This window comes from Boleophthalmus pectinirostris, unplaced genomic scaffold, assembly GCF_026225935.1.
Source record: "Boleophthalmus pectinirostris isolate CB_2022bp ecotype Guang Dong unplaced genomic scaffold, ASM2622593v1 HiC_scaffold_14, whole genome shotgun sequence".
NCBI classification, from domain to species: Eukaryota; Metazoa; Chordata; class Actinopteri; order Gobiiformes; family Gobiidae; genus Boleophthalmus; species Boleophthalmus pectinirostris.
Genome location: NW_026571047.1, coordinates 19,920,115 through 20,061,028, shown reverse-complemented (window position 1 = coordinate 20,061,028; position 140,914 = coordinate 19,920,115). Strand labels below are relative to the sequence as shown.

At 38.7% G+C, this 140,914-nt stretch overlaps 8 protein-coding genes and 2 pseudogenes across 10 annotated transcripts in view; 4 read left to right on the top strand and 6 right to left on the bottom strand.

Moving 5' to 3' along the window:
* Positions 1 to 865: 865 nt before the first annotated feature.
* Positions 866 to 2,619, bottom strand: mrpl43 (mitochondrial ribosomal protein L43). Its single transcript, XM_020918289.2, has 3 exons — positions 2,362 to 2,619; positions 1,792 to 1,898; positions 866 to 1,120 (listed from the first exon to the last, which is right to left on the bottom strand). Exons 1-3 carry the CDS (start codon positions 2,490 to 2,492, stop codon positions 903 to 905), a joined length of 456 nt encoding a protein of 151 aa, XP_020773948.1. The 5' UTR covers positions 2,493 to 2,619; the 3' UTR covers positions 866 to 902.
* Positions 2,620 to 2,837: 218 nt separating this feature from the next.
* On the top strand, positions 2,838 to 8,895 carry twnk (twinkle mtDNA helicase). Its single transcript, XM_020918332.2, has 7 exons — positions 2,838 to 2,890; positions 3,121 to 3,775; positions 4,155 to 4,857; positions 5,622 to 5,862; positions 6,196 to 6,303; positions 6,505 to 6,646; positions 7,661 to 8,895. The coding sequence occupies exons 2-7, from the start codon at positions 3,149 to 3,151 to the stop codon at positions 7,976 to 7,978; spliced, it is 2,139 nt and encodes a 712-aa protein (XP_020773991.2). The 5' UTR covers positions 2,838 to 2,890; positions 3,121 to 3,148; the 3' UTR covers positions 7,979 to 8,895.
* Positions 8,896 to 23,845: 14,950 nt separating this feature from the next.
* Positions 23,846 to 70,428, top strand: LOC110154238 (leucine zipper putative tumor suppressor 2 homolog). 3 transcript variants are annotated; one of them, XM_020918210.2, is made up of 7 exons: positions 23,846 to 24,086; positions 41,642 to 41,743; positions 61,091 to 61,612; positions 62,458 to 63,045; positions 64,052 to 64,174; positions 64,576 to 64,722; positions 65,925 to 70,428. In XM_020918210.2, exons 3-7 carry the CDS (start codon positions 61,118 to 61,120, stop codon positions 66,630 to 66,632), a joined length of 2,061 nt encoding a protein of 686 aa, XP_020773869.2. In that variant the 5' UTR covers positions 23,846 to 24,086; positions 41,642 to 41,743; positions 61,091 to 61,117; the 3' UTR covers positions 66,633 to 70,428. The 3 variants fall into 3 exon arrangements, with proteins under 3 accessions (XP_020773869.2, XP_055006379.1, XP_020773870.2); XM_055150404.1 differs by lacking the exon at positions 41,642 to 41,743; XM_020918211.2 differs by lacking the exons at positions 23,846 to 24,086; positions 41,642 to 41,743 and adding an exon at positions 52,595 to 52,747.
* A 247-nt stretch (positions 70,429 to 70,675) lies between these two features.
* LOC110154342 (PDZ domain-containing protein 7) lies at positions 70,676 to 84,871 on the bottom strand. Its single transcript, XM_055150360.1, is given in 19 exon segments — positions 70,676 to 72,036; positions 72,793 to 72,893; positions 73,806 to 73,932; positions 73,935 to 74,380; positions 74,912 to 74,983; positions 75,179 to 75,270; positions 75,815 to 75,906; positions 76,911 to 77,014; positions 77,464 to 77,607; positions 77,681 to 77,874; positions 78,711 to 78,888; positions 79,271 to 79,331; positions 82,084 to 82,231; positions 82,744 to 82,920; positions 83,120 to 83,294; positions 83,846 to 83,983; positions 84,167 to 84,391; positions 84,485 to 84,569; positions 84,718 to 84,871. Coding segments are annotated over 17 exon segments (2,556 nt in total). The 5' UTR covers positions 84,330 to 84,391; positions 84,485 to 84,569; positions 84,718 to 84,871; the 3' UTR covers positions 70,676 to 71,892.
* A 2,802-nt stretch (positions 84,872 to 87,673) lies between these two features.
* On the bottom strand, positions 87,674 to 90,226 carry LOC110154343 (peroxiredoxin-like 2A; annotated as a pseudogene).
* A 510-nt stretch (positions 90,227 to 90,736) lies between these two features.
* LOC129407810 (uncharacterized) lies at positions 90,737 to 96,647 on the bottom strand. The gene is made up of 10 exons (XM_055149913.1): positions 96,508 to 96,647; positions 96,233 to 96,393; positions 95,539 to 95,661; positions 95,255 to 95,422; positions 94,621 to 94,956; positions 93,908 to 94,018; positions 93,465 to 93,578; positions 93,307 to 93,363; positions 93,108 to 93,221; positions 90,737 to 90,751 (listed from the first exon to the last, which is right to left on the bottom strand). Exons 2-10 carry the CDS (start codon positions 96,377 to 96,379, stop codon positions 90,737 to 90,739), a joined length of 1,185 nt encoding a protein of 394 aa, XP_055005888.1. The 5' UTR covers positions 96,380 to 96,393; positions 96,508 to 96,647.
* Positions 96,648 to 101,297: 4,650 nt separating this feature from the next.
* Positions 101,298 to 117,508, top strand: scn4aa (sodium channel, voltage-gated, type IV, alpha, a). Its single transcript, XM_020918336.1, has 25 exons — positions 101,298 to 101,555; positions 101,746 to 101,783; positions 101,973 to 102,053; positions 102,125 to 102,253; positions 102,326 to 102,417; positions 102,977 to 103,249; positions 103,318 to 103,381; positions 103,503 to 103,644; positions 104,093 to 104,290; positions 104,626 to 104,787; positions 104,898 to 105,030; positions 105,631 to 105,869; positions 107,050 to 107,223; positions 107,303 to 107,659; positions 110,576 to 111,016; positions 111,745 to 111,880; positions 112,192 to 112,346; positions 112,848 to 113,021; positions 113,124 to 113,246; positions 113,754 to 114,035; positions 114,456 to 114,509; positions 114,664 to 114,805; positions 114,914 to 115,011; positions 115,176 to 115,446; positions 116,229 to 117,508. Exons 1-25 carry the CDS (start codon positions 101,298 to 101,300, stop codon positions 117,506 to 117,508), a joined length of 5,496 nt encoding a protein of 1,831 aa, XP_020773995.1.
* A 3,379-nt stretch (positions 117,509 to 120,887) lies between these two features.
* On the top strand, positions 120,888 to 129,463 carry cd79b (CD79b molecule, immunoglobulin-associated beta). Its single transcript, XM_055150026.1, has 6 exons — positions 120,888 to 120,922; positions 121,017 to 121,096; positions 121,839 to 122,150; positions 123,819 to 123,937; positions 124,370 to 124,423; positions 127,339 to 129,463. The coding sequence occupies exons 2-6, from the start codon at positions 121,024 to 121,026 to the stop codon at positions 127,429 to 127,431; spliced, it is 651 nt and encodes a 216-aa protein (XP_055006001.1). The 5' UTR covers positions 120,888 to 120,922; positions 121,017 to 121,023; the 3' UTR covers positions 127,432 to 129,463.
* Positions 129,464 to 138,389: 8,926 nt separating this feature from the next.
* LOC110154345 (uncharacterized) overlaps positions 138,390 to 140,914 on the bottom strand; it is an 8,823-nt pseudogene continuing 6,298 nt past the window's right edge.
* The window catches only part of LOC129407831 (interferon a3-like), a 1,191-nt gene continuing 250 nt past the window's right edge, over positions 139,974 to 140,914 (bottom strand). Inside the window, exons 1-5 of the mRNA XM_055150027.1 lie at positions 140,826 to 140,914; positions 140,632 to 140,733; positions 140,378 to 140,527; positions 140,180 to 140,260; positions 139,974 to 140,089 (exon numbers count right to left, since the gene is read on the bottom strand). The exon at positions 140,826 to 140,914 is cut by the window's right edge and continues 250 nt beyond it. Of these exons, the coding sequence (XP_055006002.1) occupies positions 139,997 to 140,089; positions 140,180 to 140,260; positions 140,378 to 140,527; positions 140,632 to 140,733; positions 140,826 to 140,914 (515 nt within the window). The 3' untranslated portion in view covers positions 139,974 to 139,996. The remainder of the gene's footprint in view (positions 140,090 to 140,179; positions 140,261 to 140,377; positions 140,528 to 140,631; positions 140,734 to 140,825) is intronic.

Here is a 140,914-nt window from a genome sequence, read left to right as displayed (position 1 = left end):
TAGGGACAGTGGCCTGGCGCAGAGGTGTCGCATCCATTTGAATGTGGGACTCGGAGGACAGGACTTGGTGGATTTCAGTGCACGGTCCCGATCGAATTAAACCAAAAAAAGTCTCTACTTTGGCCACCAGCTGAGAGAAAGGGCACAGAAAAATGGAGGGGGACCAGAGCACTTTTAATAACCTTTACGAGAAACTGTATTTGAAAGAGGCGCTGTATTGAATAAGAATGTCTATAAAGGGACACTCCACAGTAAATGAGTAATGTAGCCCATTGTTATAATATCGATGACAGCAACGCTAGATCATAAACAAACAAACCACAGCTAACAATTGTCTAATTAGAGGCTCAACTCAGACTATTGGAACTAAATTTTCTTGAGTTTGAAGTATCCTTTTTAGATCATGATTGCATTACTATGTTCTTGCAATTTCTCGTTTGGATATCATTTGGTCCTGGTTGTAAAAGGTTTAATCCAGGTATAAATGTCTATAGATTATAATGGTGTTAATCTTTTAGCATTTTTTACACTGTGGTGAAGTCTTGGTTCAGTGCTCGTATTGTTTCATATATAAAACTGCATTAAAAATGACTCTTTATGTAAAAAAAAAAAAAATTTCTGTCTTTGCTTGGGTCATTGCATTTTTCATTAGATTTTACCAAAATACAACCAGTAAAACAACATATTAATACAAAAAGACTGCACATATGGTTGTCAAATCTGCAGAAGAATGGGCTGAAGTGCTAACCACAGCGCCATAGTGCCTACTTGGCTCCCATTATACAATTTTGTTTCCCCCCAAAACTACTAATTTTCAGAATTGTAAGTAATTTCCACAAGTTTCAAATAAACATGCTTTACAAGCTCTATTTAAATCTACATTTATTTATCAAATTCAGTCTTTAATGTGCATCTGTTTTCCGTGGTCTTATGGGGCCGATGGAAGGAGGGCGGTTGGTAAAAGGGTGCCATTGTCCCTGGATACTCGGGGTGTCCGTGTGAAAGGGCTTTCGAATGCGAATAATGTCGAGCCCTGACTGGTTTGTGAGTTTGGTCAAAAGCTCCGAAATCTGTGGTGCAGTTTTGGACGTGACGATTTCCTCCCTCACGTTGCCATTTACTGCAGAAAAGAAAAAAAAAATCATATGGAACAGTGTCAGTGACAAAGAGCAAGCCAAGAACTTCAAAGCACGAGTATGTTAATTTGATGGTGTTAGGACGCCCCCTGTCTGACAAAAGAAGTAATGACAACAATGTCCATCTTCATTGATTCACATTTTGAACTATAACTGTATAATAAAAAATCAATGACAGTGTGAATGGTTTCAGTAGTTGTATTCATCCTCATATTTTACAGTTTTAGATTAAAGGGCAAATTGAGAGTCCCTAAGAACAATCAAATTTGGACACTATATTAAGATTTAAAGCTTTACAGTAATTTTTCTATATGGTAAATTATCGTGTTTATATTGCATTTTCCTTCTAGACACACAAAAAGTTGTTTTTATTAAGGAACCACTCACCCATTCACACAAACATTCATACACTACTGTCTGTAGACACTGCGGGCGAGATTGGTTAAGTGTCTTGCCCAAGGACACAACAATTCAACAATTCAAAAGCATTCATCATCTGTAGGATTTGGAATCGCAACACCAACCATTCTTCAGATCAGTGGACAAACACTTCAACATTACTGAATGAGGTATTGTTGCCCTTTAATTTTTGATAATTAACCTAGTAAGGGTTAGATCATCTTACATCTTTTACAATGAATTCAAGAGTACTCACAATATTCAGCTACAATCTTTGGGATTCGAGAGGTCTGAGGCGACACATACACGACTGTCCCTGGGTTTTTCTTTGCATAATCCACCACTCCTTCCTCAATAAAGTCTCTGTTGAAAAAAAAAGATATTAAAGCAGTTATATTGTTAAAACAGATTACAACGATACATTATTTTCCATTGTTTAAATGAACAAACACATTTTTGAGAACTTAATTTGTTGTATTGTGGCACAACTCATTATTATCATTAGCGTGTTGTGATTTTGTATTGTACTGCAGTTTAAAAGTAATATGCAGTTTTTAAAGGCAGAAATACAATAAAATGAAATCAAATATATTCGATTATATGGTTGGAGCATCAATATTTTGGTGTTGGGAAGGGGAGGCGGGGGGAATTTAATTTGTTTTCATATGGGGTTAGCGTAATCTAGCTAAAATAGTCTAATTCAATCCAATTCTAAATGTCTTCAGGGTTCACGTAAGTGTGATCAAGAACAAACATTATCAATACTCGAGAATAGCCAAGAAATGACCGTCAAGTAATAAAGAAACAGTTAAAACGTGATCTTTACCTGACTCCTAATGAGCTCTGTGCGTTTTTGGAGAAAATGATGGAGACGCGTTTGAGCTGACAAACATATCGCCCCACTCCGTTTTGAAGGACGCTTTTGAGAAACCGACTCGGCGTCCCTCTTGAAGTCATGTTTATTTATATGCTAATCTATGACACAGTGAGTGGGTAAAAACTATAAAAAAAGATATTATAGAAGGATTTCTGTAGAGGACAAATTGACGGGCATGTACCGAAGCATGAACATCTTGGTCCGTCAGCAAAATGTGTCCGAAAGACTCTTATGCTGATTATAAATGTGTGGAAAATACGTATTTGCGTCTTTAGATTGAAAGGAAAATAAAATAAAAACGGATTTATGTTTAAAATGAATAATAGCAGTAGTAGTTGTATTGTTATTTCGATATCACTGGATTTTTTTGTGCGGACCCTTTAGGTTATGGGCCACACGAACTTGTTTTGAAGGGACACCAAAAAGCCCGGGCAAGGCAGACAAAGCATGGAGGGGAGGACATCCAAGAAATTAACTTGTAAGTTGATTTATTTTTCTCTTTTGGCATCTTATTACGGATCACTACTTAAATCCCCGTCTATCGTTATCAGATTAACAACGTAAAAGTCAATGCACGTACCAATTTTAATGTTTTAAGACCCTCGAGATATCTACAGACTTTTGCAGCTAATATTTAATCGGTATATAATTTTTGTGTTAATATTAAGATTGTTTTTTATTCATATTCTCTTGATCTTTTACTTTTAGGCTCGATGTCTTGAAGGACAGTACTAGGATGTGGAGGAGCTTGCTGCTGAAGGGGTCCACCTGTCTCCTGCAGGTTGGAGTCCCAAAACTCCCCCACCGAACACTGCTTTCCTCTCTGCCTTTAAGACATTTTACCCCCAAACCTTATTTCAAGGCTGCCCCTGCTTTGTGTATGCTGCCACACAGTCTGCCTGTCCACTTAAGGATTTATAGGACCTATAAAAAGGATGCTAAATCTAGTGGCGAGTTCCCAGTTAGTCCTGTGACTGTAACTGATATAAAAAATTACCTGCGATCCAAAGATATACATTTCCTTGATGGTTACAGCTGTTTGCACATCCCAAGTATTTTTGTGGACCCTACTTTAAGGAAAGACAGCTTTTCCTTATTTGTTGACAAAACTACTGGTAGGTTTTTGTGTATGGACACGTTGGTGGAGGGGAGCTGGGAGGACCTTCAGGATTGTCTTGAGGTGATGCAAAAAGATGAACAAGATGCCCTCAGCCCCTCCATGCTGCTGGGGTATCCCGAGAGCGAAGAGGAGCAAGAGGAAAGGGACAGAGAGCTGAAAGAGGTGCAGAGGATCTGGTCCAGTTCTGTCCCGCTCACAGATCTTCCTGAGGAAGAGGCACATCTGATTAAAACTATGTTCCAGGTATAACAATCTGCTTTCATAATAAATACCTTTTCCACAGTGTTTATTTTATGGTGCTAGTTTAAAAACATTAATTACTTAAAACTATTATATATAACCAAATATTAAGTCTGGGTAAAAAAAAAGAGTTTCTAACTTGGATAATGTTTAAGAATTTTTTGGATATGTAAATAAAATATGATGTAAATCTTGGATTGGCAAGGAAATCTGGTTTCGGGCCATCCACTTTAATCAAAGGATGTTACTATATTTTATTACTATATTTTTATATATGCTATTGGTTGTCATCCAAGCATTTATTTAGTTATGATGCCTGAATCTACTTGAAATATTTGTTTTCACATAAATGAATGAACAATATTTCACTTTTCTCTTCCAGATTACCAAAATTACCAATGCAACCCTGAAGAAGTTTGGAGTGCGACTCTTCAAGCCGACCAAGAATTTAGTTTTCCCCTGGTTTGGAGGACCTAACTGTTCATTAAAGGGGGTGAAGCTGCTATCTGCCCAAATCACTGAAAATGACAAAGTAACCTATAAGGAAGCTACACTTCCCAGGATCAGTGCGTACTATAACTTGTTTGGCTTTCCTTTGGTGGGACGTAAGGACACAGAGTTGGTTTTGACTGGAAGTGAATTAGATACATTAGCTGTAAGCCAGGCTACGGGACTCCCCTGTGTTAGTCTACCACGTGGAGTCAGCTGTTTACCACCTATCCTCCTACCTTATTTAGAGCAATTCAAAAGAGTAACTTTGTGGCTAGGATCAGATATTCGTTCCTGGGAATCATCCAAAATTTTCTCAAGGAAACTAGGTCTAAAAAGATGCTCGCTAGTGAGACCAGGAGAATTCAGACCATCTCCGATTGAGGCACTGGCAGAGAGCAAAAACTTATCTAGAATAATAAGCACCTCCATCCCAGCAGCACACAAGTCTATAGTCTCATTTAAGCAGCTGAGAGAGGACGTGTATGGAGAGCTGCTGAACAAAGATCAGGTGGCAGGCGTCAAATGGACACGGTTTCCAGAACTCAACAGGATCCTCAAAGGACATCGCAAAGGAGAGCTGACAGTTTTTACAGGTACAATAAATTATAAGCCAGGATGTTTATAATTGATTGGGATGATATTTGGACTCTGCCAAAAACCTTTATTTTAACACTTCAATGCGAAGAGATCACTGCAATAAACGTGACTACACAGCTCTCTTATTGTTTTGTGATAAAAAGATCTCTGGGTGAGTTTGTAGTTTTTCCCAAATTCTGTAATTTACATTTACTATCAAACTCGGCCGAAAAATATTGGCAGATCTTATCAGTCATCGGTTTCTCTGGATTCTAAACAATCGGCCAAAAAAAAAAAAAAAAAAAAATCCATATTGGTCAATATCTAGTTTATAATGGATAAAGAAAGAAATAGAAGGGAAATGAGTATATTTTGGTCCAATGTTTTCGTCAGACATTTCTTTATAATTACTGCATATCACAAAAATACACTAATCCAGGGTGGCAAATTATAGCCCAAAATGTAGCAGTAAAAACACCCACAAACAAAATGGATATAATTTTGTGAATACTTAAACAGCTAATAATAATTCAGTGAGAGGAGTATTCGATTATTTGATTTTTTGGGGGGAGGGGGGGATAATAAAACCTTTACTGATGTTAAAATGGCTCACATGACGTAACCTTGGTATTCACAAAGTCCTTGGGTCAAACATGAAGATTGTAATAGCAGTTTGTGGGTAGTAGTAATAGTAGTAGTTTATATAGTGCCACCTAAGTTATTAAAAAACCTTTGTAATGTTATTTTGATTACAAATATATTTCTGTATATTCTTTTCTAGGTCCAACAGGAAGCGGAAAAACCACCTTCATTAGTGAGCTGGCCCTGGACCTTTGTATGCAGGGAGTCAACACTTTATGGGGAAGCTTTGAAATCAACAACGTGCGTCTGGCTAAGATCATGCTCACACAGTTTGCCATGCAGAGACTGGAGGATAATTTAGAGCAATACGACTACTGGGCTGACAAGTTTGAAGAGCTGCCGTTGTATTTTATGACTTTCCACGGACAGCAAAACATCAAGTAAGTTGCCAGGACGCCATAAGGGGAATAAGACAGATTACAGATTACAAAAAAAATCGTACATAATTTTCTTTAGTTTGGCAATTTAAGGTTATACTTTTACTTTTACGTTCTAGTTGTGTTACCTGGCAGCCACAAAGTAAACAATAGGCCAAATCATTTAACAAATAAAATAAAATTACAACACTTTTTGTGTTCAAACTGCCAAAACTATGATAAATATTTAACAAGGGTACTATCTCACCAAATGAAGCAATAATTAGAAATAAAAACAATAAAACTTGCTATATTATGCACTATTCAAACTATTTACTCGCATTGTTTTCTATATAGGACTGTTCTTGATACTATGCAGCATGCGGTGTACCTCTACGACATCAACCACGTTATAATTGACAACCTGCAGTTCATGATGGGGCAGGAAAACCTCACAGTAGACAAGTAAGTCTGTGCAATAACCAAACACATATTAATACTCAACATTATCAGACTGGAAATCATTGATGAATCTTTATAGGAGAATTGTACTGTTTTGGATTTGTCTTTTGCCTGTTATTGGTCGATTTTTGTTTGCTTGTCCAACATGAATTTAAGACAATAGACAATAAAGGCTAATCCAGTTTTATCTAATCTAATCTTTAGGTTTGCGGTACAGGACCACATCATTGCAGCGTTCAGGAAGTTTGCCACTAACAGCAGCTGTCATGTCACGTTGATCATTCACCCGAGAAAAGAGGAAGACGACCGAGAGCTTCAAACTGCATCCATCTTCGGTTCTGCAAAGGTACAATTTTCAGAAAACATAATATGATACTCAGTTCAATTTCTGCCAAGTTTTGACATAAATCAGAAATAATAAACCTCCCAATCAGAAAGTTTGAGTGAGTTTCTAGCTCAGAGACCATCTTGACTGACAGTACCTGACTGCTACTTTCTTTGTAAAACTTTGCAGAATACACAAACACAATTATGTACAATTTTCTTTGTGCAAAATGGAAAAGAAAATCATTTAGCAGCATTCATCCATGTTGTAGTCTTATTGAAAAAATGGATGAAAAAAGTAAAAAGCCAATACACTTGATATAAGATTTTACTTTTGGGATTAATAGCAAAAATATGCAAAAAAGTATATTCTCTGGCCATAATCCTTGTTAGAAAGTCTTGGTTAATTGTTCAACTTTGCAATATTATGTACATTTGAACAGCAGGTCCTAAAATGGGGGTCTCAAAAGTACTGAGTTGGCATTTGCAAGATGATTTAAAGTAGAAATAAGTAACATTTTTATCTCATTAAACATCTTTATAAGTCCCTGTGAAGGTTATGTAATTATGGTATGTTTGATGCATTTTTTCCACTGCAATGCAAAAAAACAGCTTTGCAACATGGCACACACCTGACCCTGGGTCTTTTTTAAATTGTATGTGATAATACTTAATTTTCTCAATAAAAAAATATTAAAGAAAAGAGAAGACAAGAATAGAAAAAAGCCTTTTTGAACTGCAATCATCCAAGGCCAGATTTGTTTCCTGTTTGGTTAGACTTAGACTTAAACTTTAACTTTGCTGATCCACAAGGAAAATTATTTGGACACAGTAGCTCCCACATCACAATATATTATAATAAAGAGCAAAAATGGCAAGTAAAGCAAAAATAACAGAAGACTGGTGTCAAATAAGGCATGATTGAGGTTGATGCATGTTCTAGTGTGAGCACAGGCTGCTGTCTTTTTGCCAGTGATCTAAACACAAAATGTAAATATAAACAGACAGATATAACAGCTCTTATGTCTTCTCCCAGGCGTCCCAGGAGGCAGACAACGTGCTGATTTTGCAGGAGAAGAAGCTGGTGACCTGCCCCGGCCGCAGATCTCTTCAGGTCACGAAGAACCGTTTTGATGGCGACGTGGGCATCTTCCCTCTGGACTTCATCAAAACGTCCCTCACTTTCTCCGCTCCTGTTAAAGGTAAACTCAAGTTCAAAAAGCCCACAAAGAGCGAAACTGACGCTCTCCCAGGACCTGACGCGGCAGTGAAGAAGGACGAGGTCAAAAAGGAAAAAGTGTCTAAAACAACAAAGAATAAAACTGCTACAGCAAGTGAAACCAACCAGAAATAAAATGAACTGTTATTTAGAGTCGTACAAGGTTCAACTAAGCTACGTTTAGTTAGAATAATGCATTTCTCAGTATTCACTTTGAACCTTTTGGACTAAAGGTGCTTTTTTGGTCATCTGCTTCTTTTCTCCTTGAAGATGTTGAAGTGGTTTGCCTGTAATGTTCCTCTGTATGGCAGCAAACACATCTGTCTCCATGGAGACAAGCAGGTGATCAACAGACCAAGTTACAGATCAGTTCTGTGAAGTTGCAAGCCAGCTCACAGTAAGACTGTGTGTTTTTGAGGCTATTTTTTTAGCAATAAAAACACCTGTATTGGATAAATCAAGATAGATGTTAAATGCCACACTGTGGAACATTTCAGGTAAAGCCATGTCAAGCTGATTGCAGAACCTCTTCCAGAAAAGTTACATAGTGTACCTTTTGAAATGGTTGGTAAATTTACGATTATTATTGTACACATTGTACATAATTAAAAATAATATGTAAAATAATGTGCCTTTTATATGAGATCCTGTGATTTGACATAAACTGACATTATAATGCTTTATGTATTTTGTATTTTGTATGTATCAAGTCATTTATGTTAGACACTGTTTCACATATACAGTATACAAATATAATTTTCCCTCTTATTCATCCAAATGAATAATGCATGCCCCTTTCAGATGAAGATTCAATAGTATTAGATGCTTTATTAAATAAGCTACAGCATTTATGCATTACTAGTATATTCAATGTGAAATTAAAAGGGTTTATGATTTCATTTAAACAGTTTTGAAGGAATAAGGTGTAAAACATTTTTGATAATGTTCTGTTAAGTGCCAATGCTTTTATAGGACAAAAAGTGCTTTCTACTGATTTATACTAATACCTCTTTTGTATTAAACACTGTACAAAAAAATCATCAATATAGATTTGTGTTTTTATTTATGGCCAGTAGGGGGCGGTGTCATCTGACGTTGATGCAGGATTAGACATAGATGTAGATTACTTTTTTTTTTGTGATCACTTCTAATTAACTTAAACTTAAAAGTTACTTGACCTATAATATATATATATATATATATATATATATATATATATATATATATATATATATATATATATATATATATATATATATATATATATATATATATATATATATATTTAATTATTGCTATATACGTTATGAAATTTTATTTTTCATGAAATTTAATCAAAAAATGTGACTGATCATAATGAAGGGAAAAAAAATAAATAAATTTTGTATCAAAATCAGTAACTTAAGCAGATCCTTAAATATTGGTTAAGTTAATTTGTTTATCTTGGAGTGGACAGTTGAGTATACAGTACTTCAAACAGTATTTGCATACTGTATACCTTTACATAATACATAATTTAGTTTAAGTGACCTTTAATAAATACAAAACCTTCAAAACATCCCTCTGAATCTTTAATGAGCCTTTTGTCTTGTAGTGTGGGTGTTCAGGCTGCATCAACTGCCCCAGAAAGTGCGATGTTATCCTCTGCAGTGAATCGTATTAATGTTTCAAGTGGTTTATTGGATTGTAGTCTCTTTGTGTGTCAGCAAAAACAAAACACAGTGAGATTTATGAGGTTCTTTGGTGGCAGATGTTTTGTATCAGGGAACTTTTAACTGGAGCTTCCTATTTGGGGTATTGTTATTGCAAAAAAGGAAGTTTTGCAGACTAATCGCTTCAGAAAGAGACAATTCTTGATAGTAGGGTTGTCACAAATACCCAGTACTTGGCTCAGGAGCAAATCCAGATACTCATTTGAAGTATTAAAACTAAACTTAAACTATGTAACTTTTCTAGTGGATTGTCTGCCAAATGCTATTTTGCTCTGTGAAGATTGTTGCTTTGTCTGGAATGTTTCACAGTATGCTATAAATCTTCTCTATCTTCATGGAGATCAAACCAAACCAGGTCAGATCTGTGGAGAGGCGACCCCACTCACAGTCAGAATGCCTGTTTTTCTAGATGTTTTTGAGCCATAAAACAACCTGTAATTTAATAAATGTAAAGTAGAGCTGTTTAATTTCATAATGTGGAACATTTTAAGCAAAGCAATGACATCTCCATGGAGAAAAACATATGACAGACTCTCCACCAGAAAAGTTACATCGTACATCTTTAATACTAAAAATCACAAAAAGCCTTGACTTTTTTTGCATTATTTTTCAATGGTTTTATAATCTATATCTGAACTAGTAGAAGACCACATGGTAATATACAATAATTATATGTTGAAAATTACAAAATAGCAAAATAGAGTTAGACATTTTAGTTCTGAAACAAAACTCTGCTAATTTATAGGCTTATTTGAACTTATCAAAACAAAAAAATGCTCCCTGCTGCTGTCTGAGAACTGGAGACACATAATTATATACTTAGTCTTGTTTAAATTATTTAGTAGGTTTTGGCACAAATGCTTCCAGGTAAGATACTGACTGTCTGTCTACTGGTTTCAAGTTTTATTAAAATGTTGTTAAATCAGCTCTCACAATATCTAAATTTTTTCTGTGTGTCTCCTTTTTTTTGTAGGCTACTTATATAAGTATATGTTTCTGAAATAACTGTACTCTTAACCATGTTACCCATGTTAGCCACACCAATCTCTGCCTGTGAAGTCCATGAAAGCTTTAAAGTCACATTATCAATACAATCTTGTTTCAGATTGGATTACTGGATTAGTTACTGTAGATAAAGCAGCCGATGGAGCCATGATGTCTGATTACTGTCTGAGAAGCAAACTGGACTCATAGAAATGTATATGTTGCTAGTGCTGCCTTCTGGATGAAAAAGTGTTTTAACAAGTCCATTACCACAAAAGAAAATCAAATTCTTCTGAACAGATTTTGCTGCTCATTCAAGTAGCTTCTTCTGGTCAGTTCCCAAACCTACCTGCTGGGGTTTAAGGGAGTGAGAATTCAAATCAGAGAGTTATTTTAGTTTTTAACCAACTGGATTTCATCATTGAAAGTGGTAATCCAAATTGACTGACTCTGATATTAAGTTAAAACTTAAAGAACTTGGCAATCCTTGTTTTGTAAGTAAGAATAAATCAGCATTGCAGTTGATATCAGTAAAAGTTTTATTTGATTAATTTGAATATGTCTCATATCTGAGTACACGATTATAGTCAGGCTGGCACCACCTTTTGCCTCCATTCAGTTTCATTTCTCTCCAGCGACTAGGTCAAGAATCACAACACAATTGACGGTTTGCAAGAACCCTGGAAGGATTCCTGAGATCGAGAATTTAAAGCCAGAAAAAGAGAATGTTTGGTGAATTTTATCAAGGGGAAAGACGTTATTGTCCTTCTTCCTACAGGATTTGGGAAAAGCTTAATATACCAGTTAGCCCTGTTAGTGGCGCATTACATACATCATGACCAAACAGCAGCGATTGGTTAAATAAAAACAGTACCTGTCTACCATTGAGCAAACGAATCCTAATGCTGCGAGGTCAGACAGTTTCCACAAAGTGAAACCGACTGATGATTCAGCCTAACACGATTATACCATGTTTCTGAAATCTTCAGTTCTTTTAAAAAGTTTGATGCAGTGCAAATGTAGGTCAGGTACACTAGGCTATAACATGTAAACACAAGTGCAAAACTGCAGTACTACAACTCCTACTCTAACTACTTTAACTGCCTCTGCTACTTGTATTGCAGTCCAGAGTTGTGAAGCCGCTTGAAGCCTGTCGGGGCCTGAACGTGCAGAGATGTGTTTGTGTAGCTGGAGTAGACCTACGCCGTTAATGTCCTCAAATATTTGTTTAACTACAGGGTTTATTCTAAGAGGTTATATTTACTCTCACATGTTTGTCTGCTATAAATAAAGAAATTCGTAATGTTATTTATCAGTGAAGTCCAGTAATGGGCAAATATCTAACGTATATTTACTAGGAGTGTTTGCTGTTAGGTCATATGTACCACTATGGGATACTTAAAGATGCACTATGTAATTTTTTGTTTGGGGGTCTGTCGCCTGCTTGTTTCTATGGAGATGTCATTGCTTTGCCTGGAATGTTCCACAGTGTGACATTAAACAGCTCTACCTTACATTTATTCAGTTACATGTGGTTTTATAGCTCAAAAATACCTAGTAAAACAGACATTCTGACTGTGAACAGGGTTGCCTCTCCACAGATCTGACCTGTAACTTGGTCTGGTTTGATCTCCATGACGATAGAAAGGTCTGATACCATACTGTGAAACATTCCAGACAAAGCAATAACATCTCCATGGAGAAACATTTTGACTGGTCCTCAAAATGATAATTATTTTACTTGTTTACTACATTTTTAAGTACCAGTATTACAACTTGATGAACTTGTCCACCATTTTAGTGTTCATCTGGAGACTAAAGGAGAAGAAACCACAAGATTTAGGTTTTAATCAAGACAGAAACAACAGACCAAAGGCATTTCTCATGATACGAAACTGAAGCAATTCAAAGCAACGGTGATCAGACGACGCTTAAAATATGTCTGCAAAGTTAGAGAAAAATCCATGACAACGTTTAAATGCATGGATACAAAGTGCGGAGGGATTCTTTCAAAGCACTTGAACCATGGAGGACTCAGAGGGACTTGACTTTCTTGTCAAAATGAGGTCACATTGTTGAAGAGTTAAGTTGGATTGTAGCAAAACTGGATAATTGGCTGTTTTTGTATTGAGGTCAAAGTTCAAGAAGATAGAAAGTCATGTTTATACACACAATAGTTGTTCGTGTTTTGTAAAGCACTGGCTCACCACATAATAATACTGACCTAGAGTTATTTTTAAAACTCCTTTCAACAAACAATGACAACAGTTATGTGTGTGTCTGATACTGTTGTGAGAAAAGAATTTAAACTTTGACATTGAACACCATATATTTGTGACTGGCCCAGTAATTAGAGATATTAATCATAAACTAAAAACACTCAATTCAAGAAACACAGTTTAGCCTTTATATTTATTCTTTTTTATTTTATTTTCAAATGAGTATAAACTATGAGCCTCCATCTCTCTGTCTACCTCCCTTTCTCTCTCTCTTTCTTTTTCTCTCCTTCCATCTCTATCTCTCTCTCTGTCTTTCTCTCTTTTTTCTGTCTTTCTCTCTCCCTCCATCTCTCTCTGTGTCTCTCTCTCCATCTCTAACTCTCTGTCTTTCTCTCTCTCTCTATGTCTTTCTCTCTGTGTCTCTCTGTCTTTCTCTCTCCCTCCATTTCTCTCTCTGTCTTTCTCTCTCTCTCTGTCTTTCTCTCTCCCCCATCTCTCTCTCTCTGTCTTTCTCTCTCCCTCCATCTCTCTCTCTGTCTCTCTCTCTCTATGTCTGTCTCTCTCTGTCTCTTTCTGTCTTTCTCTCTCCCTCCATCTCTCTCTCGCTCTGTCTCTCTCTCTCTCTCTGTCATTCTGTCTCCCTCCATCTCTCTCTTTCTCTCTCCTTCTATCTCTCTCTCTGTCTTTCTCTCTCTTTCTGTCTCTGTCCCTCTCTGTTTCTCTTACTCTCCATCTCTCTCTGTGTGTCTCTCTCTACCTCCATAGCTCTTTCTCTCTGTCTGTTTGTCTCTCTCTCTCTCTGTCTCTCTCACTCTTTCTTCTCTCTACCCCATCTCTCTCTCCCTCATCTCTCTCTCTGTCTCTCTTCCTATTTCTCTCTCTTTGTCTCCCTCTGTTTCTATTACTCTCCATCTCCCTCTTTGTCTCTCTTTACCTCCATAGCTCTTTCTCTCTCTCTCAGTCTATCTGTCTCTCTCTCTCTCCTTCTATTTCTCTCTGTGCCTTTCTCCATCCATCTCTCTCTCTCTCTCTCTCTCTCCTCCATCTCTCTCTCCCTCCATCTCTCTTCTCTCCTCTCTCGTCTCTCTCACGTGGGTTGAGCACGTTTGACCCACATCCTGGGCTGTGCGGCTCGTGTGTATAATAAGAACCAGAGTGAGTCCATCTTCTGGAGCTGCAGACTGAAGCAGCAGACTCGTGTTTCCTCTGATCATCTGAAGCTGTTCTTTGTTAGAGCTCAAACAAAACAGCGTAGTCCTCCTTGAAACATCACAACAAAATGTTTTCAATCGCAAAAATACACCAAAATGTACACAACTTTTTTTTTTTTTATGTAGGTTTTAGAACATTCCACTTTATAGCATTACTCTTATGTATCTCCAGGGAGACAAACAGGTCCGACCACCAGTTCAAGTTAGTGGAGAGGCGATCCCGCTCACACTAAGAATGTGAGGATGTTTTTAAGGTATTTCTGAGCCGTAAAAACACCTGTAAACAAACATATACTTGACCCAAGGTGCTAATAAAGTGTGTATTGACTAAATGTTGTTATTGCTATTTTACTGTCACTATGGGCCTTCTAATGTTTTTTCTCAGATGTGTAATTTCCAAACTCACTAAGCTGGTCATATGGGACTTGTTGAAAAGGTGACTGGCATCAAAAGACTTGGCACTGAATCAAAGTGTGTCTTACCTTTTCATTTTGGTGGTCCAGCGTGTGATTAAAGCTCCAGTATTACGCAAACTGACTCCTGTGAGCTTTCGAATCACCTACTTAAAAACAAACCTGGAGTTGTGTTTTGTTTCATTCACACATGCTCGAGTAACTCTTTATTATTAGTCTGTCTACATCTCCGAAGCTCAAAATGCTCTGTTCCATGTTGTGATGTTATGAAAAGGTAGTTGGCAGTTCCAAGGTTGAAATTATCCACATGATTCCAGTGAAGGTGTATGGAGTTTAAAAACACAGTGGAGCACTTCTTGTCTTACCACATGACATCACAAGGTGGAACAGAACTCAGCCTAAACATGCAGGTTTGTGTGTTAAACATGTGTGAATAAAACAAAACACAACTCCAAGTTTGTGATGAGAAACAACATTTTAACAATAGGCAATAAAATATAATGTTAGTAATAGCTTCTTAATCCGTGTATCATTGGTTCATTCGTTTTTCAAAATAAAACCAAAAATAAGAAAATGAAAAAATTACAATTTTCTACATTATTTGTCTCCAAAACCAAAATGAAATAACAGATAACGAGTTGTTTTTTCAGTTTTTGATTTTGTGTTTAAATGGAAAAAACAAATAACAGACATTTCCCGTTTCTGTGACTGCGATGTCAGACTGAACCAGGACTGAACCAGGACTGAACCAGGACTGAGCCAGGACTAAAACAGGACTGAAACCAGACCAGTACTGAGACCAGGACTTAGACCGGGACCAGACCAGGACTGAGTCCAAGACCGGACCAGGACCAGGACCAGGACTGAGACCGGGACCAAACCAGGATTGAGACTGGCACCAACCCAGGATTAAGACCGGGAACAGGACCAGGATTGAGATCGGGACTGACACCGGGACTGACACCGGGACTGACACCGGGACTGAGACCAGGATTGAGACCGGGAACAGGACCAGGACTGAGACCAGGAGCAGACCATGATTGAGACCGAGACTGAGACCAGGACCAAACCAGGATTGAAAACGGTTTAGTCCTGGTTCAGTCCTGTTTTAGTCCTGGTTCAGTCCTGGTTTAGTCTAACATTGCAGTTTAAGTCACGGAAATGGCCAACAGACGTTATCCTTTTTTCCATTACTAATTTAAACACAAATTCGAAAACTGAAAAAACAAATCGTTATCTGTTTTTGCATTTTGGTTTTGGAGACAAATAATGAAGAAAACAGTTGTTGTTTTTTTTGTTTTCTTATTTTTTGTTTTATTTTGAAAAACAAATGAACGAATGATACACAGATTATTCTTCTTCAATATTACACTGTAGCCTTATAGTTCTGGTATAGGCTAGATTAAAACTTTTCAGGAAACTTTTCATGTTGTTATTTATATATATATATATTTTAAGTATTGAGTAGTATCTGGGTAATATTTTTTGACCATCATTTTTGTAACTTATCTAGGGGAACTACTACATGTAAGCTCAAACTTGGCCTAACATTTGAGTTTATGACACGATTTGCAGGATTAATAAAATATATTTACAGAAAGAAGAATATAATTTATAGATAATGATTATAGATAAATCAAAGAGCCATAAGTTAAGTGCAGTTTTTCACTTGATGTTTAAATAATTACTTTAGATCACCGTTGGGAAGGTGAACAAAATTGACGATAAAACATTTAATAGTCTGCCATCTTTGTTTTTAATGAATCGGGCCCCATTCCTTTTTTGGGGTTGGCGTAGTACAGCCAGGATAAGTACGGGTTTTGGCTCCACTCCAGCACTTCACACCAGACAGTTAATTCAAAAGGAGAGGGACATAGCTCCACTCTGTACCCAGCCAAGCCTAAATACACCACCACAGGGCCAAGAAAATGTCTATTGAGTCTCAAATTAGCTGTGTGCACTGCCACCTTCAAAGGGGGCCCCTAATCTCCTCAGACTGGAGTACATGGACCAAATGCTCACATGAAATCCAGACCAGAGCAGACTACATGTGCGGCGGTTAATTAAAGTGTTATCGACATGTGTCACTTAAGCTGATTAGAGCCGAGTGGGACCCTCAAACCACATTTGTGTGATATAGAACTGAATAGACTGGGAATTTTCTGATTTGAAATGAATTCATATGTGCTAAAACAAGCAAGTTTAAATGTTTTTATACTTCAAGCAGAAATCAGTTGTCTGAATTTATAGCTCGTATCACAGAAGTGTTATAGTTATTAGCACTGTTGGGCAAGTTACTTCAAAACTGTAATGTGTTATTTATGACTTGTTACTGTCATTTCAAAATAATTTGTTACATTACAATATTACTGTGTTTAAAATGTAAAATATTACACAACTATTACAGCACTTTAAGTTACTTTCATCAAAATAACTGTGCGAAGATGCTGAACTCTTGCTCCGTATATGGACTGAACCAGGACTAAACCAGAGCTGAAGGAATAAACCAGAGCTAAACCAGGTCTAAACCAGGACTAAACCAGGTCTAAATCAGGACTAAACCAGAACTTAACCAGGACTAAACCAGAGCTGAACCAAGACTGAACCAGAACTGAACCAGGACAAAACCAGGACTAAACCAGGTCTAAACCAGGACTAAACCAGGACTAAACCAGAACTTAACCAAGACTGAACCAGAACTGAAACAGGACTAAACCAGGTGGAAACCAGGACTAATCTTGGACTAGGACTTGGAATCTAGGACTGCCCCTGAAAGAACCCTGAGCCTGTGAAGCAGGGCGTCCGCAAAGCACGATCGGGCATCAGCTGTGATTCGCCCTGTGGAGCGTGGTGTTCTGTGTTGGTCCTTTCACCTGCAGTCACCCAATGGTCTACGCAGGCATACCTCCGGGAATATTGCAGTGATTTTATTCAAGAAAAACAAAAAAACACCACTTCAATCCAGGTTAAAAATGCATTGTGACGTGTTACTCACATTTGTACTGAGTTAAATATTACCATTTTTTTCCCCCTTGTAATGCCTTATATTACTGTGTTACAGCAAAAAGCAATGCACTACAGTAATTTGTTACTTTTATAATGTGTTAATCCCAACACTGGTTATTAGGCATTAGGAATACAGTGGCTTTCTTCTCATGGCCCAAAGTCGTCCTTTTTGTCCGTTTAAAGAGCTCATATTACTGTATATTCTGATCCATGTTATAATGTTGTTTCCTCATCCAAAACATTCCCTGAGTTGTGTTTAACATACAAATCCTGCATATTTAAGCTTAGTTCTTCTCTCAAACTGAAGACATGCTGTTCCACTTTATGATGTCATATACAGGAAAAGCTCCACTGTGTTTTTAAACTCCACACCTTCATTAGAAATACTGGCAATTCCAGGACTGAAATGATCGATCTCAAAAAGTAAAAGGAAGCTGTTAACTTGAAAACTACCACTACATGACATCACAAGGTGAAACAGAGCATTTTGAGCTTTGGAGATCTAGACAGACTAATAGTACAGGGTTACTCAAATGTGTGAATGAAACAAAACACTTGTAAGTTTTCTGGTGAGGGGTCCATCACCTGTCTGCCTGTCTGTCTTCATGGATATGTTTCCAGTTTGCAAGTTCTACCATACGTCTTTATACTCAATAAGATCATTTATGTCACAACTGTCCACAACAAGCACCTCTCCAAGTTCACCTCTCCACAGATACGACCTGTAACTTGTCCTGTTTAACACCATACTGCAAAACAAAGCAGTTACATCTTGAGAAGAAGAGTAGGTGGGGGGCCCTGAACCAGAAAAGTTACATAATGCACCTTTAAATTGGTTCAAATAACCATCTATTAAGTTAATTTAAAACATGTGATTCCTAATGCCTTTGTACGGAATTACAAAAAGCCTAAAAACATATGGCACTGTGAAATATAACATCTGTTTCTCATGTAAACCCATCTTGATTTTGCCATTACATGCAGGTAACTTGATACTGCGTCTATATCCCTCGACATAAAGATCTATTTCCTCAGTGTTACAACGCATTTGACAGGTTTTCTAGATTTTCTGATTATGACTTAATGTGGTGTGATAGTACTGGTGGTAAATATTTATCATAGTTATGTCTGTTAAGTGGCAATTTGGGAAGAAATGTCGGGAAGAAAAGTGCAAAAATACAGGAAGTAGGTGAACAGTGAGTTTTGAAACACCTATCAATAATTAACACGGAAAAGTTTATCCAAAATGCAGGGACAATTTACGGACAAGGAAGTTTAATCCTTCATTGAATAAAGGTGTAATTTATTATTATAATTTTTATTAGCGTAATTAAAATGATTATGTACATATTATGTAATCTTTGGCCATTGTTAACATTTTGGTTGCTAGGTAACAGTTAAGGGATTACCGCAATGTCCATATCCAATCAGGAATAAAAATTTTAAATCTTTATCAAAATAAAAAAGAAAAAAAAAGAAAAAACTAGGCCAGAAAAACAATACTTACAATGTATAACTTTTCCTGATGAGGGTCCACTAGCTCCTTGTCTCCATGGAGATATCATTTATTGTTTTCCCTATAATGTTCTAGACAGGCTGGCGCCCCCTAGTGCCTCCGCTCAGTTTCATTTCTCTCCAGCAACTAGGTCAGGAATCTGAATACACAAACAAAAACCCCGGAAGTGTGAGTTCGAGCACCAGCCAATCAGCGAATAGCCATACATTCTGTGTTGGCAAAGATTCCTGAGATCGAAGATTTAAAGCCAGAATAAAGTGAATGTTTGGTGAATTTTATCAAGGGGAAAGACGTTATTGTCCTTCTTCCTATGGGATTTGGGAAAAGATTAATATACCAGTTATCTCTGTTACCGGAGCATTACATACTTCACGAACAAATAGCAGCGACTGGTTAAACAAAAAAGTACCCACCTACTGTTGAATGAATGAATCCTAATGCTGCTAGGTCAGACAGTTTCCACAAAGTGAAACTGGTTGAAGAATCAGGCTAATAATGTTCCACCGTATGACATTAAACATATCAAGTTAGAGGTCAGATCTGTGGAGAGCAGAGCCACGTCACAGTAAGAGTACATGTTTATCAATGTATCGGTTTTTAAGAAATAAAAATAAAAAGCTTGACGAATTTAATGCCAAACTGTGGAACATCTCCATGATAACAAGCAGGTAACAGACCCCAAAAGAAAAGTTAAAAAGTAGTGCCCCTTTAACTATGCTTTAGTGAAATGATCAGTCTAACCTGTCGTGTGCACTTTAAATGTAGAAATTTGCTTCTATTAACCAAACGTGAATATAAATGATGCTGAACAATATTTAGTAGAGTGTGTTGCTTTCAAAAGGCTAAGAATGTTCCAGAAGAGAGAAAAAAAGCATTTGTTTAAGCATTAGAATCAGCCCGTATTATGGAACATTTAAATCAAATGCAAAACACACCAATGGGAATATCAGGCACACACTGAGTACCTGATTTGTGGTAAATGTAATTGTACTTTATTAAGTTTTTCCTTGGCTTCCACTGGACTTATTCATCATAATGGAAAATCCCAAGTACCCATCCAGGAAATGGACTCTCAGATTATTCGGAAAAGAGTCTATAGGGACAATTTGGAGTTGCAAGGAAATGCAGGAGTGTGGACCACAAATTACTCTAGCAGAATTAGCATGTTCTCTATAAAAAAAAAAAATGTAAACAAGTCGGGGGACTGAAGCTTAATGCACATTTCAATACCGAGTTTATAAAAGCCTATAGCACAGCACGTTGAAACAGTGTTGGGGATTGTGTACAGACTGAATGGGAACTTCATAATGAGATGGAGTATTCAGTAGGCGCCTCTGTGTCAAAGTACTGTTTAAAATACCAAGTAGCTCTGAGTGCCCTAGATATGCAAAGAGCAGAACAAAACCATTTGTTGCACTACTTCACATCCTCTGTCTGCCTGCATTGTATCGCATTTATTATTTTACTTAGACCTACTCAGTTTTCTTTTACATATGACAATAAAGCACAATCTAAAGCAGTGGTTCCCAAACTTTTTTTTCCTATAACTTCCTTTTAGAACCCACGGGACCTGACACAAAACAGTGCGGTGCAGGACACATTTTGAAAACTCATTGCGGGCGCATGCCGGAGGCGGACTACACAATGCGGGAGCGGGCGGGTGGGATGATAAACTGCAGTCCCACAAACTAAAAATGAGTGTAAAGTAAAATATACAAATGATGAATGTCTGTCTATCATACATCATTTGTGCTGGATATTTTATTTGGCATTAATAAAAACATTTTAAGATGCCTAAATTTGCAGATGTGGTCTAATCTTGCGCACATTTTAGACAATTCCTTTCTGCTTCTCCGTGTTTGATAGAGCTTAAGAAAGCGAACGTCCACATCTTGAGGGATTTGCGGGCAGGAGCGGGTTTGAAAATTACAATTCTTTGCAGATGCAGGACTGCACAATGCAGGTGTGGGCAGGAATGAGTCTGAAAATTCCGTCCCGCGCATACATCTACTGCCGTTGTATAACCTCTTTCTCATTCTTTGTACTGCTGAGGGTACCTGGACCACAGCTTGGAAATCACTCATCTAAATCATGGACTATTGGTGGTTATCAGATTAAAATGACAGTGCCAGATGGGGGGAAAGAACCAGTTGATAACAATGTCTTAACCATGAAATATTGTTTATATTAGTGAATAACATTGCATTTTAACAATATTTATTTTAGCTACCTCCATCTCTATTAAATATTTTTGACCTACAGAATGTTGTGATCATCTAAAACCAGAGGTGGGACCAAGTAGTTGTTTTTCAAGTCTCAAATAAGTCTCAAGTCTTTGACCTCAAGTCCGAGTCAAGTCCCCAGTCAAATACAGGCAAGTCCAAGTCGAGTCTTGAGTCACTGGTCCATAAGTCCAAGTCAAGTCCAAGTCATCTGCTTTGAGCTTCAAGTCATTTCAAGTCTTTAAACCAAAGTACCAAATAGAGCTTAGATTTTTGAAATTTATATGAATTTTAAACTAAATTATACTTTAAAAAATCAAAGTATATTTATATATGAGTATTTATAGATTATATAAGAGGTGTAGAAATTAATTTAGTTCATTTTTCCTTTTTAAATAGACACGGCATTGACAAGATCTTAGTTTGAATCGTTACGGTCAGAATAGAAAGAATTCAAATTTAAAAGTGCTTCTCAAGTCACAGGCCTCAAGTCCGAGTCAAGTCCCAAGTTATTGATCTTCACGTCCAAGTCAAGTCCCAAGTCTTAGTCCATTTTATCAAGTCAACTCTCAAGTCTGACTCAAGTCCAAGTCACGACTTGCAAGTCCTCAACTCGGTCTAAAACTATTATTTTACATCTTGTTAATACAAATTTTTACACTTTTACTATTCAGTAAATTCAGTCTATGTACAAGTAACCTACCACAGTAAACAGCAATTACTTTTCGTCCAATTATCTCCCTCCAGCTTGTTTATGAATAAAACAAGCTCACGGCCATGCTCTGTGGACTAACTATGGGGTCATTACTGCTCCACACAACAGCCTAAGTGCAGATAAACCGCTGTTCAAGGCAAAGATAGGTATCTGGGACTTCCAAAGAGCAGAGGAACAGCATGTGCTCCACTGACTACAGACCTAATTCACTCATTATCAACATACGCATAGTTTTCAAGCCACGCAATTATCAATTACCATAACAGCCCCTCTCGGATTCCACTGGGTCTATGGTAAGTGCAGACCAATTTGAGAGCCTTCCCTCCAGTCCACTTTACTGAACATTCTTAGCTGCATAAATGGACCAAGTGAATCCAATTTCCTTATAAAGTGGATAGTGCACTGACAAAGCACAACAAAGAAAGAGTGAACTGAATTAATCTGTGAATAGTTAAAGATGCACTGTGCAACTTTTCTGGTGGAGGGTTTGCTTGTTGTGTCCATGGAGATGTTATTGCTTTGCCTGTAATGTTACACAATAGTATTCAGCTTATCTTCCTGTGGCGAGTCAGATCTGTGGAGAGGTGACCAATAAGAATGCATGTTTTTCAAGTTATTTGTTTAGCAATGAAAACACCTGAAATTGAATAAATGTAAGATAGTTACAACAACAACTTTCAAACATTCAAACTGCACGAATGTTTTGTTTGATAGGCAGAAGTAAAAGTGAGGAATTTGTTTTTAGGAAGCATCATAAATCAGTCCATGTTATCAAAACTGTTTCCCTTTTCACAGCTGTGGGAATAAAATGTCAAACTCTGAGTCATGTTCCGTCTATGTGACCTTGTTTTACATATTTAGAAAACAGAGCTAGAACTGGTTGTTCAAGACGGGAATCTAGGATCATCCAAAAACTCTGTTGTGGCTTGTACCAATCCAACCTGTTTTGTTATTAAAGCAGCAATGACACACATTCCCCAAATATTTGAGTTTCAGTGGTTGCTTATTGCACATTACTCAAACATAAGCCTTATCTAGGTGTGGATTTCAGCATGTGCCACTTGTGAAATTATTGTTTGCCATATATTTCTTATTTATATTTTGATTAGGCTATTTTATTGTGAGCTAATGTGGGCCTAATTACTAACCTAAACCTAATAAGTGTGTCATGTAAATATATAATTAAACTGGCCTAAATTAGTGGAGGTTTGGACAGAACAAAACATACTGTGAGTACCATTGCTGCCCTCAGAGAAACAAGCTCAGGTGAGTCTAAGAGCACGCGCGTAGGACTACATCGGAACACTGCCCTTCAGAATAAAAGCTTTTATGGATCAGTAACGACAGTCATTAACCATAACCATAGCAACCATTACGCATATCGGCCTAACAAATGAATAAAATTATGGAAAATAATATAAAAACATTCAAGGTAAATAAATGCACATCCGTCATATTATTGTTATTCTGATCATTTTTACTTTTTTTTTTAATTTTTTTTATTTTTTATAATTCTATAGTTATGCCCTATTTGAAACCAGTCTCTTGCTATTTTTTCCTACTTATTTTGAATTTATTATTACCATTTATATTTTTGCTCTTTGTTATTATATTATATTGTGATGTGTGAATTATAGTGTCCAAATAATTTCCCTTGTATAACAATAAAGTCTATAGCATAATTATTACACTTTGGGCTAACCTTGTTTTATAGGATACCGTAAAACATAGCTACACTAAAGAGGAAGGAAAAATAAGTAATTTTGTGCAGTAATAGTACGTAATTTTCCGAGGATATATATATTTTTTACAGTTTGAAACTAAAGTCAAAATCTATTAAAATGTGGACCGATGAACAGATGTTATCTTTTGACGTTTAATTTTGTCCGCGGAATTATTGTATTTTATTACTAACACAGCGATGTTTTAATTTTGAAAGCCCTCACCGGAAGTACTGATAAACATTGACGCTGACCTCACGTCGCTCCAAAACTCAAGTAGCGTCTGGTCCACTCCTGCTTTTCCTCAACAACAAACGCTTCAACTCTCCACTGCAGCACGCACGGGCACCGAAGCAAGAACTAATGTCTTTTCCACAGCTTTCCTAACGATCGGAAACACGGAAAAGTTCATAGCTACGTTTTGAGAGATATTTTAGGTGAAAACATCGCGGCTTGGTCGGATTTTACAGCGGACCTTACAGCAGCTGCTCCGGACAGTCCACACTCCTCCTGCAGCGCGCATGGTAAACTGTCCTCAAGCTTTTATTCTCTAACATACAACTTCAGTAATATTAATAATTATCTGGCTAAACCTCATTGCATAAATAGTGGTTTGATGTTTCACTATTAATTAACTAAAAGTGCCAAGGCTTAGATTAGGAATTTTGTTGAAGATTTTAGGTCAGAAACGGCAAAATGACAAAATTTTGGAGTAGCCAATTTTAAGACATTGTGTACCATTGTGATATAGGTCTTGTAGAACGAAAAAACTGTGACTAACATAGCAAAAAAGTAGAGAAATTTGTAAATCTATGTGATAGGAACATTGTCTGGACACTATGGAGTAATGCCATGGCTGAAGTCTTGCATTTTTATTATTTTAGATACAGGTCACACGGTTTTTAATGCAAAAAAGTCTAGTCAGTTTGTATAATTTAGATGAGCTGGTAAGTTATAAGTTTTCTATGAAGTTTTCAGGTAGCTGCTTTCCCCCTTTATATTTTCTATTTCTTCTGAAGTTGTTCTTATCATTTGCATCAGACGTGACAGGTTCAGTGGCTCAGACATAACAATGCACCTCCTATGTAAATCTGTCATCTGTCCAGCCCACTTCCTCGCATCAAACTCTTCCAAAATCAACATTAAACACATATTATGTAATCTCATAATATCATTCACATCCCCAGAGACACGTTCGCTTTTATCTCAATGCTGTAGTACATTCCCGAGTAATAGGAGCTTTGTACTGTGGTGTTGGCATGATTAGAGGCTGTCATATCCTGTTCCTTGTTTTCAGCTTTAGTGGGTGCATGCAAACTTTATTTAAGAAGTTTAAAAAGGTTAGATTTTTGTTTTTCAAAGGTGCACTCTGTCTCAAAGGTGTTATTGCTTTGCCTGGAATCTCCTCTATCCAAGTTACACCACTAAGCCAAGTTACAAGTCAAATCTGTGGAGAGTCGTCCTGACTCACAGTAAGAATGCGTGTTTTTATATGTGTTTTTGAACTATAAAAAACACTTGACAGTTAAATAAATGGTAAATAGATTAGTATAATACTGCCATACTGTGGAACATTCTTAGCCTGATTCATCAGCCGGTTTCACTTTGTCTGACCGTTAGAATTCGTTCGCTCGATGATAGGTGGTTACTTTTTTTTCGTGACTTATGTAATGCGTTGCTAACGGGGCTAACTGCTGTATTAAGGTTTTCCCAAATCCCGTAGGAAGAATTGCAATAACTTCTTTCCCCTTGATAAATTTCACCAAACATTCTCGTTGTTCTGGCTTTAAATCCTCGATCTCGGGAATCGTTGCCAACACAGAATGTATCTCTCTTTGCTGATTGGCTGGTGCCCAAACTCACTTCTTCTTCTCACACTTCTGTTTTTTTTGCGAACCATCTAGTGTATTTGATTCCTGACCTAGTCACTGGAGAGAAATGAAATTGAGCGAAGGCACTAGGTGGCGCCAGCCTGGCTAGAACATTTTAGGCAGAGCGTAAAAAACATCTCCATGGAGACAAGCAGGTAGAAATCCATCAGAAAAGTTATAGTTCACTAACTTCAAAATGACTGTATCTTATTATGATTAGAAAATGCTACAAGGTTTTTCAGAGCTACCATAAAACTAAAAATGTTTCTAGTTTTGGAGTGCATTTCCTCTCTAGTTTGCCAGCTGCTTGTAGTTTCAGAATAGATCTTTCTCTTTCTAAACATAAAGCATGTTTTCTTTCCACATGTGGTTTATGTATCTTTATCTTTGTTTCTGCGCTTTGTGAATGATGAACAATACTTCTGCGATCAAACGTGTCTTTGATTCTGAACGCTTGATACAGTCAGTCTGATGATAACTGATCTAAAACAGAAACCAGGGTCTAATGTTGTGAGTGACGGTTTCAGTTGGTTCAAAGGCAAAGATAAACATTGGGGATACTGTAAACAATGGCTTTATAGCGTTATCATATGGTTTTAATAAGGGGGACATTGGGGGGGCTTTAGTTTTGGAGGAACAGAAGTGAAAAGCAGACAAACTGAATTACAAGTTTTCTTTCTCAGCCCCACAGCAGCTGTAAGCGATGCCTGTTTTAAGAGTTTGTAGTAATGCTTACCTAAGGGCTAGACGATATATAGCAAAAATATTGAAATAGCAACATTAGCTGACACAATAACCACAAGAAATTAAATATATCACAATGCATTTTACTTGAGTTTTTATTAGGAAATAGCACATTTTACACAAAGGCATATTATTTTCATGATTTTCCTTATTATTTTCCTACTTTAGACTTGTGTGGTCATTCCTGGCTGGTTCAGCCCATCTTAGTGAGATGTGAACTCTAAGAAAAACTAGAGCAGGGGTCTCCAACCTTTTTTCTCTGGTGAACTGCCTTCATGAAATGACAATGCCAGAGAGTTACTAATTTTCCCTGTCACAAGAAATTAAGAAACAAGAAGATCTCTGGCATGCTTTGGACGGGGTACAGTTAGATGCCTATTAAACATATACCATTATCCATTTATTAGTGCACAAGTTGGCATCAAAATGAAACATTTACAATGGTAATTAATCAGATTTTAGTTGTTAAACACAGTACATATAATTCAGAAATCCTTTGGCGAGCTACTTGGAAGAGGGTGGAAAGCTACTGGTAGCTCCCGAGCTACAGGTTGGAGACGCCTGAACTAGAGTGTTTGTCCGCTGATCTGAAGGTTGGCAGTTTGAATCCCACTCTCGTCATAAACATCATTGGTTGAGTGGTCAGATTTACTGGCCCACAGGTTGATGGTGTGATTCCAGCTCCAATGAATGCTGACGTTCACTTGTTGGACAAGACACTTTGCTTACCTCGCCTCCAGTGTCCGTGTACACTTGTGCATGACTGTGTATGTGAGTGTGTGTGTATGTGTGTGTGTGTGTGTGTCTGTGTGTGAGTGGGTGAGTGGTTCCTTGATGTAAAAGCACTTTGAGAGCCTTGAAGGTGGAAAAGCTTTATATAAAAATGTGACCATTTACCACTTACACAGTTCACCTTTAAAGCTTTTTAACTTTTCTAGGGGTAATCAGCTACCTGCTTGATGTTAGTGTTTTAAATGTTCCATAGCACTGCATTAAACTTGTCTCCATGGAAACAAGCTGATGACAGCACAGTTACAGGTTAGATGAAAAAACTTGTATTAAAAACAGATGGAATTGAATAAGGTTTAATGTAATTCTGTGGAACAATCAAGGCCAAACTATCTTCTTCAGCCCTCAGATGCCCCACTAAAAAGTTACATAATGCACCTTTAATCATCTCATCAGACTTTGAAGCAAATCTCAAATCTAGTTCGTAACGTAGGCAGCAGGAATATTAGTTTTTGCCTGCATGTTTGCATTGCACACTCCACTCGTCTTAGCAAAGTATCTCCCATATGCCCTGCTGAGATTATGATTGCTTGTACTTTTCAACAGAAACATTTTAGAAACTTAATTACCTTTCTGCTTATTTTTACTGTTCTGTTGGCTGTGTCCAAATGCCTCCCAGGGGCCCTCATTTAGGTGACGAGGATATAAAAAGAAACTAATTTGTTTTAACACGGAGCAGTTTCACGTGTAAACAAAAGACTAAGACACAATGATGACACGACAAAAGAGAACAAACAGCTTTCATCCTTAAACTGTCACATAGACATATGTTCTCATAACAGTAAAGTAAAGAGACACAACACGGATTATTTACACTGACAATGATTCCTAGAAGTGCTTAAGGTAAGACTTCATACTTACTAGATTCAGAGTTTTGTAACTACATTTTTTGCTTATACATTTCAAAATATTGTGTAAATGTTTCCTGATTAGTCAATGTTTTCATATAGTTAAATTTGTACTATGTGACTTTTTTTTGGGGGGGGGGTTATGCTGAGCAGTCCTTCCTCCGCACACTTGGTTTTGCCTGGGGAAAGCGCTTCTCAAGCCGAGGCACCTAACATCACTCCCCGCTCCAGGTCATCTGAGCCCAAGGAACATAGATACACACCCTCAGTCTTGACTCACTGTGCAGTGACACGTTTGTACATTGGTACTCGCTCTGAACTCCGTGTATCACATTCTCTGTATTGGCCATTTTTGGCAAAATAATTCGAAAAGGAGTCGCGGCTGTGTCGGGAAAACAATCTGTTATTGCACTGGAGTCGGCGAAGCCGTATAGCGCGTCATTTCAGGCAGAGGAGAAGCGTATCCCTTCCCATAACCCTTGTTTTACACTATGTCATCAAACTTACTAGTCACATCTGTGGAGAGACGACGCTGCTGACCTTTTTTTGAGCATTCAAAACACAATTGAATAAATGTGAGCAAATCTTCATGGTGAAAAGCAGGTAGTGGACCACCATACTACCTTATATAATACAATTGGTAGACATCATAAATAACAAGAATAATTTCAGGCCCATCCTAAATTTGTAAAAGCATTTGGGAGCATTCCAGTTTATCCATTTCCAATTCATGACATATATTATTTTCTAACTTTCGGTTCTTTATATAAAGATTTAGTGTCTGAAAAACAAAGGAGATGTAGGATGTTTGGTTTTCCTGTCATCAGTTCCAGCAAAAATTTTCTCTTTGTTTTGTTCGGTTTAATATTTTCTGACATTTCATTGTGTTGGAGTTTCTCTGAAGCTGGTGACGACAGACTGAGCACTGTTTCCTGGTACTGCAAATAACAAACTGTATCAAAACAAAAGCTACAGTTTGTCTTTGATTTTAGACACATGTAACAAAACTGTAAAAGACTATTGAACATTCATCAACCCAGTGTCAATAATCATGTGGTTAGTTTATCTTGTGGAACTTAAATTGGAGATGGGATACTGGAATTTTGGTATTTTGGAATTACAATTTCATCTGACTAGCATTGCAATTGGATTTGTATTTTATTTATTTTAAACCAATATTGTCTGTCTACATTCACAATATTATAACAGGTCAGAAAATAGTGTAATATGGGCACTTAAATGTTTGAGAGAAGACTGAAATATGAAATACTAAAGTTGCAAGAATCAAATCCATTTCAAAACATGTTAGTAGAGGTGGAAAAGTAGAACAAGGTAGGGCTGTGCAATGAATCAAATCGTCAGCGTTGGCTCTGTTTGCATACAGCTGGTGTCACATCTGTCCCACAGCCGGGCCCAGGTGCAAATAAATGAACTGTGAACTTTAACCCCTGATCTCATTTCGGTGAGAAGCTCAGTGTCCTGTTTCTACCTGCTCTGGTCTCTGTGAGGTGGGATATTTAGAGCTTTGTCCTCAGAAGAGTGGGGATGTTACAAAGTGTTTAGTGGATTTAGAGGCGCACAGCACAGGTCTCCCTTGTGAGTGTTTTCAGGAGTTTTGGAGCTTTGATTTGTCCCAGTTTTAGAGTTCAGCAAAAGGGAGCAATGAGCCAAGAACTGCAGCAACTTTACCTTTAAACGTAAAGTACACTTTATTTTCCCCATAGGGAAATTTACTGAGGCAACCTGTCAGGAGCAGTGCAGTGCCCAGACATGCACCCAGACATGGGGGGAAAGAAACTATTGATTGTATATATAAATGGACATAGCTTACCTGCAAGCCACCACGTTCCAAATAAGAAGTGAGAATGGGTGCTCTTCTGACTCCATCAACTCTGGCTTCAATTCACTTTGCATTGAATAAACATTGTCCCTCTTTCTGTAAATGCTGTTGTCTGGAACCTCATTTTAGGTGTGGTGTTTTTATTGGGTCATTCCACGCCACATCTCCGAACGCCTGTGAAATCAGAGTGTTTTCTTAGCTTCTGAAAGGGCCTTCATAGTCCATGAATTTTCTGCATGTATGCAGACACCACATTTTCAAAAATTTATTTTGCAAAATTAAGGCAGAACACCATCAGAAATTTTGGATATGTTAAAAACAGACAGTCTTTCTAAAACAGTCCATTTTATGTTGGTGAGTGCTTCTTTTTTTTTTTTTGGTATAAAGTGGTAAAGATTTTTATTTTGAACACTTAATATCTTCTAGAGTGTTCATCACAGAGGGTCAGTTTTAAAATACAAAGTCCACAGTGGCATGTGTGGGAAGGTGTATGTTCAATATCAAACCTCTGTCTTTGAAACTGCACTTTCCACAGTCCTTCAAAGATGTCTTCAGATTTGAAGAGTGGGATTTTCAAGCTAATTTAAGCCCCCAGAAATCTGTGATACACCAAAAGCACATGTGTAAAAGACCAGATTCTACAAGTTCATTTGCCAAATTTTAACCCTTGAAAATTTGAAGGACTGACCTTAAATAGTTTTTTAGATACAGCAATCTGAAAGTGGCTCCTTGGACAACTCTGCTCAAAACAGATCAAAATATTTTTAATGACAAAACTATAAGGAATTGGAACATTTCCTATTGGAAAGTGTGTGAACCTCCTAGAATGTTTTCAGTCAAATCTGAGATTGTTGAGCGGGGGGGCATTCGGACATTTACGTGGAATGGCCCTATTTTGCTAATTAGTAATTTTGTTAATTCATATCCTATTCCTAATCTGAAACTCTGCTCCACATTTGCCCCTATAACTTGCCGCCTCAGTGAGCTTCATTTGACTGGAGTTGAACGCTATGAGAGACGCCACACTCCCTTAATCCACTTCTTTATACAGTCTATGGGAGAAACATGCTTACTCTGCTCAGAAAGGCCCAGGAGTTGAACCCGGGACCTTCTTGGTGTGAGGTGAGAATGCTAGCCTCTCTGCCACTGTGCCATCTTGTGAGTTTACACATTTTAAAACACATTTAACATTTACTCTTACTATTATGGGATGTAAAAAGTGTTAGAACAGAAACAGAGCCGGTGTGTTGCGGCCCCTGCAGCTGTGTCGTCACTCTGATTTATACCCCCGCAGCTGTTTAGAGAGGGAACTGTGAGTAGAGTCTTTATTTTTATGCGTTACACTGTAGGGCTTTTGTTGCATTGTGGATCCGAGGTTGGGCACATTTTTTCCCCATTGCAAGACTGAACCAGTGCCTTCGCAGAGGTCTTATCATCTGTCTAAACTACAGCCTTTTCACAAATCCTTCCAATTTCCTCACACGACTTCAGCAAAACATATCTGGTTTGTTTTGCATATTTCTGTTGCGTAAATATACAATGAGGCCGTTATTGTTATTGTTGCGTGATGCAAAAAGTGCCACATGTTCTTTAACAGCTGTATCGTCATGGTGATTATTACATCCACAGCTGCTGAGAGAGGCCCCTGTTTGTGCAGAGGAACCGTCTAATGGTGTAATGCCACTCGGACTCCCCCTTTTTCTGTGTTTACTCCGAGCTCACGCACTTCTGCATATCCATTATAACAATCCCCACACTTTACAGCTTCACTGTCCCAAAATAGACTCTTTTTATACGGGTGTGAAATGTTATCAAAGTTAAAATGAGCTACACTAAGTAGGCCTGTCACAGTAACATATTTGCAAGTTATACTGCTATAAAAACTACTTTACACTGGAAAAAAAACTGTGTCTAGATAAGTTAAAATGACTTCAGTTAAGAACATTTTACTTTATTTGAGTCGATTCAACTTGACAAGTAAAATTATCTACTAATGGAGTAAGAGCGTTTTTCTTAATTCAGGCAACATTTGATTTTGTTTCTTATTTTAAGTGATTATTTAAAGTTGTTGTTTTTCTTATTTTAAGTGTAGCAAGATGTATTTTCATATTACAAAAAGTCTTGTTCCACTGGCAGATAATTTTAATAAATAATTGTCAAGTGAAATTTACTCAAATCATGATAAAACTTTCTTAATTCAAGTCATCTTAACCTGATTAGATTTTATTTACTGACATTTTTGTAGACAGTACCATTATAAACTGCTGCAACAAATAAATGGCAGAATTCACTAATAATTAGTCAGAAAAGTTCTTTATTCTACCCTCTACAGCTCAACTCTTTCATTATTACATAAAATTGGCAAAAATCTCCCCCCTGTTGAAAAAAAACCCAAACAGCTTTCATATATTGAATGAGTCAGTATAGTCGTCATCATCACAAGCCTAACACTGACTTTGTTTAGAAACTTTATACATTGGTATGAAAATCAACTTTGTTTGTGCATACCGCTGAATACTTTTGTTTTCAAGGTACATAAAATTACCAGTGACCTTTAAGTGGCTGGCTGGGTCGTAGGTCACAGATGACGATCCAGGCTTCGGTACAGGACAAGTGGGTGTTTAATTGTCAGTAAGTGGTTATCGTCATGCTAATCTCCTGCAGTCTCATTCAACACATAATGTAAATGTAAAAGCCATTAGAGTAAATTGTTTTGTGTAGCTGACATACTTAAAAACTTATTGTTATGTAATAGGGATATATCTAAATTCCTCGGTACAATATTTTCACGATATGCATGTCACAGTACGATATTTATTGTGATATTTTGTAGAACCTAACAGAATTGTGAATATACTAGTTTGTCCTTTTAAAAATGTCTCAACAAGCCTTTGGTTCTGTTATAAACCAAAGAGTTAAGATCTAAAAGTGCTTAATAAGTCATTTCATTGGACTGAAACAGAGCAGAGGATCTTGGTCTCTGTAGTTCACTCTGTTTCTTTTAGCTGTTCCTTCACCAAAACAATGAATTTAAGCAAAGAAACTTGTAATTCGATATATTGTGATGGTCCACCATATTATTGTGAGAACTTTGACGATACGATATCATGATATTTCAGTTACTGTTACATCCCTAGTATGTAGTTATAGAAGAATAAAGATTTAAATAGCTGCCAGCTTAATACTGCCCTCAATGTTTTTCACTTGAGAACTTATGATCAGTTTTAAGTTTTAAGGTGGTCAAAATTATATGTAGAGAAGATTCTACTTCAAAACTAAAACTAATATTGAAACTAGATTCTCATTTAAACAAGTTTTGATGCTAAGAAATTTGCATTAACAGGAAACTATTTGAACAATTGAAATTCAAATTTAAAAAGTCAAATTTTGAGCTTTAAATTGATTTTATAATGTAGTTTAACTAGTGTAAGACCACAAAGTATAATCATTTTGTTTTGAAAATAAAATGACGATGTCTTGAAAAGAGTGTTTTTATAATGGTCAAACATTAATCGGTAAAGAGTACCATCCCTAATCATTATTTTCAGCTTCCTGGTACATGTAACATTTTGAGAATTATTTCCCTGACCCCGTCTTAAATTGTTAATCACTATGGCAAGTCCTAATTTTACATCATTCTGAAACTCGTGTATTTCTTCGTATTAAATTCGAGTTAGAACGTTCAGTATGGAGAACATTCAGTTCATATCTTGGCTGCCCTGTGCTTGCATAGCCCCACACTCCCATAGCCCAAGTTAATTTGTCTTCCTTAAAGCCCAGGTGTCAGCAGTTTAACCCTGTGTTTGTTTTTAGTTTCCCGGTGAGATTCGACACTGCACAGAAGTTAAAGCCTGAACAATAGCAGGAAGCAGACATTATGGTGTTATTACTGTCCACCCACGCTTCCTATCATTATGGCATTAGGCTGTGAAGAACTGTCAACTTTCATACTTGCACGCTCAATATTTGTACTTTGTGTTAGTGAAGTGTGAAATAATGATTGGAGCTTGTTTTAAGTTGTTTTGAAAGTTTTCATAAAGGTCATTTCAAAATTTACATTATTTGGTATGGATCTTGCCCACTCTTTTAATATATTTTCATATTTTATTTTCATATACAGACTGTAGATAGAAACTAAATATTTTTATGAAATAATCTGTGTAAAAAGAGTCATCTTTGTGTAACCTTTAGTTTTTGTTGTTCAGTTGAAAATGGCCATTAATAGGTCTTAACTAAAAGATGTATCTGAAAGTTTTATCTGTACAAAACTGAGGTGAGACCAAGTCGGTGTTTTGCAAGTCTCAAGTAAGTCTCAAGTCTTTAACGTCAAGTCCCAAGTCAAATACAGGCAAGTCCAAGTCGAGTCTCGAGTCACTGGCTCGAGACTCAACTTCAAGTCATTTCAAGTCTTTAAACCAAATTACCAAATAGCGCTTTGATTTTTACAATTTATATGACTTTTAAGATAAATTGTACTTAAAGAATCATAGTATAGTTATACAAGAGTATTTATAGAGTGTATAACTACTAGAAATTCATTTAGTAAATTTTTCCATGATAAGATCTTAGTTTGAATCATTACTGTCAGACTAGAAAGAATTTAGATTTAAAAGTGCTTCTCAAGTCTTCTCAAGTCATAGGCCTCAAGTCCGAGTCAAGTCTCAAGTCTTAGTCCATTTTATCAAGTCAAGTCACAAGTCCTAAAAATAATGACTCAAGTCTGACTCGAGTCCAAGTCACCACTTGCAAGACCCCACCTCTGGTATCTGCATCTTCCCCATTGCGAGATAGTGCCTCATATTGTACTCATTGTTATAAACCGTATTGCCAAAGCAAATTCCCAGTTTGTAAATTTGGTTAATTGAGAATTCCAATACAACTTCTTCCGATTCATGATTATTTTTTTAATGTATTGAATTATTGAATATTTTGATCAGAGAAGTGATATGGAGGCAGTAGAGAGGTGCAGCTCTGTCCCAGCTGGGTTCGAGGGTGCAAATGAGGGGCCCGTGGGTGCTCCGGTCGTGGTCTCTGCCTCTGCGTCACTGTCGGTTACATAAGGCTCTACAGACTGAGGGAAGAGAAGAAGAGAAGTCATTAACGCAAAGTGTCATCTGTGCTGCCCGCGCACTTAACAGGCACAAACATGGCCACTGTTCAGAAAGGTCGGCTCACAAACGCAAATATAACAGCTACATTCACCTTACTTATGTGAAGGCTTCTGAGAAATAAAAGCACTGTAATTTAATAAATGTGAGATAGAATGTCAAGTGCTGTATTGTGGAACATTAGAACACAACGCAATAACATCTCCATGGAGACAAGCAGATGGTAGACCCCTCACTAGAAAAGTTACATTGTGCATTTTTTAACACTGCTTCTTTAGAGGGACAGTCCGGAATTTTGCACATAGGACCTAATTTCCTTGTTTGCCAGAGTGCCTCCTAGTGCCTCCGCTCAATTTCATTTCTCTCCAGCGACTAGGTCAGGAATCGGAATACACTAGATGGTTTGCAAGAACCCCAGAAGTGTGAATTCGGGCACCAGCCAATCAGTGAAGAGCCATACGTTCTGTGTTGGCAACGATTCCCGAGATCAAAGATGTAAAGCTGGAACAAAGAGAATGTTTGGTGAATTTTCTCGAGGGGAAAAACGTTATTGCTCTTCATCCTACAGGATTTGGGAAAAGCTTAATATACCAGTTTGCCCAGTTAGTGGCACATTACATACATCACGACCAAATAGCAGCGATTGGTTAAATAAAAAAGTACCCGCCTACCGATGAGCGAACGAATCCTAACGCTGCGAAGTCAGAGAGTTTCCATGAAGTGAAACCGACTGATGAATCAGGCTAGAGTGTTGGAGACGTGTGATGACACTTTTAAAAATATTTTCTATCCAGTCCTTGTATTTGCCTCTTCAACAAGTCTTAAATTGCGGACTGTCCCTTCAAGTAATTAAAGAAGTTGACTAAGGGAGCGTGACATCACTCATAGTGTTCAGCTTCAGTCAAATGAAACTCACTGAGGCTAGCAGTTATGGGGCAAATTTGCAGCAAGTTCCATATTGGAAATAAGAGTTGATTTACAGACAAAAAAGAGAAATAAAAACACCAGGCTCTTGTTTATTGTCACAGACTTTAAAAACAACAAAACATGGTAGTAGGCCATTTTGTTTGAATCTAGAATAAAACTGCTCAACACTAATAAATAACAGAATACTGACCTTTTATATAAATGATTTTTGAGTTCAGTGGTTTATATTGGAACAGAACAAGAACTGGAGTCAGTTTGGTAAACTACTAAACTATTTTTCTAACAAGCATATGTGATTGTGATTGTGATTTGATTTACTATTTATATTTTACTAATAGGATTCTGTTCAAAATGAAAATGAAAAATGAACTTTGTGATTCGGTATTTGTGTCCATTCAAATTGTGTTATTTATTTGATTGCGATTAATCTTGCAGCCATTTACTAAACTATATTTTAGTTGTACATACATGTGATAAAATACACTTAATCTTGTGAATGCTTAGAGGGCAAAATGGCAACACACAGTTTAACATTGTCAATAGATCTTACCCATGCTTATAAGTGACCTCTATTCGATCTTTTTACAGTAAATGTCATTGTTTAACACTAGAGCTTATCAGGTCCAGAGCTGAAGATTAAATATAAGTCTCCGTGTTTGGATTTGAAATAAATGGGGCACTTTAGCCTCATTCCTCACAGTGTTTCAGCTGTGAACGTGACTCTGGCAAACAGTCTCACACAAAAGAGCATTTACCTGACCTCTCTGTGCATGTGCATGTCTGTAAGGACCACTGCAGAGTGCAGACCCACGCTGTAAACACCTCCGAGCTCAAACGCGATTGGTCAAATGTTTAGCCGGACTTCTTGATGTTATTTTACAATCTTACATGGCCGTACACGACTGACGCTGTTCTTTATTTTCACTGTTTTAAAATGTGAAAAAACATAGCTAGTTCACTTTAAAAGCTTTGCAGTGGTCCAAAGTTATTTCTCACTTACCTTATGCATTCTAGGCATCCCAGTATTTCACTATGATGTGTTTAAAAGTGTTTTTCAGTTTCCCAACTTACAGAGGCCAGAGCGAAGTTTTACTGTGACGGTAAAGCTAGAAACAGTTACAGCGCACTTCCTGATTATTGTACAATAAAATGCTTTATAAATAGATGTGGACAGACAGCACAGCAGACTTACTTTGACCTCAAGAGCTGCTTATACTATATATCTGTGTTGGGACAAATGTTCTGCTCATACATTAAAAACATTAGGAAACAGGGCCTTTAACTGTGAGCTTTTTCTCTATGCACATTACAGGCAAAAACTTACCATACTTTGCAAATATATATAGCTATATATTAAAGCAAAACTATAACATTTCTATGAAGACAAGCAGGTAGCAGGCTGGTGCCATCTAGTGCCTCCACTCAGTTTCATTTCTCTCCAGCGACTAGGTCAGGAATTGGAATACACCAGATGATTTGCAAAAACTCCGGAAGTACGAGTTCGGGCACCAGCTAGTCAGTGAAGAGCCATACGATTCCTGATCAAGGATTTAAAACCGGAACAAAGAGAATTTTTGGTGAATTTTATCAAGGAGAAAGACGTTATTGCATTGGTCCATTGGTACCCGCCTACCGTTGAGCTAATGAATCCTAATGCTGCGAGGTCATGCAGCCGGATTCCACAAATGAAACTGGCTGATGTGCTAAGGTAGCAGACCCTCCAGCTGAAAGTTACACAGCGCACCTTTAAAGAAATATACTATGTCGAGGAAGATTGACAATTGCACCTACAGAGACTTTTACACAGGACAGCCTACACACATACTTAATATGCTTTGTTTTAACCGTGCTAGAACACTGCAGAGCCACCTCTCTCTCTCTCACACTTTAACTCTTGTCCTCTGAGAATGAACATGTACTGCCCTGCTCCATTGACTCGTTATTGATTGCAGTTAGCAGGTCAATCCGAGGCTTTAGCTTATCGAGGGTAGAGTTTGAAGCTGCCTCTTCAGCAAATGAATAATGTAATGAAATGGTAATGGCCTCGGTCTTGTCCTCTGGCTCCCCTGTGCTCTTTCTTTGGTTTTCTTTGTAGCTGAATCTCGCTTTGGGAGTATCACGTGTGGTCTGGAGCAGCAGGTGAAGGGAGTGGTTCTTAAGTAAACAGGCTATCTGTGTTATCAAGCAACGGTCAGTCCAAAAGACAAACACAAGTACTATTATCTTCTAACATATTGGTTTTTCAAAGGTGAACCGCACTACTGCTGTCAAAGTCCTGTGCTTTTCTATTGTTTATGAACAAAGAGATGTGTCAGTGTATAAAACTCAAAGGGGCCTATATTACACTATTTTCTGATAGAAGCTACAATATTCCTGGAGTTTTGTTTTGTTTCATTCGCACATTTAACACAAACTCTGCACATTTAGGCAGAGTTCTTCTCTGAAACTGAAAACACTGTTCCACCTTGTGACGTCATGTGATAATACAGAAAGTGCACTGCTTTGTTTTTAAACTCCTTACACCTTCATTAGAATCATTTGGATAATTTCAGCCCTGGAATTGATAATCTCAACTGAACAAAAGGTAAAAAGAGCTGTTAACTTGAAAACTACCACTACATGACATCACAAGGTGGAAGAGAGCATTTCGAGTTTTTGACATGTAGATGGACTAATAAGGGTTGTTCAAACATAGGTGAATGAAACAAAACACAACTCCAGATATGTTTTTTCAGGAGGTAACAACATTATAACATGAATTAAAGCTTGAGTCAATTTTGCGTATTACAAGACCTTAATATAATTTGTTATAAAACAGACACTGCAAATCTATTCACAACATGTACATATTACAGAGATCACGTGATTAAATATTTCTCCAAAGCGGTGTTACCCCAATCTCTTTTAAGATACAACTGCTGTCCTTGTTTAACAACTAAAATGACCTCTCATACACCCTTAGTTCATTGAAACCTGTGGTGACGTGTTGAATTGGTCGTCTGAAAACGTTAATTTTGTCTTATTTTGTACATTAACTTCTTGGGTATTTACTCTTCAATATGCATGTCACTGTACGATATATATTGTGATGTTTTGTGGAACCTAACAAAATTGAATTGAATATGCTGCTTTTTTTTTTTTAATGCCTTGACAAGACTGGTTCTGTCATAATCCAAAGAACAAATATTTAAAAGTGCTTAATCATAGTTCTTCATGTAGTCTGCACTGAAACAGAGCAAAGGATTATGGTCTGTGTGGGTCCCTTTATTTTGCTGTTGCACCATAACAATGAATTTAAGCAAAGAGACTTGTGATTTGATATATTATGATTTTGATATTTTGGTTATTGTTACATCCCTAGTAAATTTATCTCATACTTATCTTTCAAAAGCCAAAATATAAATGTTGAATTGGTCATCTGAAATCGTGTGTGGAGCCACTGTCGTCACTCCATCTGTCTGCATGGCTCAGTCTGACGAGGCTCAAACAGATGGAGGCCTCACATAAACCCACACTATTACGACACCAACTCTACAACACTGTAACATATGTTTGAGCATCTCTGGATCGGTTTTGTTTACTTGTGACCGTGTTGTTTTGGATGTCTTATTGTCATTCATCTTTTTCCAATTATGTAGGGCTGATAGTGGAAATAGACTGTCAGATAGAAAACGGTTCAGTCTGATTTGATTAGTTTAGATTCAGCTGTTTTTGTAGAGAAGTAAAAAAATGTAAATGTTACTGGATGGTGGTAACTAGGGATGGGCATTCGATGAAATTTTCTTAATCGATCGTCGGAAGAATTAACGATCGATTATCGATTAATCATTAATGTTTTTATATTAAAATGATCATCATTATTATTACTATCTGCACTCCTAATCTGCATAAATAAATTCAACTTTACGACATATAAACCGTAACGACTTTAAAGCCACATCATTCCGTTTGAGATTATAATGTGTTTAATTCAGTTTTGTGCAAGTCTCACAGAAACGAAACTTAAAACCGCATCGCTAATTTGTATAAACTACAGCTCTTGTGTCGCTGATGCGGTCAATTTCTGTCGGATTAAAAGACATGACTCAATGGAATACAGGTTAGTGTGACCATATTTGCGTTTGTTAAAACCAGGACACCGTACGGGGGGAGGGACGTGGGGACGCGTCATCGACATTGCGCGACTCTCACCTGGCAAAACTTTTTCCCACTGGACACCGAAACATATATGCTGCTTTATGCACTGTGCACATGGCCTCACACTTGTCCCGAATGCAACGGAAAGCGTGGAATTTCTTGTACAACTCATCGTTAAATACGCATTTGCGCTTGGTATGCTGCAGACTGACCGACTGTTTGTGTTTGCTCGCTCCTTCTGAGTGCAGAGAGCTACATGTACAGACCCCTGTTTGGTCACGCTACGCACAGCAACCTACATTCGGTTTGTCGATTAAAATGATAAAAAATTAATAAAAATAATCATGCCCATCCCTAGTGGTAACAAAAAAATGAAAACACATATCTAAGGTTACGTTTACACCGAAACAAATCACTGTATCACCGTATCACCGTATCACTGTATCACTGTATCGGAAATGATTTGCGTTCAGACGTCGTTTCTGTGCACGGACACCTTCCCTATCCACACAGCTTTGCACACATTTGTTTACGTTTTACAGAAACAAAACTTAAAACCACATGGGTAATTTGCATAAACTAAGCGCCCAAAAATGGCTCTCTCCTTGTGCCTTGACACGGTTCAGCTTCTGTCGGACTTAAAAAGGACATGACTCAGTAGAATATGAGTGTTCTTTCTGTGACACAGAGGTGTTCTGGTCATGATGAGTCTGTTCTGTGCAAGTAGTTTTAGCTATGCTGTTTCCCTTTTGTCCATTGTTTATTTAAACTGTTTTCCACAATAGCGTCACATGACCAATGTCACGAACCCAGTGAATCAGGAAGGCGTAAGTCACAGCGACGTGGTCCAATAAGGACGCAGCTAGAACTGTGCTAGATCAGATCTGTACTCAAATGAGTTCATGGAAGCTGGCAGCACCAGATTGTTCCGTCTCTGAAGCCGTTTTCCATCGCATTAGTGTGGACGAAAACTGGATCTGCCAACGAAAACAACTCGAATACGTACTAGTGTGGACAGGGCCTGAAAGCTTTGGTTATTAGTTTGTTTTTTGTTTTGTTTTGTTTTGTTTTTTTAACTGGGACCAAGCATTAAAAGTGCACTATGTAACTTTTTGGTTGGGGGTCTGCCACCTGCTTGTTTGTCATTGCCCTGCCTGAAATGTTCCGCATTATGATATTAATCAGCACTACTTTACATTTATTCAATTACAGGTGGTTTTATAGCTCAAATACCTAGAAATCCAGACATTCTGACTGTGGTTGCCTCTCCACAGATCTGACCTGTAACTTGGTCCAGTTTGGTCTCCATGAAGATTGAATGGTTTAATGCCATACTGTGAAACATTCCAGACAAAGTAATAACATCTCCATGGAGAAAAGCATTTGACAGACCCCCTACCAGAAAAGTTACACAATGCATCTTTAACATTAATCATCTGTATACCAGATTTAGACAAAGCTAAACTGAAACTTGAATGTTGCTAATGACAACACAAATTAAATTAATCTAATTTATTGTAAGGGCTCTACCCTCTTTCAGAATGTATATTATTACTTCAGTATTAGTTATTTTATTTGGCCATGTAATATAATCAACAGTCACATTTTACTTCTCTCTTGATTCTGTTTTGGGCCCACTCTGTTGTTGACATGGAAAACCCCTTCCTCTCTCAGCATACGTTTCGGTGGCACCATGAGTCAGACTTTCCTCCTTCTCTCTGCCTTTATAAACAGTCTTCAGTCATTTCAGGATTTCCAACTCTGCTGTTTTTTCTGCTGATTCAAACCCTCATTTGAACCTTTATTTCCCATCAGCCCACAGGAGCAGAGGCAGACTGAGGGCTTATTTACACCGACTGAGGCTCCATGCTTTTGAATAAGACCATCTGGGACCTCAAGACTGGGCATCCGTAACAGGTAGGCTAAAACTCCAGCAGATCCAGTTTTAAAGGTGCATTGTGTAACTTTTCTGGTGGAGGGTCCATTATCTGCTTGTTTCTATGGATATGTCATTGCTCTGCCTGGAATGTTCCACAGTATGACATTAAACCTTACGCTTATTCAATTACAGGTGGTATAAATCTGACCAGTAATTTGATCTGGTTTGGTCTCCATGAAGATAGAAAGGTTTAATGCCACACTGAAACATTCCAAACAAAGCAATAACATGTCCATGGAGAAGAGCATTGGACGGACCCTCCCCACAAAAAGTGACACCATTCACCTTTAATATTTAAAGGAACAGATGACGTGCAACTTTCTGGAGTTGGCACGTCACCTTCACGGTTCCATGGAAATAGAAAGTTAAAACCATACTGTGGGACATTCTCCATGGAAATAGATTAAGTTAGATTAGTCATGTTGTGGAAGATTACAGCCAAAGGAACAACATTTCCTTGGAAGCGGGCAGAAAGAGGCCCTCTTTCAGGCCGTTTATGAGTCAGGTTTGTGAAAATGCAAGCCCTCTTAGAGTTAGGGATATCGATATGATACATTTGTGTAATAAAACAATTTACTGAACAATGTTGGCCCAAATGTTGGCTCAGTAGTGTTCTGTGATTACTTAAAATGATAAATAACAGTTACAAAACAGATTTGGATATATATTTTTTTAACTATACGCCACTTGTGTTTAAAGGAGAAAATAAATATGTTCAGTGGCTGCCCTAGGTTAATATGATACTTATAGCAAAAGTATCGGCATTGTTATTTGAACAGAAATAGCTGGATCGGTGCATCCCAATACTCCAATCAAGTTTTTCAGTGTAATAAAAACAACCAAACTGAATAAAACATGCTTTTGTTTTAGTCTATTTTTGGGGGGCTTTAAAGAACAATGTTTCCGCATTTCCTCTGAGTTGTATTATAATTGATTCATGCATGTTTCAATCATCATGTATTGTCCTTGAGGCTTGAGTGTTCAGAAGTTTACTTACTGTGAATGGGAGTCTTTTAGTGTTTAGTTTTTGTACTAGTTTTAGTATCGATTAGTATTTGATTTTCAGTACTTGACAACCCTAGTTACAAGTTAATACTAAATACCTGAAAGTAATAATATATCTTCTTTAATTTAATTCCCACCACAGCCTAATCAATTACTATGATGACGCTGAATAAGAGAGTTAATTTGGCTGTGCCCTTGTTCCGTTGTAGCAGCACAGATGGGTGTTATTGATTCATTGATCCAAGTACACAGACACTGCTGTTGCTGGTAATGATACAGTTTCTCTTGGTTGACCTTTTGAACTAGTCTTAACTCTTTTTGAATCAGACACAAAAACCTTGCGCTGTCCAAAGTTATTCCTCACTTACCTTATGCATTCAGATCATCCTAATTATTCACCACGACGAGTTTCTAAGAGCATTTCACAACATTGAAGAGACAAGAGCGGAGTTTACCATGACTGTAAAGCTGGCAACAATTAGCATTCTAACAGCGCACTTCCTGATTATCGGTGTTTTATAATTAAATGCAGACAGAGCACAGCTGTTTTTTTTAGCTGCTTATAGATCTATACTGGGTTACTCTTTAACAATAAATTGAGAAAATGCTTCGGGTTCTGACCTGGTTGTCCGGAAGAATAGTGAAATTTTCTAAAACTAAAACTGGCCCAGCGTACCTTACATTTCTAGGTCAGTGGTTCTCAAATGTTCTGAATTCAGGAGCCATTTTTATTCTGACCAACTTTTAGAATTGAACTTTTAACAAAAAATAATTTGACCTTGTATCTTCAGTTCTGTTCTTTTGATCGTACCCAGATCTAGGTCTGTTTTTATACAGCTACTATAAACAATTCTATAAATTATTATATTTTAAACTATAAAATACACACATTTACCTACATTCTAAATTTAAGGCTATACTGTAGTTACTTAAAGATGCACTATGTAACTTTTCTGGTGAGGGGACCACTACATGTTGGTTTCCATTTGAGATGTTATTACTTTATTTGCTTACACATTTTTGTATTTTTCTAAACTACATTTAAATTCATGTAGTGTGTGTAGTGTGATCATGCTTGCCTCTCCACAAATATGACTGGCCCGCTTGTCTCCATGGAGATGAAGTTAATGCCAACCGTGGAACATTACAGGCAGAGCAATAATATCTCCATGAGACGAGCAGATGGCAAATCCTCCACTAGAAATATTACTTAGTGCTAGGGATGGGCATGATTAATCGATTAATCGATAATTGATCATTAAGAATTTCATCGATTACGTTAATTTTAATCGACAAACCGAGTGTAGGTTGCTGTGCGTAGCGTGACCAAACAGGGGTCCATATATGTAGCTCTCTGCATCAGAAGAAGCGAGCAAACACAAACATTCGGTCAGTCTGCAGGGAACCGAAGCACAAATGCGTATTTAACGATGAGTTGTACAAGAAATTCCACGCTTTCCGTTGCGTTCGGGAGTCCATGTGCACAGTGTATAAAGCAGGAACATATGTTTCGGTGTCCAGTGGGAAAAAGCTTTACCAGGTGAGAGTCGCGCAATGTCGATGACGAGGAACCACCTCCCACCTCCCGTACGGTGTCCTGGTTTTGACAAACGCAAATATGGTCACACTAACCTGTATTCCACTGAATCATGTATTTTAATCCAACAGAAATTGAACCGCATCAGCGCACAAGAGCTGTAGTTTTATCTTCGCTGAGTTTATGCAAATTAGCGATGCGGTTTTAAGTTTTGTTTCTGTGAGAGTTGCGCAAAACTGAATTAAACACATTATAATGTCAAACGGATTGATGTGGCTCTAGAGTCGTTACGGTTTATATGTCGTAAAGTTGAATTTATTTATGCAGATTAGTAGTGCAGATAGTAATAATAATGATGATAATTTTAATATAATAACGTTAATGATTATTCGATAATCGATCGTTAATTCTTCCGACGATCGATTAAGAAAATTTCATCGAATGCCCATCCCTACTTAGTGCGCCTTTTAAAGCTTTAACATATTTTTCTCATCAAGCTATATAAATCCACTATAACGTCTCATTTGCTTGCTTGGTTGTATTTATTTTTTGAGGATGTTGACACAATCCTGCTGCGTGAGAGTTAGCAGATCTTAATCACAGACTCGGTTTTGCTGTAATTCCCGAGCTGGAGGCGTAACCCTAATCTCTCTGGCACGTTACATTGAACCAGACTGTGGCTAAGTCAGACCTCACCCGGCCATGTTTCTGGATTTATGAGACAACAATAATAAACTATAATCAAGACTGTCCCTACTTTTGTGTTTGTTGTGTGTCAGTGTTGTACTATTACGGCTTAGTGTTAATGCGTAGGTTGGGTTCACGTGATGTCATAATGTGTTAAAATGACAGTACAGACATTTGAGTTAGAGGCCAGGTCAGTTTCTATTCATGATTTTGCCTTCAATTGTCAAAATGCAGATGCTTTAACGTGGTTTGTGGTTAATATCTGTGTCATTTTTAAGTTTATCTTCCATTCATCAGCCGGTTTCACTTTGTGGAAACCGTCTGACCTCGCAGCATTAGGATTCGTTCGCTTGACGGTAGACGGGTATTTTAATTTAACCAATCACTGCTATTTGGTCGTGACGTATGTAATGCGCCGCTAATGGGGCTAATTGGGGCTAATTGGGGCTTTTCCCAAATCCTGTATGAAGAAGGGCAATAATGTCTTTCCCCTTGATAAAATTCACCAAACATTCTCTTTGTTCCAGCTTTAAATCCTCGATCTCAGGAATCGTTGCCAACACAGAATGTATGGCTCTTCGTTGATTGGCTGGTGCCCAGACTCGCACTTCCGGGGTTCTTGCAAACCATCTAGTGTATTTTGATTCCTGACCTAGTCACTGGAGAGAAATGAAATTGAGTGGAGGCACTAGGTGGCGCCAGCCTGGCTAGTAGTCAATGGCAGTGTCAATCTAAAACTATAAACTAAACTGTAAAAATGTGGTGGCATTATTCTCACAAGACTTTTCATTTCCCTTTGCTCACACCACATAAAAACTGGGACTAAAGTAGGACTAAAACTGGAGCTAAACCAGGATTTAAAGGTCTTATATTACACAAAAAACTGACTTGTGTGAGCTTTAAGCAATGTTGTTACCTCATCAAAAACAAACCTGGAGTTGTGTTTTGTTTCAGTCACACATATTTTAGTAACCCTTTATTATTAGTCTATATTTCCAAAGCTCAAAATACTCTGTTCCACTTTGTGTAGTCAACAGATACTATTTTACCTTTTGTTCATTAGAGATGAGAGACAATTCCAGGGCTGAAATTATCCAAAAGATTCCAGTGAAGGTGTATGGAGTTTAAAAACACAGTGGAGCTCTTCCTATATTCCTGTAGTGTGCAGGGTTTGTGTCATAAAGACGTGTAAATGAAACATAACACAGCTCAGGTATGTTTTGATGGGAGGAGGAAAGGTTTAATAGCGTAATATGGACCCTTTAAACAAACAAATGCCAACATTAACATCTGTTTTGGTTGTTCCGTTCAAAAAGCCTGGTCTGCATCTAAAATTATCTAAATTAAAGTCTATAATGTCATGAACACAACCTATTTGAGGTGCTTTTTGGATTGCTTTGTGCCACGGGGGAGTATTTTGGAAGTAATAGGTCTAAAGGGGAAGATGAGGGAGGCTGGTTTTAGCTGCGTCGTCCAATGGGAGTGATATCTGGTCTCGAGGCAGCCTGGACACTGATAGATGGCCCAGCTTTCTCTTTCGTCCTGGTCCCCGGATGTGCCCTGTTGTTCCAAAATTTATAAAGAAGAAAGTTGGCGAAGAACTGGTTTACCACAGTTAAGATGGATGACAACCCCGGACTACATTTGGAGAAGGGTCAGGAACTTTTTAGAGGAATTGGCCAAAAAAGGACTCAAGCACTTTCTTTTGACTTTCAAATAAATTGTTGATCAAGACTAATGTCAGTGTTTGTGCCAAGTGTGATTAATTATAGAAAGCCTGCAATTCGATTTTCTGTTAGTGTGTCATGAATGTAATAATGCTTGACACAAATAAAGACGCAGTATGTAACTTTTCTGGATAAGGGTCTGCCATCTGCTCGTCTCCATGTCCAGTGCTTTGTCTGGAAGTTCTAATCTACCGCATAGGATTACATTTACGTAACACACGTTAGTTATTAATTATGTATTGAATATTTGGCCTTTTAGCGTCACCTGCTTGTTGTCGTGGAGATGGAGATGTTTAATGCCATACTGTGAAATGGGAACCAGCTGGAAAGTCCCCCTGACTTGTATCCTTTATGGTATATAGTTAATCTATATACATATAAAAAAAGTCATTATATGTTGTACACATGCAAGTTACAATATATCTCATCACATTTGATCATACATACAAAAAAATGATTTTTGTGTTGCGCTGCTTACAAATTATGTTCATAACAGCTAAGGAAATAATATTTCTTCCCAAATCAACAGATGCTATAGGACATGGGGAACAAGAAAAAAATATTTAAAATACAATTTCATATTTAACTTCTACGAGCAAATGAAGATTATATTGATAATACACACTGAAAAAATGTGCGCCTCTTCAGACAAGATTGATAAAATGACATAAACAAGGCCCGACATTTAGTCTGAATGCTGATTTTCTAACTCAGTACATCACAGTGACGTGACCGACTAAAAGCTGGCAAGAACGTTCCCCCTCTTCTGGGCACAACAGTTACCCATGTGCCGCCCAACAGAAGGGGGCACCTGGAGGGAGGAGGGGGACATTCAAGCTGAGAGAATGGGACTTTTGAGCTGGGACTTTCAAGCCAGGGAGACCCTTGTGGAATATACCATCCAAAGGAAAAGCTTTGCCATAGAGACAAGCAGGTTGGACCCTCCACTAGGAAGGTTCACCTACAGTGCACCTTCACAATATGTGTACATGTGTACTAATCTTATAAAAACTGTTCCTAAAACTAGTCCATGTGACTTTTCTGACAATTATTTATATCCTGTCTGTTGTCATTATTAAAAAGAAAATACTATTAACTACAAAGATGAGTCCCTTTAGTTTTGTCTTGCAGGAAGAACAGTTGTGGGGCATATTTGACTTGCAGCATGACTTTGTAAATCAATCCATTTAAATCCAGCTGACTCATGTTGTACCACCTCGGCCAATAAAGCCCTGTGTGTCTGAATGTGTCTGTGTGTGTCTTGTGAGTGTGAGTGTGTGTGTGAATGTGGCCTTCATTCTGGACTGGTTTTATCCCAAAGCTCAGGTGGTCTGATCCATGCTCCAGTGCAGATTCAATGAGTGAATGGTTTTCACTTGGACTCTTTAATTCCGTACAAAACATGGATAGTAATGAGAAAATATTACAATTGTCACGTCATTACAAAAGTCACTTTTGCTTGGTAAATTGTGAAATTGTGTTTTTGTATTATCTTGAAGTAAAGTAAAAGTATTCTTTAACACCACTAAAATCACCCATACATCATTTAAAAAGCTTGTACCCACTTTTGCTTCTATTTCAGCAGAATCCATCTTGCCCCATTATTGCCTATACTATAAACAGCTGTTGAGGTGAAAGTAGGTGCTCAGTGTGCAGTTGGCAATCAGCATTCAAGTAAAAATTGTTTTATTGCCCACTAATCAGGAAGTGCGGTGCTAGCATACTAATTGTTAATATCTTTGCCTCTGGCCTCTAAAAGTTGTGAAATGCACTTCTAAATTCATTATGTGTAATAATTAGGGTGCTCAGAATGTGTACAAGAAGTGAAGAATAACTTTGGACCACTTCCAAACTGTTTAAAATTAACTATTTTATGTTTTGGCTCAAATAATTTTTTACAACTCTTATCATCAAAATAAATATTTGATTTGAGCTTTATTGTTCTTATCCAGGATACAGGTGATGGCTATATTTAGTCTGAGATAGAAAATGACACACTTATCTATATTATGCCTCCTTGTCAAAGCCTGATCATGGGAGAAATGCCAGACTGAACAGGTGAATTTTTAGAAGTGATTTGAAGTGCTGCAGTGAGTCCGAGTTCCTGATGGATTGTGGGAGTGAGTTCCAGAGGGAGGGGGGGGCGACGGCAACGAAGGCTCGGTCCTCCAAGGTCCGGTGCTTTGTCCTGATGAGGGGAGTGAGGAGGTTGGTGTGGGCTGATCTGAGGCGGCGGGCGGGACAGTGCTGACGAGGAGGTCAGTGAGATCAGGAGGGACCAGGTTATGGAGGGACTTGTACATTGGTGATGAGGAGGAACTTGTACTGAATGCAGTATTGTACAGGGAGCCAGTGGAGTTGCTTGAGGACAGGAGTGCTGTGGTCTCTGGAGCGGGTGTGGGGCGGGCGGTAGAGTTCTGGATGTATTGCAGTTTTTGGAGGTGGTGCTTAGAGCGGTCGATGGCACAGATTGGCAGCCTCTCCTCTGTCAGTCTGCCCCAGAGTATCTGTGGCTACAACAGTATCTTACCACCAAGTGAATGAATAATGCACCAAATTGGAAAGTGACTTTGAGGTGGAAAAGCCCTATATAAGACTAATGCATTATTATTATTAAATTGTAGTAGTCCACCTGTATCCTCTTGTGTAGGGTACATAATAATAACCTTGACCCTTCTGTGCTGTACTGTCCCTGTTGCTTGAAGGACAAACTCCATAGCTGCCTCCATGTGTGACCCATTTAAGGGAACAGAGTGGAGATGAAGAGAAGGCTGGAGGGACAGTCTGTGTTTGTGTGTGGAGAGACCTCAGAGGGGCATAGCCTACTTCTCTTACCCTACTTTACCCCCCTGTTCTTCAGGGAGGGCCGTTGCACCATCTCCCTCTTGTTTTTGGCATTTACTTATTCATTCAAAGGGTTGTTTACAGGATCAGGGCAAACTCATTACTCTAATAGTGAGGTGGAAATGCCCTGTGCGGTGGACACCTGTGTTGAATGAACTGAAGAATGTCATAGAACAATCTTTGTTTCTCAAACTGTGGTACGTGACCTGCCTCAGGTGGTCCTTTCTGCAGTTGGACTATTTGTTTTATTTATTTAGAGCATAGACGGTATAAAGAAGTGAATTAAGGGAGTGCGATGTCACCTGTAGTGTTTGCCTCCAGTCAAATGAAGCTCATCGAGGCCTGCAGTTGTAGGGCAAATGTGAAGCTGATATGAGGGCGAATGTGAAGTAGAGTTCCACTTTAGGAATAGCAATTATTTTATGGACAATATAGCGAAATAATAAGACCAGGATTATGTAGAGTGGGTTAACATGAACATTTTAAGACCAAAATGACAAGGCTCGCTGTAGCAGGTATAGAGAGAGGGCTGAATACTTTTCAATAGTTGATGGAGCCAGAAGCACGCCCATGATCATTTCCTACTTGGAATGCTGCGGCTAGCAGGTTAAATTGGGATATTATTTAGAGACAAATCTGTTAATGTTTTTACCCTCCTCTGTGTTAATCATCAGAGAAACTTTGTCTCATTTTAGACAAAATTTAGCCATAAGTTAGGCCTGACATAGTTCGGTTTACTCAGAATTCCAGACACTACTAATACTAATACTTAGGTGGTACTTGGTGTGACAAGTTTGTGAACCACTGTCACAGAATATAGACAAAATACCATATATAATTAGCTATATCTGAAGCAGTTACTCAGAATTAATAAAAATCGCCGTGTAACTTTGTCTGTCTGCCACCTGCTGGTCTCTATGGACATGTTATTGTTTTGCTTGGAATCTCCCACAGTAAACATTAAACGTATCTATTATGCATTCATTCAATTACAAATGTATTTATTGCTAAAATACCTTGAAAAACATTCTGCATATGGTCATGCCTTTACACAAATTTGACCAGTAGTTTGACATGGTCACATCGCCTTCTTGTCTCCATGGGCAAAGAAACAAGATGAATGCTATAATGTGGAACTTTCCTGGCAAAGCAATAATATGTCCATTCAGAAAATCAGCACCATTTAAACTACTATAGGGTCAGGTCAAGCGGTAATGGAGGGAAACAGGGGCAGATTTTTTACATTCAAATAGCTCTTATTCAGAAACTAGAGGGACTATTGAAATAAGTAAAGTATTAGACTGTTGGAAAGAGTTAACACAGGGTAAAGTTAAACCTGCGATATTCTTTCAAGTTGTTGACAAAAAATAAAAAAACTCATGTCGGTAACGGAGGGAATGAAATATGCAGCACTTTTTGGGCAATAAACACAAACAGCGATAACTAGCGGTTCTCACTTACATATCCTTAACAAACTGGTTTGAATATTTGCTTCATATAGTTTTCTACCATATGGTACAAGATTAGGTTGAAAAACCTCTTACTTTTTGAGTAATGAGATTTTTTATTAAGAAAGGTCATGGTAACGGAGGGAAAAGTAACGGAAGGAAAATTGTGCAAGCAAGTAGAAGGTGCATGATTTTGCATAATTTGTCAGAATTTTTCTTCCGAATACTTTAATATTACTTTAGAATGAAAGGTAACTATTTCTATAAAATATGTCAGTCCTTCCAAGCAAATTTTTATCATTTTAAATACTTAAAAAAAAAAATCATGTACCTTCATCAACAGTTCAAAGATCGAATAACACAAGATATGATGAAATACATCAATTTATTTACATGATTTGCAGGTCTTTGAAATTTGGGAAATAATTTTTGTCCACGTTGCATTCATGGTATGTTTAAAACATATGTAACTGTAGAACCAAAAATGGCACAGAAAAAAGGTAAACAGTTTCATAAATTACAGTACATACAGTATGCTATCTGTTGAATACATTTTTATATCAGATGCATTAACTTGAATTTTTGGCCTTGCTGTAGACTTCTGCCTGACCGAGCCCTATAGTATCTTGTAGTTTGCAGGGCTTATACTAAGGATGTAACAATAATCGAAATATTGTGATATTGTATCGTCAAAAGTCTCACAATAATATCGTGGGCCATCACAATATATCGAATCTCAGTTGTCTCAAGTGTTAAATTCATTGTTTTGGTGCAGCAACAGCTAAAAAACTTCATAGACCATGATCCTTTGCTCTATTTCAGTCCAATCTACATGTTGAAATAACAGTTTTGAAGCACTTTTAAATCTTAATTATTTGAATTGCGTTAAGAGAAAAGTTGCATACTCACAATTTTTTATATATTTTTTTTGCCTCCACAAAATATCGTGAGATGGATATTGTGAGAATATCGTATCGAGAGGGTTGGATATCGTTACACCCCTACTAGTTTATACAGTATTCTGCTTGAACTTTGATTGCATTATTGATCACATTCATTTGATCACAATGTATTTCTTTTAACCCTGATCAAACACTCATAAAAAGACTGATCAGTGGTTTTAATCTTATCATTTTGAGGACAGGATTTTGCATTTACATGATAGTTACAATAAAGTTACATTTGTTGTGACATAGTCTATTGCACAGTTTTGGTTACAACTGTTTCTGATTCTGGATTTCTTCGTCCTGCTCCATCCTGCCCTTCTTTTCCTTAGACCTCAATACTTTTAATCTGGCAGCTCCCATTTCCTCGGAAAGCAGTCTCTTTTTCCTATTCGACAAAGGCTGTTAAGGACTTCGAGCTGAGCCTTTTGGTCAAAGAAAATCTTAGAGGTGCCGGATAGCGAGGGGAGAGGGGAGGTGTCTCCGTCAACGCGAGGGTGGGCCAGTCCCAGTAACAGGAGGAGGGGGAAGAGGAGGGGGAGGAGGAGGGGGGAGGAGGAGGAGGGGTCTAAGATTTTCATTCACACAGACTCCTATTGGCTGCGAATGCTTCTCTTTAGGAGGTTGTAGAGGTGAGATCTCAAGAGAGGCAGACGGAAATGTAGCCAAAACCATTCAGTGAACACAGGAAGGTTGTACGATTTGGAGCTAAAACTGGACAGGAAAAGTACCAAAGCGGATACAGAGGAGCAGACCGGAGCCAGGGGTGCTATGAGAAAAGCTACTTGTGGTAAGAAACTTGGCTGAAGCAATTTGGAGTTTAATCTTTAGGATACATTACACTAGAAGGATGTTTATGCTTTTATAACAGTCACTTTTATTTCCTGTCTTTATGCAGTAGATCTGATAGTTAGAATATGTGGTTTTATCATTGATTGGGTCAGATCCAAGTAAATACTGCAGTGAAAATAGGGGCAGACCAAAACTGAGTGTGACTGAGTTTGAGTGCATCGGACAAGCTTGTCTCTCTTCTCATTGAGGCACGGGCTGCTGTTGTGCCTTGTCATTGTATTTGAGGGCTTCCACTGTACCTGTGTAATATTATGTTTAAATATGCCTGTAATAGGGTCGTCAAAAGTATCGAAAATCTGACACTAATTGATACGAAAACTAGATATGAGGCAAAATTGACTCATTTGAGCTTTTAGACATGTTATGCTGTTACCTCATCACAAACAGACCTGGAGTTGTGTTTTGTTTCATTCACACATGTTTGAGTATCCCTTTATTTGTCTGACTACATCTCCAAAGCTCAAAATGAATACCGGCTCGAAACGTCCCCCTGGCTTGAAAGTCCCAGCTTGAATGTCCCATTTTTTTGGCAGGAACGTCTCCCTCCTGCTGTGCCCGGGAGAGGAAAGACGTTCTCGCCGGCCTTTAGTCGTCCACGTCAAGCACTGTGATGTATTGAGTTAGAAAATCAGCATTCTATATCATAACAAAATTAACTGTGAATGTAATGAGACCAAATATCGGGTCTTGTTTATGTTTTTATTAGGAAGATAAAGGAATATAGACTCAGGTCAGCGTACACCCACAAGTTACCTGTGAGGAATTTTCTGAGACAAGTGATGGCACTGCCTCTCTGACCACATAGAACCAGCATTTTATCATCTCAAGTCCCACTGTTCAAGTTCTGCAGATGGACTGAGGAGAGTATTTTATTTATTTATTTATATGTATATAGATTAACTAACTTACTTTCATAAAGAGTACAATTCAGGGGGACTTTATAGCTGGGGGACTTTCCAGCTGATTCCCTTCAAAATGCTCTGTTCCACCTTGTGATGTCATGAAGCTGTAGTTTTATATTTAATTCAGTAGAGATGGACATTTCCAGGGCTGAAATCATCCAAATGATTAATTTTATTTTTTTTATTTGTTTATTTATTTCATTCATAAAGTATAAAAAGACATCGAGAGTGTCACAACATCAAACATACAAGAAATGAATGAAAAGGAACAGAAAGTAGAGAAATCTTATGTTATCTGCACCCCTTTCCCTTTCAAAACAATACATCAACACCGATGGTTACTAAACATTCCAAATCAGTTCAGGCACAATTACTGATCAATTGCAAACAGAAATCTTCACTTTTGTGTACAACAACTTAGTTTTCTTTTTCATACATACACATTGCATTGGATTTTATGTATTTTTTAAATGTCGTCATTGTACTTGATTCTTTTGTATCTTTGTCAGGACTATTCCATAAATGAACTCCTTTCAGTGATGCTTTGCTCCATAACCTTGGTTCTGAGTCTGGGTTTTTTAAACATGTAGGTTAATTTTAAATTTTAGTGGCTTGTTTTTGTCTCAAACAGTCTTTGAATATTTACAGGTCATACACTGCACTTTGCTTTATACATGACTTTGAGGAGACTTAATTCAACAATATCATGCATTTTCAACACTTGAAGTTGAACAAATATTGGGTTGGATGGCTCCCTACAATGACTGTTGGTGATAATTCTCAAGGCCCTTTTTTGTAAAATAAATAAAGATTGTTGGTAAGTTTTACATGTTGACCCCTAAATTTCTACACAGTCCATCAGATATGGTGCAATTATAGAGTTATACAAAGTTAAGAATGCTGTACTATTTAGTGAGAACTTTACTTTATACAGAAGTGAAGTGAAGGTGTATGAAGTTTAAAAACACAGTGGAGCATTTCTTGTATGAACTCAATGTCATAATATAGGCCCTTTAAACTGTTTTTGCATCATTTTATTATTGACCAATTGTGTGTACAGTGGAGTGATTTCTATGTTTAGATCAGATGCCTTTACACTTGACCCGGTGACCACTGTCTGTGTGTCTTATCTAGGTAGGTTCAGGTTGACTACAGAAATAGCTTTGTCACACTTTTGTTCTACGCTCCAGTTTTTGCACAAGAATAAAGAGCCGTGGAGCTTTTGAACATTGTGTTATGAAGATATGGGTCCCTGCACTGTCACTGCCTGTCTCATTTGTAACAATGTGTGTGTGTTTGGATTTAATTAAGCCTGGAACAGATGTGGTGTGGATCTCGCTCTTTGGGGAAGCTGATTTTGGCATAACACCTGGCATATGGATATTTTTAGACTGTTGTCCTTCTCTCGTTGTCTTAATTGTCTATTTAGGCTAATAGGCAATGAAAGTCGGTGTTAAACAGGTCAATCTGTGTAATTATTATTTTGTGAAGCTTCAATATTCATCTTTTCAAAGGCAGTTGTTAATCTTTTGATAGCGACTCTCAAGAAATCTACACCTCCATGTGTGTTCTCACTAGGGGTGTGCAAATATATTGAAATAACGATGAATCGTTTAATGTGATATACAATATCGATATCGGGGACTGCTTTATCGATATATATCATCAAGAGTATTTTATGGTATATTTTACGAAATTATTTTGTTACATCGCTACAGTTTTGTTGTTTGTTTAGAGAAAGGGAACTCTTTTATGCGACATATTTGACATTTTCACTGTTTTGATGATTAAAATGTTTGTGTTTCATATTCACTTTGCACAAGAAGTGGTTTAACAAAGACTTTTAGTATCACAGCCATGATTTAGCCATATTTTTTTAACTGTACTGAATCAATTTTAAATGTATCGTATCGAATTGAAAGTGCACTGTGTCGAAATATGTATCGTATCAGCAGCTTCTCAATGAAACCCAGCCCTAGTTCTCACAGTACTTGGAACACTTGCGTAGGAAAATGGGTATTATGTAAATTTCCGGTGGATGGTCTGCTACCCGCTTGTCTTCATGGAGATGTTATTGCTTCACCAGAAAGATAGATTTAATGCTCTACTGTGGAACCTTCCAAAATATCTCCATAGGGATAAATCCAGGTGACAGACTCCCACACCAGAAAAGTTAAATACACAGTGCACTGTAAGGATGACACTGACAGCTGAAGTTGCAAGGCCTGGAAAAGTAGTGACATTTAGGGCTGTCACGATAATTACTATATCGACTTATCATTAAATACATAAAAAATGGAACAATACCTTTGGGGGGGGTCAATATTTACCGTGGGTACTTTTTCTCTGTACTATTGGGAGATGTTTGATATTTCTCTGTACTACGGTTAGATTTGCGCTGTAGAGTGCTGAATTAAGTTGGTGTTTTTTGGCAATATTGTACTTTAAGGATAGCCAACCTAGTGCCTCCACTCAATTTCATTTCTCTTCAGTGACTAGGTCAGGAATCAGAATACACTAGACGGTTTCCAAGAACCCCGGAAGTGCGAGTTCGGGCACCAGCCAATCAGCGAAAAGCCATATATTCTCTGTTGGCAATGATTCCCAAGATCGAGAATTTAAAGCTGGAACAAAGAGAATGTTTGGTGAATTTTATCAAGGGGAAAGACGTTATAGTCCTTCTTCCTACGGGATTTGGGAAAAGCGTAATATACCACTTAGCCCTGTTAGCAGTGCATTACATACATCACGACCAAACAGCAGCGATTGGTTAAATAAAAAAAAAAGTACCTGCCTGCCTTCGAGCTAACGAATCCTAATGCTGCGAAGTCCGACGGTTTCCACGAAGTAAAACTGGCTGATGAATCAGACTACTTTAAGGATACTTCAGGGGGATAATTCTGCTTTATCTTTTCAGTATTATCATCTATATTTACTTCTGCAATATATGGGACTTCAAATTTTGTTATCGTGACAGGCCTTGTGGCATTAACTGGAAGTGAAATTTGCTCAGGTTTGAGCTGTGTGGACGTTGTGTGGAGTAATCGCAGGTTTTTTATTTGAGATGTATGAAAGCTGCAGATATTGATGCTACTAAAGTGTAATATGAGTCTGAATGTTCTGAGCAAAACCCTGATGCAGAGATGAAGCAGGTCCCAGAGGAAGGCTAATGCTTACTAATGTGAAATCCTACTTTATTCACTGCATTAAAGCAACACCATGTAACATCTATGTACTACGTAGTTTCTAAAAAGGAAGAAAATGGACAGTATATCATGTTAGTTATCCTTGAGCATATTTTCAAATCATTTTACATTACACTATGCATGATAAATGACAAGAAGCAGCCTGTAGAGGGGTCATTTAAAAAGCTCTACCACACAACTTTCGATTAAATAGAGTAAAATAAAAGCATATTATGATCTGTTTTCATTTTGTTTGTGTTTATTAATGTGTCATTGTGAGCAGGAGCAGACGTCACAGCATCTCCACAGACCTGACTTTACTTCACTTGCTTGTCTCCATGGAAACGTTGATAGATTTGGCTATAATTTTCCACAGTATAGCATAAAACCTATCTATCTCCATGGAGTTTATTATTCATATGTTTCAAGATGTTTCAGATCCAAGAAGTTGTGAGAACTAAACTCGAGAAAATACATCTACTTAACCAAACACAATGCTTCAGTCATACCTACAGTACATGGCCACGTCACGGAGAGTTTAAGTGAAACTGGTCCACACTGGTCTCACTGTTGAGTCCACTGACCACTGCTGTTTGTGCCCATGTTTAGACTTTTCTGTATTTAGACTTTATCCCACACATTCCTCTCACTGGAGGGTATCCCACTGTGCCTGCATCATGACTGTAGCTCTCTGGACATGATCAGTTCAAAGTGTCATTTCATTCATAATTAATTCTAATAAAGTTTGGTACCCCTGCTTCTTCTGACAGCTCCAGTTCTGATAAACAGCTGATGGTGTGTGTGAAGTGGGTGTTTCATAATTGTTAGGATAATAGTTTAAAGTTAAATGCACTTTATTGTCCCCGTAGAGGAAATTTGTGCTACACCTGGGGATCCAGGTGTAGCAGGATCTTAGCTAAGGTCATGCTGACCAAGTCTAGCTCGAGGATTTTGTGCATGTTTTGACTTGATTGGGGAAATTGGAGTGTCCAGAAGAAAACCGTCTTGACACAGGGAGAAACATGCAAATTCTTGAAAGAAAGGCTCATGAGTCTGTGGATTCTTAACTATCATGCAGCTTATATAAAGAACAATGCTTCATTCTCTCATGATGGTTTCTGTACTTAAGCCATGTTTAAAATGATGTCATTTAATATTTATTTAACTAATCAACCTCGCGACAAATATTTCTAGTTAATCCTTTGGTTTTGGTACAGTTGTGTTTTCCCACAGTCATAATACACAATGCTAAGCACACACTGACCTAGTTGAATTATCAGGATTAATCTATCTGTGATTTCAAACGTACTATTACTTCATTCATAATATTTTAAACCACATTCACGGCTCAATAGCTAATTAAATAGTGTTAATCTCATTGAAATCGCCGCCCTCTTATGCCTTTGTGAAGGGCTTGGCAGATCTGTAAATGACTTGGCAGATGGGGCTCAATCATTCACAGCCTTACAACAAGTAATATATTTCCCACTACAGGAAACAGTAAGAGCAGAATCACAACTGTGGCTTTGCCAGCACTAATTTAAAGGTCCTATATTACACAAAATGGATTCTTTATTATGTTGTTACCTCATCAAAAACATTCCTGGAGTTGTGTTTGTTTCATTCACATGTTTAAGTAACGCTTTATTATTAGTCTCTCTACATCTCCAAAGCTGAAAAAGATGTTCTACCTGGTGAGGTCATGAAACAGTAGTTTTCAGGTTAACAGCTTGAAAACTACCATTTAGTAGATTTTAGAAGATTTTAAAAATGCATTGTAGAACTACCTGTATTACCAAATGACCTCACAAGGTGGAACAGAGAGAAGAACTCAGCCTAAATATGCAGGATTTGTGTGTTAAACGAGTGTGAATAAAACAAAAAACAAGTCCAGGTCCGTTTGTGATGATGAAACATTACATGGGCGCTTTATTATACTGGCACTTTGTCCTCTGTGTGATTGTCACTACAGGTACATTTGCAGCTGTGTAGGATTACATTCATTACATATTTGGGATTATTTTAGTTGTTAACACTTGTACACACCCTCTCTCTCTCCCTGTCTCTGTCTGTCTCTCAGTTTCAGTAATCAAGTTGTTTATGGCAGTGATGGTGAGGTCATGGGGCACTGCCATAGAGTCATTGTTCTCGACAAAAACAACTGAACAATTCCCTCTCAACCACTATTGTCTTTCTGCTGGCATTACAGTAAACACATAGGTTATGACTGTGTTTACAAAATTGAGTTGTTTTTAGTTGTCTATATACAGCATGTCCCACCTATCTTTTGGAAATGTCTGTATATGTGACGAAATTAATAATAAGATGTATACACTTAATAATGCAAATCAAAAAATGAAAATTACATTGTAACAGCACTCAAAATGTAATTAGAAATAATTTTAAAAAAATGCTAAAATTATTACGTAAATCTAAGTAGTTTCTATTTTGAATTTGTACCAAGTAAAATAAAATTTAAAAATGCTGTTACTATAAAGATACAGGGTGATAGTATGTGATGGGAGTAATTTTAGTAATTGCTGTAGTACATTTTTAAATATTTGATTTATTTGACATCACCAGGCAAAAAATACTGTTTAGCAACTCCCAGGTTAAAGAGAAATATGCCTCAGATATTAGGTGGATTATTGTTGCTGTGATAATTGAACAGTTTGTGAACAAAAGATGTCTGAATCGTAGACAGTAGTAGGAAACACTGACAACTTCCTAACAGAATAAAAGAAATGTCTAACAAAATAAAAGAAATCTTAACTGTAACATCCAGTTGTGCATTGTTGTAATCATTAGTTGAACATGGATTTCATCAGATTGCTTTAGACAGCGGGTTTTGTCTCAGGGACATTCCACCATGTTATAGCCATTTTACATCTTAAATAGAACAAGCCCCCTTTTCTTTGCTCCGAGCTGTTTGTGCTGCTTCAGCGGGCCAAATGAATGGAGCTGTCCTGGTTCTCAATGTGTGGGCTGTCTCACTGATTTGAATTATTTGTACAGTCCAGACCAGAGGATGTCAATACTGTTTTTCTACTGTCACTTTTGATATAAGGGGGTTACAGTGCAGTCTAAGCATGGGAAGTTTTCTGTCTAGACTACTGGGAAATTTGCTGGTAGTCAAAGTTCAAAACAGGAAAGATTTTTGGCAGTGGGTTTTCTCATTGATAGAGAAGACTGACCTTTGTGCCAACTTTTTTTTTTTTTTCTTAAGACATTTTTTTCTGATAAGTCAGTCCCAAAGTTTAACTAAAGATTGTATAGGGCCCCTCTAATAATAATACATACTTAATTAGTTCAAAACAATATGTAATGTTTTCCTCTCAAATTTACAAGTTAACAGTTCCTACCATAATGTCTATGGACTTGATGCTGATTTGAAGCAGTAAATGAAGCAAATAAATGATATGATTATAATTTCAAACTCAATTTTCTTTTGTGCTTGTTGTGTGGACAAACTTTAGCCAGGCTGGTGCCACCTAGTGCCTCTTCTCAGTTTAATTTCTCTACAGCGACTAGGTCAGGAATTGGAATACACTAAACTAGACGGTTTGCAAAAACCCTGGAAGTGTGAGTCCGGACACCAGCCAATCAGTGAAGAGCCATACATTCTGTGTTGGCAACGATTCTTGAGATCGAGGATTTAAAGCTGGAACAAAGAGAATGTTTGGTGAATTTTATCAAGGGGAAAAACGTTATTGTCCTCCTTCCTACAGGATTTGGGAAAAGTTTAATATACCAGTTAGCCTCGTTGGCGGCGCATTACATACGTCACAACCAAATAGCAGCGGTTAAATAAAATAAATACTCATCTACCATCGAGTGAACGAATTCTAATGCTGCAAAGTCAGCCAGTTTCCACGAAGTGAAACCGACTGATGAATCAGGCTAGACAACCTTTGGGGGGCCCCTGCAAAGCCTCTGAGAGTCCTCAAGGGGCCTTGGACTCCACTTTGAGAATCACTGAACTATAACTATGCAAGAGCTGTAGGGAACAAACACAAACATTGTGCTCTAGAACGACACTCAACAAACAATACGTTCACATGTTTTGAATGCAGCTGTGTTCTGTTTGGCATGTGGTATATAGAAAGAAAAATAGTTTGAAAATTATGAAAGATGTCAGAAATTACACTTTTTACGCATGTTAACTTAACTTTATATTCTCTTTTTTTGTTTCAGATCTGGTGAGCCCTCTGAGCTGGCAGCATGGCCCTGGTTCAGGCTCTGCCCATGTCTGCTGATGCCCCCGGTCTCTCTGGAGGGGCACGGAGAAGGCACCACTCCAACCCCTCACCCCCCACCAACCCGCCCCCCTCTGCCCTGGAGCCTATGGGGTCAGTGGGCAGCCTGGTACCCTCGCGGGCCGCTCCGTACCAGGATCACCGCTCGGATTTGGGAGCGAGGGTGAGGAAGGTTACTCCCGGGAATGCTGGTTACGGATTGGAGGTATCAATAGACTCCTTAATGCCAGTCCACACCTCCCCAATGAAGAAGCAGGGGGTAACAATGTCCAGTAGGGGGCAAGAGGTAGAAAAAGGACACTATACTTATCTGAATGAGGAGTATGTGGACGACTGGAGTGAAAATCTTGGAAACCCGATCTGTCCTGGAGGTGAGACCGATGACACAAAGGAGGGGATTAACGGGAACATGGGCGGACCTCCTCCAAAACTCATCCCAGTGTCAGGAAAACTGGAGAAGGTAAGGACATGAAGCAGCTGCAATGAATTTTTTATTTGAATTGTTTAGTAGTTCAAAATATTATAGTTCTATTTTGACATGGAAAATCTGACTTTTCTTATTTAAACACTCAGATCAGTCTGATTAATTGGTACTAATAAATTACTGAAATACCTGCTAATTTAACAATCAATAAAAAAGCTGCGTTTGATTGAAATGTTATATGTTTGTGTATCTTGCAAAGTATGACTATTGAAAAATTGCATGTTTTTTTTTTTTTTTTTTAACAGTAATTTATAGACTAAAATTAGACATTGCAGCACGATTACAATAATACCAGGATGTTTTCTGGACAGTACACTACTGGGAAATATTTTATTTTTGACGGTGGTGTAAAAAATACTTGTGTACTTATTTCTGAATTTTCTCAATTAAAATAAAAATAAAAAATGAAGTAATTGTTTAACTAAATTAGGGTTGTAGTCTAATGAAGAAATTCTTGGTTGACTAAAGACATGTCCTGCTGATTGATTAGTTGACTAAAAAAGGGGCATGATAAAAGCTCTCAAAACTATTATGTATCTATGAATCTGACCCAAACTGCACTCACAAAATTACAACAACACAGAAGTTCGTGCAAAAACTGTTCATACAAAAAATACTAAGAAACAATGCATTTATATGTAAAAACACAAATTCCCAAATCTCCCTACCTTCTCCTTTCGGCTGTTGTCTAAAGGACTATACTCGTAGCTCTAGTCTTCTAAAATATTTATTTGCCATTCTTGAAAATAATGCCTTATAAAAGAATTAACAATTAATCACTACCCAAATAAAACATAAAACAACTTCTCTTTTTCTTATAGAACATGGAAAAAACTGTTCTTCGTCCAACTGCGTTCAAACCCGTCATTCCCAAAAGCCGCACATCGATGCAGTACCTGTCACCACGGCACTGCGCCATCGCCCCCGACAACCAATCCAACCTGAACCTGCTGAGCCCCACCCACAGAGAGGTCTCACCCCCCTCCCCCGACAAACGCAGCTCCTACAGCGGCAGCAGAAACGCAGGCAGCAGTAATCAGTCCTGCTCCCTATCCGATTCAGGGAGGAACTCTCTCTCCAGCCTGCCGCCGTATGGAGGAGTGGGGTATGGCATGGCATCCAGTGAGGTCTCCAGTGGTCATCTGGAGAAGAGCGTTCAACCAGGAAATGCACACGGACACTCAAATTCAGATAGTGGGAGATCTTCGTCGAGTAAAAGTACAGGGTCGGGGTCGCTGACTGGGAGGGGGCAGCCTTTGTCGGACAGTGGGTCAAACGGGCGCTCCCCTGGTCCCGTGGAAGGATACGAGGGAATCGTGAGAGACCTGGAGGATAAGCTCAGAGAGAGGGACATGGAGCTACAACTGCTCAGAGACAATCTGGATGAGAATGAAGCAGCCATTTGTCAGGTGGGTTAAAAGCACACAGCTACATGTCAGACATAACATTATGGCTATATGGGCTGATTATTTTTTTATGACACAAGTGGGTTGATTGAGTAGACCTAGAGATATAATGATATCTAAATTGCTCAATACAATATTCTCACGATATACATCTCATGGTTTGATATTTATTGCAATATTTGTGGAGGCTAACAAAATGGGAATATGATACTTTTTCCTGTTGAAATGCCTTGAAAAACCATTTTGTTATTTTTTCACGTAGGCGGCTCTGAAACAGCAGAGGATCATGGTCTATGTAGTTCCTTCTGTTTTTTAGCTACTGCTGCACCAACAACGAATTTAAGCATCGAGACTTGTAATTTAATTGCGTGTGATGTGCATATTACTGTGAGTCCTCTGACGATATGATATTAAGATATTTTGGTTATTGTTACATTCCTATGAGTGGCAGATCAAAAAAGAATGGCAAAGTTGCTCAGAATTCACATATTTGACTGAATTCAGCCTTCTTTTGCTATAGATCCTAAATAGACATCTGCAGGGTTACACAAACATTAAAATTTTGGGTATTTGTTTTTGTTTTATTGTGTATTTGTAACGGAAAGAACAAGCAAGTGTATGTATTATAGATATAAACATAGGGATCCTCAAAAAGACAAAAAAATACAATTTACATGTGTGTTTACAGTTTTATCACAATTCTTATACATGTGGTAGCTTTATATTGCCTTAAAATTTAACTTGAGTGTTCTGATGGACACTTCACTTTGATTGGTTGTATCCATCTGTCACTCACTTACAGCAAAATAGATCCTGACCAATAAGAGGATAGGGTCGGGGAAGTAGATGGTAGAAGAAAAGCACTGAATCACAAATATAATGATGTGATTGTGATACTTTAAAATAAGGCAGCTATATTTTAGACAACATGTTGAATTTAATTATGACTGATAATAATAATAAATAATAGACAAATGATATGGCTGACCTACAGTGTGCTGATTTGCAGGTGTATGAGGAGAAGCAGAAGCGTTTCGAGCTGGAGATCGAGGAGTTGAGGCAGAACTGTGCGACCAGAATGCAGACTGCCTCTCAGAAAGCTCAACGTGCGCAACAGGTCCTACAACTACAGGTCAGTTTAAAAAAAACAAACAAAAAACAAAGATGCTATATCTAATGTTTTGCTGTATTAAAAACATAAAAAACTTAACTGTCTGAAGGGCTCCAAAGTTATTCCTCACTTTCCCAATGCATTTTTAGCATCTTAATTATTCACCACAATCACATTATAAGCACTGTGCGAGGAGTGGAGTCACAACAACTAGCATGCTAACAGCACACCAATGTTACTCACTGGTTCACGGACGATAAAAATCCTCAGTAATTAGATTCAGACAACACACACTGGTCTAATATGGACCATAAGAGCTCTGTGCTGGGCTGGGGCAAGACAAATGTTAAAAATTGGGTACAGGCCCTTGGATTTTTGACTTTTAAGCGTTGTGTTGTGTGTGTGTGTGTTTGTGTGTACAGGTGTATCAGTTACAGCAGGAGAAGAGGAAGCTACAGGAGGATTTTGGTCAACTCCTTAAAGAGCGCGAGCAGCTGGAGGAGAGGTGCACTTCATATGAACATGAGAAAATACAACTGGGACCCCGACTGGAGGAGACCAAGTGGGAGGTGAGATTGCGACATTTTAGACATTTATAATACGCTCCTCTATCTCAAATTCACTATATTATGTAAACAGACCGGCCATAATCAGGTGTAGTTTAGGGCCTGTTAACACGAGAACGCTTGCCGTGCCCATGATAAATCACACATAAATTAAAAGCATTCTAATTGAAGCATCCATCAGAATATGAATTGAAAAGTTACGACTTCAAGAATTACAATCACGAAATGAAATGAAACGGTTACACTTTCTTCAGTACAAATACAAATTCACAGACGCGACTTGACTGCCATCACTTCACAGGCATTATTTACTGAGCCGAAGAAACATTGATCAAGATGCTGGACTTTTGCGACACACGCGCCACGGACTAAACCAGGACTAAACCAGGACTAAACCAGGACTAAACCAGGACTAAACCAGGACTAAACCAGGACTAAACCACGCTGCAGGGAGTTAAGTGCAGCCATCACCAGATCGCGCTTTGCGGACACACTGCTCCACGGGCTCGGGGTTCTCCCTCTCTCTTAAGTCCAAGATTAGTCCTGGTGTAGTTCTGGTTTAGACCTGACCCGCTCATGTGTAATCACTACCCGCCCGCATTCCCGTCCGTAAAATTCCACAACGTTAAAACCCGCTCGTTTCAGTGACTATTTGCCCGACCCGGTGCAGGACTCTGATGCAGAATTAAAAGAGACGATAAAAAGATGAGCTGCCAATTTTGCATCTTCTGTTCAGACTGCCATCATATAAACGTAGCCTTAGACCAAAGCCTCAACTGGTTATTTGAGGGGCCGAGTACATTACATACTTTTTTCTTTTTGGTATTTTTTTAATTTTATTTTCACAAGTCATGAACAAAATACCATGAAATTGTGAAAACCAGCAATATGACAGGGTTTTAAGCACTAGGAAAAGTTTATATAGATTTACTTCCTTCCTCTACTTAATACTTTCTTGGTTTGTAAGGTTTTTTTTATCATGGATTTGGTCTATGGATCTTTTCCGAGTGTACCTGTTGTGATTATCTAAAGCCTGAATTTATAGAAGGTACTCTTGACATTTTATTGCTTCAATCAATATGTAAATCAATGCACACTCAGGGGACGGAGTGAGGTTTTCTGTGCTTACAAAAGAAGAGAAAGTAGAATAAGTCTTTTTGTACATGAGCATAAAAAACTTCACACTGTATCTTGTATTTTTCCAGGTGTGCCAGAAGTCAGGGGAGATCTCTTTACTGAAGCAGCAGCTGAAGGAGGTGCAGGGGGAGCTAGCGCAGCGCGTTGGAGAAATCGTTTCATTGAGAGGCCAGCTGCGAGAAACCAGAGGAGAGCTCACCAACACACAGGTCCTGCTACAAGAAACTCACGGCATAAACCGAACCAGGACTTTAGAGCTGGAAGTTTGCGAAAATGAACTACAGCGACGCAAAAGCGAAGCAGAACTACTAAGAGAGAAAGTGGGACGACTCGAGGGCGAGATCGTGCAACTTAGAGACGCGTTAGCCAATCAGGGGCCAGGAAATCGTCAGTGTCAAGTTTTCCAGGAAGCAGAGGAACATCTTTTGGCGTTTGAAAGCGACGAAGCAAAAGCACAGAGACAAAGCCATACAGAGGCGATGCAGAATATTAAACTACAAATGGACAGGATGAAGAGTGAACTCACTTTTGAACGGCAGAGAGCGGAGGAGCAGTTGGTGAATTTTGAAGAGGAGAGAAAAGTATGGCAAGAAGAAAAGGACAAAGTTATTCGCTATCAAAAGCAGCTTCAGCAGAATTATGTTCAGATGTATCGGAGGAACAGAGAGTTGGAGCAGCATCTACAGGAGCTGAGCCAAGAACTGGAGAGCAGAGATGATGACGACGGGAGCGGAAATGAAATAAACTTTGATGAAATCGCCGCAACAGAAATATGAAAAAATATGACCCAACCATCTCATTTGCACTAGTTTCATTGGTTTTCTGTTCCTCCCATATGACACAGAGTAGAGATCAGGTATAGTACTATGATCTGGTATCACTGCAAATGTGTGGATGGATGGCATATAATAGGCTAAAATTAATTAAAGATGTGCTGTGTAACATTTCTGGTGTTTGCTACCACCTTATCTCCTCTCTAAGCTCACCTAGATTCCCAGCGCAAAACAGTGCGGCGCAGGACACATTTTGAAAGCCTCATTGTGGGCGCGGGCGGGAGCAAACTAAATATGAGTGTAAAGTGAAATATACAAATGATGAATGTTTGCCTATTATACATCATTTGTGCTGGATATTTTATTTGGCTTTAATAATAACCCTTTAAATAGTCTAAACTAGAGGACATGGGTTAATCTCGTGCACATTTTAGACAATACCTTTCCGCTTCTCTGTTTTTGATAGTTTTAGAAAGCGAATGTTTGCGGGTGGGAGTCCGACAAAATATCACTGGTGCGTGCGGGATCGGGACTGAAAATTATAATTCTTTGTGGGCGCGAACTAGCCAGACTAGCGCCACCTAGTGCCTCCGCTCAATTTCATTTCTCTCCAGCGACTAGGTCAGGAATCAGAATGCACTAGATGGTTTGCAAGAACCTCAGAAGTGCGAGTTTGGGCACCAGCCAATCAGTGAAGAGTCATATATTCTGTGTTGGTAATGATTCCAGAGATCGAGAATTTAAAGTCAGAACAAAGAATGTTTGGTGAATTTTATCAAGGGGAAAGACATTATTGCCCTTCTTCCTACAGGATTTGGGAAAAGCTTAATATACTAGTTAGCCCTGTTAGCGACGCATTACATACGTCACGACCAAACAGCAGCGATTGGTTAAATTAAAAAAAAGTACCTGCCTATCGTCAAGTGAACAAATCCTAATACTGCAAGGTCAGACGGTTTCCACAAAGTGAAACCGTCTGATGAAGAAGGCTAGGGCTGAAAACTCTGTCCTGCACAGACCTCTACTTGGAATGTTCCATAGCAGGGCATTACACAAATCTATCTTGTATTTATGTCATTATGAATTACTTTTTTGCTCAAGAAAAACTCAAAAAAACACGTATTCTTACTGCGAGTGGGCTTGCCTCTCCTCAGATCTATCCAGGTGTATCTAACTAGGTTTAGTGGCATCACATGCTTGACTAATGCTCTGCTGTGGAACATTCCAGACAAAACAGTAACATCTCCATGGAGACAAGCAGATAGCAAACCCTCTACAGAAAAAATATAACGCAGTGCAGCTTTAAGTGTATAATTTGTCCTCAGTGCTCTTGTTGTAGAAATTTTTAAGTTAAAAAAATTTGTTTCAGCAGTCTTTTTGTGATGGTTACTGGGTCTGGGTATCTCCAAATCGTCCTCTTGTGCTGGTTCCAGTCTGTCATGGTCAGAATGTTCAAAACTGGTCCATTGTAAGAACAGTAGTAAAGCTAATGAGCTACTGGTTTAACGCTATAGTTGCCATTAAAAGCTTCTAATCTCAAACTGTTGCCTTTTTAAGTGTCATGGGTTCATAAATACACAGAAGTTGCAGTATTCCCAACTGGGACCTGCCTCTCGGGTCTCTCCTTCTCAGTAGATCATGAACTCTATTAGCCGTTAGTAGGTCAGGCCAGGCCTCAAGTACGAACTTTTCTTTGTACCAATTTCTCATCTTTGTAACAAAAATCAGATTGTGGATGTCGTTTTGGAAAAAATGCAATGTGCTAAACCTGTACATGTCATCATTAAAGGTGTACTATGTAGCTTTCCACCTGCTTGTTTCCATAGAGGTGTAATTGCTTTGCCTGAAAAGTATGGCATAGATATCTGTGAAGAGCTATTTTTTTAAGAATGACAACACCTGTAATTTAATACATTTGAGATAGATTGGCATACTGAGGAACATTCCAGGCAAAACTTTATATCACTATGGCGAGAAGCACATGGCAGGCTCATTTCCCTACCCTATAAATGACCTAAAACATATTAAAGGTAGAAGTACCACAGAAAAAGTGAATGGACCATAAAACTGACCACAAAAACAGTTTAGAAAATTAGACTGCGAGTTTATATTCTTCTTATTTTTTTTTTTTTTTTAATCAGCTTTTGTGCATCATTTTGTCATTTCTGTTATTATAAAGGAAAAACTTGATATTCAAAGTCTTGCACACCTTTAGATAAATTCTGTATCTCCCACCTCTCTACATTTGTGACAGTTCTGTGACTAACTCTCAACCTTTCACTCTCCTCCCACTGTGGTGTTTGTATGACTGGTCGGCCCGCTGGCTTTAGCACTCTCCACTCCCTCTGAATGTGTTAAGAGTAAGGTCTCTATAGTCCAGTTAATTCACATGAAGCCAGTATTTAACTACAAATGTGGGAGTCTACACATCCTGTGCTCTGTGCTGAGTCATTCAGACCTGAAGGAGGCGCCAGCAGCAATATTTGTGACGTGATAAAGCAGTGTTTTCATCAAGTGTTCAAGGTTGTTTAAATGTAGGAGTTTTTAAATGCCACAGTTGTGTTACTATCACATTATTTCTTTGTTTTAGATTTGCTACCAAACCAAACTGTTAGTCAGTGATTGAAAGAGAACTGATTAAGGACATCAGTGCCGATATTGACAAATTTTGATGAATTGGACAATTTCCAAAATATCCCTTCAGCTGATATCACCTGATTATAGATCAAAATGGGATAAGATTTAAGAATTTACAGGGCAGTGCTCACCCAAAACATCTTATAATATTTTTACAGAGCTGCTTTAGTATCAGCATCGATATCAGAAGAGAAAATGCAGAATCTCTAGTGCTGACAATTTGTACTCAAGTAAAAGTACAGTTATTGACGTTACTCAATTACAAGTGCTAAAACTGTACTTCAGTAAAAAGTACAGACTTTTAAACAGAATTTTAGATCACTTTTCTACACAAGTGTCAGGACCAAAACAACTACACTATTAATGTAGCCAAGTGCTGATTTAAACCAGAAAATGCGTTCACAACCATGGACTGTATAAGTGTGATCATGACCCAGATTGATAATATTGACGACAATCATGGTTAAGTTAATTATTACACAACGTTATCACATTTTATCTCAAGCGCTTTCAAATAAGAGCAAAAGCAAAATGGACAAAGTAGCCGTGACTATAGTCAGCCTGTTTTGAATATTAATATTTGACAAATTATATTAGAGAGTTCATAACTCTTACTGGATATTATGTTATTTTAACTGTTTAATACATTTCCATAAATATACTATTTGTAAAGTATAATTAAACTAAGATTCTGTATATTATTGGTTGCTGTTCTGTCTCAAAGCATCAGAATAATCCTCTTTCAGTTCAACTGTATATTGCTACTATAGGAAATATTAACTAGTCTTTGTATTTAAGTTCCTACTCCACTGTACATTGACTTCCCTGTTTGGATCAGAACACACCCACACCAACAGAAGGCTCTTGTTGCTGCTGACTGAATATAACTTTGTATAAATATTTTCCACATCTGGACAGAAACTGGTTATAAATGAAGTTTTTCAGAGATGAGAGATGAAACACAGACACTGTGAATGACCAAAGCAATGTCCCTTGTATTTTGCCCCTCCACAGTAATGCTTGTACATTATCGGATCTATGTGGAAGTTTGTTTTTCAGTGTAATTTTATAATTTACAATATTTGTATGAGGACATTAAATGTATATTTTCATGCTGTACATTCTTGAACAAATTTATGTTTTATTAAAAATACCTGATGTAGTATGTCTGGTTTATTCCTCATTCACATGGGTTTTTAACTTCCTGTTTGTAGGAGATCATGGAGGTGGGTCAAATGCAGAGGACAAATGTTCCTATGAGGACAGTGTACCTTAAGCTTAACCAGTAATGAGCTAAAGAAAGAAACAATTATTGTAAAGGGTTTATCGACTTTATAACATGAAACTCATTATTATCTATGCTCAAATTCATATACTGAAGAACAAATAATACAGTTTTTAATCCCAACTCCAATACATTTTCCTTCCATGTTTATAAAAACAAAAAGGACTACACTTAATTTCCAAATGTCCTCAATCTGTTACTGTGTTATCTTATAAACGTTTGCAGTAAGTGGCTCTTGTCTGCCCCCTACAGGAAACAACTACGTACAAATGACACTGTCTTCATGGTGTCAGATGATTTTATGACCACAGACATTTAAAAACACTCAGGTTTCAATTTGCAGCTCATCAGCCTGCGTTTAATAATTCAAGAGAATGAGGACACCCACTCCTCGTGAATTGGCTGGATGGTTTTGTTACAGAAAAAAATCAGTTAATAAAATACTATCATCCAGTTTTGCTGCCGTCATAGTCCATTGTTCAAGCAAATCGAAAAAAAACCCTGCATATTTAAAAGAAACGTTTCTGTTTATGAGAAATATTTCTGTTTTTGTTTGTATTATACAACATTCAGAGGTGGGTAGTAATCAGGGACATAGTTACACTGACCTGAGCAACTTTTGAGTGCACTTTTACTTTAAATAGTTTAATTATTACACAACATTTTTTAATTTTTAGTAGTATTTTGAAGGGACAGTACTCTACTTGTGCAAAATGTGTGGTTACTCCTCACAACACGCATAAGTCAGTGAGCCAAGCTTTGTGATGATATTATAATAAAATGGTGAAGATGTATTGTAAGTATTTAACTTTTCAGGCCCGGGATACCCCTAAAAATTGAATGACCCTCCCACTAGTGAAGGTGTATAGAGTTTAAAAACACAGTGGAGCACTTCCTGTATCACCACATGACATCACAAGGTGGAACAGAGTGTTTTCAGTTTGAGAAAAGAACTCTAAAGTCTAAGGGTTTGCATATTAAAGATGTATGAATGAAATAAAACATAACTCCAGGTCTGTTTGTGATGAGGAAACATTATAACATAGATAGGAAAATAGTGTAATATGGGCCCTGTAAATGACATGTATACCGCAAAATCTGATGTGAGTTATCAGAGGGAGCATCATCAGAAAGAAATTAGATGATTTTGCTGTTTACATTTCATTTTATTAATAGTCTTATAATTAAAAAAATGTTAATAATCAGATTTTTGACGTGCATGTAACCACAGCCAATGTTCTATAGTACTCTCTACCCACCTCTGACTAGATTTAAGTTGTTGTGACTAAACTCTTGTGTCTGTGGCTTAGTTCAAGTGCAGCAGAGTCCAGGCTGATCCTCTTAAGGATTTTGTGGGACTTTGACGACAAAAACCATGGGGTCTTTGGCCTTGTTACTGAAGGCTTTTCGGATAATGTCCACAGCGTGTTGATGAGTGACTCCCTGTAAAGACACTCCGTCCACCGACACCAGCTCAAATCCAGCCTGACAACACAAACATAATACAAATGTGAGTAAGCAGTACTGGCGTGCAACAAAATCACTACATCTTGACAAATATCGTTTCTCTTGTAGTATCAAAAAGTATAAAAAAAATCAGATACTAATCAATACTAAAAACTAATATCGAAAGCAGATACTCATTTGAGCAGAGATTGATACTAAAATGATCACAAACAAAACAGAATTTAACCTTTCTTGAACAGTTTTAGAACAATCTCAATCATCAGCAGTACTGGCGTGCAACAAAATCACTACATCTTGATAAATATCGTTTCTCTTGTAGTATCAAAAAGTATCAAAAAAATCAGATACTAATCAATACTAAAAACTAATATCGAAAGCAGATACTCATTTGAGCAGAGATTGATACTAAAATGATCATAAACAAAACAGAATTTAACCTTTCTTGAACAGTTTTAGAACAATCTCAATCATTATTAGGACTTAGACCACATGCTAACATAAGAAGAAAGTTCTTTTATTTAGTGCTATTGTCTAAAAAGGCACTTATTATTATCTTTATAAGGCTGAAATCTTATTATTATCTATTAGTATTGTGACAACACTAGCTGAGAGTTCTGCTTTAGATTCACTACACAGCAAGTTAAATATAGTAGAGTTATTTAAGTTTACTGTCAATGCAACACATCTATAAAGAGAAATATGAAATCATTACAAACTATGCATTTTAAACTATGCCGTATAAAAATTTTAATAAAATAACACCATTAATCTAACCTTTAGTACTTCACTGGTTGAAGCTGCTCCTCCAGGAAAAATCTTCTCTATCTTTATAATTGGCTGAACCTTTGATTCCATGCCACCAGATATACTGATACCTACAGGAAAAAACACATTATACACAGAAGCTTCAAGTTATTTTTGTTAGTTAAATGTGTTTGTTAAAGCCACAGTGTCTTTATTTAAAAAAAAAATCACTATGTAACCTTTCTGGTGGAGGGCCCATTAATTTACTTGTGTCCATGGAGGTGTTATTGCTTTGTCTGGAATGTTCCACAGTATGGCATTACGCTTAACTATTTCAAGCAAGCAAGTGTCGTCTGGCGGGCTAAGTTACAAGTCAGGTCTGTGGAGAGGGGAGCCCACCCACCGTAAATGAACAATGTTTTTTTAAGTGTATTTCTAACACCTATAATTAAATAAAAACAAGATAGATACTTTTAATGTCATACTATGGAACACTTGAACACACTTCCACTTCGTAGAAACCGTCTGACCTCGCAGCATTAGGATTCATTCACTCACGATAGGCAGGTACTTTTTTTATTTAACCAATCACTGCTATTTGGTCGTGATGTATGTAATGCGTCGCTAAAGGAGCTAACTGGTATATTAAGCTTTTCCCAGATCCTGTAGGAAGAAGGGCAATAACGTCTTTCCCCTTGAAAAAATTCACCAAACATTCTCTTTGTGCTTTAAATCCCTGATCTTGGGAATCGTTGTCCACACAGAATGTCTGGCTCTTCACTGATTGGCTGGTGCCTGAACTCGCACTTCCGGCGTTCTTGCAAACCGTCTATTGTATTTTGATTCCTGACCTAGTCGCTGAAGAGAAATTAAATTGAGTGGAGGCATTAGGTGATGCCAGTCTGGCTACAGGTGGCAGACAGCCCAGCAGAAAAGGTACACAGTGCACCTTTAACAACGTGTAATCAATAGGCCTAGCACAAAGTACCACAAAGGCTGTATTTTACTTCAGTATATTACCTCAGTACTACTTAGATCTTTACCTAGAGATTGCTTAGTCTTGGAGATGCTGACCGTCTTGAGGTCGTACTTCTCTTCAGGCCCTGTCCCATTGAGTCCATTCTCAGATAAATGTCCGTTCACATTTCTCTGTTTTGGTCCAAACTCGGGGTGAACACTTGGGACAGCAAAGGCCGACTTCTGTTTGAGGCACTTTGAAGCGTAAACAAAACCTCCTTTTTACCTTTGGAGTGTCCGTTCCTAAAAGGGGACCTGCCTCTCTCAGAAGTTGCATTGCTTTTATCTGACACTGAATGTAGTGAAACTTCGTCAAAATGAACCGAGCGGACAGTTCCTATGTCAGTTCTTAGGGGGGAGCGGGAGTCTTCGGCGCGAGCCAGGAGCCAGTTGGGGACCATGGGGCTGGAGGGAGGTTTGAGGTTTGAGGATTCAGAGTGGTAACCGTCCACTGGTATGTCTAACAGAGGGGTGAAGGCACTGGACGTGTGGGGTCTGGGCCCACGAGGAGCAGTCAGACTGAGCTTCTCCAGTTGCTCCAGTAGGTGGCTCTCTTTCTCCACCTCCTCAGCATGGTGTAGCTCAAAGCCGCCTCTGTAGTCTGTATGAACAAAATGTCAAAAGAAACAGTAATAAAAGAGTATGTTGTTATAAATAATATATACATACAACATATAATACTACAGTTTAACTACTATGAATGCCAAAAGAAGTAAGATGTAGATTAAGGAACATTTGCAAACAAATTATCCAAGTTAATGCATTATTCATTTACTTCAATGTCAAACTCATAGTGATAAGTACTTTTAAAGTAGAAGTGGGCAACACATCAAATTACTGATAATAAAAAGATAATATTGGGTACAATGGAAATAGTAATGGAAAAAAGCTTGTTATAATCCTTCACAAAGGGGTATAAAGCGATTTTAAGCTCAAGTAAAATGTTTACAGACCTGTCAAAATATCTTTTGTTGATTATCATACACACACAGATTAATACATAAGAAAGGTGGTTGAAGCACCTTGCCCAGAGATGGAATCAAAGCATCAAACTAGGACAAAGATCTTCCACAGGACCAGTGTTTCTATATATAGTTCTGCACATTTAATGCAGCTTTAATCAGAAACAGACCTGGGATGGGTGTGATGAGGTGCCTTTTGGGGGTCCGACCTGCGTTGGGGGAGCGAAGTGGAGGAGTTCGGACTAAAACACACAAAATATTATGAGTTAAGTTATATTCATTTTAACTTCCTATTATCAGCGACAATTAAGGGCCCAAAAGATTTGATATTTTGTTTTAAATTGTTTATCCCTATGGCAATGGTCCCAACTGTCCATGATTCTGAAAACCATGGATATTAAAATCATTTGTGTTGCATTCATAAATTTAATACTGACTTGAGCGATACTTTAGGATGTCATAGGCCTCAGCTTCGATTGGGGCTACCATGCTGTTGAATAAAGTGAGGTCAGACGGAGAAAGCAGCATCCTGAAAACATAAAAAAATACATAATTATTCAATATTTACTGTACAAATGTTATTAGCTGTCTGCTGTATCCCTGTGTAACACTGGATTTAATGCGATTATCATGAGAAAGCTCTAATCTCCTTGGGACCCTGATGTAATACCACTGTTTACAAATTCATTAAAGGCTGCTTGTTTTAACATATGGTAAATTAAGAGTTTACTGTACATTTTTAAAAGGTGCTCAGTGTAACTTTTCACCACCTGATTGTCTCCATGGAGATGTTATTGCTTTGATAGGACTCTTCCACATTATGGCATTAAACCTTACTGAATTACTTGAAAACATGCACTCTTATTGTGATGTGGGTCTCTGCTCCATAGATCAGACCTGTAACTAAGACAAGATCTATGTGCTTGTCTCCATGGAGATAGTTGAAAGTTTTATACCATACTGCTGACCGTTACAGGCAAAGCAATAACATCTGGAGAAAAACAGAAAAGTTACGTAGTGCACTTTTAAATTTGATTATATAAACATAAACATAGATTTTATTTTCTTCTTACCTTGCTTCTCTCAGCAGTAGTAACTTTTCAGGTCTGTCCAAAATGCCCAGTAGGTGGCGTATGAAGGTTTCTACTGACTGTTCTGCTATGTACTAGAATAAAAAAGCAAAACAAATACTGAAATAAATAATAATACAAATATATATAACTATTAGGCATTATTTCTGATTAGACTGACTGTGGTTATAACTGCTATTTTGTCTATTTAAATGTTTTAATAGGGATTCTAACAGAAAGCCTACATCATATTTTTTGTTGAAAATCACTTTTTGGTGAATACACACATATGTTGTAAAAATATAAAAATGTTTACAGTTTTACACCAAATTCAGTCATGGGGACCTTTGCTGTTGTATCCTGATTCATCAGCCGGTTTCACTTTCTGGAAACCATCTGACCTCGCAGCATTAGGATTTGTTCACTTGATAGTAGGCGGGTACTTTTTTATTTAACCAATCACTGCTATTTGGTCATGATGTATGTAATGAGCCAGAATGCTCAGTGGTGTTCAAGTAATTGTCGGCACAACAGCAAACAAAACCGAGAGTGAACATGTCTGTCAACGATCATTGTCATTTCTGTGAGATGAACTTGCAAATTACAGGTGCAATAAAAAATGTGAAGTTTGTATTTGACAAAAGAAGTCCAAAGGAGGACAGCGTATGCAGTCTGCTATAGCAACTCAGGTTGGTTCAGCTCTTCACTGATTGGCTGGTGCACAGTCTACAATTTCTGTGGTTCTTGTCCTTCTGATTCCTGACCTAGTCGCTGGAGAGAAATTAAACTGAGTGGAGGCACTAGGTGGCAACAGCCTGGCTATTGCTGTCCTCCATCTTAATTTTAAACTATAGGCTCTGTGTTGTGATTTCATATAAAGGGAACTTAGACACATGTCCTGTCTTAACAATGTACACTACCAGTCAACAGTTTGGACACACCATCTCATTGAATTCATTAGTTATAGCTGTAGAGTTATTTGTTGTCATCTGTATGTATATAAAATTTAGAGAGAAGCAAAAAAAATATTGTGCAAAAAGTGTACATTCACTTTTTGTACAATATTGTATTCTATTAATTTATTGACAATTATTCTCACCCTGCGGCAGGTCTTCATGACTGCAGCCACCTCCTCCTCTGTCAGCAGTCTCCGGGCCATCCCCTCCACCACCCCCAACATCTCTGTGTTTGGCTGTTTTCCATCTGGTCACACAAACACATTTACCTTTCATAGTAATATATTTCTTTCATTTGGGCAACTCAACTTTTTCCTCTTTTCCATGATTTACATGTCATACTCAGTCATATCAACAGAGATGAGACCCAGGAGTAGGGAGAAGAAAAAACATATAAACGCCTGCTCCCTCTCAGATAATAATATGATAAGACATGATAATTAAGTCCAATAAATTCTAATCTGTGTTTTTATTTAAAGCACTACCATTTAAGTGTCTATAAATCAGAGTAATCAAAGTAAAGTAATCAGAACTACAGGTACATTATTCTTGTACTACCAATTTGAAAGTTTACAAAATTGGTAGTTATAGTTGGCTGCTGGTAAAGAAAAATCCTGCATAATGATATTATTTTAATCAAATAGTATTACATGTTCAGTATTGATTAAAAAAAGTGAAAAATAAAAAGTTATTTACCTTTTCCAGCCCTGTCACTGGACTTGGAGCGCCCCCTACGTCCACCCTTGAACAGCAGGTTTACAAAAGTTTTAGACCTCTGCAGGGTGCTCTTCTCCTCTGGGTCCTTTCCTTTCTGCTTTTTGTCCTTCTTTTGTGTAATCTCTGCAGGATAAATATATAAAAATTATGTCATTTTTCTCCCAGAGCTGCATAAGATTCCTTTACAGATTTTCACCTGCTATAGTGACTTGGCTCTGGGACCTGGTGATGGGGCGGCTGGGTTTACTGAGGGCGAGGAGCACGGCTGTTTTGGGCGATTCTTTCTTCTTTTTGTCATCGTCTCCTCGGATGGCGGTGTCTTTGAGCAGAGTGGTCGGGCCTAGGCTGCGAGTCGTGTCATTTGGGATGTCGGAGTGTTCTGGTTCAGACCTGGGCAAATGAATATGCCATTGTGTAATATATCAAAAGTAATGTTGTGGTTCAAGTATTCAAATTTTATTTATACAAACCATCAGAAACGTGCTTAAATGGGGTCAAGAAATCGGGTCATGAAATATCATTTAGTACCTTTACAGGGGAGATTACAAGAGATTTTTTTTGTCTTTATTGTTTATATAATTAGTGTCTTGCATTTATGTCATGTTTATATGTTGTGTAGTTGGTATGTGTAATTTTAGAAGAATGACATTTCTGCTTTGAACTGCACAGTATTAATGAAAAAACAACCTGAAAACAACTCTTGCAGTGTGTATATGTGCGATATTTTATCTGTAATTATAATAAATATATTAACAAAAATAAAGTTGTTTGTAATTACATGTTATGTGTTTTATACTGTAATATAATGCAACTTAAATGCGGTCAAGAAATCAGATCGAGAAATATCATTGCAGGGGAGATTACAAGAGATTTTGCCTTTATAGTTTATTTTTTATTTAATTTTAATTAGTGTCTTGCATTTATGTCACGTTATATGTTGTGTAGTTGGTATGTGTATTTTTGTATGATGGCCTGTGTGTCCAAAATAGAAAACTACAATGAGGCATGTGTCTATCCAGCTCAAAAATACAACTTTACTCATGTTTGACACTTTTAGGTAAGGACATCATGAAGCTGCTTTGACAAAACTTGACAGAAATACAGATTCAACAACACTATTGGGTAGTTCATTCATATATTGTCACATCTGGTTATAACAGAATTAACCCCTCACCTCTCAAGAAATACTACAATATGTTCGCACTACATACAGTGACTCTTCCCACCTCTGGTCTTCAGTGGAGATGCAGACGTCCACCATGTCAGAGCCGAACGGCAGACTGGGAGGGAACATGACCTGGGACAGACCACTGAGAGAGCTGACTGGAGTCCCGGAGGAGAGAGAGGAGGCCGAGGAGGTCGAGTCTGAGCCCTGAGACGAAGAGTTCTGGGTGCCATTGGCCACTGATAAGGTACATGATGAAGTTAGTTATAAAATATTAACATACACCTTTTAAAACACTTAGACATGTAAAATGGAAAGAAATAAAATTATGTAGTGTTACAGATCGCAAAAACATATAAATTTGCACACATAAAAATTGACTGATAAAAATAAGAATATGGATTGTGCAGAACATATTATTTGTGTGTATGAAAAGCAAATGACTATCTTTAATTACTTTATTCCTACACCAATTTTGTAGTAAGGGTGGATAAATATTACAGGTTAATGGACAGTATCAGTAAAATAAATGATCAGTTTAAACATTTGGGAGATGTTAATAGATCTATGAGAGTTTTATTGTCACATTTTAGAACTTAAAATCATCCAAAAGCAACATACATTTATTCAACCATCTGTATTCAGCCACCATCTCTTTATAGGCAGGGTACCGTCCAGCTTCCTGCAAAGATATGATCAACAATATGCAAATTAGATACAGTAGAGATCTTGAAACTTTTATGGGATCACTATATTTGATAAAGTGTAACCCTAGAACCACAGAAGGGACTCAAACCTTCAGTGTGTATATTATTCTTTCAACCCAAACTACAATGCCAGAATCCCCTCTCCACTTTCTAGTAACCTTTGATAGTTGTACTGCTTTCTAACCCTGGTCGCCGTTTCGATTCCCAGAGTCCTTTGTGAGCGAGTCTCAAACTAAACTTGAACAAACACTGGCCCATGCTTCGCTCAGCACCTGATCCCGGGGCCTGGTGAATAATGCACACAGCCTGGGTATTTTTCACAGCGCGAAACCCAACCTCCAACAAGTAAAGTGAGTGAGGAATATAACAACTGCATACCAGCTGTCGCCCCTGGAAGATACAACTGTTGATACATGTCCATTGTTTAGCAACAATACTCACGGGATTAACCAAGCACCTATGTAACGGCAGTTATGGGAAGTAACCAAATAACGAAAATACATATTTTGAATACTAATTTTGAGTAACTATATTCCGGTACAATTAATTTTTCACTTCCTGGTACTCAGAATACAGTTACTTTACTAAATTATAAGAAATACATTACACAGAAATACATATATTGCTTTGAACTCCAAAGTATTAGTGAGAAAAAAAAACACAGCTCTTGCAATGGGTATATGTATGGGATGTAACAATAATGGAAATATCGTGATATCATATCGTCTAATTCTCACAAGAATATCGTGGACCATCACAATATATATATATATATATATATATATATATATATATATATATATATATATATATATATATATATATATATATATATACAATATATATTGAATTACAAGTCTCTTTGCTTAAATTAAGAGTTATGGTGCAGCAACAGCTAAAAAAAGACAGAAGGAACTACATAGACCATGAACCTTTGCTCCATTTCAATGTGTAGACTACAAGAAGAAATAACAGTTCTAAGAATTTTTAAGTCTTAGTTCTCTGGATTAAAAATCTTGTTTTTGGATTGTCTTGTCAAGGCATTTTAAAAGGAAAAAGTAACACATTATAACAGCATAATAACACACAAACATCGCAATAAATATTGTACTGTGAGATGTATATCATTAAAATATTGTACCGAGAGATTTGGATATTGTTACATCCCGAATCGTGAGCCTCCCCACCATATCGTGAGCTTTCCCACGATATCACAATAAATAATAATAAATAATATCGTATCGTGAAATTGGATATCATTATATCCCTAGTATATGTGCGGTTTATTTGTTTCTAATTATAATAAATATATTAACAACAAAAATAAGTTGTTTGTAATTACATGTTATGTTTTTACTATAATATAATGCAACTTGGTGTAAAAGTATCCCAAGTACTCAGAATACAGTACTCTGATTGGATCATGTATCAGAACACATGCACAATACAGTTTATTCAGACATTCAGTATTCATTTTCAGTACATACAAAGTATTCTTCCCATCACTGTCTATCGGGTTCGAAGTGTTTAAAAATATGAACCGTTTCCATAGTGATAAACAATAAAACAAAATATAATATCTTTTCAATGGGATCCATAGAATGTTGCATAAAAGAGGAAGCAGAAATTCAAATAGTGAATGACTGCTGATATCTGACTGTGGTATCTACTAGTATTTGATTAACTGGAAAAGGCACCAAATGTTCAATAGCAGTGACTGGAAGTGACTAAGATCTTGATCGCTGTAACAGAAAGAAGCTGACATGCTTTCTAGTAAGCGCACACAAACAAGGAGTCACTGCGAAAGCTGATATGGCCCCCAAGACATTAAAGCAACAATCAACATTCAAATGAGCATGTGTGGTAGACTGTTAGTTAAACTGTGACCACTATGGCCCAATATAAAGTAAATCCACTGACTATAGACAACTGTGAAACCGAATGCTGCTAAATGAGAGGTTTAGATAAGGTCAATTAACAGCACACAAAGAAGTGGCTGTATTGTACTATTTGAATCACTGTATAAGAGGATTAGCACTGTTTTTTATTTATTTATTTCCATTTTAAAACATCATTGCAGCTGTTTCTGCCCATCCAAATAGTGACAAAACTTAAAGGAGCATTGGGTAACTTATCTGGTTGAGGGCCCTTCAAACTCTTTTCTCTTTTCTCTTTTGAGATGTTGTAACTTTGTCTGGAGTGATTCACAGTATGGTATTAAACTTTTCTATCTTCATGGAGACCAAACCAGACAAAGTTACAGGTCAGATCTGTGGAGAGGCGACCCTGCTCACAGTCAGAATGCCAGTTTTTCTAGGTTTTTTTGAGTAATAAAACCACCTGCAACTTAATAAATGCAAGCTAGAGCTGTTTAATGTCATACTGTGGAACATTTCAGGTAGAGCAATCACATATCCATGCAAACAAGCTGGTGATTGACTGCCAACTAAAAAGTTACATAGTGCACTTTTACCCTAACCTTCCAACTGACTAAATGGTGATATAGTATAATTACAGTATTTTTCCTCATATTGATCTATTACAAATTTCAATATATTTTTTGTTTAATTAAAAACAAACAAATGGGGTTTACTATTAATTTACTGAACATAATATAGACCTGTAACCATTGTGAGTTAGCTATGTCCATTTATATATATAGTCTACGGGTCTTACATCAGTTATCCCCATGACACAATAGAAACAATAAAAAAACATGTTCCTTACCTTAATAGTGAGCATAACGTGTGTGTGACTCTTCAGTACTTCCACTGCGCTGCTGTGACTGATGTCCTCAAAACTGACCCCGTTGGCGGCAAGAATCTGGTCCCCCATTTTAATGCCATTTTGTTCAGCGAGACCACCAGGATCCAGTCTGAGGTATCGACATGAAGAAGAAAAGTTTTTATTAAGAAAATCTAAATAAATACGTAACTTTCCTGATGATGGTCTGTCACATTTACTTAACCTAGAATGTTTTGAATAGAATAGGCCACAGTATGGAATGGGAGAGGCCTCTATTTTGACAGTGTTTAAATCCAGGCTCACCAGTTTTTTTAATGTTAACTTTATGATGATTCTTTATGTTTTGCTTTGTTTAAATTATGATTTTAATGTCTTTTTGATTCTGTATGGTACTTTGAATTGTGTCTCTGTGGAGAGGCAACTGTGTTCCCAGTAACAATGTAAACTTTGAAGGTATATTTGACTGATAAAAAGACCTGTGATGAAGTAAATGCACAATGGATATGTGCATTTACTGCATAATTAATTATTATTAATTAATGCCATACTGCGGAACATACCAGGCAAAACAATAAAATCCCTGTGGAATAGAAATTTCCAGAACCACAAAAGTAAGATGAAATATATGACCGAGGAACCTACTTGGAGACATAGATACCAAGTCCAAACTCTTTTCCTCCTCGTATGTTAAACCCCAGGCAGTAATCATCAGAAGTGGTGTACAGGTGAACAATTCTTTGCAGAGCACTTCCAGAGCTGGCCTCAGATGGGGTCTTTCCACTCTCCTCCACCACCATCCGTCTGTGTACCAAATCCACCCTGCCAAAGGACATTTAACTGTGAACATACCCACAGTAAGATCAAGGAGCTAATAATTAAAGGATTCATTACTCCACTTCTGTTCTCCTTTACAGAATCAAAACAGAAACATGGCCTCCTTTGTCCTAACTGCATATGTTTCCTCATTACATGTAGATTTTACCAATGAAAACAACAAAACCATGTCTCCCATTTGTACCATGTGGTCTTTTCCTTGGAGTAACGGATGCCGGGGACCTTGCCAACACGTCGTACCACCATCCTCAGCCTGTTGCTTCCGGTCAAGACTTTAACAGCACTGCTCATTGTAATACTCTCCAGACTGATCCCATTCACCTCCACCAGTTTGTCCCCAACACGGAGACCTGCCTCCTCTGTGAGACAAGTAGTACAGATGTTAGAGGTCCTATATTACGCACAATTGACTCTTGTGAGCTTTTAGACATGTTAGAATGTTGTTACCTCCTCAAAAACATACCTGGAGTTGTGTTTTGTTTCATTCACACGTATCAGTAACCCTTTATTATTAATCTGTTTACATCTCCAAAGTTCAAAATGCTCTGCTCCACCTCGTGAAATTAACAGCTACCTTTTACCTTTTGTTCAGTAGAGATAGGAAAGTCCATGTCTGAAATCGTCCATATGATTGTAGTGAAGGTGTATGGATTTTAAAAACACAGTGGTGCACTTCCTGTATTACCACATGACATCACAAGGTGGAACAGAGTGTTTTCTGTTTAATAGAAGAATACAACCTAAATATGCAGGGTTTGTGTGTTAAACATATGTGAATGAAACAAAACACAACTCCAGCTATGTTGATGAGGAAACATTATAACATAGATCAGAAAATAGCATAATATGGGCCCTTTGAGGATATTTAGCCTTTTAACAATTCATAATGTTATATATTTGTGTATTGTACCCGCTGTGCTGTCATCCTCCACTTTACTGACAAAGATGCTGAGCCCATGTTCAGATCCTCCTCTGACGCTGAAGCCAAGTCTCCCATCCAAACTCTTGTCCACTGTGATTGTGTGCAGGTCTTCACTGTCATCTCCACCTGAGAATGACACAATATTTACATGTCTGTATTTATGTCATACATTTTTTGTGGAATGTTATAATATGTAATACACAGTACATTGGAATGCTTGTGATTGAATGATAATTTTCTACAGTTTCTACGGGCTGCCTAGTGTACTTATGCTAGTACATGTGTGTGTACAAGTGCAGCTGGCCCTACCATCCACAGGAGAGTTGATGAGGATGACCCTGCCCATGGGTGAGGAGGATCGTATTCCACGACGGCGCTGCTCCTTCTTTCGGAGGAGGTTGCGTGTAGCCGTGTGCGACCCCTGAGTGCCAGGGGTCTTCTCCCTGCGGGACGGCTCTGACGGATGAGCCATGGAGCCGGAGGGGTCTCCTTTCACTCACACTGCAGCAGGGGCTCAGCTCCTGGACAGACAGGCTGTGAAGACAATCATTATAGTAGTTATGGTGTGGGACACATAACACATGACAAAACATGAAAACAGGGACAATAAGCAAAGTCAAAACTCACTGTTGCGGGGTGGTCGGTGGCATGGCATCTGACTCGTCCTGCAGACTCTCTTTGGTCCATTCCTGCCCATGTTGCATTCTCTTAGCTGTTTAAACCTCAGAACAGAGGACACATGTGAAGTGAAAACACAGTATACCTGCTGCTTCGTTGTCAGGCCATGAGACCTGAGACAACAACAGACTGAGGAGGTTAAAAATAGGTTTAATGCGTGTATTGGCTCAGACGTGTCGCACCTGACCCAGTTCGGTCACTTGTTTGTTTCCTTTTCCATTCTAACTTGTCACGAGTGTTAACCCCCAGGCCAGGGCAGTGTGTTATAACACCGGGGTTACCCCAGGCCCACACCCTCCAGCACCACAGACAGCGCCACAAACTGCGCGTCACCAATTGAACTCTAAGGGCACAACACAAAGAAACTGGCCTTGAATAATTTGGTTAGCTTTATAGCAGTGAATTATTGTTGATTTTTTAGCAACACATTTTTGGATACGCAACGTCACAAAAAGTAAAACAATAAAGCCTAGGCCTATATATTTTGTTTATACAAAATCTACACAATGTTTGGTCTTATACCGCGAAGCTTTCTATGAACAAACAGAATGTAGTATACTTACTGAACATTTCACGCTCCCCCCAAAAACACGAGGCATTTACGCACAAGAATTTACAGCACAAAAATCAACTAAATATAGTTCCATTTATACCAAGGTTGAAGTCATTTTCTTAAGTCAGCCCATATTTTTTCACCGTGATGAAAATGTTGGTTGAGCAACGTGTATCCATCCATGTTGCGTGGAGTAACTGAGCGCACCTGACACATCCCGGTCACCTATGCCCCGCCCTAGAGCCACGTGATTGGCTGAAACAATAGGCCATAAGAGCCTTTTAATTGGTCATAGTTCAGACCCAACATATGTTTATCATAGATTGGTGTTTGCTAAAGGTTTCAGACCGACCGCTCATATACAACCCAAAGTCCATAACAACATCATATCCCAACCCTACTGACACTCCAAGGGCCAGACGACACATCACGTCATTGAACATTGCACTACTTCTATATTGCATGGTGAATTAACATGAATGAAACATTAAAAACACACTAGCCAAAGCAGTAACCTGTCCAAATGATACTTAAACAGAGACAGGACGAGAAACAGCTGCAACTATCATTTTGTGCTCTGCAAAGTAATTAAACATTCTAAAGTGAAATCCTGTATTGTGATTTCATAGTTAAGGTTTTCTTCACAGTACATGCCAACACCACCGCGCTGTTGGCTGAGTAAACTAGTCAGAGCTGGGTGATTATCATAGAATGTATAAAAATTAATTAACATGACTAATTAATTTTAATGACTGCTTAGAAATGTAGAAAATCTAATCACAAACTAAAGTTAAATGAGTAGTTTTGTGTGTTTATCATGAACTACCTGTATGACATTCCCTCCATGATGACATTGCAGTTTAAGAGGGACTTGTTTAACAGAACAAATCGTCTCACCTCTTGCAATTCCAACCAAGTCAACTCTTTCCACTCAAACTGTGTTAAAATAAAGCTCAGATGTGTGTCTGTCTGGTCCACACATATCTCTCAAACCGCTCATGTGACCAATCTCAAATTCGGAGGGTGTCATTGTAATTGTACGGGTGTGTGCAGGGCCAAGTTTCATGTTGTTAGGGCAAAAAAATGCCAAAGATCTGGTAAAATGAGTGATATATTTTAAATATAAACAACTTTTGGAATCTCTCTCCTGTTTTCTAGCAAAGGTTGCCCATAGCGACAGAACTCTTTGTGACATCATCACTTGAGGTCACATGGGGTCATTAACCAATCAGAGACAGGCATGGTCCTTCCATCTCAAAAGCTTTTCATTCCATCTTATCTTCTGCACTGCTTTGATCTGTTCTTTATAGTGCAGTCTGACGTCACTCAGAGATTGTAAGGGTGTCACCAAACTGTTATGACAGCATTCCGGAGACTAGCTCATCTTGCTTGTATCACAGTGCCACCATGGAGTAAAAAAAAATCCAAAGTATCCTTTTCGAGTTTCAGGAGAAACTGTCTGTCAAAACTGTCTGGGATGTGTTCTTCATCTGGATCAAGAGAGCGAAGCTTATCTTCCTCTTTTTCCTCTGGGCCCACGACAGGGCCGAGTTTTGCTCCACCAGCCACAGCACTGCCATGGGGACACAGGTACCCTTACACAGCAAGGCCGAGGCCTGCTCGACCAGTCCCAGCACGGAGGCCCGCTCCAGCAGCCCCAGTACTTCCGTGGGGACACGGGTACTTTTACATGCCCGCGCCCAAGCCAGACTTCTTTAGCGCCCCCATCTCCTGGATGCGGTGGCAACATGAAAGGCTCAAGAGGTTCCACAGGGAGCACTTCAAGACGTTTTGTACCATCGCCATAGGATGGACTCTTCTTTATAATTGTTTTTGCTTGCTTATAAATGTGTGTCCTTGGGCGTGGAACAAGAATGACAGTGGTGTCATTCAGGTTTCACATCTGGTCACACACACACACTTACTTTTCCATGGTATTATTTTATGAGCTTCTAAACCTTTCAAAATAAAACTGTATTTTGTCAACTGGAGAGAAATGTTGATTTTTGTCTGATTGACAGTATATATACATTTAAAAAATGGTTGGCATTGCTCAAATAGCAAAGTTTAGCCATAATTTGGCCATACCGGCTTGTCAAAGCCTGATCCTGTCAGATCTCAGAAGCTCAGCAGGGCCGGACCTGGGTAGTACTTGGATGGAGACCACTGGGAAAATCAGGTGCCACAGGGGGGTGGCTGTTGTGTCCTTAGACAAGACACTTCACCCACATTGCCTTGTACACCATTTGCATAGTGAAAAAGGGACACCAACGACTATACTTCCTTAGGCGCCTTAAAAAAAGCAGGTCTCGGCCCCTCTGTCCTGAAGGCCTTTTACAGGTGTGCTTCTTACATTATGTTCATGTAAAGTTCTGGGTTTTTCATAGAGCAGGTGTTAATTTTTCCAGAAATGTATCCTTAACTATGATAAGCAGTGTAAACAGCACCGCCTACTGGACTGAATAAAAACTCTAAATAAAAAGTAACCACTAGTACGTTTCCACGCCAACCCACCTTTCTTTCTTGTGCAATATGGCCCAAATCCCAAAGTCATATTTCCCACTGAAGAAATAACAAGATGACCATTCAGCAAATACATGTTTTAATGTTCAAGAGTCACTGTGTCAAAGGTTTTTGGATCTTACACAATCGTAACAAACTGGGTGTTAAAGATCAAGTCTGATTTTCAGAGTTTCAAAACAGACCATCATGAACACACCCAAGACATCTTATGATTTTGTAACCATCCAGTTTCCTCAGACAGTGCTTAGGCACAGAACAGTGAACTATTTGTTAGCTAGTTGCTGGAGTTCACGTGGCATTCTCCTCACAGCTTCAATCACATCCTTTATATTGACTTTGTCTCCAAACTCAATTTCTCTGTGTTCCAACAGAATTCCCTGGGAAAAATATGAAACAATAAACCAAAATGATAATACAATTCGACAAAGGAGGTTTCAAAATATATATTTAAAAATGCACTATGTAACTTTTCAGGTGGGGGTGAATCACCTTCTTGTTTCTATGGATACGTCACTGCTCTGCTTCAACTGTCCCACAGTATGAACTTACATTTATTCAATTACGGGTGGTTTTATTGATAAAAATACCTACAAAACCAGGCTGTGAGCGGGGTTGCCTCTCCACAGATCTGACCTGTAACTTGGCCTGGTATAGTCTCGATGATAGAATGGCGTTAAACCTTACTGTGAAACATTCCAGACAAAGAAATAGCATCTCCATGGAGAAAAGCAGATGGCAGACCTTCCACCAGAAATGTTACACAAATGTTGCACCTTTAAACTTACCTGTTGTCCTCTTCCGATAACAAAAACCCCACCCAGGACAAATCCTTCTCCAAAAACATTCCCCATGAAGCCCTTTCTAAAGGCTCTCAAGCCGCTGGTCCAGACTCCAACCCTGAGGAACCCGAGCAAACCCATCCTCCGCTCCCGTGGTCCATAAAACCTCCTCTGTGGGCAAACAAACAAGTGTTGTAATGGATCATGCAAAACTAAACAGATTTGTCACAGATCATCAAAATATCTGACCATTTCCTCCAAGCCAAAATAAAGCTGATAAAGGGTCAGATAAAGGGTTGTGTTGTAACACTGGCAAAGTATTAGTTTACTTTACCCGTTTATTATTCTCTGGTGAAGGGTCCACCTCCTTGTTTATTCAAGGATTTTTATGACTAAAGACAAGTTGAAAATCATGTTTTTACTGTGAGTGGGGTCTGTCTGAGTTTGTCTGTTTGTCTACATGAATATAGATGTTTAATGCCATATTGTTGGACATTCCAGGCAAGCTCTAACATTTCCATGAGTAAAGTATGTGGCAGATGCTCACCAGAAAAGTTCTGTAGTTCACCATGAAAGCGTTTCAGATATTACCTTTTCATCCAAGAACACCTCCCCTTTGAAGTATGGTCTGAAGTTCTGGACCTCGGTTCCGACGTCCTCCTTTACCACAGCGTACAAAGGGACCCCGAGTTCATCCAACTCAGGTTTCAGAGAGGACAGCTCTGCAGCCTCCTGTGAAAAGAGAAACAAATATTAGATTGAAAACAAGACCACCAAAATTTCACAAACCTTTTTATTACATAAATACAATCTAATGCCTCATGACCTCCAATTCTATATCCTAGAGCTGCTGTTTGTTCAAGTTTAAAGTATTGCTTAAACTAATACTAAACTATTTTAAACAAATGTATTCTTGCCTTATTTAGCCTGTTTATTTTCCGTTTTAAGTGTTGTCTTAATTCTCTGCTATATAATTGCCAAAAAAAAAATAAAAATAGCAACTTAAATCCAAATAATGGCACTTGACCTCTCTGCACAAAAATCATCCAGGTCTCCGGACAGCCATGATCACAGCTCCAGTGTTCTCCCACAGGGATTTGGCTTTGAAAGACCTTTTCTCTGTGAGGAAATAGGGCAAAGGGGCAATTATTAAGAACTGGAGGAATGCAGTCATTTTATTTGCCCATTTCAACATAGACAACTAAATCACTGTTTACAAAGTGCACTATGTAACTTTTCTAATGGAGGGGCTACCACCTGCTTATCTACCTGTAAGTGGCATTGCTTTGTCTGGAATGTTACAAAGTATGGCATTAAACACAACTATCTCCATGGAGTCAATCAAGTGACATTACAAAGTTTTGTGTCAGATCTGGTGAGAGGTGATCCAACTTACATGAATAATGCATGATTTACAAGGTCATTTTGAGAGGAAAAAAAAAAAAAAAGGCCAAGCTCCAAAAAGTTACGTAGTGCATCTTTAAAAAGTCTAATGGCACAAAATTAAAAGTATAACATTTAATAGTTGCAAATCACGTTATAAAGCCTCACCTCCTTGCAGAGTCGTGAGCTCAGCCTCCTCCAAATGCTTCAAAGTTGCTTTTAGCGGAGGTGTCAAAAAAGGATCAGTGAAATAGTTCATCATACTTGTGAAAAAACCCGCCACCGTCGCCATGGCGCTAACGATGAGCCCCATGATGGCTTGTTTGTCTTGTTGCGGCGTTTCTACTCTGTACCTCCGCACATGTTGAGCCGTTCTCCTCTGGACGCCCATTGACCGTCTCTGCGAAACCTCCGAGCTCCGAGAGCTGCTCCTGACCCTCCCACAATTTGGAGAGCGCGCGTGCGGCTCTTTGATTAGCCGCAGCTGCGCTCAATCACAGGCGTCACGAGGACTGAAGAAAATAGCAATGCTGCGTAAACCTGCGTCACTTCTCTTATACAAACTCTATACATTATTTTACAAATCCAAACGCACTGAAAACCAAAACACAGAATATAACATGTACATTTTCATTTATTTTGTCTAAGTATCCGGGCTGTGTGCAAAATGAAACCTCTAGCCCTTTTTGTTGTTTTGTTATTAATACTTTCGTATATTTTAATTTTAAAAAGTCACCTGAAAATAAAACGACTGAAAAATAAAGTGTCATCGTTTACCTTTGCACAATGAATGGTACAAAAATACAAAAAGTAAACTACTGTTTAAGTTATAGTCGTTTATATTTTGTATGATTGTATTTTTTAGGTCACAAATAACAAATTAGGCATTAAATGCAGGAAACTTTATTAAATATAAGCCAATACAAAACATTGTGCACATTTTCATTTATATATTCTCAATTGTTATGGCACTTCCTCCTGTAAAAAATAAGAGAAGTCACAAAAGCACATGCATTAAAGGTTGTATGGAGGATTTTTGTTTTTGTTTCAAGTTGTCAATGATAGCATTATAGAGGTGCAGTAGCCTTGTAATTATGATGACCAAAAAAAAGAGAATAAAAATTCATCAACTCTGGACGTGGTGGGGCCAGCTAAACATTTGCCAATAGATAACGACACTGCCTCGTTATCTGTTAGCTGACAGGCTGTCAATCAATCTCCTTATGTTTCTAGCGTAACTGACTTGCCTGCGCGCCGCCGGTACGTGGTTTACGTACGCCTGTCACGCAGTCCACAGACGCAAGCCGCACAGATGCTGTTTACTCCACCAATGCAACAGTTCTTAGCAGCTTTTTTTTACCTATATCTTCCTCGCAGTTAGCACAAAGTTTGTTGCAATGGCGACAAGAATCCAGGAGCAGTTAGCCACAAAAGAAAGTCCGTTTTTGAGGTCGCTGAAAGAAGAAGACAAGGGGAAAAGCAGCGAAGCCAAACTAAGGTGATTCTTATAGATTCATTCCAGCTGTGGGTTTTTTCGGAAGGTTCAATGCGTGTCCTAAAAAGAAGCACAGGAGATGGAGAATCCGAGAGAACAGGCCACTTTATTTCAGCATTTCCATTGAGAGAGATTCAAGTTGATTACCAAGTACAACTGCCACCCCGGAACGACGTCTCTCACCAACTCAAAATCAGGGGTAGCTTTATACTACATCTTGACAAAACATTAACTTGTTGATTTAGCATATACAGCAAGAAAATGAACAATACTGCTGACCCAGTACACCTTATCATGGGTGGGAACATGCCACGGGGTCCACATATGTCAGTTTTTCTGCTTCGTGGCACTCAAAGTCCAGAAAAACATGTTCTTTATGGCACTCAAAGTACAGAAAAAACATGTTATATAGACCTATAGATAGTCATACGTGTTTTCCACCCTGTTGTCATTCCAAAGTCCATAATATTAGGTGAATTAGCATGACCAACACATAATATTTCCCACACAGCGATGGCGCAACTGAAGCAGACGAAGGGTCTAAAGACTGACGCATTGGTCGCCAAATTACTCCTGGACAGGAAACTTCTGCTTATTATGAAAACGTACTTTATTTCCAAGAGCTAGTCAAACGTTTTTCAGGACACGAAAGCGATATCCTATGTCTGAAAACGTAATTTTCAAGGCAAAGAAAGAGTCCGTTTGCTGCTGCGTGTTGTAGCTACGGAATCGCAACCTTCTCTGCACCCCTTTCCTGCTCCTGTCCCCGCTGCCCGTTCCGCTCTTCCCCCTGCTCCTCACTTCTCCGGGCACGGAATCTCCGCGCACCGCTCCCCTCTCCTCTCTCCTCTCCTCTCTCCCTGCTCCGCTCTTCTCCCTGCTCCTCACTTCTCGTCCGCGAACGAAATGTCCGCGCACCTGCTCCCCCCGCTCCTCACTTCTCCGTCTTGCCTAACCAACACTGTAGTTAGTTGTTTACAAGTCATGTGCAGCGCACCGGCTGTAAACAAACCTGTTTCTGGCGTAAAGAGGAGGCGGGAGGAGGCGTTTCTACGTAGGGAGCTGTAGGGGAGGGGGGGTGGTTTCACGCATGCGCAACATTTGAAAAAGGACAAACAGTCGCTGGATTTCTCGTTCCTTGGAAAATCCTCTATACAACCTTTAACTTTACATGAATGATAATGACATTTCACATTTTAACACATTTTATTTATAGCCCTCAGCTGTCCCTCTTTCTTCCTCATTCTCTGGGACTGTGTTCACTGCATCTGCCTCCTGTGTTTCCGCCCTGATAATATTGTATTAGAGAGTAATGAGTACTTTAAGTATATTTAAACTTGTACAACACTCATCATAGTAGATCATCATAATGTAATTATGTGTTATTCCAGTGTCCACACACAGAGACCAGTGTCTTCACTGGGATAAATTTTCATACTGCCCAGCACCAAACTGTGTGTAACTGTGCTTGATTCTGTATTTGATTCTATTTAAGACAATACAGAACTGTGGAAAACTGAAGATTGTTTTTGTATTGTTTTACTTTAAAACCTTTTAAGGACATTTGACATTGTGTATTAAAGTAATTGTGTTGATAGAATTATATAATATATTAAAAATAAAAACATAAAAAGGCTAATTTTCATAAGATAAACTAAGATAAATATGTGTGTTCAGCATGATTTAATCACATTTCACCATTCGTCATGTTCTGAGAAAAATATGTGTCCAGTGACCTTTATTTCACACCAATCATTGACATATTAGTGGACAATGAATTTTCTGATCTGTAAACTCTTAATCTTACATTTGGTAAAATTATATAAAATCTTGTGTTACCTTATCTTCTTCATGTGAAATGGCTTCTGTATTTTTATCCTCCTCCTTGTGTAATTCTATTTGAGAGAAGTCTTCTGTAGGTTTATCAGTGCTAGCACCTCCATCCATTGCATCCTTTGAATAAAAAAGTGCATATTTTTAGATCAATGTATGTAATAATCATATGTTTAATTATTGTTTGCAGGTTCTGGTTTTATACCTCCTTCTGTGTGCTGTCCTTATTGTCAATGGGTTCATTCTGTTTCACATCTACTTCCTGCAATGAAGCATAACATAGAGTAAGCAAATACATAATATAGCTATTTGGGTCTGGTGTTTTTTGTATTCATTTAGTTTTAAACAAGTTTCAAACAAAACCTTTTCCTCAGTCTGTTGAATTTTAGAACTTGACGCTTCATTATCTTCAGCAGAAATAGTTTCTTCTGGTTGTTCATTTTCCTGGAGTTTGTCATGATCATTGTTGACGTTTTCCTTTAGGTAAAATTATGCAATGTAAAAAATTGTGTCAAAACAGATATGATACTCTTCTTCTCTTGCCTGAATCCTGACTTCACTCAATTCACCTGAAGGCTTTCCAAAGCTGAAGTTAATGGATTTTATCTGCAATTGCCTGCTTCAACTTCCTGCTATCTTATTAGATCTTCATTTTTCTGTGTATTGTAACTTCCTTTGCTTTTCTCTGTACTCTTCATCCTCAGTATAAGCAAAAACATAGAGCAGACTTCTTTCCTGGCGATCCCTTTGTACAACTGATTCTCACATAATTCTCAAATAATACTAGTTTATAGTAGTGACATCACCTTGTCTGGTATTTCTTCATCAGGAGATTTTGACATATTTTCACTTTCTTCTTGCTTCTCAGGTTGGTTTAAATCAGTATTTGAAGATTCAGCAGGTTCAGTTGTTTTGGCCTGAGGAGTAGTTATGGGAAAGTTTAACTATGGTTTTGAGCTGCAATTTAATTCGATGTAATAATTATTTAAAAGACCAATATTACGTATAATTGACTACTGTTAGCTTTGTGAGCATGTTATAATGTTGTTACCTCATCAAAAACATACCTGGAGATTTTTTGGTTCATTCACACATTTTGAGTTGAGTTGGAGTAACCCTTTATTTTTAGTCTGTCTGCATTTCCAAAGCTTAAAATACTGTTCAACCTTGTGATGTCATTTAGTGGTAGTTTTCAAGTTACCTTTAGCTACGTTTTACCTTTAGTTCAGTAGAGAGTGACAATTCCAGGGCTGAAATTATCCAAATGATCCTAGTGAAGATGTACAGAGTTTAATAACACAGCGGACCACTTCCTGTCTTACCACATGACATTATAAGGTGAAAAAAAGTGTTTTCAGTTTGAGAGAAGAACCTACATTTTTAGGGTTTGTGTGTTAAACATATGTAAATGAAAGAAAACACAACACAACAGGTATGTTTTTGATTATGAAACATTATAACCTAGATCAGAAAACAGCATAATATGGGCCCTTTAATGATTGCTGTTATATCATTGCACCTCTTCATTATCTTTAGCGTTGTCTGGTGGTTCAATGCTTTGCTCCTCCTCATCTTTATCCACCTGTTTTGTATCCACCTCTTTTGTTTCCTCTTGCGTGATGGTTTGCTCCGCTGTTGTATCCACTGCATTTTCAGTCAGACTGGGCTCAGCTTGTTCACTTTCCTGCTTAATAATATCTGTCTGTTCTTCACTTTCTCCTGCCTGGTCGTCTTTCTGGTCTTCTTTAGGTTGCTCTTGGGTCTCAGTCTCTGCAGCATTGACAGGTAAATCTGGGGTTGTGCTGCCCCCTTCTGGAGCTGATTGTGGTCTGTTTTCAGTATCTCTTGGGGTCACCTGGCAGAGAAACTTTTCAATTAAAAGTGTAACTAAATCCGCTTATAGCTTTCATTCAATCATGCAAAGTAGATATATAAATATAGTTAAATGTTGAGAATCTAACAGAGGCCCCAAGTATTTTATTATGATTAGTTTACCTTGTCTCTGCTTTCTTTCTCTTAGGTGAAATCCATGCAAGAAAATTTCAGGCAAACGTACATCATGCAGTTGATTCATGCATGCAGGAAAATGTGTCTCTATAGCAGTAATCGTTTGAAGTGAAATAGAGAAGCGCAAATTTAAACGTTTATATCACCTCTGTAGCATCTTTGTCAGTTTCCGATTTTATTTTGTTTTGGTCTGGATTGTCTTTTGAGGTTGCGTTAACTGTTGTGTCATCTTTCACTGGTGTCTTTTCTTCAGTTTTTTCTATTTGTGTATCAGGAGCAGGTGTATCAGGTACTGCAGTTGTTTCTTGTAACTGCTGAAATGAATTCTTGAAGATTTAGACCACTGTGCATTTTTCCCATTTATATGATTGTGGTGGTTATACACATGCAAAATAAAAAAACATATAAAAAAAAAACATAAAATCAGTACCTGTTTAGACTTTTCAAATTCCTCGTTGAGCTTTCTCTCTTCCTCCTGTAGCTTCTGCTGGTGTGATGCTTCTTTTCTGGCTTTGGCCAACTCTTCCTCCATATGAGCCGCTGCAGCCTTTTTCTGAAATCACACATTTTTTTTTATCAGAAAGGTTTGCCACTTTCAATATCAATATTTGAGTCTAAGCTGTAGTGCAGTTGCTGGAGTCTGTGCACGCTGCCTTCTGTGCCGAGAGATTTAGACCTGCCTAGCTTTAACAATTTGTCCTCCCAGCTCTTAAACCCTTTTTCATACTATTATGTCCCCATTACACACATTTTAAACTGTGGTAGAATCACTAATCAGTAAAAGTGATTATTCAGATCACAATTCAATCATACAAAAAAAGGAAGAAAATTTGTAGTTTCAGTTTTCAGTTTATAGTCCAGGTAAACATAAGCGTGAAGTGCTTAATTAATTGATCTTTTTGTTCCACATTCACTTTATTTTATCATTCAAGAAGTTTGATTTCATAAAGCTGTTCACATAAGAGGGATGGCAACAAATGAATTAGACAATATATTTGTAATTGGGGTTAGGGTTATGATCTTATGTTGACAAATGGCTCTAAATAACCATGTAGTTTAATAACCCTGACTGCTGAGAAATCATGGGAATGTATTCAGATGTTGACATGGCTATCATATCTTACCTGTGTCTCATATTTCACATTGGCCTTGTATTTGTAAAGCCAATGAGCGAGGTACAAGATTGGGTCATCGGGGCGCTGCTCAGCCACTTCAGCAAGACCCTCTGCCAAACAGTGTCCCAGGTGCTTTTTTATGTACTCTGAGTCCATGTTTACTCCTTCCTCTGCGTGAGAAACATAAAAAATAAATTACAGTATATGTCTGTATGACAGTATGACATTTTTACCTTGATTAGACCTTACAGCGTTTCACGTCCGAACCATGTTATTGCACTTACCTGTGGATTCTTACTTTTTCACTTTAAATTTTCACCACGTTTAGTAAAATAACACGTTGATTAATTTATTTTAAACTATGAACAATTAGCAAAGTAAATTTAGAAGCAACAAGCAACAAGTTAAAAGCAAGACACAAAACAAACTCGGTATCCGGATGTGTGTGAGTGTCGCCATGGTAACTGCGTCACATCATTAAGGGTCCCCTCGCGCTGCCCGCAGAGTTAACGCTAGCATAAACACGTGTAGCTTCTGTGTTTACATTGTGAATGCAAAAGAGATTATTTTTAAGTAGCTGTTATGTATGTAATAGCGATACAGGCAAACACTAAAATAAGCCGTGGTTAGTTATCGTGGATCCGTTTTCTGACTTCCCAAATTGCCAGTGATGTTTACGATACTGCATTGCCATCTTGTGGCGTGTTCGCAGATCACAGTATTTTCGCTTTGATATTGCAATATATTTATTATTGTTATTATATTATATTGCGGGAATGAGGTGCGTATGAAGACCAATTTAATAAGTTACTCTCAGTTTTTCAGTCAAAGGGAAATGCGTGTGAAGAAGGCTCCAGCGACGTGGGTGCGCTCAGAGCAGAGTCAAAGGTCTGATGGTCCGACCCATGGATCGTACCTGGAGCGGGCTCCAGTTTCACATGGGTTTCACTGCGGGACAGTGCGTCAGCTCCAGCTGTCCTGGTCCTGCCCAGCGCTTCCACAGGGGGAGGATTGCGTCCTCAGTGAAAGCTTTGCGAAACACCCGGATTCTAAGTCACTTTCTGTGGAAATATTTGGTAAAACGTGCAAGGTAATGTCTCCTTGATTCGTATTTATTTCTAACTTTCACGTGGGTTCCATAATAATTATGTTCATCTCATGCACTTTGCATTTTGTCTAATAAGTTTGCATGCTCAGTGCTTCTTAATACTTTATAAGCAATACCCAAATTCCTCTCAGCCGTGTTTTTTTTTTTTTTTTTTAAATCTGGATTTCTAGCAAATATCATGTATGCCTATAGCCAACTTACAATTTCAGAATAACTGAAAAAACCCCTAAACATTATAACATGAAAAAGTAAAAAAAAAACACATTCTACTACCAAAGAAAGTAAGTCTAGGATAGGTTTGTTCTAATAATATGCTGTTCCTGTAATTGAGCTTAGGTCAAATTTGGAATTGGTAGATTTATGGCTCCTCAGCAGTGTTTGTGCATGTGTGTTTTGTCGCCTATAGCTGTGTGTTGGTGTTGCCTCCACAGTAACAGTCCACACCTGGCAGGTGAAACTTCTCTGATACACATGTTTCTAATGTCTCTGTGGACACTCTCAATCCCCACTATTCCTCCTACCCTCTGAGCCACTTTATTTTTAGTCCATGTCTTCATGGCAGATGGTCAAGATACTATGATGATGTTGATGCTCATATCATAAAGTTTATTTGGCCTTAATTGTTTCTTGAATCAGGCACCAGTTGTTGGACCAGCCAAGACTTAATGTTTTTACTCCTCTGCATTTGAACGGTACCTATGCAGAGGCAGAGGGACGGTTCTTCAGGCCAGTAGCCAATGCTTCGCACACTACACTGCAGTAGCCTCAGTAAAGCAGATCAGTTGTGTTTGATAAAATCCATAGAATAAGAGGAGACCACTGCCCAGAAGCTCACATGCCCTCTTTTTCATCTGCCTGTGCACCTGCTGCTCAACTGTTAAGGATGTACTTAAGCTGAACATTGTGACATTAGACATCACTCTGGATGGGCCAGGTCAAGTTGTTTACTACTTTTTATCTAGTTTTTGTCCACTTAAAATGCACAGTCTTTTATTTTCCGTAAATGTTATATTGTCATTAGGATGTATTCAGAGGAGGATGTAGAATGATTTAGTCTTGATGCGTAGTGTGTGTGTCTGGCATCACATGTTCTTGGACTCAGAACGTGTTGGTTTTGAGTTTCTTTCACCAAGTGAGCCCATGTGACCTCTTGGCTTTGCATCTGTATTTTCCAGTCTTCAAAAGGTGAAATAAGGTTAAAGATAAAAGATGGATTCCAGCATCTGTTCAGACTGTTTACTCATTATTAGTTTTTGACTCAAATTTTTTATCCGAGTGCATCGGCCAAATAGTAATAGATAATACCTTGTAATATCTCAAGTCCCAGCTCTGATAATAAGTCGAATGTCCTCCCTGCTCTTCACCCCCACTTCACACTATAGCCTCATGATCTCATCTTTGTACAGATATGAGAACAATTAAAGATAAGATGTGGTAATTCTGCAGTTATAAATCAACAGGACCATAGGTCTATTAGCCATCAGACCATGCAGCTGGTCTTGGAGATTACTCTGGGTCTTCACAGCTTCCTGGTATGTAGTGACTGAGGCATACCATGAATGACAGCAGCTGTCGTCTTAGCGGGAGCATAATGTGTTCAGGAATATGTCTTTAAATACACATCAGGACTAAATACAGGGCGATTACATAGATCATAAACCATAATGACTGCTTTAGCTTAGCTCTTCATTGTGAATGGATGTGTTACTCAGTGTGGCTTGTGGGAAGTTGTAACAGGTGGACTGGTGTGTTTTAATGTGCCCCCTATAGGGTTGAAATACAGGGTTAATGGATAGGTGACAGGGTGTTGAAGCAGGCCAGAGAGAGTGAACTTCAGCGAGCGATGGTTGCGATTTGACCCCGTGAGAAACATAGGGGAATGGGGCCACGGCAAATGTCAAAGGACGTGTGATAAAAGCTCTTGTTTGCTCACTCGATTCGTTGTTTACAGCTTAACTAAATTCTCAACATGGTCCGTGTTCGGTGACAGGTTGAGATATTTATCATGGTACATAAACTCTCTTATACTTTATGTTCACATATTTATTTTTTAAAATATTATGTACCTCATTGTTAAAATGGAAGTTTGTGTGGGAATGTCAGTCACGATATCACATTTTAGTGTTGGGATTGTTGTGAGAAGAAACATTTAATTAATTATTCATGATTACTGATACCATGACCAAAATAAAATCCTTAATTTACTTCCATTTTAATTAAATAATAGATTATCATTTCAAGTATTTATTTATTTATTTATTTGAGCATCATTTTCAGTACATTACAGTAAGTGCATTGTCATTCAAGTACATAGCTGAGGTGCTTAAAGGGATTAGATAGAAGTTAAAAAAAAACATTGTATGTAACCAGCTTTATTTTTTAAAATCAAACTTTCTGAATAATAAAGTAAAGTTTAGCGTGACACAGCCAGATATAAAAGCACTTCACATTTAAGTATCCTTCCTTTTCGAGTTCAGGTGGAGATGACTATTTTGGGTGATTATATTGAGACCTGTATAATCAGGATTATTGATGAAAATTATGAAAATAATCTTAAAACATCTCTACTTGTAATTCCAGTTTATCATTGTGTTGCAGTTAATATGTTTAAAAGATTGACCCTGGTCTAAAATAAAGACTATCCTTGAGAAGTGATTTCTGCCATAAACTGCTTTTATCACCTTTTGATAAAACACTCAAATCAAGGACTTGGCAAAAGTACATTTTGTTCACTGGTACAACAGGCATAAAGGTGGACAGAGGTGAAAGCCACACTGGTAGAGTGCTCTCAGACTGACTTAAAGGTTGGTTCAATCCCTCAAACCAGAACACATTCTATTGGTGTTGTGTTCTTGGGCAAGACACTTAACCTTAACCTTGCCTCCAGTGTCTGCTTAAGATGGTGTATGAAAGTGCGGATGGGTGAGTGGTGCTTTGATGTAAAAGTGGTTTGAGTGGTGAGTGGAGGTGGGATAGTGTGGAGCAGATCAAGCTGGTGAGGTAGGGGGTAGGAGGTAGCTCAGTGCTGGGTAAGATGAGTTGGCCGAGGCTCCTGTTTATCGGAGGGATGTGAGGCTCTGTGCGAGGCTTGGCCGCAGGAATGAGCAGAGTCATCGCGCTTCTGAAAGACGACACTGGCTCCTGACGGCCCACAGCAGCTGTGCAGCCACATTATCTGTGTGAGCGTGTGGCTGCACTCACAACTTTTAATGCTTCATTTTTGTCTGAGTGCTCCAGGTATTGGCCTGTTCATTCATTATATGTGTCACTTTACTCCCTGTACACGATGTGCGTTCTTCATTTGGGCTCAGCGCGATCACTGAATTAACCACTGTCTCACTGTACAGGTGGAAAACTTTTAATTCTCTAAAACATATACTGTAGTATACATGTATACTATATACATGTTTGCATTATTTTCAAAGCAGTACAAACAAACAACAACAAATATTTCATGCATTTTGCTTAAATCTTAAAGTTTTATATTCTAACTCCATGAAGTGTTGCTATCTAATAACAGCTTATGTTAGGTTGTTGCAAACACATCAAAGAGTGTAAGCAAATGCCTTTTGGAAATGAAGTGAGTGTCTGCTAAGCTAATAAGTAATCTGATGTACACAGCTAATGTCATGATGTCTTTAGAGGGAGGGGAAAGTATCCGAGTGTCTAGTCATTTTGTTACTATGGCGACACTTTTAAGAGCTTCTGGTTCAGTGAGAGGCTGAGCGCTGTGGCTGTGGTCTGTGTGGAGGTGAAACACAGATCAAAGCTCAACACTGATGATCACTACCAATGCCAAAGATACACATGCACAGATCAGGTTACAAACATAAAGCTGTTTAGACAGCTAAACTTCAAAGATATATGTTATGACAGTTGTAATTAATAGCGATTAAAATGCAGATTCCTTCCTCCAGTTTCTTCTAGGGAAAACTTGGTGTGGCAGTTCTGCTTCGCGATGCGAAGATGGCAATCCTGCTCCCTCCCCCAGGCACCCAAGTGTTCCGGCCCTTCACCCAGGCGTCGCTGGAGGAGATCAAGAGGCTCCAGGAGGAGAGCCAGAAGGCAGCTGCCGTAGAGGGCCATGAGGAGGAGGAGGAGGCAGAGGGACCGAACCCAGACCTGGAAGCAGGCAAGCCGCTACCGCTGATCTTTGGGGACCCTCCATCTGAACTACTCAACACCCCTCTGGAGGACATCGACCCCTTCTATAAAGCGCAGCAAGTCAGTCTGAGTCTGTCAGTGCACCGGGCACAGCCTCTGTTAGATCAATGACATTCAGTTAACTCTAACATGCAAGCTGTATTTCACCAATATAATATTTGTAGCCTGTATGTGTTATTAATTAATTAGTGCAGTATTTGTCAAGTATAATAAACTTAATTCAAATTGCAATTATGCTCTTTGTCCTCAGACATTCATTGTGATCACTAAAGGAAACACCATCTACAGGTTCAGTGCTGAACCAGCCTGCTACATTCTGAGCCCCTTTAGTCGTGTGCGGAGAGGAGCCATTAAAATTCTCATACATTCATATCCTTTATAATTGAGCTTTGGTTAACAGGTAAAATCAGTACTTATATTACAGTTTATGTGTACTAGTGCTACATGTATTCCTTAATCCTGAATTAAATTATTTAGCATGTTCATCATGATCACAATTCTGTCCAATTGTGTGTTCATGACAATGAGTAACCCACCAGCGTGGAGTAAAACTGTTGAGTATGTATCGCTGTCTTCTACCATGAAAATGGATCTATTTCCTCTTAACTCTGTTTCATATGTTTTCATAGGTATGTTTTTACTGGCATTTATACATTTGAGGCAACAGTCAAAGTGTTGTCTCGAGGTTTCTGTGTGGGACCTTTTACATTCCTTCGAGATCCATGGAACTGGCTGGATTTCATGGTTATCAGTATGGCGTATGTATCCTGCAGTATTCAGTTGTTTAAATCAGATTTTAGTCTCAAAAGTTAAAACTCTTTTACCCCCAGGTACGTTACTGAGTTTGTTGACCTTGGCAACGTGTCAGCACTCAGAACCTTTCGTGTGCTTCGAGCCCTCAAAACAATCACTGTGATTCCTGGTATGTCCAATATAATGTTTTGGCCCATAAATGAATATAATTTACTTATACGTTTTATATATACACCAAAGGACACACGCAATAAACATAAAAAAGGTCCATAAAAAAGGTCCTATATTACTCAAAACTGACTCTTGTGAAGAAACCATGTTAGAATGCTATTACCTTTTCAAAAGCATGCCTGGTGTGTTTTGTTTCATTCACACGTTTTAGTAATTCTATATTATTAGTCTGTTTTCATCTAGAAGGCTTACACTCCTCTGTTCCATTTTGTGATATTTTTGAGCAACCTTTTACCTTTAGTTCAGTAGAGATTGGCAATTCTATAAATTATATTATTCAAATGATTCTAGTGAAGGTGGGAGGTGGATGGAGTTAGGGTTAGGTTTGGTTTTTTTGGTATGTTTGTGATGAGGAAACAACATTATAACAGAGATCAGCGTAATATGGGCCCTGTAAGCCTAAAAACATTTATCAAATAACTATGTATATATTGTAATTACGGTAACAGGCCTATGTATAATCGACTACTGTAATATGCAATGTTTTGTTTTGTCAGGTTTAAAAACCATTGTAGCTGCACTGATTCAGTCCGTGAAGAAAATGGTGGATGTCATGATTCTGACAGTCTTTGCCCTTGCTGTGTTTGCACTGGTCGGGCTTCAGCTCTTCATGGGAAACCTGCGTCAGAAATGTGTGCGCTGGCCCCTGTCCAATGACACTACCTATGACTTCTTTAACACTACATCTTTATTCAATGACTCTTTATTATTGGACAACTCAACTTATGTCAACAGTACATTTGACTTCAAAGAGTATATTGAGAATCCAGGTAAAAACATAAATTTGACACAGTTCACAGTTTATTTTTCTTGAATTCTTGAAATATTATTGTTGTAGAAAATCAGTATTTTGTGGAAGGCAGTCTGGACGCTCTGATTTGTGGAAACAGCTCCGATGCTGGGTATGCTAATTTATAATATTGCATTTGTTGAATATTTCTAATCAGGTATTTTAGATTTAGATAAATATAGTTTAATCAGATACTGGACAAACAGACTGTGACTTATTTTCCGTGTTGATAGAAAGTGCCCTGAAGGATACACCTGCATTAAAGCTGGGAGGAACCCTAACTATGGTTACACGAGCTTTGACTCTTTTGGCTGGGCCTTCCTCGCTCTCTTCAGACTTATGACACAGGACTACTGGGAAAACCTGTTTCAGCTGGTTGGTACCTCTTTAATTTGATACTGTAAATAAAATATTGTTGCACTTTATAATAACTACACTTTTAATTGTCTTAATAAAGCATGAACAAAGATTCCATCCAAACAAATAGTTGGTTAAGACTGATTTAAGGTTTAGTAACTACTTAATACATACTCCTAACTCTACCCCTTAAAGTATGTATCTGATTTTTAGCATTATAAATTAACCAGTTCATTTTAAACAGTTTTCAGCTATTCATTTATTCCAAACATTGTAATTAGAGCAACGGACAGTAGACAGAGCAGAGTCTATAGTTAGCGTCACCCCCTCAGGAATGTTGATGACATTGCCTGCAAAGTATAAAAATATCAAATCAACTATTTGTTCATTATGAATTATTTGCTTGAGGAATTGACCAAAGCTTTTGTCCTAAGTTCTCGCAGTTTCTTTCACACGTGCCTCACAGATCCTGCGTGCGGCTGGAAAGACGTACATGCTGTTCTTTGTGGTGATCATCTTCCTGGGCTCATTCTACCTCATTAACCTGATCTTGGCTGTAGTTGCTATGGCCTACGAGGAGCAGAACCAGGCCACGATGCGGGAGGCCATCGAGAAGGAAGAGGAGTTTCAGAGACTGCTAGAGCAACTCAGGAATCAGGAACAGGTACTGTACCTGCCACGAGAAATGAAAACAAGGACGTTTTAATGTTTCTGATGTTGGGTTGTGCAATTATTAATGATTTGATTTTGGATTTTGACATCCAAGCTCAAAATTAATCATTGATTTTATTACACCAATAGCATAGGTTGAAAATAAATTAAAATTACACTGCAAGTTTCTATCCTGAAAATGAAAAATGGTCATTCATATAAGCAAAACTGCCCTGAATTAGAAAATTATTTAATTGTTTGTAATTCTTCCGAGCAGTATATGTAAATACAGTATATGTACAGTGCAGATAACACTGATGCCTCCTTGACTATTAAATTCTCTTGTAGGCCCACCTTCATGGGAGTCATGTGACTCTCACCAGTAAAAAGTCCCTCAGTCATCACACAGCATCAGAAGGAAAAAACAGCCCTGAACATGAGGAGGTCACAAAGGACTGCAATGGGAGGGTCATTCCTAAACTTCTTGTCAGAGTCCCCACTATGGTGGAGGTAAAAACAAAAAGAACATTTTAGTAAATTATCATTTTAAAGATATTTTAAGGGTGTGATTAATTTGTAAATTGAGAATAATTTGTTCTTTTGTCACAATTGTTATTCAGGTTCCCCCTGATGAGGAAGAGACAAAAAAGTCCATAGGCTCTGATCGCAGCAGCATGCTTCATGCTGAGGAACCAGGCCTGACCATCAGAACAGCGAGTGCCCTCACAGTCGCTACTATGGCAGCCATGGAAGGTATAGTACCTTTTGCACATCTTTATTTTTGGTTGATTAGGTCTAAAACATTTTGGACACACAGATCTCTAAATCTCTATCTACTGTTTATCATAGTTTAGTATTAGCAGTGTACAGTTCAGGCCTAGCACAGTAGCTTTGTTATCCTGAATTACATTCTGTAGCTGTATCCAGGATTATCCCTGTACATGTAACATCAACATTTGGTGCTGTGGCCTGTGGTGTTAAGCTTGGGGTATTTTAATCCAACTTAGACCTGCCAATCAAAGACAGTTTATTAAGTCACTTCGTATTGGACAAGTACAGCGATTCTCAAAGCTATTTGCACTATGTACCACCTAACTTAATAACTGGCTTTTTGAATTCTACCAGACCTAAATCTTGACTTTATCAGACCTAAATTATGGCCAAGACTTGTAAATCATGATTCATCCAAAGGACAACAAGAACATTATTAAATTTCTCTTTAAATAAAATAAATATTCAAACGGCATAGACCTCCACATACTACCAGTCATACTTGAGAAACACTGCACTATTGAAGCCTATGAAAGCATATTTACGCCATACTTTGACTGCTGTTTGCCTCTTTTTGTCTAGAGTTGGAGGAGGCACAGCGGCCATGCCCACCTGCCTGGTATAAGTTTGCCGACATGTTCTTGAAATGGGACTGCTGGGAACCTTGGGTCAAGTTTAAGAAGAAGGTGTACTTTGTTGTGATGGACCCTTTTGTGGATTTAGCCATCACCATCTGTATTGTCCTGAACACCCTGTTCATGGCAATGGAGCACTATCCCATGACTCCGGAGTTTGACCACATGCTCTCTGTCGGCAATCTGGTAAACAACTGTTTCACAATGAAATATGTTTATTTTAAAATGGACTCTTCACTAAACCTACACTAAAGCTCAAAATCTACTTTTTTGCTAGTAAAGTGTATATATGATGTGCTGATGATATGATGTTCCCAGTCCTTTTTGGGCAATTTGAGTGCAAACCATGTAAAAATGTAACTGGGGCAACAGTAGGTCAGGCTACGTTTATACGATGACGGTCTGAACAGAAGACGCAAAAGTGGTGTCGCGTCTTCACTTTTTATTCCGTGTTTAGACAAGCGTTTTCTGGAGGAAATCTACGTGCATACTGTGACGCAAAAGTGTGTGGAATTCGATTGGGTATGCATGCCAGGTGGCTAGGTGGTGATGCTGGGTGGTGATGTATGTGACGTAAACGTACACACGACATGAGCAGATGTGACCAGAGTTTCCGTCTACACTGCCCAAGACGGGCAGTGTAGACGGAAATGCTACAGCGGAGCGTATTCAACTTTGCCACTCTGGAGGGTGGTTTCAGATTTTTGCGTTTTTAAGTCCCAAAAACATTGTAATTGTCTATATTTTGTCGTTCTTACCCACAAGCATTCTCTTGTAAACTGGCCCTAAGTTGGTGTTTTTCACTGATCGGAAGGTTGGGGACTGGAATCCCACTCTTGACATAAACATCACTGGTTAGTGATGGGTTGATGGTGCGATTCCAGATCCCACAGATACTTTTTTTGTGTCCTTGGGCAAGAACTTAATCCCCCTCATCCCCAGTTTCTGTGTACACTGGTGTATGAATGTGTGTGCGAATGGGTGTTTCCTTGATGAAAAGCACTTTGATTGCATTGAAGGTGGAAAAGCGATATATAAAAATGTGACCATTTACCAGCTTTGTGGTCAAAAACAGTATGGCCTCCAGTGGCCACTGTAATGTCAAGTACTATGTGACATCACTCATGACTGCCCTCACTACAGCTAGGTGTTTCTGATTACAAACACCTGAATGCAGGGGCTTAGTTTGAAATATGGATACCTGTTAATCCCGTCATTCAGACCCTGCCCCTTTTCCCTCCATGCTGTTCTTTAGTCTTTCAGTTATTGCCCAGTTCTAGCAGCTCTATTTGCTATGTGTTGCACGAGTTTAGGTGTTTAGTCCCACTTTAATAACTGTAATAAAATCCTCCTCTTCTATCCCTAGGTTTTTACCGGTATCTTCACAGCTGAAATGTTCTTCAAGCTCATAGCCATGGATCCATACTACTATTTTCAAGTGGGATGGAACATTTTTGACAGCATTATTGTCACTCTGAGTTTGGTTGAACTCGGGCTGGCCAATGTCCAAGGGTTATCTGTCCTGAGGTCATTTCGTCTGGTAAGAAAGATTTCAATTCTTTGTTTGATTGTTGCTTTTTCTTGCAATTACATGACACTTACTGTTCTTTTCGAGACAGCTTCGAGTCTTTAAACTGGCGAAGTCGTGGCCCACACTGAACATGCTGATCAAGATCATTGGAAACTCGGTGGGAGCTTTGGGAAACCTGACTTTAGTGCTGGCCATTATCGTCTTCATCTTTGCTGTTGTGGGCATGCAGCTGTTTGGTAAAAGCTACAAAGACTGTGTGTGCAAGATCTCAGAGGACTGTGAGCTCCCGCGCTGGCACATGACGGACTTCTTCCACTCATTCCTCATCGTGTTTCGGATCCTATGCGGAGAGTGGATCGAGACCATGTGGCACTGTATGGAGGTGGCAGGGACTGCCATGTGCCTCATTGTCTTCATGATGGTCATGGTCATCGGAAATCTGGTTGTAAGTATTTACTGTTTTATTTATCTATTCGTATTTATTTATCTTTTACTTCAATCATTCAGTATTTGAGAGCAGAGGATTTTCTGTTTTTGCTTACAGTCATATATTTAGAAATGATTTGTTGCTTATAGATTTAGGTTACTGTGTGTCACTGCTGTGAAGCTGCAAATCTGACAGACAACCCATTTTAATAGACTACAGTTTAACTATAATACCCTCAGATAGTGTGGTCTGTCTCAGAATATTGTTAACTTCTTGAGCCTAAGAGGCCAAAGCCAAACAGTCTGTAATGTCAAGCCTTGTAATTGTATCCAGTGGGTCCTAAGAGCAGTGTGTGACATTTTGGGCTTGTTGACGTCACTGAAGAAATTGTAAATACATTCACGTATCCTGGAGAATTACTAGAGCCAAATCCACTTCCTCTTGAGTTATTCATAGCTACAGAAAAGGAAGCTGCTCATCATAATGTGATGACAAAAGTGTTGTAGAGTACCATGCCAGAAATAATCCAGGCTTTTTTGTGGTTCACACTTCACCTCACAGCGTTCAGTGCATGCATGCACATTTAGAAACATGGCCACCATTCACAGTGACATAAAGCCACATAATAAACTTACGCACTTCATCAGCGGCCGTTTCTATTTAAAGCCAATGACCAGTGGTCAAACCGTGCATCTGACCTTGAATACGTGTTAAGACCTGGCTCTAGTGAGCATGCAGCCGCTGCTGTCACAAACACAGACAGCTGGGGCAGCAGAGAGCAGGTGGGGCAAGTCAACTGATTATGATGAGCTATAATTGACTGGATTAATCTAATGCAATATTGACTGAGCTCTCATTAGTAACTACAATAATGTGTCAGAAATGGGTTACATTCACGGTGCTGCTGCAAATCCGTCTGACATTACTAGAAAATCAGTTTGAAAATATATTACATAACAAGTCTGGTCAGGTGCATAGTCGCAGAGTGGTTGACACTGTGGGCTTGTTAAAGATGAGATGACTTTGCTGAGTTTGAGTTATACAGCATGAGCTCTAGAGTTCAGCCCCTGTGTTTTATGGGGTGAGTGAACCAAGCGTATTTGGATCAGACAGTTAGATTTCAGCTGCAATAGATGAGTTCAGAAAAAGAGTATTTTGTATAATTATTTATTTTACGGCAAAGACACCAACTCAACTGTAGCTGTTGATCTGCAGTCTACAGACAGTGACACTTACTGAGTGCAGACAGATTCAGCCTTTTACAAGCCCATGAATTATATCCCTGTATAAAGAAATCTGTTCCTATCTTGTTTCCACTTATTTATTGCTGAGACAGTTTGAGGGGCTCATTCGTGCCTGTTAGCCTCCTCTTCCTGCCTCACAGCTTGGACACAGGAATGCACGGGACTAGCTCGCACTGGCTCAATGTAACTGTGATCTCTCTAAACCTGAGGAAGAAGAACTGTGAAAGCGTCTAACAGGCTTTACAAACTAAAGATAGAAGTCTATGTGTTTGGAGACAGATAACATAATATTTACTGAGACTCCTACAGCTTGGAGTTGATATGTGATGTTATGTGAGATGCTCTTCACAGTGACTTTAGCCACTTTAGCGACCAAGGGTTAACCAAGTTTCCACTCCAGGCACAAGGAAAATATACCACCCCGTATTAATATAGTTTCCATACTAAATGATCACTGACAGGTGAAGTCATTTACACTGGTTATCTCCTCATCATGGCACTCATTAGTGGTTAGGATTTAAATGAACTGTCTGTAACCTGCGCTCTTTCTGTTTTAAAGGTACTACCATCACTGAACCTTAACCTGCAAACCTGCAAAGTTTTTCTCATTTTCAGTGTATGGACAACATATAACGCAGCAGCAGAGGCCGCTCTAGCACTGAAAAATGATTGGCTGCAGGTGGTGGGGTTTGGGTAGTGATCATTCACATCAGAGGGAGTCCTTTAGGTTATTTTATATAAATTTCAGCATTGAATCTGGCAACCCAAATGAGACACTTGAATGCCTTGAATTGAATGCTCATAATGATTTCTGATCAGATAATCTTGAGAACCAAAACACCAAATTATAAATATTTAACAACCTGGCCATCATGTCCAGTGTTTTTGTAAGTAAGAAAAAAAGCAATATTGCAATTGTCATAAGAAAGGCCTATATATAAATATCATATCTGGGGACACAGTTATGGAATTTTAAATAAAAATGTTACATATAATTCCTTTAAAAACAAACAAAAAAATTATGTCTTCAAGTCTGATGAAAAAAATGCAATGCAAAAAGTTATATTTTTGCTCCTTTTTTGTATAACCTTCTGATCCATCTGAAATTTTTTGATTCACTAGCAAGGACCATGCCACAACAATGAAATAAGATAAAGACGTTTATTGACAGTGGATAAATGTGATGAGTATAATCTCCAATCCAAAATGGTCACCCAGCTGAATCAAACCCCCCCTCCTTGAAGATGACGTCTTTGGACTGAAGGATGGGTGAAAGACACGGGTGGGAGGGAACGGGTTGAGAGAGCTGATGCGGACGCTGATTTCAGGATAGGCCGTATAAATAGGGTTTCTGGTTAATTGGAGGCGTTTTTGAGATCAGCTGTGGTTGGCTGTAGAGGAGGTTCAGGCATGGTCCAGCTCCTGAATCTCAGTTAATCATATTAACTCCAGTTAACGAAAAAAGTGGACGGAGATAGGGGATATGTGACAACAGCCTAAGGCTTAAATGTAGAACAAGGCAGGGTTACTCACAAATCAAACAAGACCTCACTCTGAGTAAACACATGATAAATGGTATAACAAACATTATTAAAGTCAATTTTACATAATATCTTTGACATTTTGAGGCTTCTACTATCTACTATTCAGCTATCATATTTTATAATCATAATGTTTTTCTTTCTGGCAGGTCTTGAACTTGTTCTTGGCCTTGCTGCTCAGCTCCTTCAGTGGAGATAACCTGGCTCCTGGGGAAGAAGATGGAGAGATGAACAACCTCCAGATTGCTATTGGCCGGATCAAACGGGGGATCGCTTGGCTAAAATCATACATCATCACAAAAGCTTTGCAGATACTTGGGAGAAAACCAAAGGAAGAACCAGACAGTAAAATGGAGGAAATTGAGATGAATCATTTGGAGTCTACTCAAGCTCTGAAACTGGCTGATGGGGTTCCGAACTGTGTAGTGGAGGGTCCTGCCTCTGAAGCTGCTGTGGAGGCGGAGCTTGGATTTAATGTACCAATGGCAGAGGGAGAGTCAGACTTTGAAATCGTAGATGATGATGAAGATGATGATGAAGAAGAAACTTCCTTAAATGAAGATACAAGTGATAATAAAATGTTTGAAATGGTAATTATACTTGTCATTAAAGGGCCCATATAACACTATTTTCTGATCTATGTTATAATGTTGTTACCTGCTCCAAAACATACTCAGAGTTGTGTTTTATCTCATTCACACATGTTTAACACCAAAATCAGAAAACACTCTGTTCCACCTAGTGATGTCATGTGGGAATGCAGGAAGTACTCCACTGTTTTTCTAAACTCCATATACATTCACTAGAATCATTTGGATAATTTTAGCTCTGTAATTGCCAATCTCTACTGGACAAAGGTTAAAGGAGCTGTTAACTTGAAGACTACTGCTTCATGACATCACGAGGTGAAACAGAGCAATTTGAGTAAATATATTATTAGTCTGTCAACATTTCTAAAGCTCAAACATGTGTGAATGAACCAAAACACAACTCCAGGTATGTTTCTGAGGAGATAACAACATTATAACATGGCTTAAAGCTCACAAAAGACAATTTTACGCATTATAGGATCTTTAACTTGTAATAGCAATTCATTACATGGTAGTGAGATTAGGTGTTGTAGAGTGTTTGGGTTACAACTAAATATATATTAGCTAAAGCAGTACATATTTGTATCCTTGATTTCTGTATTTTTATAGAGAAAAACAAGAAGTAAAGATCTTTGGTATCGAGGCGTCAAAGTAAGAAACATAATTAAATGTGTTTCTGATGATTTCTGTTAAAGCAAACTAACTGTGTTATCTGTGGTTAATGTTAGCTCCAAGGTGCGTTCAGTGGAGATGGGGATTCTTCAGTCTGCAGCACAGCAGATTATCAGCCATCAGAGTCTGAGCCAGAGGAGGTGGAGGAGGAGGAGCCTGATCCAGTGGAACCAGAGGCCTGCTTCACTGACAGTGAGAAATACACACACTTATTTCTCTTTAAATGTGCATGAGGAAGTTTAATATCTTAGTAATTTTACAGTGACAAATTGCTGTTTTGTCATTTATGTTAGTTATATAGCAGTGACACTAACTTTGAAACCATATTACAGTGATATGGTGGCCCAATTCTGTTTGGTGTTTTCATCTTCTTGTGTGTGGGTGGGTTTCTTTCTGGCACTTTGTTTCCTCTCTCATTGAAGGATGAGCCAATTACAATAATGTCTGCAAAATAAAAAAATAAAAAATAGTTGAATAACTTAGATATTTCTGTATGTTTAAAGACTGCGTCCGGCGCTGGCCCTGTCTCTTCGTGGACATCACTGAAGGTAGAGGTAAAATCTGGTGGAACATTCGCCGCACCTGCTTCACTATTGTGGAGCATGACTGGTTTGAAACGTTCATCATCTTTATGATCCTCCTCAGCAGCGGGGCCCTGGTAGGTGCTCTTCATTTACATTAAGTACATTTTTTTTAAAGTGCATATATTATGCTATTTCCTATGCTATTATATATGTTATAATGTTGTTTCCTCATCAGAAACATTCCTGGTGTTGTAATTTGCTTCATTCACATATGTTTGACACACAGACACTGCATAATTAGGCTACGTTCTGAAAAACACTCTACCTTGTGATGTCATGTGGTAATGCTGGAAGTGTTCAGTTTTTAAACTCCACCTTCACTAGAATAATTAGGATGCATTCAGCTTTGGAATGGCCAATCTCTACTGAACTAAATGTAAAAGGAACTGTTAACTTGAAAACTACCGACATTATAAGGAGGAACAGAGCATTTTGAGCTTTGGAGATGTAGATAGACTTATAAGGGTTACTCAAACGTGTGTGAATGAAACAAAATACAACTCATGACTTAAAGCTTACAAGAGTAAATTTTACATAATATAGGTCAACAAATTTTGACAAATGTTTCTTTTTAGGCCTTTGAGGACATCAACATCGATCGCAGACGGACAATTAAAATTATACTGGAGTATGCAGACAAAGTCTTCACCTACATCTTTGTCATTGAAATGCTTCTGAAATGGGTGGCGTACGGCTTCAAGACATACTTCACAAATGCCTGGTGTTGGCTGGACTTTTTCATTGTTGATGTAAATTCCACATTCTCTATTATTTTTGTTAGTGTTCGCATTGTACAAAAGCTCTTCATTACTAAAAATTATTGACACAGAACTTTTATGACTCTGCCTCAGATTTCCCTGATTAGTCTAGTTGCCAACTGGCTGGGCTTCTCGGAACTTGGACCAATCAAATCCCTCCGAACCCTCAGGGCACTCAGACCTCTTCGAGCTTTGTCAAGATTTGAAGGAATGAGAGTAAGTTTTCTTTTATATATGCTTTTAGTCAAACGTTTCCTCATTCAATTTTTTTTGTTTTTTCTTACTATTTTCTACATTTTAGATACAGACAGAAGATATCAAAAATGATAATATTATTTAGTAAAGAAAGAGTTAAATAACTCTACTAAATATTTTTCAGCAAAGCAAAGGGTACTGAATTTGAAGATGTGGTTATAAAATGTTAAAAAAAACGTTTATTTCTTTGTTACATAATTCCATATGTTTTACTTCAAGAAAATAGTAAACATAGAAAAAAATATTGAATGAGAGGGTGTGTCCAAACTTTTGCCTCGAAAATAATTTAACTAATAATAATAATTTAATGCTACTAATTTGACTGGCTTGTGTTTGTGAGTTTTATGCTTGAATGCTTACTCACTGGACGTACAGTAAGAGCTGCTTTGGTAAGAGCAATGATTAGTTATATCTTTTTTTATTACCTTAACATTCTTAAGTACGTCACAAATATTCTCTGGATTGCAGGTTGTGGTCAATGCCTTAATTGGGGCCATTCCCTCCATCTTCAATGTGCTGCTGGTTTGTTTGATCTTCTGGCTCATCTTCAGCATCATGGGAGTCAATCTTTTTGCTGGAAAGTTCTATCGCTGCATCAACACCACAACGTCAGAGATCTTACCAATGTCAGAGGTTAATAACAAAAGTGACTGTCTGGCCCTTCAAGAAGAAACACAAGAGGCGCGCTGGGTCAATGTCAAAGTCAACTATGACAATGTGGGAAGTGGATACCTCTCCCTTCTTCAAGTGGTGAGATGTTGTTTTAAGGTCCTATATTACGCAAAAATGACTCTTGTAAGCTGTAAGCCATATTAGACCGTTCTTACCTCATCAAACACATACCAGGAGTTGTGTTTTGGTTCATTCACGTGTTTCAATAATCCTGCATTATTTGGCTGTCTCCATTCCCAAAGCTCAAAATGCTCTGTTCCACTTTGTGATGTCATGAAGCGACATTTTTCAACAAGCAGCTATATTTTAGCTTTTATTCAGTAGAGACTGGTAATTACAGGGTTAAAATGATTCTAGTGAAGGTGTGTATACTTTAAAACACAGTGGAGTACTTTCTGAATTACCTTTATAACACAGATGTGAAAATAGTGTTGTTTTTTTTATAATATGCTCCTCTCATGTGAATGAAAACGTTACTGTTAAAAATATTATCTGCAGGCAACCTTCAAAGGGTGGATGGACATCATGTATGCTGCTGTTGACTCAAGAGAGGTACTTTCACTGTATTTTTAATAAAACTCTATATACCTATTTTACTTTTACATCAATCCAATATATAATCATATATAAACAATGCTATCTGTTTGGTCTGAGTTGCTGTTTATTAGGATATGATCATAGATCTTGTTTCTCACCTGATTTTCAGCCTGAAGAGCAGCCTTCATATGAGATCAACTTGTACATGTACATGTACTTTGTCATCTTCATCATCTTTGGGTCATTTTTTACTCTCAACCTATTCATTGGTGTGATTATTGATAACTTCAACCAGCAAAAGAAAAAGATAAGCATACATATAATAATACATTTTCTTTCATAATGTTGTGATATTAATGTGCAAGTTAAGGGTAAAAAGTCCCTCGAGTAATCAGATTGACTGTTTCTGTACTTTGGAGATAAGGACATCTTCATGACTGAAGAGCAGAAGAAATATTATGAGGCCATGAAGAAACTGGGTTCAAAGAAGCCACAGAAGCCAATCCCACGTCCAACAGTAAGTATTCTGGATGTGTATTTAACCTGGATACTGGATATTATTGTGAAGTGAACACAAACTGGTTTAGCTTTGAACTGTGGGTGTGAAAAGGTCACTTGACTCACCCGGATTTGTGCCTCTGTCCAAACCTCTCCCCTGTCCCCTCTGACCTTTGACCCCAGAACCCATTTCAGGGCATGGTTTTTGACTTCATCAGTCAGCAGCCATTTGACATCTTCATCATGGTGCTCATCTGCCTCAACATGGTGACAATGATGGTGGAAACGGACGACCAGAGCCCAGGGAAGGAGGACTTCCTGTTCAAAGTCAACGTGGCCTTCATTGTGGTCTTCACCGGAGAGTGTGTGCTGAAGCTGATTGCCCTCAGACAGTATTTCTTCACAAACGGATGGAACGTTTTTGATTTTGTTGTGGTCATTTTATCCATTGCAGGTCAGTGTCAAATGCAGTACACCGGGAAAAATTGTTTGCGTTCAATAATAACGACTTATACAATACAATATACAATACACGAGAATACTGTGCCTTATACTGTATGAAGAAGTGTTATTACTACAAACTACTTACTGCTAACCACAGACTATATAAAGAAATGGACTTAGAGACTGTGACGTCGACCAGATTGTTGAGCTACAGTGAAATGAAGCTCACAAGGAAAGCAGTTACAGGAGCGAATTTGGAGTTCTAAAATAAGAATAGGAATTTATTAATGGACAAAAAGTGAAATAAAAACACCAGGATTATGTAGAGCGGGTTAATATGAACATTAGCTCTGTCCATTAATATATTCAGTCTATGCCACCAGAGTTCAGAACTTGCAAGTCATGACTTGAGCCACTATTTTTAGGACTTGAGACTTGATTTGATAAAATAGACAAAGACTTGGGACTCGACTTGGACTTGAGGCCTGTGACTTGAGAAGACCTGATTAGATAGACTAGTTGATAAATGGAGTGCACTCTTAACCGATGTTTACTACTGTTGGTGTAGTGACACAAATTTAGCTGCTTAAAATTAAATCTATATAAGTCAACCTATGTTTTTTTCCCAAGGTTTATCTTAATATTGTTTTCTTTGTGTTTTATTATGTGTTTTGGGGTTCACTGTTATCTGGTACTTTAGTCAACTGGGGTTTTAAAATGTGCTATACAAATCAATCTGAATGACTATGAATACATTATTGTCTTTAATCCTATGCATTTCATTTATTTCAGGCACCATGCTGTCGGACATCATAGAGCAGTACTTTGTGTCTCCTACTCTGTTCCGAGTGATCCGTCTGGCTCGAATTGGGAGAATCCTGCGTCTCATCAAAGGGGCAAAAGGCATCCGGACACTCCTCTTCGCTCTGATGATGTCACTTCCTGCTTTGTTCAACATTGGCCTCCTCCTCTTCCTCATCATGTTCATCTTTTCTATTTTTGGCATGTCCAACTTCGCCTATGTCAAAAAGCAAGCCGGGATCGATGACATTTTTAACTTTGAGACTTTTGGCGGGAGTATCATCTGTTTATTTCAGATCACCACCTCCGCAGGTTGGGACGGGCTTTTACTTCCGATGTTGAACAGGGAAGCTCCAGACTGCGACCCAGACTTCGAGCACCCGGGCACAGATGTGAAAGGAGACTGTGGCAGCCCTGGTATGGGTATGATGTTCTTCTGCAGCTATATTATTATTTCATTTCTGGTTGTGGTCAACATGTACATCGCCATCATCTTGGAGAATTTTAACGTAGCACAGGAAGAAAGCGGAGATGCACTCTGTGAGGACGACTTTGACATGTTTAATGAAACCTGGGAGAAATTTGACATTGAAGGATCTCAGTACATCGAATACAGCCAACTTTTTATATTTTGTGACACATTACAAGAACCACTAAAGGTGCCTCTATCTAATCGCCTCCGCCTTATCGAAATGGACATACCTTTAGTGACTGGAGACAGGATTCACTGCACTGATGTGTTACTAGCTGTTACTCAAATGGTCCTAGGAGACACTGTGGAGATGGCAGCAATGCGTGAGAGTATCTTGGCAAAGTATGCACTCAGTAACCCCAAGAAAGACTCATTTGCCCCCATTGTCACAACTATTCGTCTCAAAGAAGAGCTCCAGTCCGCCATAATAATACAGAAAGCTTACCGCGCGCACTTACTGAAACGCTGCATACGTCACGCCGCCTTCATGCACCGTTCTCTGAGGATAGGGAGGAGGGACGAAGATGAAGAACCTCCAGAAAAACAGGGTCTTTTGGCTCGAAGGATGGGGGTCCTCTATGGCAGAGACCGGGAGCTGGCCGAGGAGATGGAGCGGGCAGATTTAAAGACTTTAGAGGAGCAGAACCCTCAGACTCACAGAGACTCAGAAAGCCCTGAGCCAGATCGGCCTCATCTCATAGTCGTGCCTGTGGAGATTACCAATGAGGTTTTGTTACATTCAGCCCCAAACACTTGCCCCTGTATCCCCTTTGAAGACTTAAGAGAGTCCATTGTATAACAAACAAGAGGGATAATGTTTACTGATTTTTTTACTGATCAGAACTGGAGTCATTATTTCTAGTTTTAGAGGTAAATGAGCCCAGGAATGAAAAATGTGAGGTTTGGTTCTACAAGAGCACTCTGACAAACTAAACATGTTAAAGGGCCCATATTACTCTATTTTCTGATTTATGTTATAACGTGTCCTCATCACAAACATACCCAGAGTTGTGTTTTTTGTTTCATTCCCACCTGTTTAACACACAAACCTGCAGGAGTGCTTTCTTTTTGACAGAAACAGGAAGTGCTCCACTTTGTGTTCTGTGTTTTTAAACTCCATACACTTTCACTAGAATCATTTGGATAATTTGGAATTTCTACTAAATCAAAGGTCAAAGATAGCTGTTAACATGAAAACTACAGTTTTGTAACATCACAAGGTGGAGCAGAGCATTTTGAGCTTTGGAGATGTAGACAGATGACAGACAGAGGCTGGTGTCACCTAGTGTCTCTGCTCCATTTCATTTCTCTCTAGCGACTAGGTCAGGATTCAGAATACACTAGACAGTTTGCAAAATCCCCGGAAGTGCAAGTTCGGGCACCAGCCAATCAGCGAAGAGCCATACATTCTGTGTTGACAACAATTTCCGACATCGAGGATTTAAAGTCGGAACAAAGAGAATGTTTGGTGAATTTTATCTAGGGGAAAGATGTTATTGTCCTTCTTCCTACGGGATTTGGGAAAATCTTAATATACCAGTTAACCCCATTAGCAGTGCATTACATACATCACAACCAAACAGCAGCGATTGGTTAAATCAAAAAGTACAAGGCTCTCGTCAAGCGAACAAATCCTAATGCTGCGAGGTCAGATGGTTTCTATGAAGTGACACCGACTCATGAATCAGGCTGGTAGACAGACCAATAAACCAGAATTACTCAAACATGTGTGAATGAAACAAAACACAACTCCAGGTCAATTTTGCGTGATATAGGACCTTTAAATGTATACAATCAGATGGGTGTGGTAGAACGGGCAATAGAAATATTGTAAACTCTCTCTCAAAATATGGGGTTGTATAGAAACACTGTTAATTTAGCAGAGCACAAAATGTGACCAGTGTGAAACAGTTGAGTCATTAGTGGCCCTGGTAAACGAATGCAGTATTTAAAGTGACTGCTGACAAACTGGGTAGAGCTAACTGGCAGAGCTAAAGGCCCAGTTTATATTGCACTATTTATACCTACCTATGCCTCCAAGTCCAACTCAAACAAGCTCAGACCCTCTGACACTGCTCTTTCCTGATATAAGTATAGGAGAGCATTGTTTGTTAGTTTAATGTGCATATGACAGGATAGATTACTAATTTCTCAAAGCATAGTTAACATAATTTTACAAAAAATAGTAAGTTTAGCATAGTTTTTCTCCTTTTTTATTTTGGTAAAATTCATAGTTTAGCTTCCTGGTTGGACACAGGTAGCAAATTTGACATATGTAGGGGTAATTGGCCTGTCACAATAACAAATATTGAAGTACGATATATTGCTGAAATAAATCTAGATGATAAACAAATTTTGAAGCGAAACCATACAGTAGAATTATGCTCCAAAAGTATTCTAAATGTACAATATTGTTAAAAACTTGAGCTGCAATAAATAAAAAGTATTAAGTAGTTAGTTTGTGTCTAATGAGTTATAGAAGTTCATAATTCAATCCTCTAGAGCCCAGATCTCATTGTATTACAGAAAAATAACCAGGTTTTCATAATAGTACAGAGAAAAAGTACCCACGAGAAATATTGACCCCCAAAAAATGGCTGTTCCATCTATCATGTATTGACCAATAAGTTCATATAGTATTTATTGTGACAGACCTAAGAGGTAATTCCATAACTTATCAACCAATCAACCATATTAAACTTGCCTAAATTGCACCATAGCTATGATTAGACTAATAAAAATAAATGGTGACATCTTTATTTTGTTAAATGAAAGTTTAAATTGTCAGAAAAAACCTTCCTTGTGCATAAATTGTCCCTTGCATTTTGAATGGAATTTTCCATGTTAATGACACAAGTAGAAGTATTCTGTTTCAGAACTTCCTGTGTTTTTGTTCTTTTCTTCTCAACTTTTTCCCCACAAACTGCCACTTAACTGATGTAAAACTATGCTAAATATTTACCACAAGCACTATCCCACCAAACCAAGTGATAATTAGAAAAACAAGAAAACCTGTCATAAGCACTTTAAGCTCAGTATAAACGAAGTACTGTTCAATGTCCATTCATTTATGATGTGGGGTTAGATCCAGGGACTGTATGTAAAAAGCTTCACTCACCGTCTTAACTGAAATGTCTTATTCATATTCTGTATTTTCAAGCACTTTTACAGTTTTCTAGTTTTCTATGACTTTGCCCTATCTCAGTCCTACTGGAGGAAAAAGAGTCTGCTGTGTGTCCAGTGACCTGCAGAAAAACAGCTAAACTAGTGCAAACTTTAATATACAGCAAGTAAAGTAAAGTCCTTCTATGTTTACATCTCAATGAAGAAAGAGCCACACCAGTTCCTGGTCACACTTTTCTGTATTGTAAATGTGTATATTTTGTTATTGATCAATTTTATCTGAAGTGGTAGAGTAATAAACAGACATGGGAGATGTTCTTATTGTTGACTGCCCTCTAGTGACTGTTTTGGGACATAGCAGTGTGTGTTTGCCCCATCTATGCATGTTTACTACCACGAATAAGAAATTATTACACAAAAGTGATACTGTTTTAAAGAGATAAGCTCTTACACTAAGTCAGTGGAAATTATTTAAGTTCACAGTTTTGACTGTTCTGGTCTCTACATGCTTCACTGTGTAGATAACACATCGTTCACTACACCAGTACTTAAAACCACATTATGTAACATTTTAGATATAATGTAGTTAGTTAATATTAGTTATAATATATAAATATATATAATAGACTAAAATAAAAGCATTTTTATTTTTTTGTTTTTTAATTTTGGTTATTTTAGTGCACTTAAAATGTTTTACATGTCTCCTTACCTTAGACTGTATAAATCTTTTTACAGTCTATGGTCCTCTCATCTTCACAAACCTGACTCTTACTTGGCCTGGAGGAGTGTTTCCATAAAAAGTTTTTTTTTGGCTATAATATTTCATAGTAAGGCATAAATCTTATCTCCATCTAGAGTGAAGTAGGTTTTATCTTTCTATTTCCATGGACTGATGCAGGTAACATGCCAGCCCCAGAAAGTTACATACTGTACTTTTAAACAAACCAAGTGTATTTCAGTTGTTTCACATTTTGTTTAGATTTGTTGTGTTTGAAATCTCTAAGTGTGAATATTTAAAGTGTTTCAGTTCCACAAAGAGCCCCCACCTCCTCGTGTATCAGTTCAGTGCAGACTACAGCAGCGGAGAGAGGTGCTTCTTATTACACTGTGTACTTGCACATTGTTAATGCTATAGATTTATTACAACTTTCATCTGAATTTATTTATTTTGGTGGATCATTTAGTGGAGAAATGTCTCTTTTGACTGCCACTGTGTGCTGGCTTCTGGCTGGATTCTGTGGACTAACTTTGCTTCCTGTTACAGGTAATTTGGTTTAATCAACTCATTATATGGTGTAGAAAATATATTAAACCACTTTTGTATATAGTTATTCAATATAAGATGTTAAAAGTAATTGTTTTTTAATTATTATTCTATTTGAGGTTTTGTTCAGTCACTTTATTCCTGTTTTGCATGCTATTCTTGCCACAGCCTACTATATTTCCTGTCCATCTGGAGCAAAGAGGAACTTCTCTTAACTTTTAAAAACATCTTTGTTTTCATTTTTATCAATGACAAACCACTGACATGTTGCAGTCTTCATAACAGTTCATTTATTTATTGTACTTTATTATTAAAAGTGCACTATGCAACTTTTCAGATGTAGGGTCCATCACCTGCTTGTCTCATTATGGTATTAAACAGTCCTATCTCTATAGAGACAAAATTAATTACAGATTAGCAAATTACAGATCAGATCTGGTAAAGACGAGCCCATTAACAGTAAGAATGCATGTTTATAGGTCAGATCTGGTAAAGACGAGTCCATTAACAGTAAGAATGCATGTTTATAGGTCAGATCTGGTAAAGACGAGCCCATTAACAGTAAGAATGCATGTTTATAGGTCAGATCTGGTAAAGACGAGCCCATTAACAGTAAGAATGCATGTTTTTCAAGTTGTTGTTTTTTTTTTTGCAGACCTTACAGTCAAAACGTTACTCAGTGCCCTTTTAACATTTCCTATATACATCAATATTGTTCGTCTGAATTCTTTTGCCTTGTCAGATGCTGCTACCCCAGTCCTCCAGATTATCCAGAAGCCCCGGTTCTACGGCGTGATGACTGGAAAGAAAGTGGCTATTTATTGCAAGGCTTACAACCAGACAAACCTCCACTGGTCGGCCCGCTGGCACAAAGCCTCCAAGTACGACTCAGAGAAGATGCCGATACAGCCTGGAGAGAGGATCAAGTTTCGTCACATAAACAAGATGCAAAACAGTATCCTCATAATCTCGGATTTACGAAGAGGGGACCAGGGAGTGTACTTCTGTGAGATCAACAAGGTGTCTGGACCAGGGACCGAAGTGCAAGTGGCCAGTGAGTAACACATGACTGATCACAGAAAACCCACTCAACCAAAAAGAGCAGATTTCAAGATGTTTCAAGTGAGTTAGTTAAAGTGCATACAATAGGCAGAGCAGTAGACAAAGGGGGGACTAAGGGGTCTGTTGTTCCACGCTCCAGGGTTTTAGAGGCCCAGATTTGGACTCTCTTCCTATTAATTTATATTAGAGTGGGGCCCATGTGAGACTTTTTGCCCTGGGCCCCCAAATTTCTATTGATGGGCCTGATGACAGGTTTTCATGATACTCTAATTTTGATTTAATTTGGATTATACCTGCTGTAAATATAAATTATTATTTTACACAACTCAAGAAGCAATTTGTGAAGAAAAGTAAAAAAATATGCAAATTACAGGAAGCACTGAACCAAAAAGAGCAGATGAAGCTGTTTGAAGTGAGTTAGTTAAAGTGCATATGGCAGGTTTTCATGATACTCTTATTTGTACTTAAAGGGCACATATTACAATATTTTCTCATGTATGTTATAATGTTGCTTCGTCATTAAAAAACATACCTGGAGTTCTGTTTTGTTTTTTAATCACACATGTTTGAGACACACCCTAGATATTTTGGCTAAGTTCTTCTCTCGAACAGAAAACATTCTTTTCCACATGTGATGTCACGTGATAATACAGGAAGTGCTCCACTGTGTTTTAACACCTTCACTAAAATCATTTGGATAATTTCAGACCTGGATTGCCTATCTCTACTGAACAAAAGGCAAAAGGAGCTGTTAACTTGAAAACTACAGCTTCATAACATCACAAGGGGGAAAAGAACATTTTGATCTTGTGGTAGCATGAACCTTTTACCTTTTGTTCAGTAGAGATTGGCAATTCCAGTGAAAATAATCCAAATGATTCTAGTGAAGGTGTGTGGAGTTCAAAAACACAGTGGAGCACTTCCTGTATTATCACATGACATTTCTGTTTGAGAGAAGAACTCTCCCTAAATATGCAGGTTTGTGTGTTAAACGTGTGAATGAAACAAAACACAACTCCAGGTCTGTTTGTGATGAGGAAACAACATTATAACATAGATCAGAAAATAGTGCAATATGGGCCCTTTAACAATATTGTAGATTTAGAATAGTTTTGTGGTATAAATCTGCAATTAGACAATTAGATTTTGCATTTCATTTTGCAGTTTGTTAGAGTCTATATGACGCTATTTTCTGAACTACACATGGTATAATGTTGTTTCCTTATCACAAACAGACCTGGAGTTGTGTTTTGTTTCATTCACACATGTTTAACACACAAAACCTACATATTTAGGCAGTTAGGGAGTTCTTCTCTCAAACTGAAAACTAGAAAATGCTGGAATTACTTGAATAATTTCAGCTCTGGAATTGCCAATCTCTACTGAGTAAAAGCCAACATGTAACTTGAAAACTACCAGTGGAAGGTGGAACAGAGCATTTTGACCTATGCAGATGTAAACAGACTATTAATAAAGGATTATTCAAACATGTGTGAATGAAACAAAACACAACTCCAGGCATGTTTTTCAAGATGTGACAGCGTTATAACATGGCATCAGTTTTGTGTAATATAGGCTCTTGAACTAAAGAACAATTGTTGTGAGTTTTCTATAGCAAAGTTGTGTACCTGTGTGTCACTGTGAACCCTCTCTTCTACAGGTCCTGTAAATCTTCCCAATGTCTTATATCGGAGCCAGGTGAAGGATGGACTCATAATTTTACAAGCTCTGCTGTTGGCTATGTTCATTGCTGCCTTCATATTTCGCAAAAAGACACTGGTAAAAAATGTATTTAGGCATATTGTATATTTTGATGTGATGTTGCGATGTTTGACTTTAAAGGTGCATTGTGTATCTTTTCTTTCCCATGGAGATATTAATTGCTTTGTCTGGAATGTTTCACAGTATGGTATTAAATCTTTCTGTCTTCATGGAGTCAAACCAGATGAAGTTACAGGTCAGATCTGTGGAGAGGTGACTCCACTCACAGTCAGAATGTCTGTTTTTCTAGGTATTTTAGAGCTATAAACCCACCTGTAATTGAATAAATGTAAGGTAGACCTGTTAAATATCATATTGTGAGACATTACAGGCAGAGCAATGACGAACCCCCAACCAAAAAGTTACATAATGAACCTTTTAAGTACTGTTAGTTGTGTGATGATGATGTTTTTGAACACTGACTTGAATATAATCTATTTGTACTTACAGGCTTTAAAGCAAGATGACATCTATGAAGAGCCTGAAGTGGACCATATTTATGAGGTATTTTTGCTTTTAGTCATTATTGTTTAAAGGTGCACAGTGTAACTTTTTTTTGCTTGTCTTCATGGAGATATTGGAGGTGTCCATAACCTGGAATATTCCAAATGTCAAAGAACAGATATTGTGCTTGAGAATGCTTTATAGTTATAATACACCCTTGGTTTATAATATTATAATTTTGACATTTTAAATCACAATATTCATCCAAAATGATTTAATAAAAGAAACAAGACCACTGACTTCTGTGTTAGAAAATTGCGGTGCCCGATGGGAGCTGACATCACCATAAATGTCATCACAACAAAGAGTCAGCAACTCCTATGGATAGCTGCAGATCTTTTGTACTAAAACATGGCGCTGTCAAATTCTATGTGTATCGCAGATTTAAAAAATGAAACTGGAGAATGAAATAAGTACAGAGTAGTGGCAGTGTAGCAGTTGTGATAAAAACGGGTTGATCGTCAAAATTGTGTCTTGAAAATAAGAGCTTAAAGATTGCTCAAACATGCACGAATCACTCCAAATACAACTTTGGGTAAATGGCAATGAGAAACAACTGACGTGGTTAAAAGCTCTGAAAAGTCGATTTTGCACAAGTCTGCTTTAAGGACATCTCCATGGCTCCCCCCACCAGTAAAGTAACACAGTGCACCTTTAAATGTGATTCTTTGTGTTCCATTCAGGTGAAAAACTAAAACTATATGAACTATGAATTCATAAAAATGTCATTGTAATTTTATACAATTCTAACTGACCAAAAGGCATTTATTGCATATTATCTGAGGATACCCATTTAAAAGGCCCATCTCATGCAAAATCTCTCACATTGTATCTTCTGCACATATAAAAGCACAATTTGGGTTTTGGAACATCCATTACACAATAGTTTTGAAATCTTACTGATTTCTTGGAGACAGTCACAGACCAGGAACTATGAAAGGCCGACTATTGCTCATCCCCCCGCCCGTCCTGAGAAAGCACAGGCTCCGCCCTCCAAATGTGACGTAGGCTCTGAGTGAGCCGCCCTTCCTCTGCCCATCTCAGGGAGGGAGGGGGAGACAGGCGTGCGCCCTGATAGTGGTATGAATAAACTTTTATTCATCATGGCGATACAGTGCGTTCAGCCGCATGTGTTGGACCCGGAATCGGACAAGGACTTTTTTAGGGCACGAAGTGCAAGCACTGCGTCGGCTACAGTGGAACATTACTGATTAGTAAAGTATTAATAAACACTAGTAGATAAACTTATTATACTGTGTACACTGCAGTGTAGAACAATGAGCTTATGCTGTCGCTTTTGTTTAGGTATTCATCTTTATGACAGTTTAAGACATTATTAATTGATAATATATTCAAATATTGTACTTATAAAGTTGTTTCAACGAGTAAACATTTTTCTTTAACGTACAGAAGGTATATTTGGGCAAACTTGAATCCTATAATAATGTTCGATCAAATGAGGAGGTCATAATGTGAACAGGCGACTACTAAACATCAGTGGTCATAATGACTGGGGTGTAAGGTGTAATCACCATTTTGTTATCCTGCAGAAGTAGTGAAGACATAATACCACTGAGTGGCCACTACGTCAACTGGAGGCAGCTACAAGCAGCAATACTGTATCCAGTTATTTTAATAGATCCATGCGTCAAACGCGTGTTAGGTGTAGCTGGCTACGTCATCACTGTAGCAGGCTCATTGTCACGTGGAAGGGTGGCAGAAATATGCTGCAATTTGTTAAAAAAAACAACAACACCAAACCAATCTAAAAACCACTTCGGCGACATATACAAGCCCACACATCACTCTTAGAAGGTAGAAAGCTCTGAAAAGTTGAGTTTAACCTTAGCCAGTCTCTTGGGAGGGTTTCAGGCATGAATGGCTGAGCTGATAATATTCAAATCACAAATGTTATTTTAGTCATGTAGTAGTTTTGCATTTTTAGTTGAGTCACATTTGATCTGTTGATTTGTTGCTCTTGTAAATTCCCCAGTAACTGTTATTGTTCAGTTTATTTTGATCAGGCATCCATAGGCAGCTCAGGGGTCCTTGAGATCCTATGATTCATGTAAATAATTATCACAGACAGGTTGAAGTTTGTCACAGATGACCTAAAGAGTCAGTTTTATGTAATATAAGACCTTTATTGAAAACAGCAAATAATAAATTTTGTTTACAAATCATACAAAATTCTTACCTTTACTCTTGGATGTAAATAAATATTAATTGTATGCAACAGATATTTTACTACTACCTCAAACTGCATATACTTTCATTTATGTCTTCAAACTATTGTGAATGTAAAGTACTTAAATAGAACCACTGATTAAACAATGCAACGTTACGACTTAGATTTAGACAAACTTTACTGATCCACAAGGCAAAGAGATAAATTGTATTAATAAATAAGTAGAAAAAAATAGAGCCTGGTGTCTAATAAGACAGTTGTAGTATAGTGAAGTGGAAGGTAACGAAGTGCAAGTATAGTAGTATATAGTACTGTACTTAAGTAGAATGTTTATGTATATTTTACAGTGGATATATTTATTTCACTACATTTTCAAGCTTCATAAGAAAAAATAAGAAACTGATTAGCTACTACAAATATATGTATAATTTTTTTGTCAATATCACTTTAAAATTTTAACAAATTAACAACACTTGTGAAATACTTTGAAGTATTTTTTTTTTTCATGTGATACTTTCACTTTTGCTTGACTAACATTTACCTTTGTACTGTACTTTTACTTATGAAACAAAATTGAGTACTTCTTTTACCACTACGAATACAAGTAAAAATGAAAAATATATAAATACAGTAATACAGATATATCTCCCGGCTACATAAAACTAAACATAAAAGCATAAAACTACAGCAGAAACACATCAGGTAACTTTGTTTTTCTCTCTGACAGGGTTTGGCGATTGAAACTTGTGGAGGAGGAGACTTGTATGAGGAGATCTCTGTTTACGCCCAGCCGGAGGGAGCAGAGGCCCCATGGGAGTAAAAGATAAAAACAGCACAGTTTTACTCTTGAGTGATGAACTGTGAAATAGACCATGAATGAGTAGGTGAAGATAGAGCACAAGAATGTCTTTATTACTGCAATGTTCGTTCAACGTGCCATTAGTTTGAGTACACAGACATTTACAGCACAATACAAACGCTTCAAGATGCATCGTGTAACTTTTCTGGTGAAGGGTCCATCAATTTTCTCTGTGGAGATATTATTGCTTTGTCTGGAATGTTTCACAGTATGACATTAATCCCTTTTATCATGAGGCCAAATCAGACCAAGTTACAGGGCAGATCTGTGGAGAGGCGACCCCACTCACAGTCAGAATGCCTGTTTTTTTTTTAGGTATTTTTGAGCTATAAAACCACCTGTAATTTAATAAGAGTGAGTTAGAGCTGTTTAATGGTGTACTGTGGAACATTCCAGACAGAGCAATGACATACTGTATCTACAGAAACCAGCAGGTTATGGACCCCCAACCAAAAAGTTACACAGTGCACCTTTAAGTTGATGTCTAACTTTTTCCTTTCTTTTCTCTAATTCTGTTAATTTTTTATGGTTTATGCTTTTTTCTTCCTTTACTAAATATACAGAAAGTATAATTAAGACAATAATTATTCAAATGCTATATAAAAATGCTAAACGGGATATGACAGTTGAATTGTTTTACATCCCTCATTCGAAAGGGAAGTTTGCAAGGGGCTTATCCGTTACTTATGTTCTCAGGGGCTCCTTGAATTTTGTTTGCATTGTTTTATTGCATTGTTTTGCATCGTTTTGTTTTCATTGTTCCAACATGAGATTCAGTGAGGGGAATTCAGCACATTAAGAGTCTCTGCATGATGGCAGCGCTGGGTTAGTCAGGCTGGTGCCACCTAGTGCCTCCGCTCAATTTCATTTCTCTCCAGCGACTAGGTCAGGAATCAGAATACACTAGACACTTCGCAAAAACCCCGGAAGTGCGAGTTTGGGCACCAGCCAATCAGCGAAGAGCCATATATTCTGCTTTGGCAACAATTTCAGAGATCGAGGAATTAAAGCCGGAACAAAGAGAATATTTGTTTATCGAGGGGAAAGACGTTATTGCTCTTCTTCTTATGGGATTTGGGAAAAGCTTAATATACCAGTTAGCCCTGTTAGCAGCGCATTACACACGTCACGACCAAACAGCCACGACTGGTTAAATAAAAAAAGTACCCACCTACTGTCGAGTGAACGAATCTTAATGCTGTAAGGTCAGACGGTTTCCACAAAGTGAAACCGGCTGATGAATCAGGTTAGTGCTAGGCAGGGTCCCATCAGAAAATACATAAGTGGCTTGCCGTACATTGTAAGACAGGATCATAGATTGTATATACAACTCTTCTTTATATAGTCTACGGGCAGGACTTCTGGTGTGGGCTGGTATTATCCCAGAGCCTCTGGTGAATCCCATGGTGCAGTTTAAAGTGCACATATTGCACTGTTTTCTGATCTATGTCATTTCCTCATCAAAAACATACCTGGAGTTGTGTTTTGTTTCATTCACACATGTTTAACACACAAACCCTGCATTGCTCCACTGTGTTTTAAACTCCATACACCTTCACTAGAATAATTTGAATAATTTCAGACCTAGAATTGCCAATCTACTGAACATAAAGTAAAAGGTAGCTGTTAACTTGAAAACGCTTCATGACATCACAAGGTGGAATCGATCATTTTGATCTCTGGAGATGTAAACATACTAATAATAAAAGCGGAAATCAAACATTTGTGAATGAAACAAAACACAATTCGAGGATGTGTTTGAGGAGGTACAAATATTATAATACGCCTTAAAGCTCACAAGAGTCAATTTTGCGTCTAGGACCTTTAAATGAAGTACCTGCTTATCTTTTTTGCCAGAATCTGGAACTTAGGTAGTAGTAAGTAGGACTGAGGTTCTATTTTTTTGATACCCACACATATTCAGTATTGTTATTTTTTTACTCTTTATTTACTGTAATGTTGATGTTTGCTTGAGTAAAATCATTTGACTTAATTAAGTATTTTTCTTGTAAATAAATATCACAGACATTACGCATAATTTCACATAAGCAAAACTAAATTAAATACATAAACAATATAAATAAGGCATTAGTGTTATTTATTGGTGATAGAGGCAACAAGCAGGTCTGCTCTCTGGAGATGCACTTTGACTTCTCTACGGAGACACTGTTATCACCATGTAGCCTACGCTTTAAACTTTGTATTTATTATTATTATTATTTATTTAGGCCATAAACTTGATTTTATTCTGGCTTTATTTAAACAATTCTTGGTCGATTCAAGCCCCGGATAAACTTAAGGGTCTGACTTTTTCTGTGTTTTGAACCTGAGACAAAATGACAATTAGACAATTAGACGTTGACGTTGAGAAAGTCATCCACGGCGCTCTCGTGCCAGGACGCAGCGCTCTGGTCCTCCTCAAACAGGGACACAATCTCATCCAGAAGCTGCACCACAAATCTGATCCTCTTTTCGGCCTAGAATTACAAACCTTTACGTGCTCATTTAATTGTGTTTTGTTTTGTTGTATTTGTACATTTGTATTTGGCCTGTATTAACTCACCGGTGCGTTGGATGCGCGTCTGTAGAGCTTATTTGGGAAATGAACCGCCTCTTCAAAATCAGAGTCTTTACTGGAGAAATAGTTGTTCCCTTGGAACAAACTCACATGTCAAATATAAACAGCCTGTACCAACATTGTGCCATGTTACGTTTGATCACACGAACGTGCCACCGAGCCAAGACGCACCATGTGACTGACTAAACCGAAGGAAGAGTCTCTGTACTTGTCATATTTCTGCTCCACCCACGTGCATCTCAGGGCGGAGCCAGGCCCGACCAAAGCGATGAGTAACACCCTGAACATGATCTCCATGATAAAGGTGTGTCTCTGTACACTGTAGTGTGAGGCTGCTTTAATACACTGGACTTTCGGTTACCGACTTTTCGGTAAAAGAATTTCGGTTTGTCAGACGAAAATTTGCGCGTGGCAGCCGAGATTTAACTCGATTAAAGAAACCACAGAAGACAATGCACAGCAGACACACTGTTATCACCATGTAGACTTCACTTGAAACTTTGTATTTATTATTATTTTTCGTTTAGGCCATAAACTTGATTTTAGTCTGGCTTTATTTATAAACAATTCATGGACGATTCGAACCCCGAGTAAACTTAAGGGTCTGACTCTTTCTGGGGTTTGAACCTGAGACAAAATGACAATTATTGTGAGTAGAGCTGACATGGATTATTTACTGATTCTTTGGTCTTAAAGCCAGTCAAGTCACAAGACTCAAATGTATGAAACATTTCTCAGATTCATCCTCGAAGTAAGACAGCTAACAGGCAAAGGAGATCAAATTGAGTAAATAAATAGTTTATTTGTTCAATTAAATATAAATAAATATATAAATACATAAATAAGTCAATAAATAAAGCATAAGTGTCTTCAGTTGGTTTTGGCGGGGATCAAGAGGTCTGCTCTCTGGAGATGCAGTTTGACTTCTCTGCGGATCCATTCCCAGGCTTCTGCATTATGGCCCTAAAATGGAGGAAAACTAAATAAGAACGTTGCCCTAGAATTGATTTATTTTAAGGATTTTAAAAAATGTTCTAGTTGAAGATGCCATACCATTTGCTCGAGCAGAGTTGACAGTCTCTTGAAATACAAGCTCAGCTTCTTGTTCTTTCTTTTAGAGCTCTGGTTTGTCACCTGAACACAAGATTCCATCCATCCATCCATTTTCGTCCGCTTATCCGGGGCCGGGTCGCGGGGGGAGCAGCCTAAGCAGGGACTCCCAGACTTCCTTCACCCCAGACACGTCCTCCAGCTCCTCCAGGGGGACCCCGAGGCGTTCCCAGGCCAGCCGAGAGACATAGTCCCTCCAGCGTGTCCTGGGTCTTCCCCGGGGCCTCCTCCCGGCGGGACATGCCCGGAACACCTCCCGAGGGAGGCGCCCAGGAGGCATCCGGAACAGATGCCCGAGCCACCTCAACTGGCTCCTCTCGACGTGGAGGAGCAGCGGCTCTACTCCGAGCTCCTCCCGTGTGACTGAGCTCCTCACCCTATCTCTAAGGGAGCGCCCAGCCACCCTGCGGAGGAAACTCATTTCGAGCGCTTGTATCCGCGATCTCGTCCTTTCGGTCACTACCCAGAGCTCATGACCATAGGTGAGAGTAGGAACGAAGACTGACCGGTAAATCGAGAGCTTCGCCTTTCGACTCAGCTCCCTCTTCACCACAACGGTCCGATACAGCGACCGCATCACTGCCGAAGCTGCACCGATCCGCCTGTCAATCTCACGTTCCGTCCTTCCCTCACTCGTGAACAAGACCCCGAGATACTTGAACTCCTCCACTTGAGGCAAAGACTCCCCACCCACCCGGAGAGGGCAAGCCACCTTTTTCCGGTCGAGAACCATGGCCTCGGACTTGGAAGAGCTGATCTTCATCCCAGCTGCTTCACACTCGGCTGCAAACCGCCCCAGTGCACATTGCAGGTCCTGGTTCGATGAAGCCAACAGGACAACATCGTCCGCAAACAGCAGAGATGAAATCCTGTGGTCCCCAAACCGGACCCCCTCCGGCCCCTGACTGCGCCTAGAAATTCTGTCCATAAATACAATGAACAGAACCGGTGACAAAGGGCAGCCCTGGCGGAGTCCAACATGCACCGGGAACAGGTCTGACTTACTGCCGGCAATGCGAACACAGCTCCTGCTCCGGTCATACAGGGACCGGACAGCCCTTAGCAAAGGGCCCCGGACCCCATACTCCCAGAGCACCCCCCACAGGACACCACGAGGGACACGGTCGAATGCCTTCTCCAGATCCACAAAACACATGTGGACTGGTTGGGCAAACTCCCATGAACCCTCGAGCACCCTATGGAGAGTGTAGAGCTGGTCCAGTGTTCCACGGCCAGGACGAAAACCACACTGCTCCTCCTGAATCCGAGGTTCGACTATCGGCCGGATTCTCCTCTCCAGTACCCTGGCATAGACCTTACCGGGAAGGCTGAGAAGTGTGATCCCCCTATAGTTGGAACACACCCTCCGGTCCCCCTTCTTATACAGAGGGACCACCACCCCGGTTTGCCAGTCCAGAGGTACTGTCCCCGACCGCCACGCGATGTTGAAGAGGCGTGTCAGCCAAGACAGCCCCACAACATCCAGAGACTTCAGGTACTCAGGACGGATCTCATCCAACCCCGGAGCCTTGCCACCAAGGAGCTTGCCAACCACCTCAGTGACTTCGGCCAGGGTGATGGATGAGTCCGCCTCCGAGTCCCCCAGCCTCGGCCTCCTCCTCGGAGGACGTGACGGTGGGATTGAGGAGATCCTCAAAGTATTCCTTCCACCGCCGGACAACGTCCCCAGTCGAGGTCAACAGCTCTCCCCCCGCACTGTAAACAGTGTTGGTGAAGAACTGCTTCCCCCTCCTGAGGCGCCGGACGGTTTGCCAGAATCTCTTTGAGGCCGTCCGATAGTCCTTCTCCATGGCCTCCCCGAACTCCTCCCAGCTCCGAGTTTTTGCCTCCGCGACCACACGGGCTGCAGCACGCTTGGCCCGCCGGTACCTGTCAGCTGCCTCAGGAGTCCCCCGAGCCAGCAAGGCCCGATAGGACTCCTTCTTCAGCTTGACAGCATCCCTTACTTCCGGTGTCCACCACCGGGTTCTGGGGTTGCCGCCGCGACAGGCACCACAGACCTTACGCCCACAGCTCCGAGCAGCCGCATTGACAATAGAGGCCGAGAATGAAGCCCACTCGGACTCCATATCTCCGGCCTCCCCCGGAATCCGGGAGAAGTCCTCCCGGAGGTGCGAGTTGAAGGTCCCTCTGACAGAGGGCTCCGCCAGACGTTCCCAACAGACCCTCACTACACGCTTGGGCCTGCCAGGTCTTTCCGGCTTCCTCCTCCGCCAGCGAACCCAACTCACGACCAGGTGGTGATCAGTTGACAGCTCAGCCCCTCTCTTCACCCGAGTGTCCAAGACACGCGGCCGGAGATCAGATGACACGACGACAAAGTCGATCATCGACCTCCGGCCTAGGGTGTCCTGGTGCCACGTGCACTTATGGACACCCTTGTGCTCGAACATGGTGTTTGTTATGGACAAACTGTGACTAGCACAGAAGTCCAATAACAAAACACCACTCGGGTTCAGATCGGGGAGGCCGTTCCTCCCAATCACCCCTCTCCAAGTGTCACTGTCGTTGCCCACGTGGGCGTTGAAGTCCCCCAGGAGAACAACGGAGTCCCCGGTCGGTGCACTGTCTAGTACCCCTCCCAAGGACTCCAAGAAGGCCGGGTACTCTGCACTGCTGTTCGGCCCGTAGGCCGACACCACAGTGAGAGACCTGTCCCCGACCCGAAGGCGCAGGGACGCGACCCTCTCGTTCACCGGGGTGAACTCCAACACACAGCGACTGAGCTGTGGGGCAATGAGCAGGCCCACACCAGCCCGCCGCCGCTCCCCGCGGCCAACGCCAGAGAAATGGAGAGTCCAGCCCCTCTCAAGGAGTTGGGTTCCAGAGCCCAAACTGTGCGTGGAGGTGAGGCCGACTATATCTAGTCGGTAACGCTCAACCTCCCGCACAAGCTCAGGCTCCTTACCCCCCAGCGAGGTGACATTCCATGTCCCCAGAGCTAGTCTCCATGTCCGGAGATCCGGTCGCCGAGGCCCCCGCCGTCGACTGCTGCCCAGATCTCTCTGCACCGGCCCCATATGGATCCTCCTGCGGGTGGTGGGCCCACGTGAGGACGGCCCCACGTCGCTCCTTCGGGCTGAGCCCGGCCGAGCCCCGTGGGGGAGGCTCGGCCACCAGGCGCTCGCTGGCGAGCACCCACCCCAGGCCTGGCTCCAGGGTGAGGCCCCGGTGACGCCAATCCGGGCGACGTAACTGGCCTTGCTCGTACACTCATCATAGGGGCTTCTGAACCGTTCTTCGTCTGACCCGTCCCCCCGGACCTGTTTGCCTTGGGTGACCCTACCAGGGGCATGAAGCCCCCGACAACATAGCTCCCGGGATCATTCGGGCACTCAAACCCCTCCACCACGATAAGGTGACGGTTCAAGGAGGGGAACACAAGATTTTGTTTAGTAATTTGCCATGAACAATAGAAAGACTCAGATTGGTCTTGTATGTTTTAAAATTACCCTCGAACTTGGAAATGTTAAAGAAGTTGATCCACTTACGCATGATCGGAGTCCATCTGCTTGCTGCGTAATGACGTTGAGAAAGTCATCCACGGCGCTCTCGTGCCAGGACGCAGCGCTCTGGTCCTCCTCAAACAGGGACACAATCTCATCCAGAAGCTGAGCCATGAATCTGAGTCTCTCCTCGGTCTAAAATGAAAACAGTCCGTCATTATTTGTTCTGAAACGTTTCGTGTTTTGTATAGTGGTTACGTTTTACGCACAGTCCTATCATTTTTCACTGGTCTACTTACAATTGCGTTAGATGCATGATTATAGAGTTCATTTGGGAAGGCTACGGTATCCTGAAGATCCGCGTCTTCAGTGGAGTTGAAAGAACTGATGGAGTTGTTCACCTGGAATAGAAATGTGCGCCCAATCACACATCCATCAAAACATACTTGTAGATACAAAATAGAAACACAATACGCATCGTTTGGAGACTCACCACTTGCGCTGAGAAGAACCAGAGAGTTGTCTCTGTAGTCTCCATAGTTGTGCTCAATCCACCTGCAGCTCAGCGCGGAGCCAGCCCCAACCAAAGCGCAGAGGAGTATCATCCTGAACATCATCATTGTGCTGATAAAGTTGTTCTGCTAATTGTTCACTCTTGTATTGTTCATAAAGTGAAGGTTTGCTGTGACTGTGACTGAACGAGCCATGGTCCAATTTATGGAGAGGATCATTTTCAGTTTCCGATCACCTGCGGGTCCGAAGTGAATGACTGAAGCCACTTTTCTCATGCGTCCAAAACCTCAGCATTTCACATTGGACTTCTGATGAAAACTGTCGTGTTCCATGCAAAATGAAAAATCAATCTAATATGATATCAACTGTTTATAGTTTTACTAGTTTATTGGACTATTCATTTGTCAGAGTATATTTATTTTTTATGATACTGATGTGAACTGACTGTACAATCAAGTTAAAGTTTTTATCTTTCCACTTCTTGTTTGATAAAATAGTTTATGTTGTGTCAGTATGTTTACTATCAGCACTGGACTTATTCTGAATTGATTCAAGTGAAGTAAGAAATACATTTTATTAACCGAGACTATTAAATGAGAAATATTTGGAAGCAGAATAGTTTCTGACTTGAAAATGAAAGTGTCGGTGTGCGCAGAGGCTGACGCAGTGCGGCCTGGTTCCTCTGAAGTGGAAAGCGCTGAGTGACATTTCACATGTTGTCCACAACGCGGAGAAAATGACTGTGATAATATAAATATTTATAATATCCCTTAAAACTCACTAAAGCCAGTTTTGGTTAATATAGGAGCTTTAAATGCAGAGTCCCTTGCTTGTCTTTTTTCCACAATCTGTAACTTAGGCGAGTAGGAGTGATGTCCTATTTTTTTTTTAATATACATTTTCATATATTTTTACTCTTTATTTACTGTAATCTTGATGTTGTTTGCTTGAGTACAACGATTTGACTTAATTAAATAAACTACCCGTCAAAAATTTTAGAACACCCAGATTTTTCCAGTTATTTATTGCAATTCAAGTCCAGTGAAGAGCTTGAAATGGTACAAAGGTAAGAACAAGTCCAAGCTCTGCCAAAACTACCTCAGGAAAAAAGAACAAGATGGTAAAGCTTGAAAACCTGGAGTGTCCAGCACAGTGTCCAGACTTAAACCCTATCGAGCTGGTTTTGGATGAACTGGACAGAAGAGTAAAAGCCAAGAAACCTACAAGTGCCACACATTTATGGAAACTTCTGCAACAGACTTGGGAAGAACTTTCTGAAGAATATTTGATTTCTATTGTAAAAAGAACGAGCCACGAGTGTGTTCAGCTGTTATATCTGCCAAAGGATGACACTTTCATCAATCAAAAGTTTAGAATACGTTTTGGTCAACAGTAAACAGTAAAAAACTGGAAAAGTGTGGAGTTCTAAAACTTTTAACCAGTGGTGTATATTTCATGTAAATAATGATCACAGACATTACATATAATTTCCCCAAAATCCATGTTTTATTTGACCTTTTTTGGGCAGCATTCATAATTAAAATATACAAGATCATTTTTTTCAGTAAAAACTAAATTAAACACATAAATAATACTAGAAAAGCACTCAGAGAGCGCAGACCTCCGCCAAGGACTACCCCCATTTTTTATATAAATTGCGATAAAATCAGTCTTCTGGATCAGATCCGGATCAGCCTTTGGAATATGAAAGAGGATCCCATTGTCCATCCCTGAGTCAAATTTCATGGGGTTTGGTCAATAATTAACTGCGATATTGAGAAACAAAATTTTTGGCCCCATTTACCACAATGTTAACTAAAATTTCAAAGTGATCCAGAATCCAGGATTTCTTCCGGATCACCCCCAAAATGAAATCAGTTCTTCCTTTTCACATTTCCAACAAATCCTGAAAATTTCATCAAAATCGGTCCATAACTTTTTGAGTTATGTTGCTAACAGACAAACAAACAAACAAACAAACAAACAGACAAACGCCGGCAAAAACATAACCTCCTTGGCGGAGGTAATAAATAAAGCATTAGTGTTATTTATTGGTGATAGAGGCAACAAGCAGGTCTGCTCTCTGGAGATGCAGTTTGACTTCTCTGCGGATCCATTCCCAGGCTTCTGCATTATGGCCCTAAAATGGAGGAAAACAAAACAAACATAGTCAGAACGTTGCTCTAGAATTGATTTATTTTAAGGATTTTTTTAAATGTTCTAGTTGAAGATGCCATACCATTTGCTCGAGCAGAGTTGACAGTCTCTTGAAATACAAGCTCAGCTTCTTGTTCTTTCTTTTGGAGCTCTGGTTTGTCACCTGAACACAAGATTTTGTTTAGTAATTTGCCATGAACAATAGAAAGACTCAGATTGGTCTTGTATGTTTTAAAATTACCCTCGAACTTGGAAATGTTAAAGAAGTTGATCCACTTACGCATGATCGGAGTCCATCTGCTTGCTGCGTAATGACGTTGAGAAAGTCATCCACGGCGCTCTCGTGCCAGGACGCAGCGCTCTGGTCCTCCTCAAACAGGGACACAATCTCATCCAGAAGCTGAGCCACAAATCTGATCCTCTTTTCGGCCTAGAATTACAAACCATTACGTGCTCATTTAGTTGTGTTTTGTTTTGTTGTATTTGTACATTTGTATTTGGCCTGTATTAACTCACCGGTGCGTTGGATGCGCGTCTGTAGAGCTTATTTGGGAAATGAACCGCCTCTTCAAAATCAGAGTCTTTACTGGAGAAATAGTTGTTCCCCTGGAACAAACGCACATGTCAAATATAAAGTGTAGCTGTTGATTAGAAAACTATACCACTGTATGACATCACAAGGTGGAATCGGTCAATTTGAACTTTGGCGATGTAAACATACTAATAATAAAAGAGTAAATCAAACATTTGTGAATGAAACAAAACACAACTCGATTATGTGTTTATGTATATGCCTTAAAGCTCTCAAGAATCAATTTTGTGTAATATAGGATCTTTAAATGAAGTACCTGCTTATCTTTTTTTGGCCAGAATCTGTAATTGAGGTAAGTAGTAGTAGATAGAAATTAGGTTGTATTGTTTTGATACCCACACATATTCAGTACAGTTTTTTTTACTCTTTATTTACTGTAATGTTGATGTTTGCTTGAGTACAATGATTTGACTTAATTAAGTATTTTTCATGTAAATAATGATCACAGACATTACACATAATTTCCCCAAAGTCCATGTTTTATTTGACCTTTTTTGTGCAGCATTCATAATTAAAATATACAAGATCATTTTTTTTTTCAGTAAAAACTAAATTAAACACATAAATAATATAAATAAAGCATTAGTGTTATTTATTGGTGATAGAGGCAACAAGCAGGTCTGCTCTCTGGAGATGCACTTTGACTTCTCTGCGGATCCATTCCCAGGCTTCTGCATTATGGCCCTAAAATGGAGGAAAACAAAACAAACATAGTCAGAACGTTGCTCTAGAATTGATTTATTTTAAGGATTTATTTAAATGTTCTAGTTGAAGATGCCATACCATTTGCTCGAGCAGAGTTGACAGTCTCTTGAAATACAAGCTCAGCTTCTTGTTCTTTCTTTTGGAGCTCTGGTTTGTCACCTGAACACAAGATTTTGTTTAGTAATTTGCCATGAACAATAGAAAGACTCAGATTGGTCTTGTATGTTTTAAAATTACCCTCGAACTTGGAAATGTTAAAGAAGTTGATCCACTTACGCATGATCGGAGTCCATCTGCTTGCTGCGTAATGACGTTGAGAAAGTCATCCACGGCGCTCTCGTGCCAGGACGCAGCGCTCTGGTCCTCCTCAAACAGGGACACAATCTCATCCAGAAGCTGAGCCACAAATCTGATCCTCTTTTCGGCCTAGAATTACAAACCATTACGTGCTCATTTAGTTGTGTTTTGTTTTGTTTTGTTGTATTTGTACATTTGTATTTGGCCTGTATTAACTCACCGGTGCGTTGGATGCGCGTCTGTAGAGCTTATTTGGGAAATGAACCGCCTCTTCAAAATCAGAGTCTTTACTGGAGAAATAGTTGTTCCCCTGGAACAAACGCACATGTCAAATATAAACAGCCTGTACCAACATTGTGCCAAGTTACGTTTGATCACACGAACGTGCCACCGAGCCAAGACGCACCATGTGACTGACTAAACCGAAGGAAGAGTCTCTGTACTTGTCATATTTCTGCTCCACCCACGTGCAGCTCAGGGCGGAGCCAGGCCCGACCAAAGCGATGAGTAACACCCTGAACATCATCTCCATGATAAAGGTGTGTCTCTGTACACTGTAGTGTGAGGCTGCTTTAATACACTGGACTTTCGGTTACCGACTTTTCGGTAAAAGAATTTCGGTTTGTCAGACGAAAATTTGCGCGTGGCAGCCGAGATTTAACTTTATTAAAGAAACCACAGAAGACAATGCACAGCAGACACACTGTTATCACCATGTAGCCTTCACTTGAAACTTTGTATTTATTATTATTTTTCATTTAGGCCATAAACTTGATTTTAGTCTGGCTTTATTTAAACAATTCAGGGACGATTCGAACCCCGAGTAAACTTAAGGGTCTGACTCTTTCTGGGGTTTGAACCTGAGACAAAATGACAATTATTGTGAGTAGAGCTGACATGGATTATTTACTGATTCTTTGGTCTTAAAGCCAGTCAAGTTACAAGACTCAAATGTATGAAACATTTCTCAGATTCATCCTCGAAGTAAGACAGCTAACAGGCAAAGAAGATCAAATTGAGTAAATAAATAGTTTATTTGTTCAATTAAAAATAAATAAATAAATATATAAATACATAAATAAGTCAATAAATAAAGCATAAGTGTCTTCAGTTGGTTTTGGCGGGGATCAAGAGGTCTGCTCTCTGGAGATGCAGTTTGACTTCTCTGCGGATCCATTCCCAGGCTTCTGCATTATGGCCCTAAAATGGAGGAAAACTAAATAAGAACGTTGCCCTAGAATTTATTTAATTTAAGAATTTTTTTAAATGTTCTAGTTGAAGATGCCATACCATTTGCTCGAGCAGAGTTGACAGTCTCTTGAAATACAAGCTCAGCTTCTTGTTCTTTCTTTTAGAGCTCTGGTTTGTCACCTGAACACAAGATTTTGTTTAGTAATTTGCCATGAACAATAGTAAAGACTCAGATTGGTCTTGTATGTTTTAAAATAACCTCGAACTTGAAAATGTTAAAGAAGTTGATCCACTTACGCATGATCGGAGTCCATCTGCTTGCTGCGTAATGACGTTGAGAAAGTCATCCACGGCGCTCTCGTGCCAGGACGCAGCGCTCTGGTCCTCCTCAAACAGGGACACAATCTCATCCAGAAGCTGAGCCATGAATCTGAGTCTCTCCTCGGTCTAAAATGAAAACAGTCCGTCATTATTTGTTCTGAAACGTTTCGTGTTTTGTATAGTGGTTACGTTTTACGCACAGTCCTATCATTTTTCACTGGTCTACTTACAATTGCGTTAGATGCATGATTATAGAGTTCATTTGGGAAGGCTACGGTATCCTGAAGATCCGCGTCTTCAGTGGAGTTGAAAGAACTGATGGAGTTGTTCCCCTGGAATAGAAATGTGCGCCCAATCACACATCCATCAAAACATACTTGTAGATACAAAATAGAAACACAATACGCATCGTTTGGAGACTCACCACTGCGCTGAGAAGAACCAGAGAGTTGTCTCTGTAGTCTCCATAGTTGTGCTCAATCCACCTGCAGCTCAGCGCGGAGCCAGCCCCAA

What these genes read in the sequence shown, in the direction of transcription:
- LOC129407810 (XM_055149913.1), bottom strand. Translation starts at nt 96,379, where the DNA reads ATGGACTCAGAGTACATAAAAAAGCACCTGGGACACTGTTTGGCAGAG. An exon ending in ATGTGAAATATGAGACACAG is followed by an intron (nt 95,662 to 96,232) that starts GTAAGATATGAT and finishes GTGTGATTTCAG; the next exon opens with AAAAAGGCTGCAGCGGCTCA. An exon ending in ACGCTAAAGATAATGAAGAG is followed by an intron (nt 94,019 to 94,620) that starts GTGCAATGATAT and finishes ACTACTCCTCAG; the next exon opens with GCCAAAACAACTGAACCTGC.
- twnk (XM_020918332.2), top strand. Translation starts at nt 3,149, where the DNA reads ATGTGGAGGAGCTTGCTGCTGAAGGGGTCCACCTGTCTCCTGCAGGTT. An exon ending in CACGGACAGCAAAACATCAA is followed by an intron (nt 5,863 to 6,195) that starts GTAAGTTGCCAG and finishes TTTTCTATATAG; the next exon opens with GACTGTTCTTGATACTATGC. An exon ending in GAAAACCTCACAGTAGACAA is followed by an intron (nt 6,304 to 6,504) that starts GTAAGTCTGTGC and finishes TCTAATCTTTAG; the next exon opens with GTTTGCGGTACAGGACCACA.
- mrpl43 (XM_020918289.2), bottom strand. Translation starts at nt 2,492, where the DNA reads ATGACTTCAAGAGGGACGCCGAGTCGGTTTCTCAAAAGCGTCCTTCAA. An exon ending in CAGAGCTCATTAGGAGTCAG is followed by an intron (nt 1,899 to 2,361) that starts GTAAAGATCACG and finishes TTTTTTCAACAG; the next exon opens with AGACTTTATTGAGGAAGGAG. An exon ending in AAAGATTGTAGCTGAATATT is followed by an intron (nt 1,121 to 1,791) that starts GTGAGTACTCTT and finishes TCTTTTCTGCAG; the next exon opens with TAAATGGCAACGTGAGGGAG.
- cd79b (XM_055150026.1), top strand. Translation starts at nt 121,024, where the DNA reads ATGTCTCTTTTGACTGCCACTGTGTGCTGGCTTCTGGCTGGATTCTGT. An exon ending in TATTTCGCAAAAAGACACTG is followed by an intron (nt 123,938 to 124,369) that starts GTAAAAAATGTA and finishes TTGTACTTACAG; the next exon opens with GCTTTAAAGCAAGATGACAT. An exon ending in AAGTGGACCATATTTATGAG is followed by an intron (nt 124,424 to 127,338) that starts GTATTTTTGCTT and finishes TCTCTCTGACAG; the next exon opens with GGTTTGGCGATTGAAACTTG.
- scn4aa (XM_020918336.1), top strand. Translation starts at nt 101,298, where the DNA reads ATGGCAATCCTGCTCCCTCCCCCAGGCACCCAAGTGTTCCGGCCCTTC. An exon ending in TTCATGGTTATCAGTATGGC is followed by an intron (nt 102,254 to 102,325) that starts GTATGTATCCTG and finishes TTTTACCCCCAG; the next exon opens with GTACGTTACTGAGTTTGTTG. An exon ending in CCAGCAAAAGAAAAAGATAA is followed by an intron (nt 114,806 to 114,913) that starts GCATACATATAA and finishes TGTACTTTGGAG; the next exon opens with ATAAGGACATCTTCATGACT.
- LOC110154238 (XM_055150404.1), top strand. Translation starts at nt 61,118, where the DNA reads ATGGCCCTGGTTCAGGCTCTGCCCATGTCTGCTGATGCCCCCGGTCTC. An exon ending in TGTCAGGAAAACTGGAGAAG is followed by an intron (nt 61,613 to 62,457) that starts GTAAGGACATGA and finishes TTTTTCTTATAG; the next exon opens with AACATGGAAAAAACTGTTCT. An exon ending in AACAGGTCCTACAACTACAG is followed by an intron (nt 64,175 to 64,575) that starts GTCAGTTTAAAA and finishes TTGTGTGTACAG; the next exon opens with GTGTATCAGTTACAGCAGGA.